Source organism: Thunnus thynnus, chromosome 4 (assembly GCF_963924715.1).
Source record: "Thunnus thynnus chromosome 4, fThuThy2.1, whole genome shotgun sequence".
Taxonomy (NCBI): domain Eukaryota; kingdom Metazoa; phylum Chordata; class Actinopteri; order Scombriformes; family Scombridae; genus Thunnus; species Thunnus thynnus.
The window spans coordinates 23,801,742-23,908,977 of record NC_089520.1 but is presented as its reverse complement, the minus strand read 5'-3'; the positions used below and the strand labels follow the sequence as shown (position 1 = coordinate 23,908,977).

Genomic DNA, 107,236 nt, shown 5'->3' with positions numbered 1-107,236 from the left:
AGATGAGTGACGTGCAGTTTATGAACAATTCTATCACTGTGAATGAGTCATTGTAGCATATTTGAGTGGGAGAGACTGTGTGAAAGTGTTTTGCTGCAAAAATTCAAAGGCTACTCCTTAAACCTGAATCTGAACCAGCTTTTCTTTTAAATCCAAAAAGATGTTCAGAGATTTCTCTCTGAAAAACATCTGAATTCTGAGCCTTCTTGGAGCATCAACACAGAGTCCCTGAAGCCAAAACGCCGAAGTTTATGAAAGGTTGCAGACCATCAGAGTCCTGCATGACTGTGCAAACCACAGTTGGTAATAATAAACAGGATGGAGAGAGTAAAAAAAAAAAGAGAGAGAGAGAGCACTGGCAGTATAAGGACAGCCGCTCATTTTCCACTTTTGGGAAAATTCAGCCTGCAATTAGGGTCAAACTTTGCCAGAAACTTGACATCCATGTTACTTGCATTAGTAATAGATCTGATACTTGCCTGCGCTGGGAGTTTACCCCGACAACCAACCTCCAACCGCTGCAGATGAAAAGGAAACACACTGCCAGGAAGAAAACATGAAAAGACCAGGATAGATGGAGAGGAAAATTATCAAAGTGCAGTGTTTTTTCCATACCTTTGCACATCCAGAATGGGATTTGACTGATTTCGCGGGAACAATGGATCAAAGCGGACATCAGAGAGGACACAGAGTGGAATTCTGGGTCGTCTGAGGTCACATCGAGGGTCAATGTCGTCAAGTATGCTGACAGTGAAATGTGTGAAATGTGTGTGTCCATGCGAATGACTTCCTATAACCCAGTTTCATTCATTCATTCATTCATTCATTCACCCTGATCAGGTCACCAGGTCCAACACAGATATTACTTTCTGTTTCTTGTCACAGTTTTTACTAATTGAAAGGCTGAAATTGCGCCTTCTTAATGTGTTGGTCTCTAAACCTGTTTTCAAACTGGGATGCCTGCAGAAATAAGAACATTTTTGTTTTGTTCCTCCCAGATATCAGTCCCCATTCAACTGGGTTGCCAATTATTTATCTAGCAATTTAGCTATAAATTCATTTATTTTAAGTTGTTCTTTCAGTCTTTTTCACAGCCTTTTCTCATCACCTCATATGTCTGTGTGGTAGTAAGAAGTGGACACTCGTCTTCAACAGACCTCAGGTTTGTCTTCATTTTAATGGAGAAAACATTCAAGTAAAATACAAGACACCAAAATAAACAAATTTGGCAAAATATGTACCCTTATCTGGCATTTGGCTTTTCCATACACAAATGTCAAAATGCTGTGATATAGTGGAAGTCCCGTTTACCAAAATGTGAATACACATATCTTGTATTTACATACATGTACACATTGTGCTTTTGCAAATTGCAGGGATGAGCTTCTACAAATCTTTGCTCAGGGAATTTATGCATATTATTATATAACATATAATAATATGCTCATTCTTATTATACAGGATACGTTTGTACTAAGGTGCAAATGGTGAATTTGACACTCTCCTGTGCTGTTGATTAAGAGAGCTGCAAATGAAATCAATATAGCAAAAATAACCTGTGGAGTATGGAATGGTTTGCACCTTTATGTTAATTAAAAAGTTTCTGTTCTTAATAGCAATATACATTTTATTTGATGAATCTAGTTCTTAACTTTATAAATAACTAGTGCAGTGCCCTTTCAAAATGTGCCTGTTCGGAACGGGCTGACTGATTATTATTTCTCGAGAACCGCATATGTATGTATCAAATGACAAACATATCATTTAAAATGATAATGAATTAATAAACTAAATGGTTTAAATCCAGACAGAAACTTCACCAGTGAGATTAAACTGAATTGAAGAAGCAGTTTACAGCCTTCCATTGATTGATTCTGCTGCCAATCAATTGTGTCTGCACTCCTATTGACTAGTTTTACTGTCTCTATCCATGTTTTTTTCTCCTGTGTGCGCTCGATCTTCTCTCTTGGACAGTTTAACTGAGTGGGGCATGTGCCTTTGTCCTGCTCAGCTAGTCAGAGCCCACAAGCCCTGCCCTGCCCCGCTGTGATGTGACGATGTTTATATCAAACAGCCTCCACTGTACTCAGACACAGAACTGAGTGGCTCGTTGTTTGCTTGTTTATTCAAAGTTAATGAAACATGTGGCGTGTTGAAACGACTTCACACTCGACCCTGCACTTTCTTGGGTCCTCAGCAGTACACCCGCTGAGTGTGAAGTTGAGTCAGAGCACAGAAGCCCCGCTCTGCTGTTATGTGTCAGTGTTTATATCAAACAGCCCCTACTCGACTCAGACACGGAGTTGAGCGGCTTGCTGTTCACTTGTTTATTCAAAGTGTTCAATTGTTAATATTAAACGTGTCACATATCCAAATTGCACCAAATTCGACACTGCATGTCCTTGAGTCCGCAGCAGTACACCCGGCAAGTGGGAAGTCGATTGGGTGAACAGTTCTAGAGATATGCAAAGGACACACATACAGACAGACAGACAGACAGACAGAGAATCCTTGCTTTTTAGTTAGATGAACTGCAGCGCCCATTCAAAACATGTCTGAGACATCCATCACTAAGTCTTGAATGTACATACATGTAAGTTTTGTTCACAGTACATAGTTCAATAGTAGAGCTCAAGTCTCTTAAGCTTTTTCCAAGTCATTATCACTACGGATGCAATCCCACCTCCAACCACAATGTGGATTGAAATGACAGAGTGGTGCTGTCCGTATTTCCTCTTGTTGACTCCACATGAAGAAGAAGAAGCAGAGGCAACCTGGTTTATGAGGTATTTTATATATTTCTGAACTTGTCTGAGACATCCTGCACTAAGTCATGAATGTACATGCCAAGTTTCGTTCACAGTACACAGTTCAATAGTAAAGCTTAAGTCTCTTAAACTTTTTCAAGTCATTATCACTACAGATGTAATCCCACCTCCAGAATGTGGATTGCAATGGCAGTGTCCATATTTCCGCATGTTGACTCCATGGGCAGAAGAAGCAAATCAACTTCATTTATGAGGTATTTTTATATATTTTTCGAGAACCACTCACCCAAACAACTTCACACTCAACACTACACTTCCTTTAGTCCCTAGCAATACATCTGCCAGGTATGAAGTAGATCAGATGAAGACAGAGATTCTTTGCTTTATATAGAGAGAATATAGAGAGAAGAGGCCATACAGTGGTATGAAAAAGTTTAGGCACTCCTGACAGTTTCCATTGTTTTCATTTATAAATCATTGGGTGTTTGGATCAGCAATTTCATTTTGATCAATCAAATAACTGATGGACACAGCATTATTTCAGTAGTGAAATGAGGTTTATTGGATTAACAGAAAATGTGCAAAATGCATCAAAACAAAATTAGACAGGTGCATAAATTTGGGCACTCCAACAGAAAAATCACATCAATATTTAGTCGAGCCTCCTTTTGCAAAAATAACAGCCTCTAGATGCTTCCTATAGCCTCTAATGAGTGTCTGGATTCTGGATGAAGGTATTTTGGACCATTCCTCCTTACAAAACATCTACGGTTCACTTAGGTTTGATGGTTGCCGAGCATGGACAGCGCGCTTCAAATCATCCCACAGATTTTCAATGATATTCAGGTCTGGTGACTTGGATGGCCATTCCAGAACATTGTACTTGTTCCTCTGCATGAATTCCTGAGTAGATTTTGAGCAGTGTTTTGGGTTGTTGTCCTGTTGAAATATCCAGCTCTGGCGTAACTTCAACTTTGTGACTGACTCTTTAACATTATTCTCAAGAATCTGCTGATATTGAGTGGAATCCATGCGACCCTCAACTTTAACAAGATTCACAGTACCGGCACTGGCCACACAGCCCCACAGCATGATGGAACCTCCACCAAATTTTACTGTGGGTAGCAAGTGTTTTTCTTGGAATGCTGTGTTCTTTCGCCGCCATGCATAACGCCCCTTGTTATGACCAAATAACTCAATCTTTGTTTCATCAGTCCACAGGACCTTATTCCAAAATGAAGCGGGCTTGTCCAAATGTGCTTTTGCATACCTCAAGCGACTCTGTTTGTGGCGTGTGTGCAGAAAAGGCTTCTTCTTTCATCTACAGCAAGATGATGTTGTAGGTCTTTGGAGGTGGTCTGTGGGTTGTCTTTGACCATTCTCACCATCCTTTGCCTTTGTCTCTCTGATATTTTTCTTGGCCTGCCACTTCTGGCGTTAAGAAGAACCGTGCCTGTGGTCTTCCATTTCCTCACTATGTTCCTCACAGTGGAAACTGACAACTGAAATCTCTGAGATAGCTTTTTGTAGCCTTCCCCTAAACCATAATGTTGAACAATCCTTGTTTTCAGGTCATTTGAGAGTTGTTTTGAGGCCCCAATGTTACCACTCTTCAGAGGAGAGTCAAAGAGAAGAACAACTTGCAATTGGCCACCTTAAATACCTTTTCTCATGATTTGATCCTGGCTATGAAGTTCAAGGCTTAATGATCTCACCAAACCAATTTTGTGTTCCAATTAATCAGTTCAAAGTAGTTACAGGTGTTCGAATCAACACAATGACTAGGGTGCCCAAATTTTTGCACAGCCTATTTTTCACGTCTGATTTAATTTCATACAACTTAATATTGCTACACTAAAAATCTTTGTCTGGAAAATACCCCAGTACTCAGCTTTTATTAGAAAATGAATGGCATGCCAATGTGATCATTTTCTGTGAAGACAGAGTAAATTATTATGCAGCCTCAGAGGGGTGCCTAAACTTTTTCATACCACTGTATGCTGCTAAAACATAATCACTGGGGCTTTTCTGTGTGGAATTTGCATGTCCTCTTTTTGCCTACTTGGGTTTCTTATGGTTTCCTCCCACAGCCCAAATACATGCAGGTTAGTTTAACTGACAACTTTAGATTGATGTCTATATATGTGTTAATCATGTAATAAACTGGCAACTTGTCTAGGGTGCCAGCCTCTTGCCCCCTGTTAGCTGGGATATGCTGAAGCCCCTGAAACCCTGCAAAAGATAAGCTGGTGTAATGGATGGATGGATAATAACTGATGATAATAACTTGATTTGGATTAACATTATAACTGGGAAAATCCAGTCAAGGTAGGATCTGTAGCGATACTGCCAACAGGTAGGTGATGTGCTGTGTGCTGCTTTTTATAACCTGGTTGTTTCTTCTTCATCTGAAAATATGCTCACCTGTTTAACCATGATCTGAAATCAGTGCATCAGTCCCGTCAGTATTGAATATTTGTGACACATTTTGTATCTCTGATATCAAACCTTAAAGTTCTCGTTCTGGTTAAAAAAGAGATCAGGCTGTGACATAACACTGATGAATTTACAGCTGTGTGTCTGGAGTTTTTTGTTGATACATTTTTGAACAGAAACCAATACAGCAAGCAGCAAAATTACTTAAATACATACAGCTTTATATTTGCCAGATACTCTGCATTTTTTTACTCTCTATAAGAGATTGAGGAGTACTGAAGGATTCTAAGACTGTTCATCATGAGCTTTCATCACTAAACTGCAGCACCACAACTGGCACACAGACATAATTTTTCCATCCAATGCTTAGCCTTCTTTGGTCTCCCAGTCTGCCCCACCTTCCAACCTCATTACCATGATGGCTCAGCCAATGATACCTCAGGACTCCATCAGAGCTGAAGCTCTGACCCCTGATGGAATCCGCCTTATCCAAGCCACAGCTACTCACAAGTCTAACCTGAGATGCACGCAACACCTCAGTATTTATCGAAATAGTGACATCCATCTACACAAGTGGGTTACTGGTGAATTTACAAAAGAACAACAGTCAGCCCACAGCAGGATACTCCTCTCTCAAAACTATGCAAATACTTCACGTGCAGTCCAGAATCAAACACAGAAAAACCTCAACTCCCGAACAATCACTCAGAAAACGCTGTAAACATCCGAGGTGGAAATTATGGCAACATAAAACTCACTTCCCCAAGTGGAACCATTACATATAAAAACAGCTTGGCAGCGCTAACAACAAACACATGAAGTCAAATTCCTCCTGCATGTCTTGTGGATTTCGTCTGCAACCCAGACAAAGAAAATAATAATTACAAATGAGGGATGGAGAAAGAAACAAATGGGGAGGAAGGGAAGAAAAGGATGATGGAGTGAAAAGAAGTGTTTGTTAGCGAAGGTAACCTTTAAATGGGAAAAATTAAAGGAAGGAAAATGTGACTTTTACAATTTTAACCCACAAGGAGACAACCAAATGCATACACACTTGTTAGCACTACTGAGGGAATTTCCAGCCTGAAATCAGGTTTGTGTTAAGATCTTCAGTCAGTAACTGTGAACATGACAAATTATTTCCCAAAGTCTGAAAAAAAGATGTCAGTGAAATCCAAATTCTCAAGTGTGAACCATGGTCTTTTTGCATGCCATAACTGTGCCAAGTAATCTAATCTGGTGTTGCAGTCATTATTATAGCCTTAAAGTAAAATACTGAGCTAATTCTTTTTGGCTTTGTGCTGCATTTCTCTCTCTGGGGTCTCAAGATTCAGCTTAGAGTACAAGGCTGAGGCTAAAAGCATGGTATTGTGATTTTAGTTTGACTGGAACAGCAGAGGTCTTCGAGGGCAAACACACACATCAGTCATCTTTATTGAAACAGACGTGGACAGGCAACAATGAAAAATCACCTCCACCTCGCCAGACTACAGCTGGTCAAGTGTAAAAAGATGATGAGGCGATGTTTAGGTTAAAATCGAGGCCATGTTCGTGGAGGTGCTGGCCAATGTGTTTTTGAGGCAGAAGATGGAATGAGAGAGCTGTGAGGAAAGTGTGAATGTCTGTGAGGAAAGCAGACGACGAGAAAAGGTATTGCTGGCATACACTGGGATACAACATATTATTTTAATTTAAATTTGGAATGCAGATTCTGCTGGTAATAAAGACATGTAGGAAAAACACACTGCTATGCCAGAGACTGTCAGTGGGTGCATTTCTTCCTTTTTAGACATGCTAGCAGCAAGACTTCAGGGATGGCAGTGTTGGGGTGTTGGTCGGTGGGTTGGACCACCACTTGGGCATTCATACTTTCCAGATGAGGTATCCTAATGACTTTTGTGATTCCTTTGACTTTTTCCTCTAGTGTCATCAAGAGGTTGATAACTGTTGTTTTGAGTAAAATGTCTCAAGAATTGATGGATTACCATGAAATTTGGTACAAACAGTATGTTCATGTTTCTCTCAGAATTAATTAATTTTGGTAATCCCTTGATAAACACAAAATATTGAACGATTCAAAATTTTTATTTGTCTAATATTTTGTTTTTTGGCCAAATACCTGCAAAACTAATGACATTCTCTTCAGTCTCTGTGCTCTGTGTTATAATGCTAATTAGTAAAAGTACATCACACTCAACCAAAAACAATAGGCGGGACTGGGGTGCATGCAACCACCAAAGTTCAAAGTCAAAATTCACAGCAGTAAATTGAGCTAAATGCTAATGTCAGCATGCTAGCATGCTTGCAGAGACAAGGCTAAAATTGTGTCTAGCAAGTATAATGTTTACCATGTTCAACTTAGTTTCGCGTGTTGGCATGCTAACAACTTTGACGAAGAAAACAAAATAAAATAAACATCTAATTGATGGCATGCTAACAGGCAAAACTAAAGCTGTGTCTCAAATCACATACTTCCATTAGTACACTTCCATGTTGTACACTGTGTACACTATGTACTTACTTGCGTAGTGCGCAAATTTCAACATGATAGTATAGTCCTAAATCGAACATGGCTGTTGTGCACTTAGTGGAAATAATTGCAAATTAGCATTAGCTAGTGTTAGCATTCACATTATCGTTCGTACTACTAAATCATTACAGACTGCAAAATTAACCCAACAAACATACTGATGGCTTATATCCAACAATAGTATAGTGGTGCTTAGTGCTAAAAAACACATGTATAACTTCTCGCTCAAAATGTTTCGTGTAAGTACAGAAGTATGCAATTTGAGACACAGCATAAGATGGTGAACATGATAAACAATATACCTGCTTAACATCTGCATGTTAGCATTGTCACTGCAAGCATGCTGACATTAGCATTTAACTCAAAGCATTACTGTGAATTAGGACACAGCCTCACAAGGCCGATATGGCTGTCGACTTTTAGTCTAGTTTTAATGTAATAGAGGCGACTAATTCAAAACACCAAGAGCTGGGCTTCTCTTCCTAAAAGGAAACACCGGTTCTCCAAGTGCAGACCCAAGTAATTACCAACAGAAACTAAGGAGCCAATGGCAGGTTAGGCGTCTCAAAGTTAGAAATCTCTCTGGTGGATTTCTTCATACATGGGGAGCGATTACTGAATGAAAGAATAAGTGCAGCTGCTTGAAAAAGTATGAACAAAAAAAAAGGAAAATGAGACACTATATTAACCAATTAGATATTCTGGGATAATCAATACAAAAAAAGCACCAGAGCAGCCAGAGAAAGTAACTGCATTTGAAAACATAAAACAAGGCAAGATAAATAAACCATATCCACAGATATCCCGGTCCTCAGGAAGGGACCACCACTGTGCAGTCGTATTGCCTGACATCTGTTTTGCAGCTTGGCAGTGCACGGTGGTTTATGTTGAGAAAGCAGTGTGTGTATATCATCTTTGGCCCAGGTCCATGGGATTTTGACAGTTGGCTGCAGGCAAGGTTGTCTGATGCAAAGGTTTCACGGGGAGAAGAAAGAGCCAACAAGGAGACAAGACGAGGAGTTCTGTGCAAGACTTTATCTCTTCACTTGAGAGGTCAAGCGATTTGCGAGAAGACAGCTTGTAAATGTCCCCTTTATACAATATCCTGCTTTACTACATCTGCAAGAAAGTCCCTGACATAAAGCATGTTTGAAATGTTTCCATCTTTTGTTTCTCCTCTTGCCATGCAAACCCGGCCTCTTATTGCCTTGGTTTTATGCGAAAGCGCCATATGGAAGAAATTTGGTTCAGCTCTCCTGGAAATTTTGTTGAAAATTTGAAATGGTCCTGTGGTCTTTCTGAAAGTGCACTGAAGCTAAACTGGACAAAAGCTTAAGAGGAAAAGGTCAAAATAGGGCCAATTTATTTTTAAGATTTATGTTGCTTTTGAATTTGCACCAGTTCTTTGAAAACCTTTGATTTATTAGCACATAATCACACCAAACATACTGTGCATGCCAGAAAGCATTTATCATTTGTGAGTTGGACACTTGTTAAGCAGGAAACATTACAATTGAGGGTTGAAACTTAAATTCATTACCCTGCTTTCTAAGTAGTTGCTTTGTTCTGCTGTTTGGCTAGACACATTTATTTTAATACATTGATTTGCAGATGAAAGGAGCTTTAGAACATTAAATAGTGTTAGACTGTTGAGTGATCAGGAAACTGGCTCAAAATCTTACATGAAACCAGTTTCTGTATCTGATTTGGCAAATCAGAAAAACATAGTGAGGCAAAATGATACAAGCATAAAACAGAAGTCTAATTCAAATCCCTTTTTTCAATGTTTTGGTCCTGCCACACACTGACTCCCCCCGCCCCCCCTTTCCCACTAGTTCATGTGGTGCTGCATAGGAATCTGTTTTTACAATTCTGCACAATATTGATTTGTTGTTTGATTTATAAACTAAAAACTTCCTGCATTTAGATGTTATCATAACTGTGTATCAGAGACTAATCTTGGCAATAATCATTTTTTAATCTTTAAATGTTTTATTTCTTTCAAAATCCTCAGAATAACTTAACATGTGTATGTGTTATGCAGATGAAATCAACTAAAAACAACCATATAGGAAGTTATATAAAAGTTTATTTATTTAAAAAAAAATGTCAGTAACTGTTATACAAATGATTATGCTATTGGCAAAGCAAACCAGATGTTTATTGTTTAGAGAAAGAAAAATAATAATGACAGCAAATACAGAAAGTATAATAAATGCAAACTTGAAATTCTGACACAGAAAAAGCCAATCCTGTACCACGCCAGACTCACTGGCTGGTCTTAATGGATGCTCAGCACCCTGTTTTCAAATACAAAAACTACACTTTCATTCATTACAATTTGTATGAATGGACTTGCAAAAAGGAGGACTCTTGGGGTAAAGTTCCCTGAATTTAACAATTTTGGGATAGTTTTAAGGATATAAATAGATCTAACAAGAAAATAAAAAGTAATGCTAGAGAAGAAAGATGTGACATCATGTCACTTCAGCACAGGAGCTCCTCTGCAATGAAACACTTACTGTATATACATAGTCAGAGCATTACTGTATGTCCCTCCATTCACACCACACATGGTATTTTTATACTCACAACGGCCTTGCACGTCCAGCATACAGTCTTTCAGCATCCCATTTAACTCATGGCTTATTTTTCTAAAAGATTTAAACTAATGAAGTGATTGATTTCACATCTTGCAATTAATAAATGGTTATTTGTGTTCCCTTAACTTTTAAACCCCAGCTTGATTATGATTGAACATCAACAGGGTAGAAGTCAGCTGTCAGTGTAAATGATATATACGGAAGATGAGACATGTTCACATCAGATTGTCCAACTGTGGACTCTCAAAACACAAAGGTTGATTTGATTTTGGCAATAATGTTTCTGAAATAAGAAACAAAACCAATTCTAATATTTATACAATGCATGATGTGTCCAGCACATAAAATTAAATTGCTTTAACATTGTCTACATGTTGTTCAAAACAATGCATCTGCCAGCTATAACCTCTTGTTCATTATTCACTGATGGTATATGGTTTGAAAATTGTTTGTGATGCCACTGAATTAACAGACAAAGGTGAGAGTTGGGGGGTTTTGATCATATTGGACTAATGGGCTGAAATAAGAATTAAAGGTGCATTGTGTAGAATTTAGGGGCATCTAGTAAACAGACTTGGCAGAAATGGAATATAATATTCATTATTATGTTTTAATTAGTGTATAATCACCTGACATTAAGAATCATTGTGTTTTCGTTACCTTAGAATGAGCCCTTTATATCTACATAGGGAGCAGGTCCTTTTCCATGGAGCCGGCCATGTTGCACCAGCATGTTTCTACAATAGCCCAGAACGGACAAACCAAAAACTGGCTCTAGAGAGGGCCTTTCATGTTTTTCGCGAGTTTTGCAGCCACCATAGGTTCTCCTGCATGCTTGGAAATGGAAGGTGAGGGGGAAGAGTACTCAGTTCGTTACAATCTGCAACCTCACCACTAGATGCCACTAAATCCTACACACTGCACCTTTAAGGAGATTTAGATGAAGATCACTTTACTCCTGTGAAACTATATACGTCCCTTATCTCACAGGCTGCTAATCCTTCACTTTAGTTCATCTGGGGACACAATATAGGTCAAATGAAAGCCCCTCTCTCCACACACACACACACACACACACATTCAGTTCTTGGAAGTATATGGATAAGGATGTAAATAGGAATGAATGGTTTCTTTGTAGTCAACAGTCTAAATGGCACAGTTCAATTTTACCAGAAATAAAATTACAATGCTGGTTGGTCCAATAAAACCAATGTGTTGTTTTTTTTTAAATTTCTCTGCAGAACAAATTTCCATGCAGAGCTAATGCCTCGTCATAAAGTGCAACCGCAGTATGTTCCTTTTGAAAAAAGCATATTAATTAAGTTGAAGACATGGATAATGTCATGAAATACCAATCTGCTGTTAATTATTGCCACAGTTGCTGTCACTTCCCCCAGCTTTTCACACAATACACTTTCATTTTGCTCTGTCTCTGACACTTCATTGGGAGCCAAGGTTGGTTTGCATAGTTTACAGTTGGAAAAAACTAGTTTTTTAGCTTCTTTGAGAGGACCTTTTTGAGTGGAGGGCCCTTCTGGTCCTGGGTAGTGTCCTGATCCGGATGGGTTTGGGGGGTCTTTGACTCATAGAGCTGTTTGAGGCTGAGGGTCTGTTGCTCCTTCATTGTCTCTCGTTGGGCCTGGCGCAACAGACGTTTCATGGTCTTCACCTTTTCCCGCAGGTGGCCGTTGGCTTTCTCCAAGGAGCGCACCTTCTGGGAGAGAGTCCTCACCCTTTCCTCCTCCTCAAAGAGAGCCTTCTGCACCGTAGAGCACAACAACTGTGACGAGAAAAAGGAGTTCAGGTAAAAATGGTAAGATATAAGTTTGTTTATTACAATTTTTACAGTAAATACTTTTGAAATGTCTGGAAAAGCATGACGAGCATTTGATTAAGTGGATTTAAGGAAAACGTGATAAACTGTCAAACATTCATGTGTCAAACGCTGATCAGCTACTTTCAGGTTACTTACAACTCCCTTCTCAAAGAAGGCCAGTATAAATCATCAAGATTCCCCACAGAATTTCATCCTCCACTGCCTTTTGAGTGAAATCACATTTGGAGACGTATGCCATCACGGCTTGTATTTAATGCTGGTGTCAGATTTAATGTATTTTTGTAACATTTATGATGTAGCACCTGACAGATCTGCTGTTTTTGATCAGTCAGTGGAACTTGAATTTCCTCTGGATAAATCAAATAAGAGAACACATTTGGCTTGCTCTTTAGGCTGACAACCAGTGCCAACAGCTCGTAAGTCTTTCAGCATATTGTATGAGTAAGTCAAATAAAACTGATTCTTTTTTTTTTTTGGCAGCTTGTTGCCTAAAAAGAGAGAGAAAGGGAAGGGGGGAAAAGGCAAGAAAGCAATCAAATATTTTTGAGATGGCACCTGTCTTGCCATGGGACATTTGGAAATGTGTCAAAAAAAGTTACCATGTATGTCCTGCTCTTTTTAGTCAAAGACAACACACACTGTGCTCCAGGTAGGGATAAGATAAATCTGAGGTAATGAAAATGGTTACACAACATGCACCCTCTGTTATAGCGCTGTGAGATGAAACCCAACATGCCTGCGAACCTGCGAAAGACGATCCAAAGGCCCGGACCTTTTCCTAGGTGAAAAAATTAGCTCCAGATGCCTGTGACTGCATGCCTGTCTGCCTGAGTGTGGATTTCCTCTGCAGATCCTAATGCGTCCACATGGGCCAGCGTGAAACACTGATGTAAATTCCCTGCCATCAGATAACAACCGCTGAGGGTTTTGAGGAAATGTTAAAAATGTGCAGCCGGCTGCTGGACCACATCACTGGTTAGTACATTACTCCCTGTAATATTAGCTGTGAATTTTTTTCCCATGTGCTCTTACCTATTCCCTAATGGGATCTGAAGGGGCATGAAACTTTATAATGCAAAGGCTGAAGTTTAGGAGCAAGACAATCAAGTTATGTGAAGCAGAGGGTGTAAAATGGCATCCCTACTACGTGCACCCAGATATGACAAAATATACATAAACACAAACATAAGACACCTACAGTTGGTTCATATTTCCATGTCTACAGTGTTGTTCCAGGTTCAACTACAGTGTGGACGAATACTTAGGTAATTGCCCTTGAAAAAGTCTGGAGCCAAGAATGAGATGCAATCACTCGCCTTTCTAAGACATACAATATAAATACTCCATTTTTAAGCTTTTGTGCAATATTGATGTCACCTGGACATCCAAACTAGGAAGCAGAAAGAGTACAGTTATATAATACCCATGCAATGTGAAGTCATTGGTAATAATAAGCACTTTCTTGTAGCACATGTCTGAGATAAAGCTTGATAATGAAGTAAAAGAGTATGTAACGTAAGCTGATTCTTCTTTTATCTCCCTGTTTACACTGGGAGATAAAATTATAATAATAACTGACAGAGTCACAAACAGAGTAAAATAATAGACGATAAACAGGATACCGGCTAATTTGAAGCAGTTATAGGCAGGTAAAAAATGATAATTGAGAATGCTCTCAAAGTTACAAAGGCGTATAAAAGCTTTGATTCTAAGCATAATTGCAGATTATTTCATAAGACTGCCATAATAACAGGAAAAGCAATCATTTCTAAATCAATTCTGGTGCGTTGTAGTTAAGTACGGATCAGAGTTCAAGAGCAGTAAAGATGAGATAGAAGATTTTTCAACAAGGACTTTGTAGAGAAATATATACAGTACCATCAGTTATTATCTCTCTCAATCAGTGAAGGCAAAGCGTCCATATCATATAAAATGCAGTTGTGTATATTGAAATTACTCCCAGTCCTGAACGACTCAGAGGAAAGCTGTTCAGTGCAAAAAACATCAGTCACAGTTTATCAGCAAGGTGCTCTATATGATACTATATTTAAAAATCAAGCTGTATGAGCCTGCATTGTATTTAATTTGCATTAAGGTCTAGAAGATTGTTAAAGGGGCAGCTTTTTCAAGTCTGAGAAAATCACTCAGGTGACATCACATCAGTAATCTTGGCTTGGCCTTGGAGACTGCACATTTTTAACAGAAGGTCTGCATAAACTGGGGTCATGGATTTTGAACAATATGGGTGTTAACCTGACATGGAGGGTCTAACAAAAGATAGTACTAAGTTGTTTTTTCAGGACATCTCAGCCTCTGCTATGATTCAGTCCACTCTTTTTTAAATCTGTCTGTTGCAAGTCCTCCAACTATATGAAAGTGAAACACTAAATGGCTGGAGCGTCTTGCAGTGCATTGAAGGAGAGTTGTAATTACTGACTGGACAGAGGGAGATATTTAATATACTGTAAAATTGGGTGGAAAGGAATTTGACAATCACACACAGAAGAGACAAAATAATCTTTATATAAATGGTGAACAGGGCAGGGCCTAAAATGGATCCTTGTGGCACACCATTAGTAACCAGCAGGGATTTATCAACCAAGATGTAATCTATACTCCAATTCCACAAAGAAAAAGCTTTATATTTTGTTCAAGACTGAAGTATCATGTACCATCTCAGGAGGACACATGTTTGAAACCTTTGTGAGGAAGCAAAACTTAGTTAGACCATATTAACCGAAGCTGTAATCTTTTTAACATGTGAGCAGGAATTAGTTTTGTGTCCAACCATCAGACCAGGACAGTGTTACTGACCCTTCAAAGCTAATATTTCTGCATGAGTGTTGGGAACATAAAACTGTGGGAAAACTCTGCTTGTTGAAAAAATGTTTTCATTGCTGATAAAGTTTGGCGATAAATTTTATGATGAATACATGCTTTTTTTGATTTCCTGACAAAAAACACTTGATTATGTGATGTGTATGACATGACCTGATCTAATGTGAGTTTAGGTCAGCTGTCAACAATGGTTGCTCAGGACCAGAAAAAAACAAAGTCTGTTTTTAGTTTGCTAGGAGGAAATCTAATCATGAGAATGATGTAAGAAAGCAGCACTGATATCTAATGTTGCTCTGTAATTATAATCACAGGCCTGACCCAAAAGTTTGCTGTTAATGGAAATACAAACCATGTTTTTGCTTTCATGAGTAGTCAGAAAATGATTGGAAACAGACAGAAGAAGACTGACCTAAATCAGAGGGATTATGCCAATGGTTTATATTCATTAAGGGGGATAAAGCACTGGCGGGTGACTGGAAACCATTTACACGCTGACACATGGGCCTTGAGACGAACTGCTGGAAACTCACATAGTCAAGAAGCACCAGGTGTTACAGTAGTGTTTGCCAATGGTGTTTAAGTACAAATAAGATTTCATCAACTAAACAGTGACAGAAAAGTGTAAACTGGAGCTCTAGATTATTGACCCAAATCATTTTAAAATCTGATGTATATCAAAATGAATGTCACAGGCCTTAAACAGAGTAATGACCTTCAGATACTCACATGTCACTTAGTTGGACATTAGGGATCTCATCTTTAGGCATAAGAAAATAGTCAATTATACAACAAAATGGTTTGCCATAGAGCTGGCAAGAACAATGTTTTCTAAAGTAGATTTTCCCTTTAAACATAGTGAGTTCTTTGTCTGGCCAAACCTCAGAGAATGTGCGTTTGGTTTCCCATGCATTAAGAACATATATAACTTGCCAGCTTCTCTGTAGTACTCATTTGAAAACAACAGGATGTAATATTTAATCCCTTTTTTGTGCACTACCATACTTCAGGCTACTGGAGCTCAATGCACTCTTTAACCCCGAATCAAGTGTGTAGCCACTATGAATCTGCGGCAACTGGATCAAAATAGATGTCCTTTCTCACTGAGTCTGAAATAGATGACGTCAAAAAGGTCAAACATTTCATCAACACTAGGATGTGGTCTATGATGGTGGTTGTGAGTGGCTACGTACCCGGCTGTCCTCCTGAGCCTCCCACTCTGGGGTGTAGGTGTGGACCTGAGTACCAGGCGTGCAGTTGGAAAACTGGAAAAGGCTGGCAAACATGCGGTGGTTCTCAGTAGTGTCCGGGAAGATGGGGTCCTGGAAGTTCACTCCATGAGGGACGATATTGTAGTTTTCATCCATCCTGCATGGCAGGAAGGGAAGATAATGTATTGACCTCGTTGTAAACAATGGTACAAAACTTGAGCAACAAGAAATTGTGTGATACTTAACCCAGACAATCCATTTAAATTATGGCAAATGGACTGGTTTGAACTATTTATCCAAGACTCAGTTTCAATGAATCTCTAGTGACAACAGAGTATAAAGTTGACGAACACAAACCAGCAGCAAAAGTTGGAAAATTTTGAAACAAAACCTCTCAACATACAGTATATGCAGACTTGTTTACAGACCCTGCTCTATTTTTTTCAAATTCAAGCATTGTGTGGGTGAGTCAAGCCAGCAAATTACAAGCCAAAGAGATTTACTGTGTGTGTTTCATATCTTCTTCTACCATGTGAAGTGTGTGAGGGAGGAAATACTGAAGCAGTGTATTTCCATACATCTGGATTCCATCTTGTATCCCTCGAGGGACATCAAAAGTTTGGTTGTCCCTGTCAGAGACTGTGTAGATGTTTGTGAGGTTATGTGTGTGTATGTGTGTTGAGAGAGTACGAAAAAAGCTGATGTTTTGCGTCAACAGGTCAGAGGTCAAATGTAAGCACAGCGATAAGGAGGTTAGAAGGAGTCGTGGATGCAGACTTACAATGACAGAAAAAAGACAATATTTGGTTGTTTTCTTTTGAGAGATAAGTTAAAAATCTTGAAGGAGTGAGATATAGGCTAACATTGAACAGCAGTGAACATATGGCTTGGACAGAACACTCAATCTGTCTCATTTAAAGGTCCTTAGGGAGATCCCTGGTCGCATTTTTCTCCACGCTAGGTTCTGATTCGTCCTGTCCTGGGAATGCACTGTCATGATTGATTGGAGAGGCTATTTTTGTCCAAGACAATTTTGTTGGGCTTTTTCTAACAGGAAATGGACATCCACTGGAGACTGCAATGAGAACTTTTCAGTTTTGGCTCACTCATACAATGTCTAGGACTCTGTGTTGTAAAGTTGCTAAACAGCACTCCTCTGAGCACTGATCTGTTTTAGGTTTGTGAATGGGAGTCTCACATTAACAAGAACGCCACAGAGCAGCACAAAGGCAATGTTTTAGCTATATCCCATTTCTACTTTCAATCTACTGATGGGCAATACTCATGAAAGTTAACATTCACTCTTATTGAATATGTGGGTAAGACCTTAGGTAAAAGCAAACCATTTGAGAGAAAGAAATATCCACAGTAAATGGTCTCTATAAGGTTGTAAAAAAGTTAATATGAAGCTATAACAGCAGCCAGTTAGTTTAGCTAAGCATAAAAATTGGAAACCGGGATAAACAGGTAGTCTGACTCTGTCTAAAATTATGTATAAAAATAGTATATGGAGAAAACACACATTTTCCATCTCATCAGGCGTTAATACTACCTGGAAATTTGGAAAATGTGTTAGTTATTGTAAATTAGATGGTTTGTCATGGTTGGATGGTTTGCAAAGATGTTGCAGTGCAATCCTATATTAAGGCTATAATTGGACTAATTATGGACCAAAACAGACATCCATCTTGGGCCAAATGTGGACCAAATCAGATGGACTAAATGTGGCCCAATTTTCAACACCTATTTTTGGGCTAAATAACGGCCATGACTGCCCAATCTGATTTGGCCCAAAAAAACAATGTCCATGGACGCTTGGTCGGCAGCAGCCAGGTAGCTTGGCTTAGCATAAAGACTAGAAACAGGGGTAAATAGTTAGTCTGGCTCTGTCTAAAGGTAACAAAATCCACCTACAAGCACCCCTGAAATTCAGTGATTAACATGTATCTCGTTTATTTAATCTATAGAAAAACTGAAGTTGCACTTTTATAGGGAATCTGTATCAGGGTCTGTAATTCACTAGCTTTAAATGTGGTGTTAGGCAGATTTGTTACCTTCGAACAGCACTATGTTACTGTAAGCTGTTTCCCCCTTTCTCCAAACTTCCTGCTAAGCTAAACTAACCAGCTGCTAGCTGTAGCCTAATTCTAAACAGGTATAAGAGTGGTATCAATCTTCTCATCTAACTCTCGGCAAGAAAGCAAATAAAAGTATTTCACGAATGTCCCAAAACGTGTGGTTTAGCTAGTTATCTGATCTCTGCCATTTAAAAGTGACCTCCTAGCCAGAATTTTGGAATCTCACGTAATTAGAGCACAGTCAATTACAGTCCAACAGAGCACTTCATAATGTTTCCATTACTTGTTAGCCAGAGGAGGATAATAAAACTCATGTATCATTAACACATTATTTAATACCCATCTAAACTATGTTTTGTTTCTTATTGGTCTATATCCTTTGTAGGCTGAAGAAGTCATCTGCAAAGTAAAATGTTTTGGTAAACAATGACAAAAGACCACTGCATTGGTTTACTGCAGTAATCACTTCTTAATTATCATCAGGTCTGCACTCGAATGGATCTCTGTTGTAACTAGCTTCAGGAAGTTTCCAATGGTTTGTTGCCAGACTGATTACAGGGATAACGTCTGGATGTTTTCATCATCACAACAGGGGACAGCAAAGTCATCCCTGGAGGTGTGATTAACTCAAACTTTTGAAATCATCTTAAAAGTCTTCCCACACTGCACTGCATGATCACACAGATGTGAGAGTGGTTCTGTCTATATAATGTGTGATTAAAAAATACTGTTGTCCTTGGCTGTGCTTCAGACCCTCATGTGGGACAGCTAAACATTAAACCTGAGGAATGCTTTTCAATGCCCCCCCCCCCCCTCTGAATATGTAACTCTTCATCTGTTTGAGAGAAACAGCAGAATGTGAGAGAAATATTTGGAAAGCCTGTCAGTGCACGTTCCCCTCATTGAATGGCACACTGCTGTATTTCAGCAGTGCTGGGCAGACAAAAGGTGGTCCTACTGACCGTTGGCGCGCTGATAACTCTCCTGAGTGAAAATTCTTTGCAGCTTTACCTTCTAGCTGTTGGGAAAAGTCTGGCTCTGTAATTACACTGGCTGGAATGCAATAGAGGTTTCCTGAGTAACAGTGTTGTTTCTGTCCAACACAGACATTTAAGCATTAACCTGCCGCATACTTTTTTGAAATCTGAGCGGAAAGTTTGGCAGGTTATTAAATATATTATTAAGCTGAAATGAATATGGAATCACATGCTGATTAAAAGAGAGTATGTACAGTAAGGATGGTGCCAGTCCTCTGTTTTTGAGTGCAAATGTTTCCTTACTGGCTGGCGATTGATTGAATCCTTCGAGAGTCCTTACTTCCCTTTATGACAGATCTCAGCACAGGTCTGAGGAGTTGCTGGTTTTCATTGTAAAACCAGCTCAGGCAAAGAGGGGAGGTGAGGGTTCAACCCATGGATTTTACATTACACTCATAGAAATGACATTACATCTACATAGTGGATTTTGCTCAAAATGTTGGACCTTCCAAACACCTTCCCCAAAGGTTATGAACCATTTAACAAAGAGAAAAAGATCTGCATCTGCCTAGAAGGCTTATTTTCATCTGTTGTCCCTTGCCAGGTGTTTAAAAATCAACTTTCTTTCTTCTTTACATTTAGATACACTGTCCAGTTTGGATGAATTATGTGTAATGAATTAACTAAGCTGGATGAATGTCTTTCTATGGTATGGTATCTGTATTTCTGTGCAGGAGGGACTGATAACAAATTCATCCATTGCATGTAAATATGTAAACATTATGTGTAAATGTGCGAAACTAACATTCATTTGAGCTGAATACAAGTTAACCTTCTATGCTTCAACACTTCATGCTTCTCACATTAACAGAGAATGAAATACTGTGTGTGCTCTCTTTCACAATAACAAACCATACTACTGTTCACAAACATTTTGGCATTCATGGTAATACATTCCAATAACAGCGCTGTCCGTCATTGCTGGATGAGTTTCTATAGACATTCCTCACAAAACTTGACAAAGTTGATACCTGATTCTCAAGGACCCAGTTCAGTTTTTATCTTTTCTGTTTTACAGAAAATTTGTCATGTGTTCTCTGATGGGAGAAAGCTAAGACAGATTTATTCTGGCAATAAAATACATTTGGACAAGAGGATGCAAGAGGGACATCAATGTTATGCTCATCTTGGGACAACACAGACAGACTGACAAAATGATGATGATATGCTTGAAACATTTGAGATATATGGTAAAGGTCAAGTTATGATAGATCAAAAAACAGTTGATCAATTTGTTGGGAATCATAAAACGTTTTTCCTCTAACTTAATTGACTGATAACGTTTGTTAAAGACTGACTAGAACTCCTCACTGCACTTCATGTGACAGGGGCCACTCAAACTTTCTGCATCTGTGATTTTAAAAAAAATCAGAGGGATTTCTCACCTGAGAAAGAAGTAGTAGTTGTTGTTTTTGGTGACACTGTAGGAGAAACAGGGGAAGTAGCCCAGGCCGGTGACATTGAACCTGGAGCCGGCGGGGACCTCGAGCATGCTGCCCCACGCCTGGTCGCACAGCAGCTCGATCTCGGCGGAGAAGAGCAGGTCGGTGTCGTGCTGCCACGGCAGGTAGTTATACACGCTGTACGATTCCTTGTGCAGCGCCAACACCTTGGCGAAGACTATGATCTCCGCCAGCTCGGCTCGGCACGCTTCTGTCTGTGGTCTCCAGTCGTGGGGCAGCTGACACCCCCAGCTCCCATCAGGACCGGCCGCTGCCAGAATAAACGCCAAAATAATCCACATGATCCGGCGGAGAGAAGACGTCTGCGGGTCAGTGAAGCGCCGGAGCGCACGATGCTGCTGATGGATGGATGAAGTCACGAACAAAACTGCAGGGCTTTCACACAATGCACATATTTCCACTAGTGCTGACTCAACTTATATGCACAGTAAGTCAATTTAAACAAAGGTTTTATCCAACAAAACAGCCCTGTGCAGTTGGTAACTTTCTCTGCTCTCTGCGGTCCCTGTTCCCTCCTCCAACCACAATACCTGTGATCGTGGATCACCGGGACCAGCCCATTCACAACACCAGCATCCCCTGCAGAAGCTCCTCACCTTTAAGATGAGATCAGCAGGAGCAATAAAAAACAAACAAAATGAAAACCCCCGTGCAATCAACCTTGAGTGTGAAATTTACAAATGAGCATTATAACAAATTCAAACTCATACGTGGTAAGATTTGGTGGCAACAATGCAACAAATAAACCATTGTGAAGTCTCAACAGCAAACAATAAAAGACTAAGGTTAGAATTAAATGTAGGAAAGATCATTTGGCGCCCTCTAGTGACAAGATAAGGATACAGGGCCGTTAGTGGAGTGAGAATTGTCACTTTTCTTTTGATTTTTCCTTAGCTGTTGTATTCTGTAGACCTAATTATTAAAACTGCACAGAACTGCTCTCTTTGTGTGCAGCTGGTGGTATGGTCGGCTGATACATTGATTAGCTGCTCTACCATAAAGAGAATCAAAGATCCTGTCAGTCAGAATTGAGGGAATAACAGAAATATGCATCGGGCCAGTGGCGCAATGGATAACGCGTCTGACTACGGATCAGAAGATTCTAGGTTCGACTCCTGGCTGGCTCGACTTTTCATACTTATATTATAAATTCAGCACAATTCATTCAGCGTAATTCATAACACCATGGAATAATAATCAGCTAATAATAATGTTACAGAAACAGCAAAGAGTGAATTTAGTTAAATAACTACAAAGAAAATGCTCCTTCAGAGCAAATACTGCTGGTTTTGTATTTTAGCCGGTGTCTCAGTTATAGCTCATTCAAAAAGAAAACACATTAGGACTCTGCAGGGTTAGTAACCAGTGCTACTCTGACAGGTAAACGTGCTAAACCACATCTTTCCAAAAAACACTGTGTAAATTCAGTGATGATGTATTTCGCTTATAGTTCAATTATAATTATCTCATAATTAGGCCTATATTAGTTCCAATTCAACTCAACATTTGTTTATCAGGACACAATTGTCATTATCAAGTTATAATGTCTTAATGACTGATACCAAGCTTTCCAGCATTATGACAAATCATACTGTGAGATATACATATTTTATATGCACTTATGTAACTTGACTTGTAAAGTTTGAATACTTCAATAAGTCCCTTGACATACAGTACGTAAGTGACTGTACATGAATGGATCCCTCAGTACAGTAGATATAAACAAAATGACCTCTGGGTGGCAGCAGCATCAAGTATCAAGGCTTTAATGCCTGGAGTGTTACTTTACAGCTTTACAGTTCTTCAATATTCAGATACATCGCAGTCAACAGTGTGCAAATCACTTCAATTACTCTCATGCAACTTTTAATTACTTATGCTTCTCTTCAAAAGATTCACCTATCACATTAGCATAGTTTACATTACATTTAGAAGACATGAGGGCTACAGCCAGGCAGTGAGTACAGATTTCACCCGAGGGTCTTCTGCTCATATAATCATGAAGTTGTACACTAATCAAGAGAAGTCTGTTTCTGCTGGGTGAACATATGCAGAAGCACATAGTTCTTACTCCATAGTCAGTATGAAGTGAAAGTCCTATTTTGTTATGAAGTGTACAAAAACAGGAAGCAGATGTGAGACATAGAGAGCTTCCAGACTTTGTTACAGTGTCCTTTAACATACTTGGCATTTCTATTATTTCCAGATCTCATGTCCAGGTCACATTCACTGAGGCCACGGCCTCTAACGACATCAGTGCAGTCGTGCTGAGATTGAATTTGTCAAACAAAGTTTTTCTATTCAAGGTGTGTGACCAGGGAGAATATTACAGTAGGTGCCATGTGTATGTAAACCTATGGCTCGATGGAAGTAGTGAACAGACTGCCTAAAATAATGGGTTTATTTTATTTACAGTTTTTTTTTAGCACCATGAAATAATTGCAGATATGGTTCAATGTTCTGTGTTGAAAAAGACAGTTGTTTGTGTGATGTCTTAACTGGTGTTTTTTTGTTACTGTATTTTCTTTTCAGACACTATTATATGAATTTATTGATTGTTTGAACATTTTTGAGACCACATCACAGTTTGGTGTTTAAAGCTTCATGACCTAAAGAACTGGCATTTCTCACTGCACCCAAATGCTACAACAGCAGTTAGTTTTTCTCTATTGTTCAGATGCCCCTTAGTCATACCGAATCATAGCCCATCATATTGCAAGAAAATGTTCTGATCACAGCAGATACAAAGTTTTAAGATTTTAAATAGACCTTTAAAATGTTAAAATACATTTCAGCTATCCATTCAAACACACAAAAGATTTTTCTGATCACTTGAGCATTCTCTACACTCCCACACACATTTGTCCTATCACCACTGCTCAATACAAATACATCCAATGCCCGCACGTCGTCCCCTTGGGAATGCAGCTGGGACGGTGGTGGGCGTGGGGATTTTGTGACAAAGTTCCAGGAGCTGAAAGGGAGCCACAACACTCAAGTGTGTGTGAGATATGGAGAGTCTGCATAAGGACATGGCTGCAACACTGCTGACTGTGATGCTCGTGGTCACCTACATCTGTGAGGGTGGTGAGTCTGCCTTTCTTGGAAATAACACTGATATTTCATGACATAATGCAACCTATCAGCTATTATCTGGGAAATTAATGTCTCTGTGTCATCTGTTTATGTAATGTAGCACTGCTAAGAAAATCAACAGCATCTGACTTCCTTCAAAAAATAAGAGCAAAGCGTGTATCAGAGTGTTTTCCTGGAGGTTGCAGCACGGAGGACAGTGAGGCTGGGGAGCTGATAGAGGTGGATGTAAGTTCTCATTATTTGTGCTTTCTTTCATATTCTGTGCTAGTAAAGAATTATCTACAGTATTGCAATGATGCACCAGAAAACAAATTTTACAGATGTAGTCTTATATTTATTATTCCCTAAATCAAACCTCCTAGAAACCAGAACATATTGAGATCCAAAACCTGGAACTGCTGCACTGATGATAATTAATATGATTATTTTTTAGTTGGAAAGTCAGAGTGGTGGTGAAAGGCAACAAAGACTAGACTAGAATAAATTAACTTCACACAGAATTCCTCTCTGCAGGTTCTAATTTTTCCAAATAAGTGTAATTATAAATGTCCGTAACAATCTCAATAGGAAATTTTCGTTTTCATGTGGGTCCCCCGCACAGAGGCAGATTCTGTCCACATGAAACTAAACATCATGAATAAAGACCATGTCCAGAGTCTTAACTTAAGAGTTGAGAAACTCTTCTCTGTTCAACAGGGATTAAGTGTAACTCAATCAACCAAGTCACTCAGGCATTTACCATTACCTTGTTCTTACATACCAGGCTTGCAATCTGAAGACAGAGTGAAGGCAGGCCATTAACATTGACTTTGTTACTTAGTGCACCTGTTGCTAATATCAGATGACCAGCATGAAAGCCAGCAGAGAGGTGGAATGTGATCAACAAGGATTTCTGTCACACTGTAGCACATTTAGGTACATGTTGTTTTGCATAAAGCAATAAACTCCTTTTGTTTTGAGTGGAGACCTCTGCCACAAAGAATAACTCGTGGGTTCTACAGTATTGGAAATCAGAGCCTGTTTTGTTGTGTATTATGTATACTGAGTGTGGTATGTAATGAAAAAGTACAAAACCTCATTCACAGGAGGAGAGTTCCAGCCTGCTGTATAATGGAGGGGCTCCCCAGGTTGGAATAAACTATGTAAGTGGTGACAGTTTTGTGTTTAGACTTGACTTCATAATGTTGTTTTGAATGAATAAAAGTTCAGTTTTTTCACTTTTGTTTCGTAGCAGAGCCCTGGAAGAGAAGCTGTGGTGGATGAAGGATCTGGGATGTGACCAAGTGGGAGAGCATAAGATGTGATGTTGTTGTTGGGTTAAGGGAAGCTTGACTTTCCAAAAAGCATCCTAGTTTGACTGCATATCAATGAAAAACAAAGAAATATATATAGAAACATAAATAATTATAAAACTAAAATATAAAGCATTAAAACTTGGAATTGCAACAAAGGATTTGCTAAATTAAGAGGGTAATTGTTGCAAGGCTTAATTTGCATACATAATTTCCTTAAGTTAAAATATTAAAAAGGCTGATAATATCAAGAGCATTTAGTGCTTGATGAGTTAGTGAGTTGGTAATAGAAAAGCCTCTAGTGTTTTAAACATAATTGAAAATTCTGTTTCAATATGTAACCAAATCTAAATGTATATTTTCTTACTTTCTAGAGTTTAAAAAGTACATTATTATGTTAATTTTGTAGTATATTACAGCTGATATTTGAAAATATATTTGACTTACTGTACCATGAAGTTTATGTTCACATGTTTAGTGCAAATTAATCTTTCTTAACAGCAAGCTTTACATGAAGATGTTAATAAATGTATAATATATGTATGTTTGCTAATTTTGTCTCTTTTTGTAGTAAATGACAGATACAGATGGGTGACAAATGAAAGGAAAACCTTGTAACCTGTAACATAAAGTGTGTTAGTAAGGCATTGGGCCACCATGAGCCACCAACACAGGAATAGATTCTCTGGAGAAGTCTCTAGAGGGATGAACACCATTCTTCCAAAAGATATTCCCTCATTTGGTGTTTTGATGATGGTGGTGGAGAGTCCAACACATCTGTCCAGAGGCCTTCCCCTGGGTTGAGATCTGGTAACTGTGAAGCCCATTTTAATCTTTGTGCACTGCAATGACTTGCTATTGCTGTCATTGGGTGTGAACAAATTTTATAATTTAGCTCTTTGGAGTTGAGCATTGTTTCTGAAGATTGTGAACAAGCCTCTATGTTGTCATGTGTTCTGCTATTTAGACCTATGTGTCTTGTTTTCTGCTCTGTTGTTGTTGTGTTGTACTGATATAAGTTAGTTTGTACATCTAGGGGTTAAAACAATCCAGGAGATTAGCATTAGCTCAGTTATTGGCCCACTGATTCATCACTTCTTAGGAAACAACTCCCTGACACAGGAAACTAACACAGATCTTGTCCTGACCTGTAGCCTGTAGCTTTAATTATGTATTCGTGAACTCTGGATGTTCTCTCAAACAAAGAACATTATTGTCTATGTAGTTTCTATTTATGAATTAGACTGGGCGCAGTACACACACACACACACACACACACACACACACATTCACACACACACACACACACACACTATGGTTCAGCGGTTTCATGCTCCAAGTGTTTCAAATTTTTAAAAAACTAAATCTATATAAATACACTTTTGTCCTTCAAATAACTACGTTAAATAAAGATATGTCCTGTCGCTCAAATTTAGCCATTTAATGCTGTGAAATAAATGTGGGTGAAAGTATACAATGTAAAGTTTTCGTTCCCATGTCACATGCTGATCACGGGCTTTGATGGTCGCTTTCTCCTCGCCTATTTACTGGACAGAAGACCAGTGAAATGAATGAGGGGTGAAAATACACAGATTTGAGGCGTTACTCTTCTGTCTTAATGGCTGTCGTAATATCTTGCGATATTTTCAAGTATGGGCTCCCTTTAATGTTATAATCTGGTGCTATGTGTTAATAATTGCAGCTATTCACAGACAGGCGGAAGGATACTGCCTCTTTAATGTTGCCTTCAAGTACTCACCGTAAACTCCAACTTTTAAAGCCCTAAATCCTTTATGTACAAACTTTAACTGCTACTTTTATAAATTGAATAGGAATTTGTGTAAAGAGAGAAGTTAGCTTTGCAATTCAGGTTTTCATACAGTATTTGTAACTCAAGGTGATGTACAAAAACATTAAGAATAAGAAAGACATTTTAAAAAAACAGCTTAAAACACATACAATGACAGAACGTTAAGATACATTACAAATATGAGAATAAAACATGGAAATATATTTTTTTAAAGAATGAAAATTATATACGTATATACAGTATATGATATATATTACATACACCTTAGTTTTCCTATTTCCCATAGTACCGGAAGGCAACATAACAACCAACGGCAGTAACAGTTACGGCTTGACACTTTAGCTTTAGCTTACAGACAAGAAACAGCGGCGGTGTCGATTAAGGATCTTCCATTTCACGATGTAAGTCTATAATGTTTCTACCAACGTTTACTTTTTAAGTTAAATGTTGCTTGGTCAAGTTTGTTTGACGTATGCGACCTTCCGGGTAGTTTGGTGAAATTGGATCACAGCAACGCCCAAAACTTTGCTATTAGCATGCAACAAGTGCTGGGACGCTAAGCTAGCTGTAGCAGCGTTAAATTAGAGCTGGCTAGCTTTTTCTAAAACAAACTTTGTCAGTGTTTTAGTGCTAGTTAAGTAGACAATTACAGTAAAATAAATAAATAAATAAATACATGGGAGGCTTGTCCAACGTCCGCAGCTGCCTGAGCTGTGGTGAGAAGCTAACTGCTCTCTGGGTTAGTTTTCCTAGCTACTAACTACGTATATAACGTTAGCCCACATCCAGCTCAATACAAGCGTTGTTTAAGTAGTTGTGGTTGTAAATTTTGCAATTGTTCACTATAGTTTCAGCAAAGTAACGTTACAAGTAGTGGCAACATGTCAACTTAAAACAGGACATGTTTTGATGGCTAATTTATCCGTTGTTAGTTTATTTTGTATATAAATAAGCAGGTAACAATTGAAAGTGGTGTAAGTAGGACTGAGTAATGTTTTGTTTTTATCAGTCATTGTTTGTCGAACTTTGGTCTCGTTGCAATAGGAAGACAGAACAAGCCAATTCCTTATTTCTTCTAAAATTTACCTTGTTTCCCCAGTCGTAGTTACCTCCCCCACTAATTCATCTTTTTTCCACCACCCCACCCCACCCTACCCCACCACATCACACTACACCACACTACACCACACTACACAGGAAGTCTAAATGCAAAGATGCAAACCAAGAACTTCTGTGTTTCAGAGTGTTTTTTAAAACACCAATAGAAACATGTCCATAATTGCATAGTAATTGTTTGGGCAATGTTAATTCTTGCCGAAGATAGTTCCAGTTAGAGCTGCGAGGATTAGTCGATTAATCAATTAGTTGTAGTTGTAGTATACAATTAATCACTATTTTGATAATGGATTAATACTTTTGAGGCTTTTTTTGTGTGAAGAAAAAGTCAAAATTGTCTGGTTTATGCTGAATATTTTCTAATTTCTTTAGTCTTCTATGACTGTAAACTGAATATCTTTGGGTTGTGGACTGTTGGTCGGGACCAAACAAGACATTTGAGGGCGACATCTTGGGCTTTGGGAAAGAATGTTTGTCATCATCATCATACCATTTTCTGGACCAAACAACTAATCGATTAATCGAGAAAATAATCAAAAGAGTAATTGATAATGAAAATAATTGTTAGTTGCAGCCCTAGTTCCAGGTATAAAATAGCCATGAGGCATTTGAACTATGTGTTAGTGATAAGTCACGGGGAGATATCCAGAGCTGAACTATTAACGTCTAGGCCGCAGTCAAGCTTGCAACCCACATTTCCCATGTCCATCCTGAAATAGAGCAATACTTTGATTAAATCGATAATGGACAGACATTATTTGATGATGACATGACTTATTTTATGGAAGATTGTCACTCATCAGGATTTCAAAGTCAAAATGTTGACACTCTTCAGCACTATGTGATACAGTCGGCTAACAGTATGACACACAATACAGTCACAGCACACGTTACTCAACACATGATCTGAACCAACTAATTTTGCATGCTTGACAGTATTTTCTTCACTTCTACAATGCAGTAGAAGAACTACGGGTATAGAAAAATTCATATATCTCAATATTTTTTCTGTTGGAATTGATAAATAAGTAGTAATTGATACTTTACAGGATGATAGTGGACAAACTTATTTTTATTACTTTTCCTGGAAGAAATGGTCAGGAAGACCTAGGTTGTTTAGTCACAGTTTGGATGGAGGCATGGAGAATGGATGTATGACATGGGGCAAGCATTTGTGGACCTATGCATTACGCATTTTCACGAACAAATAAAAATAAAAACATCTGAATAAAATTAACTCCTAAAATGCATTTTGTCATGTAATTGCTGTAACTATAGACCGTTTATTTTACATCTGTTCACATGTCTTACAATGCTAGGGTTTTAAGAGAAGGGAGGGACGTTACATAAAAAGTGAAGCCCTGATGTATTCACGGTGAGATGGATATTCAGTGAAAATTATATAAATGTCAAAATTAACCATTTTTGTGTCTCCAGAAAATCAAGTCACAATTTATTTTAAATGGAGAAATTCAGAGGTCTTAACCTAAACATAGTGACTTTGTAGTTACGTTAAGACTCTACTAACAAGCATGACTGTAACCAAAGTGGCCGTCAGTAAGCCTTTTACATGGCAGACATTTTGACATGTAAATGCAGGAAATGTGTGATTAATAACAAAACTGCAGTCCATTTATGTCAGCCAATTTTAGGGCCCTGGTATTGTGTAAGCTCGCTCACTTCGCACGGCTTACTTGGGTGTGTAAATGGAGTCTTCATGTTATTAATGCATTATTAAATACACCTGTGCGTTTTCTGTTGTGACAAGTCAAAGTCCGAATCCTTTCAAATCCGTTGAGTTTTATTAGTTTTCAACATTTGCAAGCAACTAAAGGCTAAAACAACTTCAACTTAAAGATGTTGAGTCACCTTGTGTTTGCTGAGAATGCAGAAGAACTACAGTTTTTAGTGGCAGACTAACTAATGTTCACAACCTGGACCTACAGCCTGAAAATGACATGAGCAGCATTATATATAAAATGTTAAATATATGTATCTGACATATTCAAATAACAGCAGTTGCCTACTGTACTTCACTAACTAGGCTACTTACTCCAGATACTGACAGTGCTGATTCAGAACTATTAAGATGATCAGATTAAAATGGTGACATGATAAGAATCAAAGTTCAACTGGGAGATTCTTACATTGCTGTGAGGTGATAATAGCGGGATCATTTCTCCAGAGAAGAGTCGCTACTCTGTTGGTCCCTGCTGAACTACCAAAACACACCGTCTTCTCACATTGGTGTTACATAGTGATGTGCCTTTTCACTCCAGTCTTTGGCTAAATACAGACAACGACTGCAAAGAGCACATTTACCAGAGAGCAGACAAACCTTTCATTTTAGCCATTACAAAATGAATTTTAATTGGCTACAGCTGATCTAATCTGCCACTGATGTCTGTCAGTTAAAGGTTGAAAGCAACAGTTAATGTAATGAGAGCATGGCTCATTGATACACTTAAGTGGAACTGAGCATTCGTTAATGATATTGGTTACACCTGTGCTTTTCCTGCTTTATTATGTCAAAATGTCTACTGTGAAAAAAGGCCTATTGCAATTTTCCTGACCATATGCATGTAATGGTCTACACAGTATCAAACAAATTGAGAACTTATCCTGTACATAAGAATTTTTTCTTGCAACCTTTTTTGTTCAGCCACAGAAAGGTTCATTTCAAAGCAAACCTTGTTTTTCAAAGCTAAAAACAAGGGTTATTAATAATAATAATGATGATGATCATGGCATTAAAAAGTGACAGTATTTATTGATAACTTTATTGTTGTGCACTTATGGCAATAATATGAAACAGTTGGTAAGTCTGACAGATACATGTGACATAAAGATATCTGACTGAAACCCACGACATACTGTCGATATCCCAAAAAATAATATACTACACTTTACTGCCTGAGCTAATGTTAAATTCACAGATTGATGAGACAATCTATCGTTTCTCATAATTTTAAATCTTGGAGACTTGGCTTTAGAGCTTTTAAGATGAAATGCTGAAAACAATAATTTGATATGCTGAGAGTAACAGGGAGATTCCCACTGCTGATGTCAGTCATTTATGCTCGACAAGTACAGTAGAAAGCTAGCTGCTAACTGCCTCATTGAAATGATGTGATGCAGTAAGCTAAATTGTTTACTTAGAGTAAGACTCTCCACTCTCTTGGTCCGTTTCAAAAAAATAACTGTTATTCAGTATTCAGGAAAACCAAAACTATGAGCTAAAAGCTGCACTTTGATGCAGATTTATGTGTTATTTCTCATTTGGTTTGGTAGTACACATTATAGGGTAATTTGTTTCCATGTTAATGACACTGACTTATGAAATCAAAGCACCTGAAATTAGGTCCAGCGAATATATCTAGTTGCATAGCTGCAGCATCTACTACTGCACACCTCCACCTCTGGACCTGCAGTTCTAGTCCAACCTGTGTCACCAAATGTCAAGGACACGAATAGGAGCAGCAGTTTTAAAACCAGTGCAGATACAGACATGAAAGGTGCCATCTACATGCAAGGAACATTTTGACATATGTGCCACCTGCAGGAAATGTGTGATTGTTGCAGTTTTTAAAAAGATGGTGATTTGTGTGGTTTTAAGGTTGTTGTTTTTTTTTTAGTTTACAGTACCACTTCTAAGCTAACATAAAATAATGAATACAAATGGAAATAAATTTGTGTGCCACGTCCAGCATCCAACATCCAGTGAATGTTATATACCCCAAAACTGAAATATAGATTAAACTTGTGGCTGCTCAGGTATCTAATGGGGGAGCATAATCTTTTAGAATTAGTCCACCTATTCACCATTGTTTGGGTTTAGTGTTTAACTTCCTTTTGGAAGGATTTACGTCATGGATTGTTTTTCTTCAGGAAATGAAGTAGGTTTGGCTTACAAGCATCCACCAGTACAGTTTCCACTGAGTTAACTGTAATTGTGTTCCTCTGTTGTAGACTATTGGATTTAAGTAAGTTGTAGTATCTAAATTGTAGATATAAATATAGATGTATTTAAAAGGGGACATCAGCTTCAGTCACTGTTTAAATTCCCAGAGATGTTTATATACTCTGGCTGGCTGTGAATCTCACGTATCACAATCTCATGTATCTGCAGTAAGCGAATAGCGACCAATATATATCGGCCTGACTGATGAATCGGTCTAGCTCTACAGTAACTCTCACGTTGCAGGATCAAACCAGCTGTTGGACAAATAGGTTTGTTTTGTGATTTTACCATGTGGAAGTGCATATCAGGATTGTTCATATATTGATACTAAGCCAAAGCACTGATAGTATGCTCCCTTATCTGTTGTATGTTTCTTAATACTGTTTCTAGGCTAAGCAGGATTTGGGTTTGTTAATTCACTGGACTTACTAAGCAAGAATTTCCAGAAATGAATCCTTTGTAAATGCTGCACTCTGTACCCTCATCTATAAGTACCCACTGACTACTATACTTTGGAAACAAATATACAGTATGTTTAACATAAGCATATTTTCTTTTCATTGGTTTAACCTGGAAACTATGAAGTGCCGTTCTTCTGTACTACCAAGAGATATTAGAGCACTAGCTCCAAGTAATTTCATTTGTAGCTTTGTTTGTCACAAGGGATGATGAGGGATGTTTTGAACATGGTAAGTCTTGTGTGTGTGTTTGCATGTGAGTAAGTATACATGGGAGTGGCTGCTTGCTGTTTTTCAATAAGTGGTTTACATGTAAAGGAAAAGGAGTGTTCTGTCTACAGCTGTCTTGGCTGTCTTCTAATGTGAGCAAGTGAGAGTATATGTGGTAAACTGAGTCATACACCTGTGTAATTCTTACAGTCTGGTGTAACTCCTTCATCTTGCTCTCTTATCTGATGTAAGTGAGGTCACTACAGAGCAATGCTGTCTCATGTCAGAGGGTGGCAGTAGCTAACCACTGTAAAATGGGCTGCTGGGACAAAGTATGCACATCAAATATAGGAATCCTAAATAAATAATATACATAAAATAAACATATACAATTTCCATGCTCCAGTTTCCATGCTTGATGCTTGTGTCCTTGTTTAGAATGGTCTTTCTAAGTTAAAGAACAAACTTAAGGAAATAAGAACGAGAGCATGACGTCATATCCAAGTTGCGCAGCTGTTCATTTTTTTTCCATGTGTTTTTAAACCAGCCCTCTTTTGTCAACCAGTTGACTGTTATGAAGCATTAATCCTGCAGTGAATCTTGGAGCAGCCACATTAAGTGTATTGTTGTGTAGCAATGTGACCTCCGTATTCATATTATCCATCCTCTGTTAACATATGATTTTTATTTGGGATCATACGTTTGCCACCAGATAGATGTTTACATACCAAGGTGTGTTTTTAAGTGAAGTAAAAACACACCAATTTGTTTAATGGCAGTTGATTATCAGTAATTCACATAAAGCACACAAATAACATGTCCCACCTCTCTCTCCCAAAAGTGTCAAACTGTTGATTTCTGCAGTAATAGGTCCTGGCTTGTATGACCAAGCAATTTAATGGATAATAGTGCAATTTTCAACCATAGTATATGTTTTTGTGTGCACAGCCAGCCGATCTCAAGGCAGTTTCAGAGTTTTGGATGCATTACTGTGTTCTAGCTTGTAATTAACATGTAATTGCAAAATTATTCCTCTCGATGTTTGAACTCCCTCAAATTGGAGGTTTTGCTGTGTAGCAGACATCTACCTCTGACAGAGACCACTTTCTTTGCCTGAGAAGCTCAAGATGTCTTTTAAAACAAGGTTTCACAATTTTTAGAAATTGTTTGTTTGTTTGTTTTCAATGATTTAATTGCCAAAATTACATGGTGCTGTTTTTCAAAGGGATGATGAAATACTAAATATATTTATTGTCTTAATTTCTGCATTATTTATTTTGGGATTTTTTTTTTCATTTTTAATACTGACTGTTACTGTATTAATCTGTGTTATCTAAACTATTTTTTTTTACTGACAAAACGACAAAAATAGAAGAAAAAAGATACTAACAAAGATGACTGCTGACGATTCAGATTCAAGACACTGCTGCCTGCTTCAGCAGGACTGTTTGGCATGTTATATGACTCAGTTATACAGGTTAAAGATTAGACTGTAATTTAATTTTCAGATGTACTGCTCCTTGAAATGAATTTATGATGTCACGAGTGTGTATTCATCACTTTGTTTGTTTTATTCACAGCGACTTTGACTGTGATTTGACACTGATAGGTAGCTGTGCGATAGACCAGAGGCTGTAGTGTGATAAGAATGTATTTTTGCGATTGTGGTTTGGCTGTTTCCACTTATTAAGAGTCACCAGCAGTTTGTATATTAATAACTTGACATTTTAGATGGCGATTGAATGACATGATATACAAAATACATTTGTTGAGGAATGTTACAGGACACTCATGTCTGCACTAAATTCTTATCATTTCACCAGGTCAGCCACCGGTCCAGAAGGTTCTGGCGGAGCGTCGAGCAACAGGCGCTTGCAGCAGACGCAGGCCCAGGTGGATGAGGTATGATTCTTTTAACTCTGATTACTGATCTACGTGGCCCAGTTAAAGCGTGTATTTTCCTACATTTATAATAATCTCAATCCGTGCATACATTGCAATTAAAAATACACAGATTTTAATAGCAGTTTTTAATCATATTTGTAGTAAGCTCCTTATTACGAGTCCATTAAATTTGGCCATGTCTCAAAGTGGGTGTCATTTTTAAACTTGTGTCCAAAAAATTCTAACTAGTCTACCTTTCCCAGCGTACATAATTTCCCTCACCTAACCCGCTCTTATTATTGAACCCCACTCACTCACTGTCCTCAGACACACTGTGTGGCTCCCTAGTTCCTTAATGTCTGTCTCGAGCAGAGACTTGCATAACCCTTGGCAGCACTGTCATGAATCACCACAATGTGGAAACGCTCTACCTCCACATGTCAGTGCCCATGCCAGAGAACATTCAGTAAAAGCCATTTCTTGTCCGGATTTTAGAAATCATACTCAAAACCATGTCAGCGAGGCCACCAGGAAAAGGTGGCTGCCAAGTCTCACCCCTCCCGTGGTCTCACCCTTAATCCCCCTCTCTTTTTCAGTTGTGGCCCCCTTGAGGTTGGCCCCTCCTACAGAGGACTTTAACCTTAGCCTGTAACACAAAGCCTCCGATTGGCTGCCTGGAGTTTATATAATCACTGTCTCCATGGTTATGTAAGAAGTGCATGGGCCTACACACTCCGCTCCACCCTGCTGCTCTGTCTGAGAGGCGGGGCAGCGGAGGGGTTTGTGGATCAGTGGAACATGTGGGTTATGTGTACCCTCTGATACTGTGTGTAGGCACATGCACGCTTGTCTGATTCTAGGTGAACTCTGTTATTTAGCTCAGATGTTTACAGTGTAGAGTATATAGTTATTACCCTGTAAGGTGTGTGTTCTTCCATGACTGATGGTTCTGTTAGGTAACAGTTGTGGAGATTAAGACCTTTAAACATTGATGTCACCATGCTGTATATACAATATATCTTTTCCACTGCTCTGTATTAATTATGAAAGAATTGATTATGTAATATCTGACTCTGAAAATGTAATTTAGGGAGTGTTGTATTGATCATGAATGAGTTTTGCTCTACATTCAGATTCAGTATATTAAGGGACAGGCAGTTAAAAAGTAATGACATTAAAGCAAGTGTGTTGTTTGTTTTTGTTTTGTTCTTGTGTGCATTTGTGAATAGGTGGTGGATATAATGCGTGTCAATGTGGACAAAGTGCTGGAACGTGACCAGAAGCTATCTGAACTGGATGACAGAGCAGACGCACTGCAGGCTGGTGCCTCCCAGTTCGAGACCAGTGCTGCTAAACTGAAAAGAAAGTACTGGTGGAAGAACTGCAAGGTGCCTAAACACAGTTTGGTTCAAAAACACACCCCTCCTCCTCCTCCTCCCCACTTAAAATGAAAATAAGTAACTGCTCTAACTGATTTTAAGTGAGCTTTATTCAAACTAGAAACCACTAGGCTGGAACCTGTCTGAATTAGATTGTTTGACTACACTTATACAGTATACATTTATCACTTACAATAGTGAACTGAAGTGAAACAAAAATACAAATAAAATCTGCTATTGTTAAACAAATAGCATATATTTTCAAAATGACAGCAGACGTTTCTTGAATAACAGATATCCTGGCTCCAGTTAATGAATGTTGTGCTTTACCTTTTTGCCCTTTGCAGATGTGGGCCATCCTGATAGCTGTCATAGTGATCATCGTGATCATCATTATTAGTGAGTATCAAGCCTGTGGTTAATGAAGGTCGTGATGTGAGCGTTGCTTGTTGCGTACTTTTGTTTGAATATTGTGTTACTGCAGATAATCTAAAGAATCTCTAGGATTTTAATGAGTTAGTGCTCGAAGCTTTAACTATAAAGTGTAACAGTTTATATATAATTACTTTTAGTTTGATCTGGATTGTTGTTGATGTCTATATACAATACCAGTCAAAAGTTTGGACACACTTTCTCATTCAAGTGAATGGGAAGGTGTGTCCAAACCTTTGACTGGTACTGTATGTTGATCATGTATTTAGATTAGAGGTACTTTTGCTATTTTTATTTTTAGACTTTACTGGTTTAACTGGTAAAACTAATCAGTTTATTTAAGTCTTTTGTCTAAAAGTATTCACAAAGTTCTTACCAACTTCTTTCTCAGTTTGGAGTTACTCGTAAAACGGCAACATGAAGAGGAAGAGGAGTGGAGGAAACAATGAAGAAGAAGAGAGTAGCAATGTGCATAATTAATGTCTCAGAGGAAGAGGTCACATGATTACTGGCTACTGAGCTCCACAACATTTTTCCCCTCCTGTGGGGGGTTTCTTCATTCCTTGTCCTGAATTGCCCTCTGTGTGTGTGTGTGAGTGTGTGTGAGTGTGTGTGAGTGTGTGTGAGTGTGTGTGAGTGTGTGAGTGTGTGTGTGTGTGTGTGTGTGTACGCATGTGCGTATGTGTGTGTGCCTTTGCCTGTGCGTGGGTGTGTTTGCACGTGTGCCTGAGTAAAGGTTTGCCATAGCACCACAGTTTTACCCAGCCTTACTACACCATACCAGCCATTCAGCTTGTATTAGTACCATTCCACATACCAAAGAAAACAGACACATACATAGAGAAACAGGTTGATAATGAAACCCACACTCAACTAAATCACTCTCTCAGGATGGTGTCATATAGGGAAATAAGCAGCCAAGGCCCCAGCCTATTCAAAATTAAAAATAATGAATGATAGACTGTATGACAAAGAATACACACATTGTCCAACCTCAGGACTAGAAGTGAAGAATATCATTGTAAACTCTCCTCAACTTATACTTTCTTTTTTTTATGTTTTATTAATAGCCATTGAATTTTGTGTGCCAAGCTAAGAGACGTGCCTTTGAAGATATTCTGTTCTTGGTTTGTTTTCATTGTAACGGTAACCCTGCGTATCATTGAAGAGATACTCCTTTCCAACATGCAAACATTTTGACTCTTTAGTGTGTAACACCAATATTTTGGATTTTCTCCTCATTTTTTAAAAATTTGCTGGTCTGTTATTTTTCAAATGGTTACAGTTGACTTGGGAATAGTGGGATCCAATGCCTTATTTTATTTATGCACATGGTTGAGCGCTGATTGACGTCTCTGTTTAAGATATTAGATTTTGGATTTAATAAAGAGGTATTTCATCGGTCACCTGACAACAAAGAAGCTTATCAGGAACACACTGTTGAACCTTATCATACTTGTCCATGTCCATCCTCTCAGGTAGGATTTGGTGTACAGTATAAGCTAGTATGAGCTTGTATTTAAGTGCCTATAGGCTAAGACCAACAGTCTCACAGCATGACAAAACTGCCATAATGTTTAAAAAAAAAAAAACAGTGATACACTGGGTCTAGACCGTGGTGAATTATCATCACTATCTAATTAGGTGCTCTCCAGGATGTGCCAGAAAGTGTGCCTTTGTGACATATTCACACACATTCACACGCACAAAAAAGTAAGGAATTGTAGTTTTAGACAGATGCCTTAATAGGTTTCTCCAATGGAGAACAACCAAAAATACAGCCACACCTTATTGATCAAATATACCAGCCAGTTTAAGAGTTGTGCCTTCTGAATGATCTGACTTTCCAAACAAAGGCTGTATTGTTTGCTTTATTCAGCTGAATTTATTAACCTTCAATTAAGTCTTCTGTATAGTCACACTGGCATGTGTCCTATTTGATCAATACAAAGGACTTAAGTGTGCTATTTTAGTTGTATTATCCTTTAATAATAGCTTTTTTGCAAATTATTATATGTAAAATTAATCTTAGGGAGACTATTAAGTATTTTTTGTGTTTGTGCTCACTTGCTGCCGAGCATCATGGGTGTTGGAGTGTGGAGAAAAACTTTTGTCGGGCAATGACAGTGTGAGATGTATTATGCCAACACTGAATGATTACATACCCTGCTGTTGCTTCCATCTTATTAGAAGAAATGTATTTTAATCAAAACAGTTTGGGATTACTTTGTCCTTGTACATTAACATCACACTTTCTGGAATTTCTTATTTTCTTTGATTACTGCAAACTAACAGTTATTTGTTATTTGGCCTTCAAGTGCATGCATGATACTATCACAAGCTTTGGTAACAAAATTAAACACTAACACAAATATGGACTTTTGATAAATTTTTATGTTTATATAGATGTAGTCAAGCTGTAGCCATTAAGGAGATCGTTAAATGTTTTCAAAGGCCACTGAAAATGTTTTACAGGCCAGCCTTTTATCACAGATTAGTGGAATTATCATCATCCTCTCCTGTCTACACCAGAGATGTGAGACTCTCTAACTTCCAAGCCTTGCTTATGTCTACCTACTGGGGGTGCATTTGGAAATAAGTGCAATTCTACTCTTTTGCCCAAATGCCTATTGCTTGAATAAAACAGATTGAATTTAAATCACAAAGCCCAGTCTGAGTGTTTTTATTTTATCTGATCTGTAACAGTATTGATGTCAGATGTCTTCCCTAAAGCTGAGTCTTGCTGTCTAGCAGACAGTACTGGTCCTAATCATTCTTGATTCCTGAGTCTGATTTCTTGAGTCTGATATAGCCATAACTCCAAACCAATTCAAGGACATGATCCAGTTTGTCATCCACACTGCAGAGCAGGTCTCTGGCTGTCAGCTGATTCACTGACACCGTTAAAATGGTAATAAAAGTAACTGTCAGCTATTGTCACTGCATTTCATTGCTTGGATAAAAGGGTTGTGGTTTACTTCCCCAGTGGTTTTCTCCTGTGAGCCTGAGACCTAGTTATTAACCAACCCCCACGAGTCCCAATCCTTATGAACTCCTATAGACTACTGAACAAAAAAAAACACACACACATAACAGGAGTACTACTGTCCTGTAATCCAGCACAGATTCTTAGCTATGATTACGATTAGGCAGAAGGCATTTGTAAAATTCTTGAACTCAGGGCTAGATTGACCCTCTAGGGGGACCTGGTGTAAAAATGAGCTCCGGCCCGTGTTGACCACTCCTTCTATTTCCCACACTCTATTATGAATGTGTTAGTAATTAGTTTGCGGTTACTTGGTTGAGCAGGTATTAATGTAGGAATGTTTACAGTATAAGCACAAGATAAACTGAAATAATAAAGATTAAAACTAGACTTTTAATGTATGGCCCCTCCACAAGATGGGGCTTCAAGATTATGTAATAACCACTTAAAACAAACAGTGGACATTACCACAGAGAACCTGGAGCCCTAGGGTAGTTCACTTCTTTGCCCAATTAGTAACCCAGCCTTTCTTACACTTTACTACATTTCAAATACATGATAGACATCTTGTTACCTGTTATCAGATAGAATTGGTCTTGGAGGAGTGTGAAGATTCAAAGGACAAGACATCTTGTATAAAAAAAAACATTATTTGAGTTTAAATTCAAGGTTGTTTGACATACATACTGTAAAAAATCATCAAGACAAAATATAAAAAGATATAGGTGCATGAAAACCTGTGTGTTGTTCATACTGGTGGTCTTGGACCTAATTCAACAATACTGTTAATTTAATGTCAGATCAATTACAAAAATTAAGAAAAAAAAATCACAAAATAACTTGTGAACTGCATCGGCTGGGTCGTACAGCGACTCTGTTCATTCATTCAGTTGTAGAGAGGAGGATGCAGCGGTTATTGAGTAGGTGCTTGTGCAGGCTTCATCGGGCTTGTTGTCTTTCTGTTGTGTAACATGTACATCCACGTGAATCGCCTGTGCGCCATTGACAGATTGCTGCCACAGTCACGCCCACTGCAGACTGCTGACCAATCACACGACAGATGCAAAATTCGCCTGTCCAATCACCACGTAGCGGGCGGAGCTCTGCTGCACCGGCCTCACGTTGCACAAATGTGTCAAGCGCTCAGGAGTAGATGACGATTCAGCTACGTGACTGGGACATCATTAAAAAATATATACCTTTAGTGCGGCCTGGCGAGCAACTTAATGTAATTTAATTCGGGGCATTGAAGCTGAGACACACGTGGAATCGAAAAGGTAAATATTTCATCCGCAGACCAAAGATTTGATGTGTCGTTAGCGATTTGGCTAAGTAGCTAAGCTAGGTAACAACCTCGCCCTCAGTAGCAACCACATAGAACAGCGCTTGTAAACAAATGAAATTTAATCGCGATATTCTGTTGTGAGTGATTATTGTGTCGTTTTAGCTAACGTTATATTTCCAAACAGTGAACTGTGTTGTAGCTGTATGCAGTTGACAGTCGTGTGTATTGCTGACATGTAAGCTGAATAACATGTCTGCCATAAGTCAAGGAGCTGTAGCGTTAGCCAGCGAGTGACGCTGGGCTGTGCGACTTATTAAACACTTGTAAGTTAGCTGTTGTTGATCCGACACGCTTACGGTGCCTGAATAACAAGTACATTTTGATGTTAACTAGTAACGTTACGCTATCTAACAAGCTATCAGTTAACGTTATCCAGTAATATTAGAAGAGAAAGCTTATAAATCCACTTGTGGACTTGCAGGCGTGTCATAATTGACAATAAATGCCAATGGCTACATTTAGTATTTACATTGTAATGTGTCACAAAATTTAATTTGCTGCTTGCCAGTTGTGGTAATATACACAATAATCTCATTACTGAATAATGAATGGAGGTTGTGGTTTAGTTTGCGTTGCAGTAGTAGTAGTCGCTCCTCTTCAAGTGCAAGGTGGACTATGGTTACTGAGGTTGTTGAGGTGAGTGGGTTCATGTGGGGAGGGGGCAGTCAACTGTCAAATTAGTGTCACGTTTGTTATGAGTAGGAACGGGTTGTGTGTTGTTGTTTTTGAAATCTGAAAAGGTTTTCTGTTTCCAGTGGATGAAAGCACATAAAACAGGTGTTAGTGTTTACTTTAAATGTATTAGTTAGTTTATCTGTGTATGTTTAATTGTATTAATTGTAGTGATGAAGTCAGTTTTTTGAGGTGACCTATTTAAAGGTGAACTTAGAAGCTACTCACACTACAACTGGCTGTGTTGACCTCAACACCATAAATATTTAACTTGTTGTCAGAGGTCACTCAGTACAGTGGCACCTAAAACCTCTCATATTAGTTGACCTTAGATAGATAGATAGATAGATAGATAGATAGATAGATAGATAGATAGATAGATATACTTTATTGATCCCCAAAGGGGAAACTACAATAGTCACCACATGCCAGCACATACAACAGAAGGAAAAAACCATAACCTTAAGGTGTAGATAGACCACATTACATATTGCCAATCTGTGAGTGTCATTTTATAATATTGGTGATTTCATAACCAAATGTTGTGGGCTTTGGGATGTTTATCCTGTCAGACTTTTACTTCCTTAACTGCAGGAATTTTGTGTATATTGTATTAGTGTTGTGTATATATGCAAGTATCGCTCAACAGGCTTTCATTCCACTGCAGACTGTTCAAATCATGAGACTTGACAGTTTCTGAGAAGCTCTTTGAGATAACAGGATAAGTCCTCTAATGACTCACTCTTTCGGTTGTTGCATACATGTACAATTTAAAGCTGACAGGATCAAAGAGAAAACATTAAGTGAAAAAACTGAGGACATTCAGCAGATTCATTCATTTTACTTGAGCACAAACACTACATGGTTGTTGTTTGACCCCACACACACTTAGGGCTTCTATTTTCCAGAAGGCCAGTTGCCAAAATAGGACATTTCCGATCCAATAAAGAAATGTTGTCATTAGATTTTGGTATCGACAACATATTTTGTGTTGGCCCCACATTTGATAAGACAAACTGGCCTTAAATGCAGCAGAGGGTGTTGTGTATTCCCGTTTGGCCTGCAGTGTTATAGTTTACCACAAGCCAAGTAGAGTATGGTGATAATGCAGTATTTGTTATAATGCAACTTTCAGAGGTATTATATATTGATTTGTCAAATTATCACATCATTATTAGATACATTTCTGCCGTCCAAATGAATGAGGAAGCTGTAATGAAAAAGAAAATGATTTATGGAAGTCCTGGTTTAGTCTCTGGTAATATATATTATATATACATACATTATATACATTACAGTGGAACACCATTTATGACTTTGAAACCAAGTTTGCTTAGTTAAGGTAGTTGATGTTGTATACAATTGCCAAACTGTGATGTGGATCAATACTGGAAAATATTCTTATTTATATCATTTTTGGCCGCATTGCCCATCCCTAAAGCCAAGTAAAGCCAACTCCGTCACATCTGTAACCTCAGAAAGTCCATCTATGTTCACTTACAGGCAGGATAAAGTGCAGTCCTGCTCTGTCAAACTTTTCCTTCTTATTCTTGTTAAAAGTTCCATTCAGTTATGTAATTTTTATTTTGGTTATATAAATTGCATTCACATGAAATTCAACAGTTTAACTATTTAACTTAAAAATAAGCAAATTTAGGGTCAGAAAACATTAATAATAGTAAGATGTTCTTATTTGCATGTGATAGTCCTTGTATTAAATGACCTGTCAATCAGTTTGGGAGTGATAGCATGGGCCAATCACCAATTGTAGTGCTGCACGTAACCTTTTGTTTACATTTGGATCACAATGTGCTTTGAACAAGAATTCAAACTGGCTCCTTTCTCCTCTGAGAAGGTGGGGAAGGGGGTGAAGGGGGAGTACAAAGTACTAACCAGGCTCAGCACCTTCACCTTTGTGTGGCCTTACCAGGTCTGTTTGTGTGTATCATTAAGGAAAGGACAGGACATCACATCTACACCACAGTGATCATGAGTTTTTGTCTGTGCATTTTGCTCACACGATACAGGTATAATTGAGCAAGCTGGTTATGTAATCCTGCAGTGTCGACCTGATAAACGGTGCAGGATATTTTCACTGGCTTCTGTTTGTGCCTCTCAGTATGTCTCCCTCTATCTTTCCCTCTTTCTCTGTGTCTCACTCATCTTGTCTCACTGCTGTGTGTTAAGTAGCTGTGTGTAGCCGCAGTTTGTTTTTTTAATAACTGATATTAAGATGACTGAGCGGCAGCTAACTTGGAGAACAGTTTCTTACGATAATTATTATTATGTGATTGGAGGTCTATTATGACTGGAGTTTGGCAGACTTGTGCTTGGTCTTGGCAGTATTGATGGATGAAATGTACCCATACATGTAAATTGTAGTTGATGGGAGTGAGTCAGAAAGCAGTGAGTCAGTGTGATGGTCAGATAGTCCAATAAATTATGTAACAAGCCAGACTGTGTTTGTTCACATGCACCGTGCAAAACATTCTATTTGTTTATATTTGGCAATAATGTACTTACTATAGTGTCACAAGAACACAACAAGAAATCCTTTTTTTATGTCTGTGCAACTTTTGCACATTTGGCACATGTTATAGGTATTTGAATTTGGCCTTTTCTCCTGTCTTAATAGATTTTTTCACAGCATTACTAACATTAAGTGTCCCAGTAAGTCATGTCAGTAAGTCAGCAAACACAATACCAGGACATTGAAATCGGTTCACCCAAATTAAATACAGTAAACATTAAAGTAATTTAAGTTATTAATTATACCTGCGCTCTTCTTGCATCATGTATCAAAATGTTTACTATTAAAACAATTTCCTTACAATCTGTCAAACTTTATTCTATACTTGTGAATTGTGTTAAGACAACCTCCAAAAGACCTTATAAAAGAAAAAAAATGAGTACAACATCTTTTAGGAAGACAATTTTTTGGCTCTTTGTAAAGATAAAGTGGCAGTAACAATTGTAAATCACAGTTTGTTTGATGTCTGCAAAAACTTTGTACCATAAACTTATTACATAATATACACAGTGAGTGTGTAGTGTGGAATTGTGAAACAGCACGTGTCTGTCACATCATAAAACACAGGAAACACTATTAGCAGAGCAAATTTAGAAGTATACATTCATTGGTGTTTGAGTTAAGCAAGCTGCTGCTCTATCTCAACAATTTAGGGTCTTTATTTTAAACTGCTTTTAAGCCCATGTGCAACACTAAATCTTAACATGATGATCAATGAGATATATATCATCATATTTTACAGTCTCAGCACAAAACAAGCATGATATGTCTTAGGGGTGGGAATCTTTGGGAATCTCACCATTCAGTTCTATTCCAATTCTTGGATGTCCAATTCAGAATCAATAAGCAATTCAAAACCGATTCTCAAATTGAATGAATAGAAAAGGGGGCTCTATTTTCAGTCTCTTGCTCCATTATACTGTGTGCTAAACCATTCACTGGTCCTTAGTCCACTTAAATACAAAATGAAACATAACTGGCAATTAAGATAAATTGTCCACAGCCTTTTTATTTTAAAAAGTTAATGAATTAATTAATTATTAATTTGAAAGCATCTTACAGTCTCCTTACTGTATGAGAATAATAAAATGAGGGGGAGGTGGAGTGCTCTGCTGTGTTGTTATTAACATCATGTCTCCAGCAGTGGAGAGCAGCCTCTCTGCTGCACTGTTAGCTCCGGGGAAAGACATTTCTGTCCAACACACTGAACAGCTGCAGGGTTTTTGAGGTGAAACAGACTGAGCACTGAGTGATTATCTTCACCTCAGAGTTGGTTTAAGTTGTTTAAGTGCTGCAGTTTGTGTTGGCCAGACAGCCTTGTTTATTACTGCTGATCGCTGCTCTGCTCCACTAATATTAGTCTCTGATGACGGCATAGAAAGTTCACAATATACTTCATGTTCGACTTGCAAAGGTAATTATTTGTCATTAAATTAAAAAATGCTTGCCACTGCCTTTTTTTGTTCAACATCACACTATCTATCTACTAAAGGAAGGAATCTCTGTTTGTATGTCTGTGTCTATGTCCTTCACATATTTTTTTAACCGTTCATCAGATCGACTCCACACTTGGCAGGTGTATGGCCAGGGAACAAAGGGAGTGCTGTGTTGAATTTGGTGCAATTTGGACACATGATACGTTTAATATTAATACATTTTGAATAAACCAGTGCTCAATGAGCCGCTCCGCTCTGTGCAGGGGCAGGGCGGAGCTTCAGGGCTCTGCCAACTGACTCCTGCATGTCAGGGAGAGACCAGAGATGAGACGTGACAAAAAGACAGACAGAAAGCGTAGTGTTAGCAGATCAGCCACAAGTGTCTACATAGGAGGCGTTCAGGTACATTGTTGAGGGTAGGTCACCCGCCTTTTGGTAGCGCTCAGAGCCCAATACACATTGACTAGTTATATGTGTAAAATGGAGCAAATACTTCCATGGGCAGTACCAGTTTGTCTCATATGTTCTGAGACCATGGCGAAGCACCACTCAGCTCAACTTAGCTGATCAGCAGCAGCAGCAGCACGCGAACCATTGTGTCTACATAGGAGGCGTTTAGGTTGAGCGTAGGTCACCCGTGTTTTGGAAGCGCTCAGAGCCCAATACACAATGACTGTAGTTACGTGCAAAAAACGAAGGACGTAATTTCCACAGCCAGTTCAAAACCATTTTGTCTCATATGTTCTGAGACCGTGGTGATTGTGAAGCCTCATTACAGATAAATAGGAATATCTAAGAACCCAATATGATTGATCCACTTTATTTAAGGATGCACATTATTTTATTGTTAAATGCAGCTATCAACTGCATTAATTTTACTATGCGTTGAAGTACTGGCCGGAGACCAAGCAATCGACCTATTCCAAACAGGTATGTTTTGAACGTGCACAGCACTAGTTAACCAAAATTTAGAAAATCAATTTTTGACATTTGTGAATTGATGCAAATTCGTCCGCATCTATGAATCAATTTTTTTCCCCTCACCCCTAATGTGTCTGCAGGGGTTTGAGCAGGTTGTTCAGGAGGTATGGTGACTTGATGAGTACCTCTTTAGGTGCGAACCAACACCCTCACATTTTAATCTGGGCAGTGCTATAACCACATGATCTGTGGATCCCATTTTCACAGGCATAGGGCTCCCACAGCCAAGAAAGTATCTAAGAAATTATCTGGCTGGTCACCAGCAACTACTAGTTCTTCTCTGCTCTTAATCCAGCTGTACAAATTTAATTCTGATACTGTTTCTTATGATCTCTTCTTGTTTTCTTGTATTTTACAGTGCTTAAGGCAGACCCTTACATCCGACATTCAACACTGATTGAATGAAAACGAATTTACCGTCGCCACATGGAACCCATTCCCCTTGTTGATCATATGAAGACCCTTACCGACTACTGTAATTGGACAAATTGCTATTGATGTGTGACCAAAGTGCAGAGATGCCAGGAGGGGACAGCAGTCCAGATGGGGAGGAGCCTGCGTTACCGTCAGCCACAGAAGGTGGAGGGGAGGAGAGGACGTCATCAGGGCAGCAGGACAGAGGGGCGCAGTCTGAGCGCCTTGGGGGAGAGGAGAGTGGAGGTTCAGGTGGAGAGGTGGGGCAGGAAGATGAGGAGATGACGAGCGGATCACATGACCTCTCCTCCTCAGCCAATCATAGCCCTGGCAGCGCCATAGGATCCACCTCAGTCTCCACCAAGAGGTATTTGCCCTTCTATTCTCTTGATTCCACATGCACTGACTTCTTGACCTACCTTGTTGTCATGTCCTATCACAGCATACTATGGCACTTACTTTGCATGTGTACAGGGTTATAATATTATACTATAATTGTACTTTAATTGTACTTGTAATTGCTGAGGTCTCGGGAAAGCGAAAGCGATTGGGGAAAAAATAGGTCCAGTAGAACAAGACATATGAGCACTCAAGTTTAATCAGATTGGCTACCACTTTGGAGGTAAAACTGAAAGTGAGTGAACCTGTAATGTTGCTCATTGCGCAAGAAATTCCACATAGCAACTGCACGTATGGTAGGTCAAAGGTGAACCAGGAAAGTCAGTCTGTAAACTGTAATATATATTTACAATAGAATGATCTCAGCATTTATATTGTTGAGTACAATTTAATCATAACCACTAGAACAAATGACCAGAGGTATGAAAAATGTTGTATTAAACTGCAAGTTTCCATTAACATCGTCTGATGTTTAAGTTCAGACTGTTGAGGTTATTGTGGGAAACTCCAAAATCCAAAACTCAAAATCTGTCTGCCTTAACTGCAACCTTTTTTAATGCAAATTTGCAATCTATGTTTGCTTGGGGCTTGATTTTTTTTTTTTCGACACCCATAATTGTGATTCTTTTCAGCAGCCATAAAAGTATCCTCGAACATAGCAAGGAAGAGTTTTCAAAAACAGTCTTGCCAACCGCTGTACCATATAATGACTCCAACAATGACAAAACTAGTAACAATAAAATAAAGCAGACTAAAAGTTTACTGTGAGATCCGGATCAAGTAGGTAAGGCATGCACTGAAACAATTGTATGGTTTGCTTTGAAAATGATCTGTAGAAATATAAAGTATACACCATGTGTTTTATATATGATATACAAAAAAACAATGAAAACTACTGGTATGCGCTCAGGTTTTAACAGGCACCAAATCTTCTGCATCATTCTGACCTGAATATCTTAACTTTTATGGCTTCTGTGACTGTGTGTTTGTAACAGTGAGCATGCAGATGGTGGAAAAGAGCAGACCCACAGAGAGGTGATGACCACAGTGGCTGAGATGAAGAAGAGGCTTCCATCAGACAAACGCAGCCGCAGCAAAGCGAGCACTGTGGAGGCCTTACATTATGCACTCAACTGCGTCAAGCAAGTGCAAGGTAATGTGGCAAAATGCACAGACTGATGAACCCATGTTTTTCTAATTGAAACAGTTTTTTTCTTTCACATGAAGAATAGTGTCAGTGACAGCAGCATTTTTCTCTAAACTATCCTGATACATGGTACTGCACGAAAGTTTGTGAACCCTTTAGAATTTGCTCTATTTTGCATAAATATGACCTAAAACGTGATCAGATTTCCATACAAGTCCTAAAATTAGATAAAGAGACATCAATTAAACAAATGAGACAAAAACCTTACAATTGTTTGTTTATTTATTGAAGAAAATGATCCAATGTTACATATTTGTAATGGCAAATGTTTGTGAACCTCTAGTATTATTAATTTATTTGAAGGGGAAATTAGAGGCAGGTGTTTTAATCATTGGGATGACAATCAAGTGTGAGTCTGGGAGGCTCTGCCTTATTTAAAGAAGAGAAATCTGGGTCTTCACTATCAGTCTGAGCCTCACAGCACAGGTTTGTGAAAGTGTGTCATGACTCAAACAAAGGAGATTTCTGAGGACCTTAGAAGAAGAGTTGCCGATACTCACCAGGCTGGAAAGGGTTTTTAGAGTTTGGACTCCACCAGTCAACTGTTAGGCAGATCATATACAAATGGAAGACATCCAACACTGTTGTTATTCTCCCCAGGAGGGGTCGAATAACAAAGATCACGCCAAGAGCAGGCATGTAATACTCTGGGAGGCCACAAGGGACCCCAGGGTAACGGGAAACTAAAGGCCTCTCTTGCAGTGGCTACAGTCGATGTTCATGAGTCTACCATCAGGAGATCAGTAAACATCAATGGTGTACATGGCAGAGTTGCAAGGAGAAAGCCACTTCTCTCTAAAAAGAACATTGCTGCCATCTAAGGTTCACTCAAGACCACATGGATAAGTCAGAAGGCGGATGGATGAGACTAAAATCGAATGAGAAGCGTTATGTTTGGCGATGAGCAAAACTGCATTTCAGCATAAGAACCTTTTTCCCTTCTGTGAAACATAGTGGTGGTAGTATCATGGTTTGGGCTGCTTCGCTGCCTCTGGACCAGGGCGGCTTGCAATCATTGATGGAGTTATGAGTTCTGAGTTGTACCAGTAAATTCTATAGGAAAATGTAAACTATCCGTCAGTGAACTAAAGGTCATCAGAAAGTGGGTCATGCAGTAAGACAACCACCTTAAACACACAAGTCACTCTGCCAAAAAATGGTTAGAGCAGAAGGAAGTTAATGTTTTGGAAAGGCTCAGTCAAAGTCCGGACCTTAATCCTATAGAGATGCTGTGGAAGGACCTGAAGCATGTAGTTCATGTTGAGAAGCCCGCCAACATCCCTGAGTTGAGACTGTTCTGTAAGGAGGAATGGGCTGAAATTCCTCCAAGCCGATGTGCAGGGCTGATAAACATTTACTGGAAACGTTTGGTTATGAAGTTATTGCTGCAAAAGGGGGTCACACCAGTTACTGAAAGCAAGGGTTTGCATACTGTTTCCTCACACAAATATGTAAGATAATTTTCCTCAATAAATAAATGAATAAGTTTAATGTTTCTGTCACATTTGTTTAATTGGGTTCCCTTTATCTAGTTTTACGACTTGTGTAAAAATCTGATCACATTTTAGGTCATATTTACGCAAAAATACAGAAAATTCTAAAGGGTTCACAAACTTTCAAGTAGCACTGTATACAGTGTCATTACAAAGCAGCATGTGTGTTTGTGTTGTCCTCTGTAGCCAACAGTGAGTACTACAAACTGCTGATGAAAAACCAGGATGAGAGGAGAGACGCCACTGTTTGCACCCTGGAAGAGTTGGAGAGAGTCATCTCTGAACACACCCTTAAAAACACGGTATACAGACACACACACACACACACACACACACACAAACACACACACACACACACACACACACACACACACACACACACACACACACACACACAAACACACACACACTTAAAGGTAGAGTCAGTTTTTCTGGAGAAAGATTGTCCAATACACTTTTTGTCAAACTCAGCGAATACCTCATCATGGTCCAGGTCCGTCAGTTCTCTGTATACACTGAAAAAAGGCTGAAAACAGCCCTGGCTCTGTAAATGGGGAAACAAAAACAATGGCTCAGACTGAGCCACACAACACTATTTCAGCCAGTCAGCAGGGGGCGCTCGTGCACAGGACAGGGCGAAGTCATCAGAGTAGCTGTCTGTGTGAGGACATGACAGTCCCCCCGTTGAATAGTGGGGGAGGGCTGGTGAACTGGAGAGAGAGAGGGGCCGTGGCCAATTCACATAGAAAGTGTTTTCTCATTGAACAGATACGCTTTCATTTTTGTATCAATCCACACTGAATATGAGACAGTCTCATGGAGAACCCCCACGTTTTTTTACGCTCTGAGTCTGTTTCTGTCATGTTTAGTCTGAGCATGCAGCTCTTTAAATCCCACAAATATCGTGCTGTATATGTGTTTTCAACTTATTAACTGTATCAATGAATCAATAAATATAAGAGGTTCAGAAGGAGCACGAAGGGAGGGGTGTATTAGTTTGGGTGTTTAGTTCAAATATCAACAATCCTTCTCCAGAATGACTGACTCTACCTTTAAACAACACTACACACAGGAACTGATGTTATTGTGACTTAATTGCCCGAAAATTACCACATACTCTAGTTATGACAAGACATTACTTGCATAATTATAGAGGATTATTTATGAGCTGCTCTTATATAATATTTTGCTGCTGATTTGAGTCTCCGATCACAGTTGTAGACAGTCTCAAAAAAGCCTTGCAGCATTTAGAACAAACACTTGCATACATGCATGCACATGTACAGTACCTTAACTTACCTCACGCCTGGGCGGATGTGTGAGTGTATGTGTGTTTACTGCCTTTGTGTGTGTCTGTGACTTGGCTTGCTTGTGTGCGTGTGTCTTTCTTCGTGTGCGTGCGTACGTCTCTCTGTATCTGTGTGTAGGACTCCTTCGTGGTGGTTTTCGCGCTGTCGAGCGGCCGTGTGCTGTATGCGTCGGAGCAGGCTCCCAGTATCCTGTGCTGCAAGAGGAAGTTCCTGGAGTCGGCCAAGTTTGTGGAGCTGCTCTTCCACCAAGATGTTAATGTCTTCTACTCACACACAGCGCAGCCGCATCTGCCACCCTGGAGCAACTCACACACAGGTGTGTTTGTACCACATGTCTTACATTCTGGATAGGTTTTTATTTTTGTAGGTTAAGGTCAAGAATGAACTTTCAAGCTCAGTTTGTTATGTAGTTTTTATTTCAATTAGATTCATTTCATGTTGGATAATTTTAGATTTTCTTTTAGTTTTCCTCTTAATTACAATCTTAAGTTTGTATTAGTGGTCCCTGCGACACTACTCAAAACACATTCTTTATTTAATACCATAAATACTAACAAAACACAAGCAACTACTAACATACTGACTCTAAAAATATTTTACCATTTTTTTACCTTTTACTACAAAAACAAATGAATGACAAAAAAAAATGAAGTTCAGTTTTAGATTTTTTTTCATTTTATATTTAAATATACACTGTTGGTCAAAAGATTTAGAACACAATTTTTTCCAGTTTTTATTTAAATGTACATAGTTAATGTCTCAATGTACACTGAAATTAAAGCACTGAACATATAAACACTTGGAGATAAAACAAAAATCATGCGTCTTTTGTTAAACAAAATTTAAACAAGATTTTAACTCATCAAATAAGCCACCTTTTGCAGATAGAACAGCCAAACATATATTCTCTCTACAATGGAAATGAAATATTGTTGGGAAAGTTCTTCCCAACGCTGTTACAGAAGTTCCCGCAAATGTGTTGCATTTGCTGTCACCCTTTTGTCCAGTTCCTCCCAAACCAGCTCAATGACTGTACTGGTCATGATTTGAAGCCTTCTGTCTTGTTCTTTTCTTCTAAGGCTGTTCTGACATAGCCTGGAGGTATGTTTTGGGTCATTATCTTGATGTACGATGAACCTCTGACCAACTAGGCGTTGACCAGAGGGTATTGAATGGCTCTGCAGTCCAGGGTGCCAGTCACTCTGTGCAAGTCACCAACTCTGGATCCAGAAAAAAAGCCCCACACCATCGCGCTTCCTCATCCATGCTTTTGTACAAACAGGGTGTAAGTAATCAACAAAAGTTGGGGCACTTGTAGGAATTGTTTGCCTCAACTTTCAAGGCCATTGCTGCAGAAAAGCTTAGAGTTTTAACCCCTTACTTGATCCCTGAAAAAAAGGCCTTTTGTACAACTGAAATTTACATTATTTTCAGTTTTTGGCAACCTAAACTTTTTTTTTTAACCTCTGGCAATTTACTGCTTACTTTTGTACCATTAAATACCATTAAAGGGCATTCACTAGACTTGAACTGCTTAAATTTCAATAAAAACTGGAAAAATGGGGGTGTTTTAAAACTTTACTGGTAGTGATTATTTGACTTTCAACAGTGTTTTTTAATAAATATTTTTTGTTTAACTTTGAGATGGTTTGTACCAGAGTGGACGTCTTTGTGAGTTATAACGGGGAGATAAATAATTCAATATTTTTTCTATTCTTTGTCTCTGCAGCTGGCGTTTTGTTTGACTGTGCCCAGGTCAAGTCTTTCTTCTGCAGAATCAGGTCAGTATTTGTTCAGTATCTTAATTCCACTGGGGAACATTCCTATACAAGGCCTCCCATAAATCTGTGGTTTCTCAATAGTAAAGTCTTTCTGGGAATATGAGGTTTGCACGGAAAATATGAATTCCACAGATTCTTGCAGAAAATGATCAGAAACTACCCACAATTACCAGTTTTTACCAATAGGTTTCAGTTAAGCACATGAAGGCCACTTTTCAAATCCCAGGTTGCATCCTGACCACCATATGGGACTTATTGAGCCATACAGTTAAAGATAAAACAAATTAGCATGCATTGGTAGATTAAACGTGTACATATGGCTGTCGTCAGCATGTGTTTCCAGTTTGATATCATTTACCAGAGTTTGATATTAAGTGAGTAATATGGCTTATTTCGACTTCATCACTGTGGAAATTTAAATTTGAATGAATGTGTTTTAGGGGCGGGAAGGACCGCGAGGGTGAGATGCGTTATAACCCGTTTCGGATCACACCCTACCTGCTGAAGGTGCAGGGAACAGGAAGCAGTGGGGAGGAGGAGGAGCCGTGTTGCCTGGCGCTTGCTGAACGCATCATCTCCGGATATGAGGGTACTATTATTATTATTATTATTGTTATTATTATCATTATTGTTTTAAGCACCACAAACTGTACACAGTCTTGCCCAGTGAATAGTTAACAACAAACTGTTTATTGACTTTCGTATTTGTATTTGTTTGCCCATTTCTAATAGATCTAATTTCATGCAGTTATCAGCATGTAGAGATATTCCTTACTTAGCATATAACAAAGATCTCAGTGACAATTATTCACTCGTACAGCACCTCGGATTCCCATGGACAAGCGCATCTTCACCACCACACACTCCCCTGGCTGTGTGTTCCTGGAAGTGGATGACAGGTCAATACACACTCTCAGATGTGCACAATCAGAGCTCATGTTGAGCTATAAAATGGCAGTGTGTTGATTAAGCTAATTTCATGGTAACTACCCATAGGGCTGTGCCATTGCTAGGATACCTTCCTCAAGATCTGATTGGCACGTCGTTGCTGACTTGCATTCACCCAGAGGACCGCCCCCTCATGCTGTCTATGCACCGGAAAGGTGAGCGTTAAAGGAGGTTGCAGTTAAAAGAGTTTTTTTTTTTGATTAGTGAATTTCTAACCATGTGTATAGATCCTATTAGGATATCGATATATGAATGTGTCTTTGATTTTGACACTGTACACCAATAATCAATTAATTTATTTATGGAAAAATAATCAGTAGATTAACCAGTAACAAAAATTATTTGTTGTTTTTCACTCTTCTTCATGTCATGTGTAGTGTTGAAGTATGCAGGCCAGCCTCCGTTTGAGCACTCGCCGGTGCGTCTGCGCTGTCAAAATGGAGACTACATCACCTTGGACACCAGCTGGTCTAGCTTCATCAACCCTTGGAGCCGCAAGGTGGCCTTCATCATCGGACGACATAAAGTCAGGACGTAAGGACAAACTCACACAAATTCAGGACCACACAAAGATAAAACTAACAATTTATATCCACAAATAAAGTCTCAGCGCTGTCTGTGTGCTCAGGTGGAGGGTTGGATATGTGTATGACATCATAAGAAAGATGACATCACTGTACTGTCTTATTTGTCTCTAGGAGTCCACTGAATGAGGATGTGTTTGCTGCTCGGACTAAGGAGTATTTCCCAGTCACCCATGAAGAAATAAAAGATCTGCAAGCCAAGATCTATAAGCTCTTCCTGCAGGTGACTATTTTAGTGCTGAAAAAAATTAATGTTGATCATTATTTTTTTTTAAATTTTTTTTCATTAATTAAGAGAAAAGATCAAATATTTGCAGGTTAAAGCTTCATAAATACCAGTAACTAGCTTGTCTGTTTAATATCATTATGAAAGGAATCTTTTTTTATAGCTCTAGAGCACATACATAACTAGATGTGTCACCCCTAGTAACACAAACACACACACACTGTACAAACACACAAGGATATCTGAAATTATCTTTTTTTTTTTATGTTTGTGTATGTGTCAGAGTTTCTCTAGTAACCTTCACTCTTTTGTCTTTTATCCACAGCCGGTCCATAACAATGGTTCCAGTGGTTACGGGAGTTTGGGAAGCAACGGCTCTCATGAGCATTATATCAGTGTAGCTTCCTCAAGTGACAGTAATGGTAACCTGTGGGAGGACTCACACCGGGAACCGGTGAGACATCAATGATATCACTAGCCAGGAAGCCAATGTTCCTTAACACTACTGCCAAGGTTCATCATGTTGATACATTGTGTGTGTGTGTGTGTGTGTGTGTGTGTGTGTGTGTGTGTGTGTGTGTGTGTGTGATTGCAGATGACTCTGCACCAAATCTGTGCTGATGTGAACAGTTTCAAGAGTTGGGGTCAGCGGGCATATCGGGAGCCCAGCCACAAAATTGCTCTTCTTGGCAAACCAGCCACAGGTAATGCAACCCAACGCATAGTCAGCACAAAACGTTTTGAAAAATACATACTTTTAAGTTTGCAAATATTTTAATAGTGGCTAAAATTATCCTTTATCCCCCCAGCACGTCAGCCCCCCACAGCCTCAAACCCTGAGATCCGAGATCATGAAGAGGGCAGGAAGCAAACACACATTCCCTCCTACCAGCAGATCAACTGTGTGGATAACATCATCAGGTGTGTGATGGTTGTATCGTCATGATGCTCCTAGATGATTTCAGTGTATTACATGCTAAAGCACCTGTCACACTATTAATTGCATGTCTGGTGTGTGTGTTTGTTCGTTTGTCTATTCCAGATATTTGGAGAGCTGTACAGGTCCAGCCCTTAAGCGGAAGAGTGACTCTCATTCCTTGGCCACCTCTTCTTCCTCATCCTCTACCTCAGAAGATGACAAGCCTGCCGGAGCCACTGACACAGCTCAGGCCAGCTCAGATGGTATTAACAGACACACACACACACACTTCTGTCACCATTTGTTGAAATGGTTGAATTTTGTTATATTTTTTTGCAAAAGCAACTTCAACTGTTCTTTATGTAGTCTCTCCTTTGTGTGCAGTGGTGGTGTTGGACAGTGAGGTGTCAGTGGGCCCTACAGCAGCAGCAGCAGCAGTAGTTGGAGCGCCTCTGACAGACATCACCATGTCCACCAAGGCCATGAGTGTGGTATCTGTCACCAGCCAGTGTTCATACAGCAGCACCATCGTCCATGTCCCCCAGCCTGAATCAGGTATATAAACATAGCCTTTTATCTGTGTGTCAGATCACAAGATTCACTCAGATGCTCTCTTGCAACTCAACTGTAGATCTCACATTTTAATTAACTGCATATGGAAGTTAAAGCTTCATTTAGAATTTGTAAGCACGAAGTCTTTAAACAGGCATTTAAACTGTCTATTGAATGTGTTTCTTCCTCGATGCTCTCCCACAGAGGCCACGGCACTGGAGGATGCCCCGATGGGCAGTGAGCCCACTGATCCTGCGCCGACACCTGTCCGTACAGCCCTGAGTCCTGCCACAGAAGAGCGAAGGTTTGTAGGTCTCACCAAGGAGGTACTATCAGCTCACACCCAGAAGGAGGAGCAAGAGTATGTGGATCGATTCCGCCATCGCATCCTCCAGAGCCCCTACAGTTCCTATCTGCAGCTGGACAACAGCTCCCATCACTCCCATCACCGAGGTATATATTTAAATGACTAACAGCATGTGTGGATTCAGCAAATGCCTAATATCATTTTTAAGGGATATCTTCACTTGTCCGAACAAAGTTTTTCTGCAGCCTATGTCCATTTCACCACAGGTGACTACTTACGTCCAGTGAGCGCTGCTGGATGGAACCGCTCTCGGAGAGGAAAGCCTAGACACAAGCGGCCCAAACCCCAGGGCTCCTCAGACAGCTATGCCTCCCCGGCTGGCCCGCCTCGCCATGTTCCTGACTCCTCCTGGCCCTCCTCAGAGTCCTCCCAGCCCCAGATGGGTTCGCCCTACAACCAGGCATCCCCACTCCAAGGGCCATTCTTCCCCATGATGGCGACTCAACCTGGCCCACAGCAACCACCCACACCACAGCAGCTGCCTCGAGCCACTCCTGTGGTGCTGCAGCCTCCTGACCAAACCCAGCTCAGCTACAACTTCAACCTCATGCAGTCTACTCAAAACCTGTCAGGCATGCAACCAATCCAGATGGAGCCCATCCAGAATCTGCAGAATATCCAAAACTTCCACAACCTGCAGGCCATGACTTCAGCCCAGAGCGTCAACCCTTACATGACTCCAGTCATGGCTGTCATCCTGCCCAACTACCCAACTTTCACTCCAGGTTATCCGTCCATTTACCCACCGTCCGCCCCTTCTTTTCTGCCCCAGGCACCCATCACCATGACAGGATTCGCCCCAGGCAGTGTCCCCTTCGCTCAGCCCCAGTTCCAATGCCAGCCTGGCCCCCTCGCTCAGACCTCCCCAGGCCCTCTGCTTTGCTCACCCAGAGCCAGCTCCTCTGTTGGGGAAGAGGAGGAGGCGGCTGAGCCCCGGGCTTTATTCTCCAGCTCTCGCTCGAGTTCTCCACTTCAGCTCAACTTGCTGCAGGAGGAGCTGCCCAAGCCGAGTGAAGGGCAGAGCAGCACCGGGCACAACCATGCTGAGAGCCTCCATGAACAACACACCAACGAGGTGAGTCTGCCATTTACAACCCCTACCTACCTACCTCCTATTGTTTTCACATTGCACTTGGTTTAATTCTGACTGTTAAACCTTCGCTTCGGTCAGGGTGACGCCCCCAGTGATTCTGGGAACCATGATGCCCAGTCGACAACCAGCGAGCTGCTTGACCTGCTGCTGCAGGAGGACGCCAGGTCTGGGACCGGCTCAAATGCCTCAGGGTCCGGGTCAGGGGAGTCTGGAGGCTCACTGGGATCTGGATCTGGCTCCAATGGAACCTCAACCTCGCACACCGGTAAGAAGGAAAACACTCACCCGACTCAAATCGACTTTGCATTGAATAGAAGGGTGAAGTGACTGACGCAGAGCTCTTCCTGGGTTACAGGCAGCAGCAACAGCAGCAAATACTTTGCCAGCAATGATTCATCAGACACATCACGCAAAGCCCGCAAGAGCCAGGAAGCACCGGCAGAGCACCAACACAGCTTTGACACTCGGGTGGAGAACTCGCTGTGGAGCATGATCCAGCACACGCCTGAACGCGTCATGATGACGTACCAGATCCACACCAGGTACAAACACACAACACTGCTTTGCCCTTTTCATTCCACTCGTCATGAACAAAAAAAGGTCAGTCCTGTCAAAACATTTGTTGGCTAATGCCAGTGATTTGCTTTGGCTTCACTGATTGAAGTCTGGCCAGAAAAGCAACATGCTTCAAAATTTCAACCCACACAGAGCAGTGCAGAATTACTTTCATTCTTTCCTGTCAAATTAATTGTTCCTTCATCCTTGGAACATTGTGATTTGTGCTGGAAAGGAGTGAAAATATCTCACCTAATTGAAATGTTTTCTTTTTCTGGGGAAAAACATACTTTAAAAGCACTCTTTTCACCTTTTGCAAAAGCTGTTCATGGATGATCACCAAACCAAATTGTATATAGTATCATTTGAAATCTATTATTACATTAAAATATTTTATTCCATTTAACGATCTCAAGAAGGATCAGCATGTGTGATTTCAAAAGCTTTCAGCTGAATAACAGCTCTGCTAAAATGTACTCCTTCTCTTTTTCAATCTCTTGTCAAACTGTTTGAAGGTCTTAAGGTCAAAACTTTTTAAACGTTTGAAGTCAAATCTCTTTGAAGCAGCTGGTTGTGGGATCACAGAAACATTTGCATTAGTTTTTTTAGGCTTGCCATCATTTTCATTACATGTGACATCGTATGACGGCTTGACAGTTGTTTGATGACTCTGCCTCACTGATCCCCATAATCTTCATAAAAAGTCGGCGTCATTCCTACTTCTCAATCCTTATGGCCAACTGTTGAGACTGTTTTTTATCATTTTGTGTCTTCATCCCACCTTTTTGAGTGTAGTTTAAAGAAAAATGTCTTATATTTGTAAGATGGTGTTTTTTCTCTGTCGACACCATTCCCACATCTTTTAACTCGTCCTCTTGTATCTGGTCTTTCCTCTCCTCCAGGGACCAGAATGAGGTGCTGGCAGAGGACCGGGAGAAGCTGCGGGTGCTTCAGCCCCTCCAGCCCTGGTTCAGCCAGGAGCAGAAACAGGAGCTGGCTGAGGTTCATCCCTGGATCCAACAGCACACTATCCCACAGGAGATTGACACACAGGTTGGGATCCACACACACACACACACACACACAAACAAATTCCTCTTCTGCTCAGCTGAAACAAACATGTAACATATTTTTGTCTCTCAGGGTTGTGTGAGCTGCAACTCAAGTGCAGGGGTGGCCCACTCCCCTCACCCTCCGGCCCCCGACAGCTCGTCCCCTCTGGAGAGCCCTCAGCAGGACTCAATGGCACCCGGGGTGGACACTTGAGAGACCTGTAATCCAAAACAACAACCAACCACCCAGCTCACAGCGAAACCAGCCCTGCCAGAAAACCTCGACAACTCCCACCACACATCTCTTCTGACCAATCTGGAGGAGTGGGTCCCTACGCTTTAGTTTAACTTAATTTGTAAAGGTATCAGAGGCTGGACCAGGCCCTGAAGGAACAGAGGAGGCGAGAGACACGGGCATTTTTACTGGCATTTTCTCTCAGTCAGCCTAATGTGACTGCCTTTATCGGACCATGAAAATTATACCTCTCTTCTTATTGTGTTTATAGAGCCTCTGTAGGGGTTAGTTTGTATTTAAGACTGACCACATCCTTTGGCACCACTTGATGCCCAATATAGAAAGAGTGGTCCTATATGGTTGCTGCCCCCAGAACATGAGCACTGTGTACACCGGCTGTGACCGGGTGACGAGACAAAGACGGCGCTGGCCCAGTTTGAGTATCAGAACACACAACAGACTCTTTCTTCACTGACATGGAGTGAAGGTTGTACTGTGTGTACCACATCAACTCCTCCAGTGACATTACCATGGTTGACACATGGTAGCTTGTTTGTTTTTTTTTTGGATGGACACTAAGACAAAGACACATATGCTGCTCTGTTTATAATGTTCGGATTCTAATCTTGTAAGTTAATTGTTACTGGAGTGTATTCTCTTATTCCATAGGTTGGTTTTCTCTTGTCCAGAATATCAGTTTTGTATGGTATTTCGACTCATGAACAACAGCAAACATATTGATCATTTCAAATTGAATTTAGAGCTACCACACAAGTCCCATCCTTATTGCTCCTGTAGCGAGCCCTTTCTCTGCCCAGTATCCTGCCTGGTCACCCCCCCCCCCCCCCAGTACCTGTAGCTGACCTCTAATTGTAAAAACACAGCGTGGCCCCAAATTTCTTCTGATTGTGGGTTTACTTACTGAATGAATTTCCTGTTAGACTCTGTTGCTGTCTGTATGACTGGCTGTGTGAGTGCGTGTTTGTGTGTAAAAGAGAGACAGAGAGGAATTAACTAAACCGTTGAAATTCTGTGAATGTTGTCGCTCTTTTTCTTGTACTGGATTCAGATTGCAGGTGAGCTTGTGAGTGTGTGTGTGTGTGTGTGTGTGTGTGTGTGTGTGTTAGTGAGTGCTGATTGATTGAGAGCTGCTTCCTTCGATACAGTTGTCCATCAGCGCAAGACCGACCAGGGTTTTCTACGGTTTTTAGATTGAAAGTATATTACAGTACCATGTATTTTATAGAAAATGTACACAAAACAAAACTTCACGAAAGTGTATAAAAAGCCATTTGTCTTGAATTCAGGGACTGTTTGTGACACAAAGGAATGAATAAATGAACTATGACCTAATGTGTCCTTAAGCGTGATTGTTTAAGTACAATACACAAAAAAATAGGATATAGAGGTACCAGATGTAATTCAGTCAAGTAAACATTAATGGATGATGTACAATTTTTACACCCATCAGTTCTAACAGTAGTTGCAGGCTCAACACAAAAATAATTTTAAAAAAAGCAAAGATCATCAACAAAGTGTGTACATGCTTTACACCACAACCAGGGAGGTATACCTGAAGACACCAAGGTCATCTCCTCCATATTATTTTTGGATATTTGTCAATTTAAACGACCTGAGGGTGAACTGACTGTGTACAAAAAGTAAGTGGTGAGTTTTTAAAGCTGATTCTGATATTTTGTAGACTCTAAATATGTTTCAACGAATAAAAAAATTAATTAAAAAGTACTTAGAATTTCTCTGGCTGAGTTATTTTCCTGACAGTGTGGAGAAGGCTTTTAAATGAACAAAATGAACATATTAAAGTCTTAGAAGTTTTTTTTTTAGAAAGTTTTTGTGACAAGTCAAAAAAAAATCTCAATGGGGCAGGGATGCTTTAGGGTATTGGACCTCAACATTTCTGTTATCCTGGCATCCTGGCTCAAAACCTTGTCAGCTTTCTTCTTTCCCACAATGTAGTGTTCCTGCATTATTGATAGAAAATCCTAATTTTTTATGTTAAACTTTTGTTGGATTACCAGGTGGAAAAAATGTGTTTTGAAACTAAAAGCATTTTTCAAAGCAGACTTTTTGACCTGTTAAACACAGGTGCAGCTAACAATATTACTGATTTATGCACTGCAGTACCTTAATTACTGGAATAAAGCCATATATAATAATAATAATAATTGCTCCACCTGTGTGTTTTCTGCAATGGCAAGTCAAAATGATGGCTGTGAAAACATCAATGAAAAAGATTAAATGACATTTAAAGTACAGTTTGGACCAACAATTCCTAACTATGAGAAGCCTGGAGACCACTGAGCTAAAATATTATTACAGTAACACGTACTGTGTAATATTCACATTCAACATCACCACAGGTATCTACTCTTAACAATAATGTGGGATAACAAAATTTCCATTAAAAATCTGCATCAAACATTGAATTTTAATACATGTAAAAACAAAACAAAAAAAAAGAAATTCCACAAATGAAAAATGCAGTCTGAGCATCAGAATAAACTGCTTCATCTGTCAGTTACAGTTACAGCATACAATCAAAGCCTACAGGAAGCAGCACACACTGATTGTAGTGCATCAGCGGTGCCTCAGTCCGGTCGATAAAGCCAAGATGAAATATGTGAGTAAACAGAGAACAAAGTGAAAAGCAAAACATCAGTATGTTTTTTTTTTTAACTTGAGGAATAATAACAAAAGCTGTAATAACTGATCATTCATCTTCACTCAATCACAAACGAGTCAACTTCATTCAACATACAGTATGTACACATTTCTCCCGTCATTTAACAGCGAAGGCTTGGTTAAAAGTCTCCACTCTGGGTGGCGCTGTGGTCCTGTGCACAGTTGTCCCAGGTTTGATCATACAATGGCAGAAAATGAAATCAGCTTTTCTTTCTAACACTGGCATTTTGAAAACATGGTGTCTCTATATGAGCCCTTTTTATGCGATTTTCTGCATTTCACATCAAAGCATTTTGGCAAACATTGACTCTCTCTCTCTGTGGAGTCTCTCCTGCCAGGACACAAGGCAGTGTGTGGAGGTGTTTTTCTTGGAGGGCAGCCTCTGGACCAGCCAGTGACTCCGGTTTGACCTCTTCTTTGTCATTTTCTCACTTAGAAAATTTCTGCATCTCTGCAAAGAAACAAAGACAAATTGAGTGTGAGGAGGAGAAAAATGTGAGCTAATCCGTCACAGTTGACTTTGCATGAACGTTTGTTACCTTTATCAAGATCAATGACTTTAGGCTGAGTGTTCATGTGGACCTTCTCTTTCAGCAGGTTGTTCTTGTAGTCTAAAATCACACAGGAGAAAGTCAGAATACACACACACACACACACACACACACGGTCGAGACGTGCGCCACCGTGTATTCACGCTCCACTTTTTCATTTAACTCACCGAATCCTCTCTCCTCCGGCTCACGAGCGCACACCCTCACCTCTGCGACATCCATCTCAAAATCATCTGAGCTGCTATGACTTCTGCTAGACCTATAACAGCCAAGAATAATACACCTGAGTGTGCGTTTAAGGGTAAGGAGTGGTCACACGTGTGTTTGTGTGTTTACAGCACTCACCTAATAGATGGCTGTGGATAAAACTCTGAAACAAAAGAAAATGAAAGTGAGATTCAGAAATGTAAATTCAATGTAAATCACTTATAATCACACTGAGGTATTGCAGTTCAGACCTTTGGTTTTACGTCTGCGTGTGATGAGGATGATGATGAGGATGATGAATGCCAGGAGGAGGAAGGAGGTGAGGACATAGCCCAGAGGCAGGAGAAAGTGATGTCTCTGGTCTGGCAGAATGACGTTGATGACTCGCGGTGACTCAACCTTTGTGGAGTCTGAGTGGAGCGCAGATCACAACCGTCAGCATTTAGCTTTCCTTTATTCTTTATCCTTTCTCTCACAAGAGATTTATAAATGTAGAAACCAAATCCAGACCTTACATTGGACAGACATTACACAACCCATGAGTAACACAGTAATGATAGTTTTAACTTTGTTTTTTGAAGTTTCATTTATACTCTAGAGTTCTTTGCTCTCTGTTGGAGACTCTTTCTGTGGCTCTGCACCCTTAATTTTAGATGAAGTCACATTACATTCTCCAACCAAACTTCATCCAAAGCTTACTAAATCTGCATTAACGATTGTTCATCTGGTATAAACATTTGATTCTTTCTTTCATTTAAGTTTATTTTTGGAGCGGTTCTTCCTCTTTTAATTCTCATACTCAATCATAAAAACGCTTTAAGCCACACTAGAAGCACAGCTGTAGAAATGGCAGAATAATGCCAAAATGTGAGAAATATCCTTTCTTTTGTATTCATCCTTTTGACACTAGTATTGATACTCAAAACAGGACTTACTACAACTTAGTGCAGCCAGAGGCACTAGCTTGGCTGTAGTCTCTTTTGGTCTTGTTTTAAAATGCAGATAATTTTATAAATTTGTGAAACTGATTGTAGTAACCATGTTGGATAATAATACTTCTTCTTCTACATGATTTATTTCTTTATTAAAGAAGTTTTATGAGGTGTGTGACAAATTTGTGTGGTAAATGTTTTAAAGAAGTTAAATATTCTCTCTTTTAGTGTATGAATAAGAGCGAAGGACAATATAATATAAAATATCTGTTTTTCACGTTCTAACTTTCACCTCTTTTTTTAGTATACCGATGTTGTGGACACTGAGGACACAAAAAAACTTTTAAACTTTTAAATCCCGCTCCAGACATGTTTTATGTGTGTGTATATTAAACACTCTACTTTGAATAATAATGTGTGTCTGATATGGTTTTTCCACAAAAGTTCAATTATCTCCTTAAAATCCTTCAAATGACTTCCACTCCTTTTCAGTCATTAAAAGTTCCAGAATCCATAAATGTGAAAATATTTGTTATTTCTGGACACAAGATGTCTCCTACTTCACTGTAAAGTCAATTCTCAGTGTTTGTGCACTGCAGGCTTCAAGCTTCCACGTCAGTGAATATTGGACCAAGATTGGCTCCAAACTAGTTGTGATGTAACAAATCATGCTCATAGGTAAACATAGGTAACATAGGTAAACCTTAAAATCAGATTTTCAGTGATCGCAGAAAAACTTTCCCCCTTTAGCAGATGAATGTGAAAACAGCCTTCTAGTGTGAAACTCTGCACACTGAAGCTCAAACTTCCAAGTGAGGTAACAATAAGAAAAACACATTTTTGAGTGGAGGGGGACTTTAAGTTTCGCCTAAATTCATTTGGTCTGTTCCCAGAGCATTCAGTGATTTTAGTTTAATGTGTGTTTGTGGTGGCAGACTACATGTAATGCTAGAAGTCTAACATGTGCTCTCACTGGCAAAGATTTCTCTCCAAGCTTCTTGAAAAACATTTTAGTGTGTGCCTGTGGCTCCATATGTGTGTATTAAGTACTGAGTGTGTGCGATGCCACGTAAGCTCTAGCACCTTGCAAATTATTTTATGTCGCTTTTTTACATGTGATGACATTTCCTGGCTGTAAAAAAAAATGCTGAGCACATTTCCAGGGAAAACAATTAGCTTGGCGGCATTATGTGAGATGTGCGGTTCTGCTGAGTGTTAAGAAGTGGAGGGGGGAGGGAAAGCCTGGTTTCATTTTGCTTCATTAAAAAAAAAGTGCAAGGCAAGAAAGCAGCTGCTGATCTCAGACTCAACATATTTGAGCCAGAATGAGATCCAGATAGTCATGCTGTGATTTACTTTTCCTGGCAGTAAAACACAGAAAGTCCAAGAAAGGAAGAGGAGTGAAGGAAGGACAGAGCCTGGGTGGAACGGGAGAGGAAAGCCAATGGAGAGAGAAAGGAGGGAAGGAGGACGGTGAGATGTTTCTCCAGAGCCCTGCCTCGCTGAATGAAGTTAGAAAGGACCTCGCCCCGGCAAACACAAACTTTCAGTACATACACATCTGCTTGCACATCTCCGTCAAAACAACATGTTCATTAACATTCCAAATCTGTTAATCCTTTCATTTTGTTTGAAGCCATTTTCTCCTGACCAGTGCCCCGATGGGAACATATGTGTTTGTGTTTAGACTGTCTGCCCTTTCCCCTCCCTACCCAAACTGCACTGGGAAATATCTCTGATGGGAGGGAGGGAGGGCTGACCTACATCTTTTATTCCCTATTTCATCAACAGACTCGCCCCCGTCCTTCTTCCTCTCTTCGTCCATCTCTATCTCATAAACCTGAAACACACGTCCTGCTCTTGTCCGCGAAACTACCGAAAATAGGTTGATCTCTTTCTTTATAAGAGAAAGTCAAAAAATAAAGTGAGCGAAGCGAGTGAAAGGAACGTGATGAAAATAAACAAACCTGAGCATGTGGGATCCTCAAAGGAGGAAAAACAGAGTGAGGGCAGGATGGAGGAAAGATGAAGGTGGGGGTGAAGAGAGGATGAAAAAGTCCTGTAACTCCTCCAGAATGTCAGCAGAGAGCCAAAATCAACAGGCAGCAGACAGTCAAAGAGGGCAAAACAAGAGCAGATAAGAAGACATAACATTGCAGCAGGCTACTGCTGTCTGAAAGCACAGAGGAAGAAACTACACTAACATCACTCACACTGTGTTTGAGAGGATGATCGGTTATGCATCTTGCTTCTAACCAGCACAATTCCCATGGTGCAATCCTACTGTATTATTACAGCTCGGGAAGGATTAATTGCGAGGGCAGAGCTGTATCCGAGAGATTCCACAGAAATGAGATCGGTCTTGGCATTCACAAACACACACACACACACACACACACAAATGGACTCAGCCGCAGGCATTTCTCATCTATAAACCTCTCTCAATGATTTTCCCATATTGATCTGCCATTATCGGCTTTGCTTCAGTACTGGAAACAGACACATGCACCAGAAAACTCTCTCATCCTTCAAGAATTTGAGGTAGGCAGCTGGCATGCCAAGATGCCAATCCGCTCTTCTGTCTGTACCCCCCCCTCCCCCCTCTTCTTTTCTCTTTTCTTCTCCTCTTTCTAATATGCACTCAGAGACGGAGCTTTTTAGGCAGGTCAGAATCCTAAGAAATAAACTATGGAGAAACCATAACCTCTGCAAACACACATAAAGAAAACAGGCAATAAAAACAAATGAGTATTGAGTGTTGCCATAATGATGAAATAGTGAAGATGTTGGTTTTTGAGGAAGGTAAAAGGCAATGAGTGTGAGAGAGGGCAGGGTAGTGTGTGTGTGTGTCTGTGGTTTCACATCTGTGGTTTGGCATCTGACGAGCTGACAGTGCAAGAAAATTCTCATGAAACAAACAGAAAAGTTCAGAAAGGGGGGGGGGGGCGTCGGGTTCTTTCCCCGATCTCTTCTTCTGCTGTTGCTTTGCTCTGCTCTTTGGAGAGACCGAGGCCGAGACGAGACACGGCAAGGATGAATGAGGACAAGATGACGAGTTACAGAAGGGAGAAGTGAAGGGAAGAGCAGATGTTTGTTGTTCTTCTTAATTGTGCACATGATAGTTCAAATCCACTAAGTTATAAAACATCCTCTCTGCTAAGGCACTCACACTGATCTATACCTAGAGCAGAGAGAATTTTGTGTTTGTGCGTGTTTGCATGTGTGTGTGTTTGTATACCTTTGTCTTCACTGGGTAGTGCTCTAGCAGGCTGGGTGGTCTGAATCACTGGTGCCTCCACTGTGACCATGAACTCTCTTCTCTCGTGTAGACCACAGTAATGATGGTGGAGGTGGCACGAATACAACCCCTGATCTGTGGGCTGTAAACACACACAAACACACAGTCGTGTTTCCATCACTTCAGAGGACATCGACTTACTTCAATTTCCTGGACACTTATCCTAACCTTAACCATAGCCCTAAACTGACCTTAACCTTCAACTGAGTCTTCACCCTAAAACTAGTGATTTACATTAAGGGGGCTTGCTTTTTGTCCCCATAAGAGAGGTGAGTTCCCACAACATGACTGTGTAAAGAGATTTACATCCCCACAACATGAGGAATACCTGGTCCAAACAAAGTTTTCAAGGATTTATTACTTTGTTGGGCTGCCAGACATCTGTGAAGCTAGGGAGACTCATATTTTTAGGGTTTTAGTTGTATGCTGTACTCTGCCTTGCATTGTTGCTGGAATATTTTCCAACATGGCTGTCCAGACTGCCATGATTGATGAGTGTCTAATCTATTGGGGCATACATTACATGTTCACATTTCATAATACTGGCAGTCCATTAAAGTTGCACATAAATATAATGTCAGTGTCCTGCATTAATGTAGTAAAACAAATCTGTAGTGATCAGTTGAGAAATGTACAACTGTGCTCATTTTGCAACTATAGGTTAATTTCTTAAATGTTACTGTATATGTAATTATATAGTGTAACTGTAGTTTGTCAAAATCTGAAAATCTGAGGAACTATTTATCTGTATTGTTTTTTTTTAAAAAAATAATTGCGTATTAAAACATGTTCAAACTTTTAAAAAAAGAGCAAAAGTGGTCTGACATTCAGCTCAGTGTTGTCTGCAGCCGGAAAACTGGTCCACAGTGTGGTCAATGGGACACAGTGCACCCCTGAGCCCTGTATGTATTTAACCTAAATGTTCTGATTTATGAGCTCTATCAAAAAATACTGGGACCCTTGAGATTCCTCCCAAATGTGAGTATCAATTTTAGTCTGCTTCTTATTATCACAAAGGGCACAGAGGGCCCGATCATGTATTGTTTGTTGTGGTACTGCTATTTTTGTTTATTTAAAATTTATGTGGATTGCTGAACTTAATGCAGCTGCCAACCTCATTCCCCCGACAGAGCAATGAAGTTTGACTTGACAAGAGCTACATTACAAATGCAAATCCAATGTGTTTTACAATATACATGCACATACACGGTGAATTCTTGCAACCAAAGTACATAGAAAGTACATTGTTTTCTGTTCTTTTCTGTTCCTCTGTTTCTGTTCTTTTGTTCCTCTTTCACACCCACAGACATACACACCTGCAGATCAGATATGCTGAGTGAGAAGTCTCCCTCTGAGAAGGCTTGATTGCTGATGTTCATCTTCCTCTGGAGGAACAGGGGTCCGTAGCTGCGCTGCTCCCCTGAGGCGTACAGGTCCACCAGCCGGTCAGCACGGTCATGGCGGATTCCTGGGGACTGGCGGTCCCAGTGGACCACCTGGTTGCCACCAAGGCAGGGAAAGAGATATATTTTTCAGTCAACATCATGTAATCCCTCTAAATTAAAACTAAACCTAGATGAGCTCATGTAGTACACACACCTGCTGGTCCTCCTCCTCGTCGCTCCAGTCCGTCCACACATTTCGTCTGTTGACACACGGCAGCACCACGGTGCTTCCAAGCAGTACCACGAACACCGCCTTCTGTCCATCCCAGAAGCGCTGCTCTTTACGACCTTTATGTATGTATTTTATAGTAAAAGTGCAAAAAGATAAGCTGAGTCAGCTTTTACAGTTGATATGTGCTTCGGCTCACATTTTGACAGATGGTACAGTGTGATACATACGTGATTTCGTGACGTTGAGTTGTACTCTGACTGTCTCGTACAGGTGGCAGTAGAGATGGTGGAGGTTACAAGAGTACAGACCTCTGTCATTCATTGTAACATCTATCATCACAAGGAGAGACACAAAAAAAATGCAAGCATAATGATTATGTTGGGGGAAAATCATGTTGTCTATACACTTAAAAACCATACCAGCTTGTATAGTGTAGACCATCAATTAATAATGTTATGTCACATGACCGCCAATGATTTTTAGATTGATTTCCTATGAGGGAATATGGATTTAGTTACATTAAAGGCACATGAATGCAGTTGGCAGAATAGACTGTTTTGAAAAATTGTCCTTGTTGGTGCACTCTGGTGTTTGTGAAGCTCTAAATTTAGTGGTTTCTTGAATCAAAAGTGTTTCTGCTTTGGATTAAACTCTCAAGTGTTGAATGCTGGAGTTTCCCCACAAGCTCTTGAATGCACCATCACAGAATAGCTGTGTTTTATGGCAGAGGTAGTCCATGTCACCTGATATAAAGACCATCTCTAACCATCATAAAAATCAATACACCTTTATGAAATTGTCTTTTGCCCTAAACATCTTTAAGGGAAGGGTCTCGTACATTTTGACTTTGATTCAGTGCTGGTGTGAAATGAAAAACTGATCTACAATCTTATTATATTATTTGAAAAATGCACATTGACATGTAAGCAAATCGGTCCCTTTAAGATAAAAATCACATTAAATCAGAGCCATAGTGAATCAAACAGACAGACAAAAAAAATGCAGTGAGTGTGACCTTTGATGACCAGGGAGAAGTTTCCATCCTTGAAGGCCTTTTTGCTGAGGCTGACCCTGCCCATGTTGTAGGAGTTGTAGATCCTCTGGTCCCCCGCAGAGAACATGTCCACCACCCTCTCCATGGCGTAGTCCGGACGGTCCCGGTACAGGTCCCAGTGGAGCACCCTCTGTCTGTCCCTCACCCCGTCCCTGGTCCACACCATGCGGCCGCTCACACACTGTAGCACCACCCTGGATCCGGCAGGGGCGCTCACATTATACCCTGCCACCACCACACTGCTGCTGCTGTCAGACTGGCCTGACACTGAAGGATGGACAGGGAGGAGAGTTTACACACGGGAGCATTCAGCAGTTACAAAATCCTTGAAGGGGGATACATAGAAATGAATAACAACTGGACACACACACATGCAAAAATAACACACCTGCAGTGAAGAAGCAGGCCACGGGGACTGAAATAGAAACAGTTGCAAAAGTTAATGGGATAATCACTTAAACAGGCAGAGTCACTGCATGCTGTGCTTTTTTTTTTTTTCAAAAATATATACATGCTGTTGGAGAGAAGGCTCTGTAAATTCAAATTCAACTCAACTCAAGAAAAGACAGGCAGGTTCATAAATAACAGTAACCAAAGATCATTGTTTTATATCTCAAGAGATCAATACAAGACATTTCACTTCAGCTATACAAAGAAACTCAACAGGCTTAGTTAGAAACAGTAGTGGAATGTCTGCTCTTTGACTAATATTCATGATGTGCGGTTGAGTGAATGACTGGACACTGTGCTGATGTGTTGGACACTGACTCGGTGAAACTCATCTGACAGGAATGTGTGTGTGTATGTGTGTGTGTGTGTGTGTGTGGGAGTGGGTGTGTGTGTGTGCCCGCACGCTTTTTTATTACCTTACTGGGACCTTTTCTGGTATAAACACCGACCTTGTCGGGACCAGTAGTCCTCATAGGGATCAAAGCCCAGTCCTAATGAGGCAAAACGTCATTTCTGAGGTCTTGGTTGATGTTGGAGGTAAGGTGTGAATTGAGGTCAGGTTAAGGTTAGGGTTACAGTTTGGGTTAGGACGTCCACAGTGAATGGAAGTCAATGTGAATGGAAGTGAATGGAAGTCAATGCAATGTCCTAATAAGGATAGCTGTGCAAACTTTCTGTGTATGTGTGTGTGTGTGTGTGTGTGTGTGTGTGTGTGTGTGTCTAAAAGGCTAAGGTGAATGGGAGGAAAACTTTGAGTCTGGCTTTAACGTCAGTCAGATATTCACATCAGAAGTGTTTTCAAACATTTGAAATCATCTTTTTCTTAAAATACCAATCTCAATCAATTAAAAAAGAGAAAATTAAGACAATACTTAAGTACTTATTAATTGAAAATGCTTTTAAATCTAAATCTAATTATTAATCTAATGTCTTGAAAAATCCAAGCAATTTTTTACTTATTAGCAGGAGTATCAAGTATCAAGGAGTATCAATATTAAGCCTTGTAATGTTACTATATGCACGCATACTCAATCTTGCAACAAATGTAAAACAACGCACCAGCCAAACTCCAGCCTACTTACTGTGGATCAAGAGGAGAGCCTGGAAAACGATGTCCTCCCTTGCAGGCTTCATGTTGACAGTTTTAATGGTACCAAAGACTTGTCGGGGCTGCACACCTGGCTGTCGGCCCTGTGAGAGAGAGAAAATCAGTCTTGTTGATGCATCCGCAGCAGCAGCAGGACCTGGTTTTGTCAGATTTCAGAGTTTAGGGAGATGCAGAGGCAGCGCCACGTTAGGACTTCTACACAGAACCAAAACAGAAGTGTTCCCACCCGGGAAATGAAACCCGACACCTCCTCTCTCCATGCTCAAACCTCATAACCTCATTTGTTTCACCTCAGCGAGAGATTTGCGAGCACAGGAGAATATTGTCATATTTCTTTCTCTTCGTTTTTAAATGAATCAATTAAATAGTCACATAGGGATTAGCCTAACCCATCAAACACATTTACATTTTCTTCTTAACTCAACAAAGTACATTTGTTGAAATGATTTATAAATAGGTAAAAGTTTTGTTCCATTAAATTTGAGACCTATTGTTGCTACTTTCAGATCAAATGTTTCATTCAAAATCTGTATGATCGCCTATGTATTAATTAAACTAATAATATATTAAGTAATGAAACTGACTCCACCGCCACCAGCCACAACATTAATATCCTGCTTATACACAGTAATACATAATAATAATCCAGTGCATATAATGTAGGCAAGACAAATACATTTACATTTATCTACAAAACAATTTTTTGACGATTGAATAAAAAAAAAAGAACATGTAATGAATATACACAACATTTTATAACAATGATAAAAGACATTCTGCTGCAATAAGTAGGCTACTTTTACGTTTGATTGACTTAAAACTTCTTCCACCACTGCCTCACTGGTTTAGGGATATCTCTGTATCAGTTAATAAAGATGAATCATTGCAGAAGCATTTATTTGCAACATATTAAATTTTTGGTCAGGGGAATTCCAGTAATAATGTGCCTTATCTCCAGCAATACCAAATGTATCACTTAATTAATGAATCCCCAACTGATGCAACCTCTCTCTATAGGCCATGTTAAATTAAACCACACTACGTTGACAATATTGGCCTTTTTGTTCAGCAAAGGAGAGCAGACTCGTTAGGTTTCCACTCTGAGCGGAGATGTCTCCTTATTCAGCTCAATCACGCCCCTCGGTGGCAGATTTCCTGCTGTGAGATGCAGAATCACCGTGTATATCCGGATATCAGCAATACGGATGCGCTTTTCCTGTCTGAATTTGATCATATCATCAAATGTGGTCTTTCTCTCTCTCTCTCTCTCTCTTTTTTTTTTTTTTTTTTATCGAAGTTGAAGTATTTGAAGGGACAGAACAAATACGGACGTGTTGAATATATGTTTGTACTTATATAATTTCAAAAGCTCGTTCCCATACCGGGAGTCGAACCCGGGCCGCCTGGGTGAAAACCAGGAATCCTAACCGCTAGACCATATGGGACTCTTAATTGGGGTGAAGTAATTAAGTATTTTCTCAGAGAATTATAACCATCAGATTGATATTTTGCTATCCTAATTGAAAATGTGTAATAGGACCCCCATGCCTTTGCAAAATAAATAACGAAAACCTCCATGACAATCATGAAAATCTAGATCCAGATTTACTGGGATATGCAGTGTATCGCCTATAATTAGTAAATACAACAATGAATAGCTTTATCTGATTTTTATATTCTATTGTTTCATGTTTTGACTTGTATGGTTGGCCCTTTGGTCTACATAAAGGTACTGAAGTATCAGAATGAGATTTATTGCCAAGTAAATTTGCACATACAAGGAATTTGTCTCGGTGTTGTGGTGCATGACAATCAAAAAAATGAAGGTAAGAGAAAAAAACAAGCGTCTATACAAGGTAAGAAAAATACAACAAAAAAATTTACAATAAAGAACAAGTAAAAATCTATTTTATGTGAAGACAGCTGTTGACTTGAAAAATAATGTACAGGATATTGACTGGGAATGTGCAAATGTTCTCAGTGTATACAGTATATGTAATGTGCAAGTGTAATGACACAAAGAATACAAATATTGCGTCAATGTAACGCGCCATGTTAGATGTGAATGTAGATGTACAGTTAACAGTCTATACTTTTCATTAAGAGCTTTAAAGATGTTTCTATTTTTTAATACATTAAACTGTTAATAGGCTACATGTTCTTAGAGATACTTAGAATGTTCTTATATTATTTACAATGACAAAATATTTTTTGACCAAAAAAATGACAGAAAAAGCAAAATCATTGATAAGATTGTATAGATTAAGATTAATAGATATAAGATTTGTATAACTATCAACTTTTTTAATATCAGTACAAGTACAATCTGAAATACCGCTCAGGAATATCTCTGTACAGGCGGAACGTTTTTTCCGATCTGTTAGAAAAACCGGAACTTTTGGATGTAACACGCCAAGCGCTTCCCCTGAAACAAGCGAACTCATTCAAGGGTTTGTGGCTGGAGGTAAACGAGTCTTCCTAGTGTAATGATTTTGAGGAATATCATACAATCGTTTATTTATACCGTCTTGGACGTAGTTGTAACACTGGAACATCGATATTAGACTCATAAAAGCCATTTTGTACGTCTGTTTCAGCGCTCGGCTACGTCAGTTAGCTAGCACGCTTGCTCGGCATCGCAGCTAACTTTAGCTCGCTAATCACCCGGTGAACTTCCACGCAAAGACCTTTCCTTACTTGTTTGAAATCAGGTTAAATAATTCTGTACAGCCGAGAAATCTCACGTACGTCTTCTGTTTTTGCAGGTCCTGTGTTAAACGTTTAAAAGATGTTCCTGACAAGATCGGAATATGACAGGTAGGTGGCAGAAACACAAACTGCTTTGTCATTTATTGAGCGCTTCTCAGTAGAAACCATCAAAATAACGACAGCACGGTGATGTTAATCTGTTGTTTTAGTTGTTTGTACAGGTTGTGTTGTATTTTCACGGTTAAATGAAGTCTGGAAGTAGTTTTTAGTCCAGTCCTTGTAACTTTGTTGCTGTGTGTTGCAGGTAGTTAGCTAACTTAGCAGCTAACGGGTTATTTGCTTTCACTTTCAATATTGTCAGTTTTTTTTAATTGAACCTTTATTTAACCAGAAATGAAATGTGTTCTTCAACTCTGTTCTGGCTTAAAACGGACGGTAAAACTTTGCTCCCCGAGTGTGTGTGTGTTGTTTAAATCTGCACTAAAACATACAAACTCAACACAATGCCAAATAACGCCACAATATTCATTGGCAGCATCATTTTCTACCAACATTGAATTAATAATTACCATTATCCACATCCGTTTTACAGAGGTGTGAACACATTCTCTCCTGAAGGACGATTGTTCCAGGTTGAATATGCCATAGAGGCTATTAAAGTGAGTATTACTTGTTGAATAACTGAAACTGACCAATACAGTAGGCCTCTCATATACACTTGTTTACATTAATCTTGAAAACAAATGTCCACTTTGAAGCTCATACGTTTTTCTCTGGCTGTGCTCTTTTGCAGTTGGGCTCCACAGCCATTGGTATCCAGACATCAGAGGGGGTGTGTCTGGCTGTGGAGAAGAGGATCACCTCTCCCCTGATGGAGCCCAACAGCATTGAGAAGATTGTGGAGATCGACAGTCACATTGGTAAGAGGAAACACAAACTGAATGTCAGCTATTAATTTACTGAATCACAGGTTAGGCCACTGAAGATAAGTGCTTGAGTGGCTATTATTTGTTAACTTGTAAAAGTCATTATCTGGCTTCTGTTCTCATAAATCAGGTAATTAATTAGTTGTGTATTGAAATGTCAATGACAAAATTAATTTAAACATATTTGAATTGCATGTTTTGTACATTGGAATGCAACACGTTATGTTGAGAAAAAGAACAGATCAAAAATAAAATGCCAAAAATAAATAAATACACAGGGATTTTTAAAATGATAGAAGCATCAAAATGTTAATGTATTAGTAAAATAGTACTAACAATAGAATAAGTACTGCATGAGTACTGGCCCGAGTAAAAGTAATGCTTATGAGGTGAATCTTGAGTCGCAGCTTGTGATGTTTTAGCTGTTATCATATCTAGAGGGAGCTTAAGGAGTTTTGGTACAGTAAAAAGCAGAAAGTCTGAGAGCTGTACCCGAAGTCCATTAAAAGATTAATTAATATGAGAAGGACCCTAAAGGGACCCCTCCTTGATTTCTGTCCAGAATTTCCCTCTGTGATTATTTTTGGTGTGGTGCTAACAGGAGGGGAATGCTTTGACACGATCAAGTAGTGTATCTTTAAAATCTATTATAGAAATATGCCTGCATTAAATTTGACCTTTGTGATGTTATTTGGGAGAATGCTGTTTTGTGAAATTCCTCATAAGTGACTACAGTTTTGATCAGGCTGATGATTACGCCTACATTTGCTGCTTTAGATCACCGTGGGGTTTGTTCATTTTCTCTCTCTGTCTCAAAGGTTGTGCAATGAGTGGCTTGATAGCTGATGCCAAGACCCTAATTGACAAAGCCAGAGTGGAAACACAAGTATGTATGCTGAGAGAACGCTGTAATACAAGTTGTTTTCCTGACCTTGTGATTTATCTGCAACTAACCTGTGTCCATTCCTCCTCAGAACCACTGGTTCACTTACAATGAGACGATGACAGTGGAGAGTGTCACTCAGGCTGTGTCCAACCTGGCACTGCAGTTTGGAGAGGAAGATGCAGACCCTGGTGCCATGGTCAGTCACTTTCCTTGTTGATATACTCATCCAGTTGAGCCTATGGGATGTTTTTTTTTTTCTCCAAGGGCATAGATGGTGTTTGAGTAAACTAGCGTAACGTGTATTCTTCTGTCTGCTCTGTTTCTCTGTGTTTTCATCTATACAGAGTCGGCCATTCGGTGTAGCACTTCTGTTTGGTGGAGTTGATGAAAAAGGACCCCAGCTGTATGTAAAGATTTGTGCACATTACAAACTTTACATTTTAAACTGCAGCATGCTTACCTTTTAATTCTGACTACAAAGAGACTTAACTCCTTCTTTTGGTGAATCCAGGTACCACATGGACCCATCAGGGACCTTTGTGCAGTGTGATGCTCGGGCCATCGGCTCAGCATCTGAGGGAGCACAGAGCTCTCTGCAAGAGGTCTACCACAAGGTACCCAGTCCCACCACTACATCTTTATATTCAGCAGGAAAATGAGCTAATCAAATAATGTGATGTGTATATAAGTTGCTATCTTGCATTTGAGTTGGTAAATCATTGTTTTTCAAAGATTTAATGAACCCAACATTCGTAGAATTTTCTAAAAGATTTGAAGATCACCAAGTTGCATCTTTTCTGTTTGCCCCTCTCTCACTGGGTAACCCTCAGTCCATGACATTAAAAGATGCCATCAAGTCATCCCTCACCATTCTGAAGCAGGTGATGGAGGAGAAGCTCAACGCCACCAACATTGAGGTTCGTTCCTCATTTCTTATCCTCTCTCTGAATATTTCTATTTTCTCTACCATTTTTTGTCAGTGAAAACATCCACTACATATTGCATCAGTGAAGACGTCCAGTCTTTTGTTGGAATGAAATAATTTAAGTTTGCATGACTGCCAGACTTTAAATCACTGGCGTTCCTTCAGGCTTCATTATTCTGTGTCTCTTCTGTAGCTGGCAACAGTAGAGCCTGGGAAGACCTTCCACATGTACTCCAAAGAGGAGCTGGAGGATGTAATCAAGGATATCTAGATCAGAAAAGACTTGGAGGTCTCGGTTTGAGCTCCGGGCAAGAGAGGAGAGGAAGAAAACCTGGGCTGAATGTCACGACACAACCACAACTTTCCATCAACACATTCTCCTTCTTGCTGCATTCAGATTTTTTGGACGGCAGAAGAGGTTTTCTCTTTGTACTATGCTTATTCTTGTCTCTCAGTATATGTACAGCTCTGTACTGGAGTCTAACCAGCGCTTATAACTGAGCGGCAGGGAAAAGTAGGGGGGTGGGGTATTTTTTTGTTACGGATCAGTACCACAATTAAACTGTTGTATTCAATAAGAGATCTGATTCGGCAGTTTTTGTGAATTCCTTGTTTTCTTGTGTTTCTCCATCATATCAGAGTGACATCGCTTGATAAAAAGGAACTCAGAGTGCAGGATGTCTTGCTTTAACAGTGGGGTTTGAAAGTCTGTGTTCACAAAAAAAAAGACTTTTGTTGAATCTCTTATCAGAAAGAAATCAATATATTTATCTAAATGATATTTCACAAACCAGATCCAGTAAGTAAACACTATTAAGGGGTGTCCCGGTGGCCTTGGGGTTAAAGACACTGACCATGTCATCACTGTTGCACACCACCACCTAACTCTCATTGTTTTCTGTCACCTCTAGACCTTCACTATACAGAAAAGGCAGAATATCCCCCAAAAAACATGAAAAACAAAGTGAAGTATTTACAGGTGGTGTGATATGACCACAGTTTGCTTTTATCCCAACTTGAACTCTTGGTCTCAATTGCAAGTTAATGCAGAGTTTGAGAATCCACATTTTCAGCACCTAATCTAAAGTTAAATACCAGTTGCAACGACAATAACTAGCTAATATCTTCTAGTGTAAGAGAACATAGTTCAGTGCTCTGAGGTAATATGTGATAATATGAACTGGTGAACTTTACAAACCAGATTCTGTCATTCAAATTCAGTTGACTTGTATTTAAGTCCTGTACTTGTAAAAAGTAGCACAGCACCAAGTCTTGAGTATCGGATGCACGGTTGTGCCAAGAATAAAACAAACTATCTAAAGATCTATCTTCTTACTATTTATTGTGGACAATAAATTATAATCTGTCCACAATAAATAATAAGAAGATATATCCGTGAGTGCTGATGTTTTGTTAAAGTACTACTGTACTACTGTAAAAAACAACCAAGGTTATTGTGTTTTGGTGATTTGAAGATGTAAAACAAAAGGTTAAGTTTTTAAGTATTAATGGTTAAATAATTAATTATTCATAAGCCTTTAATAATACTTAGGTTGCCACTAAGGGCTGCTGACAATCTGGACCAAAATCCATTTATTAGCAACTTATTAACACTTCATTTATAATTTATGGCTTATTAGAAAGTGAGACACATTAAAATATTTATGGATTATCAATATTCATAAAAAGATGGAGTAAAGGCTGAAGTCAGTGGGATTTTTAGTACAATAATAAGTAATGATGGATTTTTTGTGACCAACTTTGTTAGAATATATTTTACATTTTGTTTATTGTTAATTTCTTTCTTTTTTTTTCCTTTTTTTTTTTAAAAAAAACGACCTACTTGGCAATAAACCTGTTTCTGATCCTGTTTCTAAATAACTAAAATGAAGCATTAAAATAAATATAAAGCGTATATTATATTTTTCTTTTAACCTCCAATCAGTTGGTGAAAAATCAAGTTATCAGTTGATAAAGTAAATTACACCTTATTTTACTTTTATCAGTCACTAGCTCTATTTATTTTTCAACTCCTCAGTTTTCCTAATATTTTGGTCTTGGTCTTAAGTAGAAATATATATTATGTTGGTTATTGGTGTATTCAGATATATTTATGACATGTCTGATAAATTTACTACATCTTGTCAGTTTCAGGGCTCTATAGGGAGTGCTAAAATAATGAACAAAAGACAATTCAAATTTTCTATAAAGCAAATTTATCCTCTTATGGGAAACAGGCTCAGGCTGTTCTTGTTTTTTTTAGTGTTTCTAGGAACCATCAACAAATTCAGAGAAAAAGTTCTGTAACAAATGTTTGCTGGTCTCTCCACCAGGGGGCAGCGCAGCACCAGAAAATACTAGAGCTGTTAGTGGAGGGAGAATCCTGCCGACCAATGAGATTGCAGGTTATTCTAATCCTGACCAATCATCTTCCACGGTGAATGGGCCGTTATTGAAGATGCATTTGGTGATGAGGGGGGCCGGTGGGGCAGAGGTTTGGGATAGATGAGTTTCTCGCAGAGTCCAAAGTTGGGTAGTGTCGTTGTAAACATGGTGTCCGTATGTTGCATTTTGGCGCTCGGGTTGTTTTCGACTGCGCTGTGCAGAGAGGGAGAAAAAGCGTCAGATGTGAAGAGGCTGCAGTCGGAGTTCAGCAGTGATGAGCAGCGACTTAGTTTAAACAAGTCGGACCTCTCGAAACGCAGCGCAGGACTGAATGAACAGACATGTACAGGTTTTCCTGGAGTGGAGTCAATTCTGCCCAACAACACCCATACTGTAAGTGACACATTCAGTTTTTCAAGCCGTAATTATTCGACTAAACTCTGAAGAAGTCAAATAAAGTAAGTGAGTGTCACCTACAGTTGGAGTCTGCAGCACATGTACACAGTCAACAGCCTCCAAAATCTGTTCATATCCAACACACTCAAACAGAAAACCTTTAAGACCATGTAATACGGGATTTTCCAATCATAATGTCTTCTGTAGTTAGGATTTGATGTCTGTCTGTGATGTGAATGAGGATAGAAGTGAACCCAACTCTCTTTATACATGCTAGAGGGGAAACGACTAGTCGATTAATCGAGCTATTTTGACACTTGAAAACGTAAAAGTCAGTTTTCACATCTGCTTTTCCTTGTGTTAAATTGTAGTAAAAATAAATTATTTGGGTTTTGGCAATAAAAAGCAATTTGAAGACAACATTTGGTGCCATGGGAGATTGTAATAGACACTTTTCACAAATTTCACGTTTTCTGACATTTCGTTGACCAAATGATTAATTGAGAAAATAATCTGCAGATGAATTGATAATAAAAACAATTGTCAGTTGCAGCGTTAGTATTGTTTTCAGAACATAATCTGTCGATTATTTTCTCGAATAATTGATTAGTCATTTGGTCTATAAAATGTCAGAAAATTATGAAAAATGTTGATCATTGTTTCCCAAAGCCCAAGATGCAACCTGAAATGTTTTGTTTTGTCCTTACCAACAGTCCACAACCCCAAGATATTCAGTTTACTGTCATAGAGGACTAAAGAAACCAGAAAAAGTTCATATATAAGAAGCTGAACCAAAGACTTTTATCTTTTGTCTTAAAAAAAAGGACTCAGAATGATTAATCAATTATCAAAATAGTTGCTAATTATTTATGTGCCGATCGACTAATTGTTGCAGCTCTAAAAAAAAATTTCGTTTGCCATTATTCTGGTGATTACTTTCTCAGCTTATCTTTTAAATGGTAGAAAATAGTTTCCTCTATAATAGAGTCATATTACTTGTTTTGTCCAAAACTAAAATATATCCAATTTACAACGATACAAAACAGAGAAATGCGTTAAACATTGGAGAGGTTGGAACCGGACATTTTTTGCTTGAAAAGATGACATTAAATAATCAGCTATCAGACTAGTTGCTGATTAATTTTCTGTCGATCAATTCATTGTTTCAGCTCTACTTCACAGCCTTGAATTGATCTGAATTAATGTAGGTCTTCAGTCTGGGTCAGATCCACTACTGTCAGTGTTTGAGGAAGCAAAGGATGCAAGGTGGATGGAGTCAGTATATTAAGTTCTGCTAGTCTGGTAACAGAAGTATCTTGGAGGAGTCAGGTGATACCTGCATTTCTGTACAGAGCTGAACATTTTCGAAGAGGGACAGCTCTCAGGTGTTTCTCTTGCATTTCATACCTGTGACTGAGATGAAATGATGACGTGGCAACAACGTGTCTCAGAAGAAGAATTGATCGTACATCCGAAACTTGATTAAACATTTAGCATCTTGTGTTTTTTCGCCTAGTCTTTCTCATTCCAGTCTTGAAACTTCTCTCATCTTGCCTCTTATCTGGTGTTATAATAGATAAAACACCTTTGGTCACTTTAGTACTGAACATGTTGTAATAGGAAGCACAACAAGAACAAATCTGATATCTAGAGGAATTTTCAAGAATAACAACTTGGTCCAAAGCTACAGAACTCTGCAGGACAGCCTTCCTGTTGTGTGTGTGTGTGTGTGTGTGTGTGTTTGTGCATGTGTGTGTGTGTGTGTGTATGAGTGATGGAAGAAGTGGACATTACATCATTTCTGTGGCTCAGACACCTGGACTAGCTTTTGAGCATGAAAATGATTCGGCGTGCTCACAGAGAGCAGACTCCTCCCGTCTCCTCTGGGCCCTTCTCCCTCACAAACATTCCCCACGTTGTTTCTGCTGAACTCGATCTGAACGCCAGTGTGGAGTTTTCTGTTATCAGAGAGCTGCCGGGCTAGATCAGACAAGGTAGTGAGAGCATGTAGATAAGTAGTACAAGCTCCCTATTTTCTAATTTGCTGTGTAAACGATCAGGTCACACAAATCTAACCTACTCCTACATTCTTTGTCGTCCTTTTTATGCTAGTTTAGATCTGATAGACTACAGAGAATGCATTTTGTCAGCCAGCCCCTGCTTTGCCTCATTTTCCCTTTTTTTTTGTTTGTTTGTGTGAGGTTGATTTAGCTACAAACTGACTCCATCCCGTCCTCTATCCCCTCTGGCCAAAAAAAATGTAGAGAAAAAACATGTTCTGTTTTCGGGGTGAAGCGTAGCTGGGTCGCAGCCAGCTGTTGGAGCACCAAGAAAAGCAGCAGAGTTGATGTTCCACATGGTGAGAGAGGGAGAAAGAGAGAGAGTTATGGAAAGTTTGGGTTTGTTGATATACAGGGAGAAATCCAGTGAAATCAACAAACTAGTGAAACTAGGAAAAGGCACTTGAAGACACTTGCAGATTTGTGGGTAAATACTTAGTCTTGTGTTTGCATTTAATGGTATTCACAAAAACAATTATTATATTAATTGTTTAGTCTATAAAAAAAATCGTTTAAAGGGGCACTCGATTTTTACACATGAACATCAGTTTATTTGTTACAAGGTGTTCTACTCAGCCTGTGAAACTGTTGTATAATATATTTTATTGCTCTGAAGGGAACTTTCCAAAGTTAGAAAAAAAAAAATAAAATAACCCTGATGATGTCACCAGGATGATCTCAGATACAGCTCGAGACTTCTCACATGTTTCAATTTTATTTCAGCTCCCTGTTTTGGTTTTAGGTCCCGCAACTTCACTGTTTTGGTTCACTCTCACGGCTCTCATAGCATGGTTTTCATTATTTTCACCTGCTAGCTGGTGAATACAGTGTAACATTTAGCAGCTAAGGAGCCAGATGATTAATTTAGTGGTTTAGTGGAGCTATACAGAGCTAAAAGGAGAGCGAATATTGGACTTACATATAAAGGTGGACAGAAACATGACTTCAAATGAATGCTAATGTTGCTACATATCTGTCGGATGTCTAAATAGACGGTTTGCTAACACGTTTACTGTATCAGCTTTATAAGGTGAGAATATTGCCAAAAATTTTTGTTATTGCAGGTTTAATGAAAACAGGAAAAAGTCACACACTTGGCTTGTGGAGTTTGAAATATGTGGGAGTTACTCGGGCAGGGAGGCTCCAATGAAAGATGCCATTGAGTTGCATTATGGGTAATGCAAGATCCAGTGTTTTTGGAGTTTGACTCATACTAGGGACCGAAAGTCTGGATATCTCACCCTCTGCTATTTGAGTTTGACCTTTGTCTTTTTTAACTGCTATTTTGTAGACTAAATGAGTAATCACTTTAACGACAAACTACTCAGCAGGGCACTTTGCAGTCTTCAGCTCCGCTACCCTTTTGTTCTGGTTTTCTTGAACAATGGTAATCCATTAGACATACTGTAAATACGCCCCAGCTTATTTCTCTGCTCACAAAACTTAGCCCAGCATCAGAGGATTTGTCGACACAGCTCCATGTGTTAGATCAGAGGCTGAGTGTTTGACCTCCTCTTCTGATGTTTTATGTGTGTAAACACCGCTGAAGCAGAAAGGTTAAAACCCAGAGCAGAGGGAATAAGGAGCTCATTGTGCTGGCGACTGACCTCTGAGGGACGACTTCGCTGTGCTCCCTCCTGCCAGCAGTGTGTATTACTGAATCTGCAGGATATATTTTTTGTGTGTGTACTGTACTTTGTGCATGTACAGCAGCGTGTATGATACTTGCACCCGTACCCTCTTCAGATTAGATAATACAGCAGGTTTTATTCTAATTTAGTGCTCTCAGCCTTTGCTTCAGCTGACTTGCTGTATAGTATAATTATTGATTGTTTGGGTTTCAGTCTAAGTGAACTGCTGGTCAAGTCAACATTTGTCCAGTCAGGGTTTCAGCAGAACAGATGTGGAAAACACCCTGCTGGTTAAATTCAACACAGGTGTGAAAGCAAGTGTTAAGCATTTGCTAAGGCCTGGTCTTAAGACAAGACACAACATGAAACCTGTTGACCTGCAGTGACCTTGCCTGATTGTCATTGTGACTTGAGTTGTAAGATCTGGTCTTTGAATAGGATTTCAGGAGGAGATGTTGCGGAAAATCTGCTTGTGTAGTTTTTGGCCTAGATAACTTTTCCCAGCTGGTCCTTCCTGTCTTTTTGCATTGATTGCATTCTGATTACATCCAGATTAAGTGTGTTTGAATGTGGGCAAGACTGCAACTAAAAGTTATTTTCACAAGCATTTAAATCTGTTGATTATTTTCTCAAGTAGTCATTTGGTCTATAAAATGTCCAAAAATGGTGAAAAATGTCAATCACTGTTTCCTAAAGCCCAACTTGACATCCTCAAATCTCTTGTTTTGTCCTGACCAACAGTCCATAACCCAAATATATTTTGTGTAAATAATCATAGAAGGCTAAATGAACCAGAAAATATTGACATTTGAGAAGATCTTTTTTAGATCAACATCAACGTGTATATATTTTATCGGAACATAAACACATAAAAACGAAGCAAACATTTTTAATAAGAGTCCCTTAAATTTTGTAATTAAGGGATTGTTACCATAATATATGCATTTTTTGTGGGACAATTTAAAATGAAAAAAAAAAATTCTGTTCTCTGGTGGACAAACTATATAATGGCGATACTGTTTCGTAATTCACATGTATGTCAGTTTAATGTTATTAGACTCTGTCTTCAAATCATATTTTTCTTTTGAAGCAAGAGAAAAAAAACTAGCACACTGTCATAATTGTGTCATTCCTTGACATGTTAAACAAATGCTAAAAAAACAGTTATAACCTAAAGTATAAATAATGAGTCATAATACATCACTGACAGCCAGGCTTAGACCAGGAAATTTCTTTATTGTATTATTAAAACAACAACAATTGGTATTTCCATTGTTTTGACAGCCACCTGTCACACTGTTATAACACTGTGATAATCATTATGACAACATCACCTGTTTTGTGAATTGTTTGTGTGTGTGTGGTGGTGGGCTTGGATGGGAGGACAGATAAACATTCACCACTACACCACATTACAGTGATCACACTGATAGTTCTGGTGACAAACTTCAATTGGCAATATGAACCAATATTGAACCTCAATTGTAAGCTTGACATTGACATTTTTGGGAATAATGCCTGTATGAAGTAGATGAAAAACAGGAGTGAGAGGAAATATTTGAGAGAAAGCAAAGTGACACAGTGTTCCTTGGGCAGATTTTGAACCGACGACACTGCAGTTAGCTACATGGTACAAGACTGTCAGGAGAACAAGACACGTCATGCTTTACATTTTTGAACTGATCAACAGATTGAACAGACGACTGCAAAGAAAGGGAGGAGAAGTTGTCAAGCAGTCAAGTGATTAAAATATGAAAGAACAGACGGATGCAGCGAGGGTGTGATGAAGTGATTCATGTGGAGGAGGAATGATGGAAAGTTGTATTCACACACTTGGACAGCCGGGCCAGGCTGGTTTCCACTGGACCTATTTACAAAGAGTTTCCAGCAGGCAGACCTGGCTGTCTCCTGTGGCTTTATAGAGCTGTGCGCAGACTCTCCAGGGCTGGGCTCACCTTGTAAACATCTCTGTTCCGCCAGCAAAGGAGAGAAGGGGAGAAACCTTCCTCGTACTCCGCAAACACAATGTGGGCCGTGGCTAAATACGTCGCTCAAATGACCATACACTTGAACGTCACGCTGGATGAGCACACTGGAATGCTGTTTGCAGCCAGGGCACTTGTTGTGAAGTAAAAGTTCAGGTTTAAACTCTTTCTGTTCGTTAGCCATGATATTACGTAACACTGAGTTTTTTCAGTTTAACTTTGAATTTTTAATTCTCCATAGTCTGAAAATCGCATCAATAAATGTGTGAATAGTAAAGTAAACATTTTTATATATTGTTTATTGGCAGAATATAATTAATTCAGCCTCCGTGTGTGTCTTTGTGTATATGTGCTCGGGACATGAGTGACTGTCTTGTTCTCTGGCCCCAGCTTTGTCATTTAGGTGGAAATGTAGGTCACACACGCAGAGTGCATCCAAATGGCCGAGTTACTTTGGACAGTAAGGACAATTCATTCTGTCCTCCGGGCTGTCATGTCTGGTGTGCAGCGAGTGACACATACACAAACTCTCTTGTGTTTTTTGTATCTCCGACTTAACTTTTAGTTTTATAACATACAAATGTCTCAGATTTTCTTAATCATCTTACATATTCCTCCTGAAAGATTTTGCTGGAATGACATTGATTATTTTCTAAAATCTTTCATTTTTCATGTCTTTTTTTTTTCTTCTTGTATTCCAGTTTACCTTCAAAGTGAGAACCATGGGTTCCCTGTCACTGGCCTGGGTGGGAGATGGATCAGGGGTGAGTTTGTATGAGTTGCATGAAAATTATATAAGTGAATGGAAGAAAATAACAAGAGAGTCCAAAATGTTGTGAGAAATTGCGTAATACCTGCATTCTCTTCTCCCAGGTGCTGCTGGTCTTGACAACATTTCAGGTGCCGTTATTCATGATGCGTTTCGGTCAGTCTAACCTTTACAGGAGGTGAGAAATAGTTGAATAGCTAATGTTTGATGGCATGCTAGATGGAAATGGAGCAGTAAATTGATTTGTCATAACTGTAGAGCTGCAGCTAACAATTATTTTCTATTTTTAAGTTGTTTGGTCTTTAAAATGTCAGAAAATTATGAAAAATATTAATTGTGGTTTACCAAAGCCCTGGATGCAATCTAACAGATTTTATTTTGTCGTGACCAAAAGTCCACAACCCAAAGATGTTCAGTTTACTATCATAGAAAATATTCATATTTAAGAAGCTGGAACCAAACAACTTTAGCATTGACTCAAAAAATTGACTCAAAACAATCAAAATGGTTGACTGAATGGTCGATTAATCTTATTATTCTGAGGGTCTAACTGCAACTTTGTCACTGTGTCAGTGAAGACTACGGGAAGACATTCAAAGATGTGACTCACCTGATCAACCACACCTTCATCCAGACAGAGTTCGGCATCGCCATCAGTCCTGACCACTCTGGCAAAGTGAGTTGTTTGAGGGAAAGCCGTCCATGTTTTACATGCAAAAGAGTCTTCAAATACTGAGCACATACCTTTGCCTTTACTCAACTACTGTTTTAAGATAGTGTTCCCCACCGCTTCTGTCTGTGTTTGGTTTCAGGTCATCCTCACTGGTGATGTGTCAGAAATCGGGGGATTTCGACTGTTTCGCTCACAGGACTTCGGCCTGACGTTTATCCCATCTGACCTGCCGTTTGAGCCCCTCATTCAGATGCTGTACAACCCAAGAGACTGCAACGCACTTCTGACGCTCAGTATCACGGTAGCAGCCTTCATGCCCTAGTCAAAACCCCAACATACACTCCTGCACCTCTTCTGGATACTAGATTCTTGATTAGATTATTGCAACTTGATTATTGATGATTATTGCAACTCCCTATTTATAGGTCTTCCAAACTAACTTATCCAGAACTCAAGTTCTAACCAGGACAAAAAGATCAGATCATATAACTCCATTCCTCCTTAACCTTCACTGGCTACCTGTTGTTTTCAGAATAAAATTCAAAATTCTCCTTTTGGTTTACAAAACACTTGCTGGTCTGACTACATCTCAGACATGATGTCAGTTTATAACCCCATCAGATCTCTCACATGGAGGACATTTCCACCTTGTGTGGAAATGTCCTCCATGTGCCTAGAACACTTTCAAAGTCTGGAGAAATGACATTCAGTATTTATGCACCTAAAGAGTGGAACAGTTTGCCTTCCTTTTCACTTGAGGATTTTCTTAACTGAACACACCGTATTTGTACAGTATGTTTGTTTGTATACGTGTATGTAATTTTATGCGTATGCATGCATGATGTTTCTGTTTATTTGCAGATTTTTACTGTCTCTTTTGCTGCTTTTGTATTAGATGGTGCTATACAAATACATTTGAATTAAATCAGATATAAGTGAATACTCAGAGGTAAACATTAAACTTTTCCCTCCTTTCATTGTCTCTCGCCTTCAGTTGGACCTGTGGCTGTCTGAGGACTTTGGTGCCACCTGGAGGAAGATCCATGACAGTGTTTGTTTGGTCAGATGGTGAGAAATGTCCTCTACTTGTATAAATACACACAAGAAATATGGATTCTGGTTGGTAGTGCATATATAATGGATGGCATAATGAAGGAGCAAGACAAATGTTATTAGATGTTTAACTACTTTTTTATATACATTTATTATACAATCTAGCAGAGTATGAACCCTCGGTTACATTTTATATGTCAGTCATCTGTGTGTGATTGGTTTGGAGTGAAAAAACAAGTCGAAGCTGTCCATCACCGGCGGGGTGTGAAAAAAATCTGTGTTCCCTGTTTGTTTCCACTCTGCCTACATGTGCATCTTTGTTTTTGGTTTAACGGGCCTGTTTATGTGTGTGTGTTCTTTGTCCACCGTTGTTATTCCAGCTGTCTTTCTTGCCGCAGCTTGGACCACTTGCCTGACTCTGGTTTCATTTGCGCACCAGAGTTCACATGAGGTTGCGGTGTCGACCTGCGGTTGTTAGCGCTGCATTGTGGGAACATTGTGATAGCTCTGCGTGACCACAGCTGTCATTTAGGCCCCCAAACTAAATTGACTGCAGAGCGAGGGAGCCGAAGCTGCTGTCAGACTGAATCATGAGTCAGCACCAGCATTCTTATTCAGCCCACAGTCCTTGAACCAGCAAAATCTTTGCAGTTGAAAACCTTCGTCCCCTTTGGCAGCTAACAAAGCCAGAGAGGGCTTGGAGCGCGGCCCGGGGGGTCGGTGTGTGCCTCGCTCACACAGCACTTAGAAGAACCACAAACATAATCTGTGATCTCTACAAATTCCAAAAAAGTGGATTTACATTTGAACTCAGGCAACTTTCAAATGGTTCAAAATGTGCGCACAATTAGACCTTTCCTTTCCCAAGATTCTTTCCTTCACTGTTTCTTTTTCTCACACTTACAGGGGTCCAAAGAACAGTATCTACTTTACAAGAAACAACAATGGATCATGTAGTAAGTAAATATAACATAGTCACCCCACATACAGTATGTACATTTATAATTCAGTAACACATCCACTAACTCCACCCTGTCTCTGTCAGATGAAAAAGGAATGTTGGAGTTAAGGAAAACGGCAGACTATGGTAGAAGTTTCCGGACGATTGCAACAAGAGTTTACTCTTTTGTGCTGGGAGGGCGCTTTGTTTTCGCTTCCATCATGACTGGCACGGTATGTGTGTGTGTGTTTGTGTGTGTGTGTCTGAATATGTGAGCTTGTGTTTGCCTCTTTGCCTCCATTGCTTCTAAGAGCAGGAGGTGTGTGTTTCTGTTTTACCTGATGCATACAGAATCTCTAATTATGAGTTTCTAGACACATCCCTGTGTGTGTATAATGCTTCTATATGGACATAAATGATAATACTTTTCACACCCAGGTGATGTGTATATTTTTTCTTTTACACCAAGTGGTATCGAGCCATTCAAATATTTTTAAAACTTTTGCAACCACCCCAGTATCATGCAGGTGAATTGATATGATCTTTGTGGTTTTTTAGTTGCCCCACTGACCCTGAAACATATGTTTTGGGGTTATTATCTCACTTAATGAGCTGCATCTCTAACTTAAATCATATACACCTGTTTACATTTTCTCGTGTGTCCTTCAGGGATATAATAGAATAATAACTCTATAACAGATTCATGCTCCATATTTCCCTTCTAATTCTAAAACTGTACTAAAACTTCACAACTATCTGTGTGTGTGTGTGTGTGTGTGTGTGTGTGTGTGTTAGGGTACAGAGCGTATGATCCACGTGTCAGTGGACGGAGGCGAGGTGTGGAACATGGCTCAGCTACCTAAAGTCAACCATGAGCAGTTCTACTCCATCCTGGCAGCCACTCAGGACATGATATTCATGCATGTGGATGACCCTGAAGGTCAGAACCCGTGATGATGATGCTGATAGTGATGATGGATGTGATTGATGATGAATATGACAGTATTTGATGCTGCTGCTGATAATTAACATTAGTGTCGATAACACAAAAGAACCTTCAAGCAGATATCCTGCTGAAGTGTCCTTGAAAAAAACAACACTGAAGCAGTGGAGAGTTTCTCTGTGGCGATCAGTAATGTATTGCAGTGAAGAATCCAAAACCGTGTGTGTGTGTGTGTGTGTGTGTGTGTGTGTTTGTATTATGTGTCAACCAGACTCTGGGGTTGGAACCATCTATGTGTCAGATGACAGAGGTACCGTGTTTTCCAAGTCTCTGGAGCGTCATCTCTACACTACCACAGGAAGTGACACTGACTTTACCGCCGTTAGTTCCCTCAGGGGCGTCTACATGACCAGCATACTCACAGAGGGTGGGTCAACACACTGTATAATATGTACTTACATGTTTAACACATGTTTTCAGTTAATTACAGATTTTTTTTAATAAATGGCATTTGATCCTAAAGTCACACTAAACCATGGTCATATACTGTACATGTGTCAGAAAAAATTGCTTGTACATTGTGGTACCAATTTTCAAATAACACCACACATTTACAGATTAATTTCTTAACCTTCTTGTTTAAATTCAAAATGAAAAGGAAATGACAGCTACACTTGTTTGAAACAGGTCGTTTTTCACACTGAACATCTCATCGCAAGCATGTTTTCGTTAATGTTATATTATTGCTGCATGGTGATGCAGTTGCAAGCAGGGAGTTATTTTGAAAAAAATCCTTTGTGGTGCATTTAAGTACAAGTTGGAAACTCCAGCCTCCAAGAATGACGTAGGTGCTGAACAGTGAACCTTTTGATTCAACAAACTATCAAATTCACATTTTTCTTTCTATGACATCCATGTTTAATTTCCTTTCAGCATAACATGTGAAAATTATGATTTTTGGCAGTCAGAGCTCAGATTTTAGAATATCTTTGAAGGCATATTAAAGGAACATTTTCTGAAACAGTCTCTGCTAATCCCTCTAACATTAAGAAAAATAAAACAGACTTAAAGTTCACTGTGATTGATTCCCTATCTCAACTAAATTTAAAATTGATTGACTTGGTTGATTTTCTTACCACAGTAACATGAACTAAAACCTGTTGCTGCAGGACATCAGTCAAGAAACTTATGAAATGTTTTGGAAAATCGTTAGAAGTATTAAGCTTGTATTTTATTGGCTGTAGGTAATGTGGTTAAGCATGCAAAAGAACAACCATGCGCCTGGAAGTCATTGAGTCATTGTGATGCATGTTATTGTGTCCCTTCATAGATGGTGCCGTGGAAACAGTGATCACCTTTGACCAAGGAGCAAAGTGGCAGACGCTGCGCAGACCACAAAACAGCCATTGTGACACTGAGACCTCTACTAACAGGCCTAACAGAGTGAGACACACATATACATAGAGATTTATATAGCATATATAATTAAAATACAAAACATAAAATACAAACATACATTTTTGTTGTGATGTGAATGTATTCTTTATTTTTTATGTGTTTTTTTAAAATGTATTTTGTATGTGATGAATGATGGAATGGTTCTGTTTTTTTGTTTTCTTAGTAATTTTAACATCAGAAATTAATTAAACTGATCCACACAAACACACACACACACACATTGTCCAATAGATCATCTGTCCTAAAAAGGGTTTCCAACATTTTACAGTATGAGTCTCTAATAATAATAATAATAATAATAATAATAATGATAATAATACATTTTATTTGGAGGCGCCTTTCAAGTCACCCAAGGTCACCTTACAAGAAATAGAAGCATAAAAGAATCAGAAAAAAAAACCATCAATTAATACAAAACATCAGCATAAAAACAGGTGAGGTGCACAGTGTCCAGTTATAGGGAGTATGCCAGTTTGAGCAGGTGAGTTTTGAGGTGGGACTTACATACAGTGAGTGTGTGACTTAGTACCAACATCACCCTCATTATTGTGTCCTTACAGTGCAGACTTCACATCCATGCCTCCTACAGCACCACCATGAAGATGAACGTCCCCATGCTGCCTCTTTCACAGCCCAGTGCTGTGGGCCTCATTCTTGCCCATGGTATAAAACACACACACACACACACACACTCTCTCTCTCACACACACACACACACAAAGATCTCTTGATACACAATCATTTTACTACATGGTAAAATTTCTCATACCACCGTCTCCCTGCCTTCCTCCTCCAGGCAGTATTGGAGACGCAGAGTCATCTCTCTCACCTGACGTGTATGTGTCTGATGACGGGGGCTACTCGTGGCTGTTGGCCCTCAGGGGCCCTCATCACTATGCTATAATGGACTCTGGAGGCCTGCTGGTGGCTGTGGAGCACACCAACTCACCTGTTAATCAGATCAAGTGAGGATAAGTGATTGTGTTGTATTTTTTTTTTTTTTTTTTTTGTGATTTTTAGCATGTGTCAGCTTTACAATTCCTTTTCTTTGCTTGATGGTCTCTTTCCACTCTCCGTCTCCCACTCTCTCAGATTTTCTACAGATGAAGGGCAGTGCTGGCATACCTATAACTTCACCAGCGACCCCTTTCACTTCAGCGGTATGGACAGTGAGCCCGGCTCACGCTCCATGAACGTCAGCCTGTGGGGCTACAGGAATGACTTCAGTAAATGGGTGGTGATCACTGTAGACTTCAGGAAACTCCTCACCAGAGATTGTGAGTATGCAGGAGAAAATGGGTGATTGGTATTTGGGCATGTATGCTTTTACTTGGTGTGTCTGCATGTCTATATGTACTATATGTATGTATGTATGTGCAGGCAACGAAGGGGACTATGTGCAGTGGCTGGCTCACTCAGCAGACCCTAGTGGATCTAGTGATGGCTGTGTGCTGGGCTATAAAGAGACCTTCTTACGCCTGAGGAAAGACTCTGTCTGCTGGAATGGCAGGGACTATGCTGTCACCAAGCAGCTGTCCCCCTGTCCATGTACAGTAGATGATTATCACTGGTATGCCCCTGCTCCTTCCATGTCCTCTTTGTATTTTATGTGAGAGAGTGAAATAACAAAACACAACAAAAAGTCATTTCTTCATCCTGTATTTAGTGTGATCATGAGGTTTACTCAAGTAGAAGGGACACTGGACACTTAATTTCATGAGTATGGCAAAGAACGTTTAGTGTTTTAGGTTCCAAATCCAGTGGATTGTGGAGTTTTATTGCAATGTTGTTCAAATGCAAAACCAATACAAATCTTTTTTTCCCGACCAGCATTAGACAGTGTGTCTCTTTTTGTTTTTATAGTGACTTTGGATACTACCGGCCAGAGAACAGCTCGGATTGTGTGGAGCAGAAGGAGTTGAAGGGCCGTCCTCTGGAGTTCTGTTTAAATGGGACCACCGAACAGCTACAGACCAATGGGTGAGGATGTCTGTTTTTACCTTTGGTCTTTACAACTTTCACTCTCTGTACTTTCACTCCCTGTTCTTTCTTTGACATAAAAAATGCAATAAAACATTTTTGTTCAAGCTTTGGTTTGGGAGCCAAAAAAGGGAATAAACCCAGAAAATAAGGTGATAAATATACATTGTTATGTATGTGACAGGTCTTCCCACTGTGCATTATGCTATAGATAGATGTAAGAAATGGTGAACACCTCACTTTCAGAAGCCTTAAGTCTGTTAATTAATTTAAGGCGAATAGTGGAATGTATCACCATTCCTGCACATCTGGACTGGGTTGCACCAGCTGCTTGTAAGTTTGTGTGTAAAGTCTTTCCTAAGCTCTTAGAAGCTACTAGCTAGTTTCACAGTAGTGAATTACTTTATCAGGTTGCACCATTAAAACTTAAGAAATGTCTTACCTAATAAACACTGAAGTAATGTGTAAATTGGTTGCTAGGAAACATCTGTAGCGCTGCCCAATAAGAAGCAACTAACTAGCTAAACGGGAGCATGTAGCATCTGTAGCATCACAAGCTGTGATATTGCTTTGAAAAATAAGTTTTAGAGGCCAAAAGATAACATAAACTCAACTGCCAATCCTTTGTGCGGGTAAGTTTTATTTTTTATGAGCATACCTGGAGAAATATGTGTGTTAGAATCAGTATTCATGAAGTTTACAGAGACAGATTTACTTTCTAAGATAAAGATCAAAGTGTCAAAGCAAGTATGAGACTACAGGTTAGCATGCTTTCATTACAGCAGTTCCGCTGCTTCTACACTCCCCCCCTCCCCCATCTGTGGTATGTCGTGGCAATTTTGCAATTCCACTCTGACAAAGAGGAACGAGACAAAAATCTCTTTACGGTATTGTCACACTTTATCATATATATTATATATGCATACAAACTTGTTGTCTGTGTTAGACAAAGAGTGAAAAGGCGAAGTCAAAACACACACTTTATAGTCATGAAAGCTACAAAGCATTCCATTGCTCTTGGAAGCAGTTTATTGGTACAACAGCCAGCCCTTTGTTTGTTACTTATCAGTGTTTCTTTCCTGGAGGCGCTCATGCCTCCGCACACCTGCTGAGAACTGGGAGTTGAACACTTTCTTGCTCTTCTTTATCTGGTCTTGTTCTTTCTGTGGTAATCTTGCTATCCTCTGATGTGAACCTTTAGCCTTGGCCCTTCTAAACTGTTAACAGCTTGCAAATTCTCCGCTCACACTCCATGAATCCTTCTGTTACACTAACAGTACTTAATAATCAGGCTAAAGTTCACTCAGTTAAAAGGTACATGGTAAGATTCAGAATAACTCAGCATGAGCAGTAACTGTATTCAAACATGTGCAGAAGTATGTGTAATTTCCCTCCCAGGTATATATATATATATATATATCACTTCTTTGGTCTTTTGGATGTCGTATCCTGCACCACGTCCCTTTCAATAAGTTTTGTCTTGTCTTTCATGTCTCTCTGTCGTCCTGCACTTAAGCTACCGGAAGATTCCAGGAGACCGGTGTGAGGGTGGTTTCCAACCAGACAGGAAGGAGACTGACCTGAAGAGGATGTGCACCAGCAACGCCCTTCATCCAAATTCTCTGGTCAGTGCTGCTCAGTTTGAAAATTCTGCATGTTTGGACACATTGAAGAGGGGAACCTCTGATCTTCAACATGGTCACTACTGAAGGTCTGAGTGGGTTTTATAGTTGTGTATAGTCGTAGTTTAATCTGAATTACTGTGTATTTTAAAGTAAGTGATGCACTGAATTCTCTAACAAAATCTGGAAAATCCTTCGTCATGTGAGTGATGCAGAGTGTTGTCTTCAAAGGTAGTTTTTGACGTGTGATTTCTTCACATTTTTCTGCCTCTCTCTTTTTGCTTCTGTCATTCTGTCAGACTGAAACCGGTTCAACAAACACTGCTGTCATAGTGATGGTTGTCATAGCAATCCTGCTGACGAGTGCCGTAGCAGGCGTTTGGCTAGTGAAGAAATACGTCTGTGGAGGACGGTCAGTTACCCACATTTCACACACACCAGTAACACTGCACATATTTCTTCTCTTCTTTGTGTGTAACATGCAGTTATGTCTTCATCAGGTTCCTTGTGCACCGATATTCTGTTATGAGGGAAAATGTTGAGGCTAATAAAATAGAAGGAGTCGATGATATTGACACCCACTACTTGGAGACAGGAAAAACGCAGTACAACGAAGATTCAGATCAGGTATCTAATACTGTGTTCAATGTCAGCTTTTATCAGTAGACCTGTGTGATTATCTATTAACTACTTGTATCTCCTCATAGGACCTCTTAGAATAAGGTGGAGATTTCGCCCCACTCCAAGGCTCCTCAAGACTAAATTTAACACAGTCTATCCTGATGCCTGGGCACTCCTGTTGCTCCCACATGCTGATTAACATCTGTTTCTCAATTCTCACTATCCCCTGGTGGCTGGAGGACTCAACGGCAGCAGAGTGACTTCTCACATTGCTTCCTTGTACCAGTTGAGGCTCCCACGAAAAAAAGGCAAACTGGTGATTTGGGGAGGGGGGGACTAAACCCAGTGCAGGACAGAAGAAGGCTCTGAGGTCCCTCGAGAGCTTTTGTTGTTTCTGTCACAAAGAGTTCTGTAAAGACCATTGAGTCTGAATATGTGCTCTGTATGTTTCCTTTTATGCTGACCTGAGAAGAGATGGCCTTTCATATTTGTGACGCACTGCAGACCCGCAAATCAGAGGACAAGACTTTGAGATATCTAGGCTTCTAGACAATGTTATAAAAGTATGTCAGACAACAGCCAAGCAATAGAACAAAGAAATAAATCATTAATATGTTAGCTCAAAGTTTATGTCTGCTGTCAGTCAAGTAGTTATTGTACTCTGTAAATTTAAAACTTGCCAGATACAGTCCTATTGTGCATGGTGGACCATTTAAACATTCATTTTATTAGTTTCACAAGTCACTAAAATTGGGCAGTAGCACATTTTAAAAGACTTCTCACTATTCTTATGCTTAGAAAGGAGCACTTTCCATTTCATTAGAAATGACTGTGAGCAATAGTATGTCTTAAAATGTTATTTGTCACCATTTTTGACTAGTGATGTTTCTTGTTTTTACCATACACAATCTATGTGGGTTTTTTTAACAGGTAGAAAGTTTTCAACAGAATCCCATCAGGCGATGCACTTTAAATGTTTATCTTTCAGTGCACACTAATTGCTTTTGTTATGTAGCCATAATAACTGTTGAATAGATATTGTTTTTTTTTCTTATTTCACTTCACATTTACTATAAAATGTAGGTAATATATAATAATTATTAATCTAAAGGTCCACGTTTGTTCATTATTTTAATTTTTCCTTCTTAGTTTAAATTGATAGACTGAAAAATAAACTGATGTGCCCACAATAAGGAATAACAACTCATAGAATGTTATTTGGAAAACAAAAATAGGGACTAGTTTGAAAAAAAAGCAGTGACTCAAATGAAAGAAAATGTAACTTTTAGTGTGATGACTTAACCTTTTTGACTTTTAAATATCTAAATGTGAGATATTTAATGAATTAAACTGAAATTCAAAGTGTCATATTGAAAATGCAATTCTAACTAAACTTTAAAAGTAACCACAGCAGTCACATAAGTACAAATACTTTTTAGATATTTGCCCCTAAAAATAGAAAAGTTATTAGTAAAAGACACATTAGTGACTACTAGTGCTTACCTCAGAAGAACTTGTAACTGTTGTTAGCAACCAGATAAATGATGCCGATTAACAAGAATAATAATAAAAGAAGTCACAAGCAAAGAAATACTAGTCTTTAATTTTAGTGCCTAGTGAAACTTTTGGAGTAAATGTTGAAAGGACCTAGCATTATTGTGAAGAAATAAAATGTGCAGCTTCATACAGTTAATATCTTCTACTCCCCTGTCTGTGTGGTGTAAATGAAAGACTTGAATTATTGCCAAAGCACTTTTATCGTTGAATTTTCTTATTTTTAAAGGTGAAACCTAACATTAGCCCAGCATTGTATGAAGGTAATGCTAATCCAAACTCTTTACTTGAACTTTCTGATATTTTTACTTAACAGTATGCACCAATATGTCGCTATTGTTGTGTCTTTTTTTTTAATTATTTGGCTGCTATTTTCTTCACATCAGCCAGTTCCAATATGCATTTGTGTAATGATGTTAATGCAGGTGCAAACATAATCAAGACAAGATAATCAAGTGGTTTTTTTTTTTTGGTTTTTTTTAATCTGGTACTAATATGACACTAGAAAAATTGTCACAGAAATGCCAGTCAACAATCAGCTAAACGTTGCCAGAGCAAACATTTCCAGAAAGCTATCAGCCAGTACTGATAGTCTTCTGATATGGATATATTGGTGGTGCATCTCAAATAAATTGTCTCACAAATGTTGGAAAAAATACAAAATAATAAACCTGTCAGTTTAATATGTGTGGTGGCCACCGTCAACAACTTTATTCCGTTCACTGAATTGCATCTTTTCATCCTTTAGATGAGATGTTGGCTGGCTAGTATTTCTATATTAACTGCAGTGTAAGAACTGTAACTTTTGACACGTGTGCAGGGCTTATGGCCAATTCTTGTTTTCTCTAGCAGAGGCAATAATATCCCAGCGAATAAGCTATTGTAATAAGCTGGCCTAGTATAGAGGCATATTCTCAAGGACTGTTGGGTGGACTCTGTTAGATATGAGAGCAAATTCATATGCTTGATGCTTCTATACTTACACAACTGTCAGTAAGAACAAATCCAGCTATTTACTTGATTCAATGATTTATTTTTGCACTGTACCTACAGATCTGTGAAAAAAGTTGCATTTGTGCCTCCATGTACATCTCATTTTTTGTTTAAAAAAAAAAAAATTGGGCCATGAGTTGTGATCTTCATTCCATCTTGTTTTCTCAACTGTTTGCTTGGATAAGAGTAGGATGAGTATCTCTGAATTAAACCATTCTGTAGCACAGACGTTTTATAACAATTTTTGCATCTATTGAATGAAATCCATGAATCATGAGTGAAATAACACTATTTCTTTTACAAAAGTTCATTTCTGTTTGGGTGTTGTTAATGCACTCTTCCTAGAAATGGAATCGTACATTAAAAATGATTTTAAAAGATTAAAAAAAGATTTAAAAAAAAACAGTGCTAAAGCAAAATATAGCCCACTAAAATGTATTAAGTTCAAGTAGCAATTTGAAGATGTGGTTGCATAATGGTTGAGAAGTAGTTCAATTGGCTTTACTATTGAAATACTTCATGATGGAAACAAAACTGTAATCTGAAGGGACACAGCGCTACACCAATATAGTAATCAACCAATCATGAAACAATCACTATAAATTTAGAGCAGCTTACTAAAGATACTAATTTATATTACTATTTAAATTAAAAGTGTTATCATATATTAAAAATATTGCACTATATGACTACCAAAATCTATGAATCTATTCAGCATTTATTAATAGATTGCCAACATGCATTATTGCCAAATAAAAAGGATATTTGATAACTGGTAGCACATGAGCTGTAACAGTAGGAGATCATGGACATTTCACTCAGTAAATCTGAAGCAAAGGGGATAATTGCAAGAAACATCACTAAAGAGTGGCAGCACAGCAAACACAGGACTACACCTTTATGCAGTCCAGCCAGAAGTGGGCACAGTGAGGTCAGTTAAAAGGAGCACCGGGGAGGAGAGGATCCTAACAAGGCTGACACACCAGACTTAATAAAAAAACACTGCACTTCATAGGCAAACATCCCTCAGGGTTATGTGAGCACTGTCACGCAGAGAGAGGAATCAGTGGAGCATGCAGTTTGTCACTGCCAAAAATACTTTAGAGAAACATGAAAGCGGGAAATCAGGAAGCTTGGAGTGGAAGAAATGAAACTGAAAAAATGTATTTACCATTGGGGGTTGGGGAGTCCGTTGCATTGTCGATGAGAAACTGGGCTGATCAGAAGAATTCAGTGTTCAGTGAAATCTAAGTGTTTTTTATTTATTTTTTTATTTTCTTGTGTTTGTATGCTTAAGGGGGCAGATAACGCTGGTTCATTCTCCAACATAGGAGGTGACGGTGAGAGCTGTCAGCAGTCAGCGCTGCTTGTCAGACAGCAGGGGGCGCCACACTCTCTCCCCTGATGTAACTGCATCCGGAATATCGTCGTTTTGAATCTGTAGTTCAGCAAACTGTCCTACCTGCTAGTTAGCTAGGGTTGAAAACGTAACATTTATCATCTGTATCTGTATTTATAAGATGTCGACTGGGAGTTTAGGCAACAGTGCGTGTGGAACAATGCTTTGAAGTAATGTCAACTCATCACGGTGAGACCCATTTTCAACGGACGTGTTGTTCAACAGTTAGCTAGCCAGCTAACGTTAGCTAACAGTTAGCTCTGGCGTTACGTTTGCTAACACGTTTGCTAGTAATGTCGGTCAGGTTTGCCACCTGCCAAAGTTACCCAGATGTCCCTAGTTTACATGCCAACCAGTCAGTAGTGGTTTCAGCTGTGCATTGTTTGAACTAACGGTTGCAACCGTTTATCCGACGTTAGCTCGGGTTGCCGAGAGCACTGGCCTTGCTTTTTGAAAACAATAAGTAAAAGTTAATGGTGGACTGGCGTAACTAACTGTTACACAATCCAGGCAGCTATCTGGTAGCTTCTAGCGCAGTCTTGAACTGCGACATTTGACGTTTGTAATGGATTTTGGTATCGTTGGTTTTGCCATTACGTGTTTCAGATAATTCAGGCTAACAACAAGCTGACATTGTTTGGTTTGCGTTGGCCTCGTGGGCGTTGGTGTTACGTGCAAACATTAGCGTTACGTAATGATATTGTGAATTTGAAGGCTGGTGTATCTTACATGTTTTAAATTTGGATTTCAGAATTTGTTCGTTTACTATGAGCTCTTTATCAGCCCAGCCTCCTGCATCAAGCTCATCATGCAGGACACTACCTGGAGAAGGAAATCAGGTACAATTAAACAGAAACTATGATTGCATCTACAGTTATCCCCACACATAATTCATATTTGATGCTAAACAGTGTTTTTTAATGTTTTGTTTTGCTATTTCAGGTGCAACCCAAAGCCCCACTCTTGCAGATCCTGCGTGTTGCTGGAGCCCAGGAAGAAGTCTTCACACTCAAAGAGGTGAGCTTTCAAGTGAAATGTAGAGGGTATTTGTCAGTATGCAGTCTGTTTTGTTGGCTCATAACAAGATATTACCTAAGAAGTGGCTATTTCAGGATTCAGTAGTCAGTGTTAACTGGGTCCCTATAAGTAAAACTGGCCTGCAGGTGCCTGGTTACATCAAATTTCCAATGTTTTGTGTAGGTGATGCACTACTTGGGTCAGTACATCATGGGGAAGCAACTGTATGACAAACAGAGGCAGCACATAGTCCACTGCCAGGATGACCCTTTGGGAGAGCTGCTGGAAGTAGAGAGCTTCTCTGTCAAAGACCCGAGGTACACACCAACACCTAAAATGGAGCTTCTGTTCAATACTCAGTAGTGCTTGAATATATCTCAACTTGTATAGATCTAAAATAAGGAAGTCCACTTTAATCTCTTATCTTCTCATTTTGCAGACCGGTGTATGAAATGCTCCAAAAGTACTTGGTTGTTCTTGGTTGTGCTGGTAAGTGACAAGTTCATTTAGTAACCAAATTCCATTATACGTCCTTTCTGTGAAATAATGTTGGGGAACATCATCAACGAACAAGCAATATATGAATATATTTTGTATAGTTAGTACATTGTAAGTTTGTGATGACTTGAAATTCAATTGTGTCTTTTTCCTCTTCCCATTTTTGAGTTTGATGCATTCAATTTTTCATTTGCATCTTTATCATGGTATGTTTTGAATTGAAGATTCCTTGGATCCCTTGATCCCATTGATTCTCTAAAATCAGCTTTTTTGTTGCGCACATGGTGAGTGCTTGTGACATTTGTACATCTCTTGGGGAGGCAGGCACCAGAAGAACACCATTTTCCAGCTTGATCTATTAATCCACAGAAGAAGGCCTTAGTGAGAGAGTGTGTAATGCTTTTATTAAAGGGTGGGGGTGTCCTTTTTCTGTTACTGTGTTTTATCTGAAATGCAGACGCTGCAGAGAATCATTCTATGGGCCGTGAATGTGTTGAGGGCGGAGTGGAGGATCGTGGGCAGGTAAAACCGAAGCATGGTGCTCAGAAGAAACAGAGACCCCCAACCTTTCCCCCCTCTCTACACACAACAATTGCAAATGCAAAGGGACAGGACCAGAAGGCAAAAGTGCAAAGCTGCTCAGATACTAATAACATTTTTTGTAAATCATAACATGCACTGACCACAGTGCTGGACTGAGATCAGTAGTCCCCGGTGTCACATCACCTCTGAAGACTTTTTCTTGAAGGATTAAGATGAAATGTGCTCCTTTCAGCTTGTGTGTACTGAGGCGGGGGAAGAGTATGGTCTGCTGTCTTCGTTGGTGTGCATCTGTACAGAGTGGCACCGTCTCTGTACAACCCCATCCTTGGTCTGGTCTGGTGGGAGTTTCAGCACTCTTTTGTGATCCACCAGCTCCACCCAGTGGATGGGGGGGCAGAGTCACTGTCTCTGTCTGTGTCAGAGTTCTCTTCTCTGCTCCGAACTGGAGGATCGCAGCTCCTGATCAGCCGCAGGCCTAACGATAACCCTGAACCTCTTCACCCATCCCCATTTTCCTTCACCCTTCTTTCCGATTCCCTCCAAAATCCACTTTGTTGCACTGACTGTATGCCCACTTGTGTGAACTGCAGTCAGATTTTTGTCACTTAATGAATCCAATAAATTACTGTATTTTCCAATTGCTGCATGTGCTAAATTCACACCAGGGTGCTATCAAATTTCAGATCTGATCATACTTGGAATATGTTTTTCAAACATATATTTTTCCTTTCTTAGCTGGGATACATTCGTAGTTCTTAGGATGTTAGATGTCCTTCCTGCTCACTTTCTGCTTCCTTCTGCTCCTTTTTCCCTTCTCATATGAAAAGGTCCTAAACACTTTTCCAAAACCATTTATTGATGTTTTCTGTTTTCCTCTGCATATTTAAACTTTGAATCTATCTTAGAATAAGTCATTATTTAAATTAGTTTGCACATACTACATGTAGCTTTACTAAATTCTTTGAACTCACTCTTGTAAATCTTCATGTTAACGAGTACACTGGCTTTCCTACCTGCACTTTCTATTTTATACCCACACACAGTTTCAGTGCGACAGTTATCTGATACTTTTTTTTTTACCTCCCTCCCCACTGGCCCATACCCTAATTGCCCAGCCCCTTATTCCCTGAACCACCACCCAATACCCAGAGGCCACTTTGAAGAGGAGCTGCGAGTCCTCCAAGTACCCAGTCACGGCTCTGTATTCTAATTTATTCTTTCTTCACATTTCCTCCCTTTGTAGATATGTGGAGGTGTGGTCAAAGCAGGGCTGGAGGCTGGCAGTAATGGGCCTCTCCTGCAGACCCCTTCCCAGAGACGACCTCGAGAGCCAGACGATGGTAAGCGAACAGTTAATGTGCTCAGCAGTTTTCCCAGGACCACATCTGTTCAAAATGCTGAATCTAACTGTTCAAAACCTACCCAGACTCCCTTGAAGGTCTGCCACGGTCAGCCTGCAAACGACCCAAGCTGGATGTCACTCTCGATGAGTGGGACCTCTCTGGCCTGCCCTGGTGGTTTCTGGGTAATCTCCGTAGTAACTACAGCCGCAGGAGCAACGGTTCCACTGACATCCACACAAACCAAGTAAGAAACCTCATGTGTTGTTAATAAGTTCATCTAAAGCATTATATTTTTCAGCTCAAACAAAAACCAGGTCAAAAAATTTTCAAGCTTATAAAAACCTGACAGACATAATTTCTTGTTGACAAATGGCATAAATTGGAGAGTAACAGTGGTGGTCTGACTGATGTGTTAGCTGTCTCCTGCACAGGAGGAGGATACAGCAATTGTGTCAGACACCACAGACGACCTCTGGTTTCTGACCGAGGGTGAGAGCGAACAGGTGAGTGTGGAGATGAAAGAGGCTGCGCTGGAAGAAGGGAGCGGAGGGGAAGGAGAGGCTCCACCTGAGGATGATGAAGGAGGAGGAAAGGAAGAGAAGGCAGATCGAGAGGTAGGAGTTTGTACCCTAACAACAGTTGAGTAGAAAAACAATTGTAGTTTTATACAAAACAGCATCTTCATTTTAGCAGTGCCATTCATTTTGACAGTTAAAATGATTAACATAGTAACCATTTCTTACCACTGATAGAGAAAATAATGTAATCAGATTAGGGCTGCAACTACCAAATATTTTCATTATCGATTAATCTGCCAACTATTTTTTTTTGGATCAATCGTTTAGTTTATAAAATGTCAAAAAATATTCAAAAATCACATTTACCCTGTGTCATAGATGATGTCATCAAATGTCTTATGAGCGACATACATCAGTAATGTTGAGACCAAATCCAAAGAGATTCAGATTATAATGATATAAAACTGAGAAAAGCAGCAAATCCTCATGTTTGAGAATCTTAACCAGAGAATTTTTGGCATTTTTGCTTAAAAAATTTCTTGAATGATTAATCAGTTATCAAACTAGTTGCTGACGATGGAGTTTGACTAATCAGATGTCGTCTTCATCTGTCCAGATGCAGGAGGAGCCAGATGAAGACTCGCAGTGTCTGAGTGATGACACTGATACAGAAATCTCCACACAGGTCTGAATCATCTGTTTCTTTTTTCCTCTGTATTTTGCAGTGTTAGGTTGTGGTAGATTAAAACTTTAAAAAAAAAAATGCAGATGTGTGACTTTCTATGTACCTTTTCCCCTCAGGATGCATGGCAGTGCACAGAGTGCAGGAAGTATAACACTCCTCTCCAGAGGTACTGTGTCCGCTGCTGGGCTCTCCGGAAGAACTGGTACAAAGACGTCCCCCGACTCGCCCATTCCCTCTCTGTCCCTGACATACCCGCATGCAGCTCTCTCACCACCCATGACGAGGAAGATGACAGCGACACAGGCATTGATGTCCCAGACTGCAGCAGGACAGTGTCTGACCCTGTCATCCTGCCTTCTCACGCCACAGCTGACCGACTTCTACCCGCCATGGTGATGGGCAAAGGCAAAGGGCCTCGGCACTCCGGCATGCACAAGGATGATCAGCTCTCAGGAGGGGAGAGTCAGGAAAATCTGGGAATGGAGGTTGAAGTTAGGCCTGAGGCACTGCTGGAGCCTTGCAAGCTCTGTCGAGTGCGACCGCGTAATGGGAATATAATACATGGACGTACGGCTCACCTACTAACCTGTTTCCCATGCGCAAGGAGGCTACATAAGTTCCAGGCTCCTTGTCCAGGATGTGGAAAGATAATTCAAAAAGTTATTAAGATATTCATCCTCTAAAAAGCATACACACATCAGTCAGGCACTGGGACCCAATCACTAAAGAACACATTTTCAAACACATTAGACCATACAGCTGCATGCACTCTGGTACACAATCTCTGCACGTAGACACACACAACACGTGCACCTTACCTGAAAACTACACAGATATACACAAAGTATAGAACTTGGTTAAGCTTGCTCTTGGTTGCATGGTTTATTTTGCATCACACTGCCTCTGAAGTATTGTTAGATATGAAACTTTGGACATGAGTTAGACCAGATGTTTGTTTTAGTGCCACATATAAATAAGGGATGTAAAAAAAAAGAAAAAAGAAAAGCAGAAGTATTTATTTATTTATGAGAAGATCACATAGGATTGCAGAGTTTGCGTGAGCCCACTGTGTAATTATCTTATTTCACGAAGCCTCGTTTTTTCAGGCTGCATTGCGTTTGTTGAATGGTGCCATCCAAGAACTAGTATTGCTTGCCTTATTTCTATTAGTTTTGTTTGACTTTCTTTTTCAGTAGATTCACTTCAATCAGCATCTGGACATAAACAGACAAATCGGCGCAGGTATGTAACTACAATAATTTTTCTTTAAGCATTTTCCAGGCCTTTTTAAAAAAATTTATTAACTTTTTATACTCTGTGAATCCTCTTAGGTGGCTCTGAGATTTGATTTGAGTTATGAAGACAAGATTGAAGGAAGAACAAGTCTTAAAAGCACGTTTTTGTCATCAACAGCTGCATTTCCATGAAAGTATCCTCAAAAGTTTTTCTTTTTAAAAATGCGCTCTTTCTCAGCATAAGTGAATGTACTGTAAAATACAAACATGTTGGCTTAAGTTGTATCAACAAAGAATTTTCAGATGTAGAATTGAATTTAACCTGCTTGAAAACGCACAGCTGAAGTGTTTTACTGTGTTTTTCTCTCAGTAGTATTTTGATGTTAATGTGTACAATATTTACAAATCACCACGTGTCTGACAGTTGTCTGCAGCGAGTTATGCCATGATGATTAATGTTTCATTTCATGAAGGGTATTTTACCTCCCTTCATGAACTTATGATAAATTAACATTTCTGTATATTTTGTATTTAATTTATTTATGATTGTTTTAATTGTTCAGACGACCACCTCCAATGAAGCCTAAAAAAAGCTGCACTTGTTACATTAAACAGTTCTAATATGTAATTTGCAATTAAAAATGTTTTCTCAAAGATAGACAGAAAGTCTTTAAGGGAACAGTTACTAAATGTACCCTCAGTGAAAAACACTGCATAGTACTTAATGGAAACTGGGGGGGGGGTTGATTTAAGCGTTACACTGCCATGTAATGATTTTGAACTTTAATTTGTATATTATAGATTTTATTTAGATTGTTCTGCATTATTCGAAGATTGTATCGCTGGACCATACTGCTAATATTACCTGTGCGTCTGTGAGCTGCCTACAAATACAGTATGCTGTACAGTTTTCAAGATGTTCAGTGACAGTAGGCATTTAATTCTTGCTCCGCTTTGCGTAGAAGGAGCATCATAGATTTTTGATCTGCTCTTAACTTGTGCTTAATCTTTCTGCCAGCAGGTGGGGAGAAGTCTCAATATTGTATCTGGTGCCCACAAAGGCTGTACAGTACCAGTGATAACGTAATGCATACAGTATATAGAGCATGCCTCCTTGTGACTAGAACCAGCACTGAGCTGGTGTAAGAGCTATATTAGCTATATATGTATCTATAAAAAGCTATAAAAGAGTAATGTAGCCTGTTGTATGTATCGCCATCATCATGCACCCAGAGAAACAAACTTCCTCAATATACAGACCTCATAACAAAGTGGCATATAGATAATGTTATACCAGTTTTACTGGTTCAGAATGACAAGACTTAATTATTAACACTGAAACTACAATGTGTTCAGACATGGTACAGCGAATATAGATGTTCTTTTTTTTTTCTACTTGTCGTGGAATAAAATAAGTTTTGTAAAGCACTTAAGAGTTGGATGTTTATTATTTAATTCACTTCACTTGCTTACCAGAGGGACAGTTGATGTACAGTACCCACTGGCAAAGAGACGAGTGTGTGTGTTTTGGCCAAAGAATAAGTCATTGTATGACAGGCCAGCTGTCATGTGTCCTCTCCTTCTTGACTGGGGTCCAGCACCTGCGTCCCTCCTCTGCTTACTCACTGTTCCACTTACTTGTGTCCGCCTTATTTTTGTCCTCTTGTCGACAAGTGGCGCAGACACCCTACCCCTCTACTGTATATGTAGCTGTAAAACTGCTGCTGTGTTATCGTGTGCATAAATATTGTGACTGTTTTACCCCAGGGGGTTTTTTAGATACTGATAATAACTCATTAGGGGATATTCCCTGCGTGGAAAGTCCCCTGTGGATCTTTCCTCCATCTGAAACCACATATGTAAAACACCCAAGACTTTCATACAAAAGAGGACAACATTATTTATGAAGCTCTTTGAAGTAGCACTTATATAGAGGGCATGATTCCAGGTAGAAACAAAAAACACAGCACATAGCAGGGACATGGGAAGGTGTTTGTGTCCTCTCTGTGATTTGCATTACAGTGCTCATAACAGTCATACCAAAATGT

The 107,236-nt window shown here is 39.4% G+C and overlaps 7 protein-coding genes and 2 non-coding genes across 13 annotated transcripts; 6 read left to right on the top strand and 3 right to left on the bottom strand.

Annotated features, from left to right (window-relative positions):
* Nucleotides 1-9,803: 9,803 nt before the first annotated feature.
* On the bottom strand, nucleotides 9,804-21,578 carry ccdc3b (coiled-coil domain containing 3b). The gene is made up of 3 exons (XM_067587764.1): nucleotides 20,721-21,578; nucleotides 16,203-16,377; nucleotides 9,804-12,117 (listed from the first exon to the last, which is right to left on the bottom strand). The coding sequence occupies exons 1-3, from the start codon at nucleotides 21,077-21,079 to the stop codon at nucleotides 11,824-11,826; spliced, it is 828 nt and encodes a 275-aa protein (XP_067443865.1). The 5' UTR covers nucleotides 21,080-21,578; the 3' UTR covers nucleotides 9,804-11,823.
* Nucleotides 21,579-21,852: 274 nt separating this feature from the next.
* trnar-acg (transfer RNA arginine (anticodon ACG)) lies at nucleotides 21,853-21,925 on the top strand. Its single transcript has one exon. It is a non-coding gene; the product is annotated as a tRNA-Arg (tRNA).
* A 5,358-nt stretch (nucleotides 21,926-27,283) lies between these two features.
* Nucleotides 27,284-39,102, top strand: vamp3 (vesicle-associated membrane protein 3 (cellubrevin)). The gene is made up of 5 exons (XM_067587763.1): nucleotides 27,284-27,397; nucleotides 34,565-34,643; nucleotides 35,855-36,013; nucleotides 36,352-36,403; nucleotides 36,828-39,102. Coding segments are annotated over exons 1-5 (309 nt in total). The 5' UTR covers nucleotides 27,284-27,395; the 3' UTR covers nucleotides 36,845-39,102.
* Nucleotides 39,103-40,540: 1,438 nt separating this feature from the next.
* On the top strand, nucleotides 40,541-61,267 carry per3 (period circadian clock 3). Of its 2 annotated transcripts, none has more exons than XM_067587761.1 (22): nucleotides 40,541-40,699; nucleotides 46,745-47,167; nucleotides 48,195-48,352; nucleotides 50,086-50,201; nucleotides 51,327-51,525; nucleotides 52,939-52,990; nucleotides 53,431-53,579; nucleotides 53,811-53,889; nucleotides 53,987-54,093; nucleotides 54,316-54,472; nucleotides 54,637-54,745; nucleotides 55,074-55,202; nucleotides 55,344-55,452; nucleotides 55,558-55,669; nucleotides 55,791-55,930; nucleotides 56,052-56,222; nucleotides 56,424-56,672; nucleotides 56,793-57,661; nucleotides 57,758-57,944; nucleotides 58,035-58,221; nucleotides 59,137-59,287; nucleotides 59,378-61,267. In XM_067587761.1, the coding sequence occupies exons 2-22, from the start codon at nucleotides 46,884-46,886 to the stop codon at nucleotides 59,498-59,500; spliced, it is 3,837 nt and encodes a 1,278-aa protein (XP_067443862.1). In that variant the 5' UTR covers nucleotides 40,541-40,699; nucleotides 46,745-46,883; the 3' UTR covers nucleotides 59,501-61,267. The 2 variants fall into 2 exon arrangements, with proteins under 2 accessions (XP_067443862.1, XP_067443861.1); XM_067587760.1 differs by having other exon boundaries at nucleotides 56,034-56,222.
* Nucleotides 61,268-61,950: 683 nt separating this feature from the next.
* Nucleotides 61,951-71,669, bottom strand: LOC137181778 (matrix remodeling-associated protein 8-like). The gene is made up of 12 exons (XM_067587762.1): nucleotides 71,416-71,669; nucleotides 70,272-70,298; nucleotides 69,845-70,150; nucleotides 69,057-69,158; nucleotides 68,812-68,945; nucleotides 68,529-68,708; nucleotides 67,153-67,294; nucleotides 63,234-63,392; nucleotides 63,121-63,145; nucleotides 62,943-63,034; nucleotides 62,764-62,835; nucleotides 61,951-62,675 (listed from the first exon to the last, which is right to left on the bottom strand). Exons 1-12 carry the CDS (start codon nucleotides 71,465-71,467, stop codon nucleotides 62,653-62,655), a joined length of 1,314 nt encoding a protein of 437 aa, XP_067443863.1. The 5' UTR covers nucleotides 71,468-71,669; the 3' UTR covers nucleotides 61,951-62,652.
* Nucleotides 71,670-72,814: 1,145 nt separating this feature from the next.
* On the bottom strand, nucleotides 72,815-72,886 carry trnae-uuc (transfer RNA glutamic acid (anticodon UUC)). The gene has a single exon. It is a non-coding gene; the product is annotated as a tRNA-Glu (tRNA).
* Nucleotides 72,887-73,807: 921 nt separating this feature from the next.
* On the top strand, nucleotides 73,808-77,467 carry psma5 (proteasome 20S subunit alpha 5). Its single transcript, XM_067587758.1, has 10 exons — nucleotides 73,808-73,905; nucleotides 74,207-74,258; nucleotides 74,743-74,809; nucleotides 74,944-75,070; nucleotides 75,895-75,962; nucleotides 76,051-76,158; nucleotides 76,307-76,365; nucleotides 76,474-76,576; nucleotides 76,793-76,879; nucleotides 77,081-77,467. The coding sequence occupies exons 2-10, from the start codon at nucleotides 74,230-74,232 to the stop codon at nucleotides 77,156-77,158; spliced, it is 726 nt and encodes a 241-aa protein (XP_067443859.1). The 5' UTR covers nucleotides 73,808-73,905; nucleotides 74,207-74,229; the 3' UTR covers nucleotides 77,159-77,467.
* Nucleotides 77,468-79,346: 1,879 nt separating this feature from the next.
* LOC137181774 (sortilin-like) lies at nucleotides 79,347-98,191 on the top strand. Of its 3 annotated transcripts, none has more exons than XM_067587754.1 (20): nucleotides 79,349-79,665; nucleotides 86,046-86,108; nucleotides 86,218-86,291; nucleotides 86,687-86,789; nucleotides 86,926-87,087; nucleotides 87,781-87,854; nucleotides 88,746-88,795; nucleotides 88,885-89,012; nucleotides 89,575-89,719; nucleotides 89,994-90,149; nucleotides 91,053-91,165; nucleotides 91,741-91,843; nucleotides 91,977-92,145; nucleotides 92,273-92,457; nucleotides 92,561-92,750; nucleotides 93,044-93,160; nucleotides 94,677-94,785; nucleotides 95,082-95,194; nucleotides 95,283-95,409; nucleotides 95,490-98,191. In XM_067587754.1, the coding sequence occupies exons 1-20, from the start codon at nucleotides 79,393-79,395 to the stop codon at nucleotides 95,502-95,504; spliced, it is 2,469 nt and encodes an 822-aa protein (XP_067443855.1). In that variant the 5' UTR covers nucleotides 79,349-79,392; the 3' UTR covers nucleotides 95,505-98,191. The 3 variants fall into 3 exon arrangements, 2 of the variants coding, with proteins under 2 accessions (XP_067443855.1, XP_067443856.1); XM_067587755.1 differs by lacking the exon at nucleotides 79,349-79,665 and adding an exon at nucleotides 83,485-85,804; XR_010928185.1 differs by lacking the exon at nucleotides 95,490-98,191 and having other exon boundaries at nucleotides 79,347-79,665; nucleotides 94,677-94,871; nucleotides 95,283-95,383.
* Nucleotides 98,192-99,342: 1,151 nt separating this feature from the next.
* Nucleotides 99,343-106,616, top strand: mdm4 (MDM4 regulator of p53). Of its 2 annotated transcripts, none has more exons than XM_067587757.1 (12): nucleotides 99,343-99,538; nucleotides 100,101-100,188; nucleotides 100,292-100,366; nucleotides 100,550-100,683; nucleotides 100,806-100,855; nucleotides 101,322-101,386; nucleotides 102,651-102,747; nucleotides 102,834-102,994; nucleotides 103,182-103,364; nucleotides 103,885-103,953; nucleotides 104,070-105,195; nucleotides 105,285-106,616. In XM_067587757.1, the coding sequence occupies exons 2-11, from the start codon at nucleotides 100,117-100,119 to the stop codon at nucleotides 104,634-104,636; spliced, it is 1,473 nt and encodes a 490-aa protein (XP_067443858.1). In that variant the 5' UTR covers nucleotides 99,343-99,538; nucleotides 100,101-100,116; the 3' UTR covers nucleotides 104,637-105,195; nucleotides 105,285-106,616. The 2 variants fall into 2 exon arrangements, with proteins under 2 accessions (XP_067443858.1, XP_067443857.1); XM_067587756.1 differs by having other exon boundaries at nucleotides 103,167-103,364.
* Nucleotides 106,617-107,236: the final 620 nt, after the last annotated feature.

Coding starts and splice junctions, on each gene's coding strand:
- ccdc3b (XM_067587764.1), bottom strand. CDS start 21,079: ATGTGGATTATTTTGGCGTTTATTCTGGCAGCGGCCGGTCCTGATGGG. Junction 16,378..20,720: donor AACTACTACTTCTTTCTCAG/GTGAGAAATCCC, acceptor CCTGCCATGCAG/GATGGATGAAAACTACAATA. Junction 12,118..16,202: donor AGGCTCAGGAGGACAGCCGG/GTACGTAGCCAC, acceptor TTCTCGTCACAG/TTGTTGTGCTCTACGGTGCA.
- LOC137181778 (XM_067587762.1), bottom strand. CDS start 71,467: ATGAAGCCTGCAAGGGAGGACATCGTTTTCCAGGCTCTCCTCTTGATC. Junction 70,151..70,271: donor GGCCTGCTTCTTCACTGCAG/GTGTGTTATTTT, acceptor TCCATCCTTCAG/TGTCAGGCCAGTCTGACAGC. Junction 68,946..69,056: donor ACTCAACGTCACGAAATCAC/GTATGTATCACA, acceptor ACATACATAAAG/GTCGTAAAGAGCAGCGCTTC.
- mdm4 (XM_067587756.1), top strand. CDS start 100,117: ATGAGCTCTTTATCAGCCCAGCCTCCTGCATCAAGCTCATCATGCAGG. Junction 100,856..101,321: donor GGTTGTTCTTGGTTGTGCTG/GTAAGTGACAAG, acceptor TCTGAAATGCAG/ACGCTGCAGAGAATCATTCT. Junction 103,954..104,069: donor ATACAGAAATCTCCACACAG/GTCTGAATCATC, acceptor TTTTCCCCTCAG/GATGCATGGCAGTGCACAGA.
- vamp3 (XM_067587763.1), top strand. Junction 34,644..35,854: donor CGCAGGCCCAGGTGGATGAG/GTATGATTCTTT, acceptor ATTTGTGAATAG/GTGGTGGATATAATGCGTGT. Junction 36,014..36,351: donor ACTGGTGGAAGAACTGCAAG/GTGCCTAAACAC, acceptor TGCCCTTTGCAG/ATGTGGGCCATCCTGATAGC.
- LOC137181774 (XM_067587754.1), top strand. CDS start 79,393: ATGAGTTTCTCGCAGAGTCCAAAGTTGGGTAGTGTCGTTGTAAACATG. Junction 88,796..88,884: donor AAACAACAATGGATCATGTA/GTAAGTAAATAT, acceptor TGTCTCTGTCAG/ATGAAAAAGGAATGTTGGAG. Junction 89,013..89,574: donor CTTCCATCATGACTGGCACG/GTATGTGTGTGT, acceptor TGTGTGTGTTAG/GGTACAGAGCGTATGATCCA.
- per3 (XM_067587760.1), top strand. CDS start 46,884: ATGTGTGACCAAAGTGCAGAGATGCCAGGAGGGGACAGCAGTCCAGAT. Junction 52,991..53,430: donor TCTTTCTTCTGCAGAATCAG/GTCAGTATTTGT, acceptor AATGTGTTTTAG/GGGCGGGAAGGACCGCGAGG. Junction 55,453..55,557: donor TCTTGGCAAACCAGCCACAG/GTAATGCAACCC, acceptor TTATCCCCCCAG/CACGTCAGCCCCCCACAGCC.
- psma5 (XM_067587758.1), top strand. CDS start 74,230: ATGTTCCTGACAAGATCGGAATATGACAG. Junction 74,810..74,943: donor ATGCCATAGAGGCTATTAAA/GTGAGTATTACT, acceptor GCTCTTTTGCAG/TTGGGCTCCACAGCCATTGG. Junction 76,577..76,792: donor TGCAAGAGGTCTACCACAAG/GTACCCAGTCCC, acceptor GGTAACCCTCAG/TCCATGACATTAAAAGATGC.